Below are 133,841 nucleotides of genomic sequence, written 5' to 3' on the forward strand. Positions count from 1 at the left end.
TCAACATGATCAATACCAATTTATTCTCTTGGCTGCCCTCTTCCTAATTTTCCTATTGCTGCTGAGAACACTATCATTGTGCAGATCATCCAGGTTCACAAACCTCGGTGTCTTCGTTGGCTTCTCACTCTTACTACCCTATCTCCAATCTGTTGGCAAGTCCTGTTGGTTCTGCCTTCATAAAATCTCTTGTATATGCCCCCCCTCCTATCCTTTGACACTGATCCTTGGTACATACCCTCATCATGTCATGCCTGGACTATGTCACTCTCTCTACTATTTAATAAACTGCAATGACTCCCTATCTTCTCCAGGATCAAATATACAATTCCTTCAGCTTCCAGTTAAAGTCTCTCTTTCATTCATTATAGTGTCTTTCCTCTGAGACCACCCCTCAATCTACCCTGTCTGTATCTTGTTTGTAGACTGCGACTACCTGCTGGAGTAAATATTTGTTGAATGATTGATTGGTTAAGCAAGGTCCTACCCTGAAAATTTCCTGCTGGGTCAAGAAGGGGAAATATAGTCTGGAAATAAGTCGATAAATGCTTGTTGACCAAATTAACTTAGACGCAGTTAGTGGCCAGTGAGACAAGACAACGATTAATGTCAAAGAAGTGAGGGTGAAAGTGTTTAGGGAGCAACAGACTCAATAAGAATCAACCATGGGTCGTGTCAGCTGAAAAAGCTAATGTGATTTTTTTGGGAAGTAGATGGATGAATACCCACTATGCAGTTTAGTCTTAGAGTGTTGACTAGGGCAACAAGAGGTTAAATGACCCCTGCAGGGTCACACAGCCAGTATGTGTCAGAAACTTGATTTCAACCTACTCTTGATCCTGACTCTGAGTTTGACTTCCTAGCCTTTAAACTGTACAACTGCCTCTCAATGTACGTGTACTACGCATTTAAAAAAATGTTTATGGACAGCTTTTATTTCCATATAACATACATTTCCCATTGTATCCTGCCCCTCTTCCAGAGATTCATCCCTTATAATATAGAAAAAAAAGGAAGAATAAAGTTCAGCAAAATTAATCAATGTATTAAAACAGACCAGTTTTATCTGCAGTCTTGAGGACCCACTCTGCAAAGAAGGGTCAGAAGTAGATGAGTCTTCTCTTGTCTCTTCTTGGGGCCCAGGCTTGATCATTCTAATTTTGCAGTATTATCAGAAGTATCATAGTGTCTAGTGTTGGGAAGGTGGTGGCCATCCTAATGGACTCTGTCCTTGTCAATCCACATCTGGAATTTTGCTTTTTAGGTCAAGAGGCAATATGTTAGGAGGGATATTAGCCAAAGTAAATAGAGATATCTATAATTTGGAGATAGAAGGACCTAGAAGGGTATACTAACTCTCTTCAAGTATTTGAAGTATTGTCCCAGAAGAGAGATAAAATTTGTGCTGCTTGATTGACCTTAGAAAGTAGATCCAGAAACAAAGAACAGAAATTACAAGAAAGAAGATAGAAATAACTAGCATTTGTATAGTGCTTTAAGGTTTACAAGTAAGGTTTTATAAACATTATCTCATTTTATCTTTGCAACAGCTCTGGGATGTAGGTGCAAGTATTACCTCCATTTTACAGATGAGAAAATCAAGTCTGAGAAAAATTAAATGACTTGCCCAATGGCACATAGCTAGTAAGAGTCTGAGGCTGGATCAGAACTCAGATCTTTCTAATCTCGAGTTCAGAGCTTTATCTACTATGCTATCCAACTGCCTATTCAATTTACCGGCTCAGCTCAGTAGGAAGAAAATGTTTCTAATAATCAGTGTGTCTAAATATTTAATGTGCTGCCTTGGGAAGGCATTGAGTTACCCCTCTCTAGAGATTTTCCAGCAAAGGCTGCAGGAACTGCAGTTCTTGGGTAGATACTAGTTGTGTGTGGATGTCTGTTCAAGTGTGGGTTGGACTTGTTGACCTCAGATTTTCCCTTGAATTCTGAGCATTAGGGGTTCACCTTCACTATCACAAAATTAAGTTAGTCTCATTCATTCAGAGCTTAGTCTCATTCATTCAGAGTTCACTCTTGTGAGTCAGGAATAATTTTGACATGGGGAGTGGCGTGGGGTAGAGAAGGCAGTGTGGTGTGGAAGAGTCTTAGATTAGGAATCAGACTTTGGTTCCAGCTCAGCCAATGACTCATTATGTGATCTTGGGCATTCCCCTTCCTTTTTCCGTGTCTTTAATTCTTCATCAGGAAACAGAGGAGGTTGGACCAGACCCTACCCTGCTACTCTGACTCAATGGGATTGGTGTCACCTAGAAAAGAGCAAATACAAGGTGCGAATCAAATTTCAGGAGGTGTGTTTAACCTACTAATGCCAGAAGCTGATTTTAAAGGCTTTATATATAGCCTTAATTGTTTGTGTAGCACCATATATCTGTATGTTTGTCTTTTCATGAAAGCAGACCCAATAAGAATAAATACTGACATTTGTAGAGTGCTAAGCATGTGTCAGGCAATGTGCTAATTACTTTTGCAATTATTATCTCCTTTGATCCTCACAACAGACCTGGGAGGTAGGTACCATTATTATCCTAATTTTACAGATAGGGAAACTGAGGTAATCAGAGGTTAAGTGACTTGCCCAAGAATCCAAGCTAGGGGTAACCTTTTGTTCACCTAGTTTGAGTAATATGTACTCAGAGAAACAAAAAACAGCAGGATGAATGGATGGATAGATGGATAGATAGATGGGTAGATGGATGGGTGGAACATTCATCTTTATGGCACTAAGCATTGGAGATGCAAATAGAAAAGTCATACGGTCCTATTCTTAGGGAGCTCACATTCTAATGGGGGAGGCAATGCAGAGAAAAGGTTTCAGCTGCAAGTCAGATGGAAAATTCAAAATTCAGTCATTTAAACATGGTGCTCATTCAGGCTAGTTTACCCTATTGGTCCAAATTAGGCATGTCTCAACTAGCCACCAGGTGGCGACCTAGGTCTAGGTTCAAGGGTTCATAACAAAGCCTTGTTGCTTATTTCTTGAGGGTCGTGTGAGGATAGCTCTTAAAAAAAATTATTCATCTTTAGTTTTCAGCATTCGCTTTTTTAAGACTTTGAGTTCCAAATCTTTCCCCTCCCCCCTCCTCTCTCTCCTTCCCATGACAGCAAGCAATCTGATATAGGTTATACATGTACAATCATATTAAACATATTTCCACATTATAGTCATGTTGTGAAAGAAGAATCAGAACAAAAGGGAAAAACCATGAGAAAGAAAAAACACCAAATAAAAAGAAAATAATGTGCTTTGATTTGCATTCAGACTTTCTCTGGATAAGGATAGCATTCTCCAACTTGAGTCTTTTGGAATTGTCTTGGATCATTGCATGGCTGAAAAGAGTTAAATCTATCAAATTTGGTCAACACACAGTGCTGCTGTTACTGCATACAATGTTCTCTTGGTTTTGCTCACTTCACTCAGCATCAGTTCATGTAAGTCTTTCCAGGTTTTTCTGAAATCTTCCTGCTCCTCATTTCTTATGGAACCATAGCTTTCCATTACATTCATATAACACAACTTGTTTAGCCATTCCCCAGTTGATGGACATCTACTTCAATTTCCAGTTCTTTGCTACCACAAAAAGATTTGTTATAAATATTTTTGTACATGTGGGTCCTTTCCCCATTTTTATGACCTCTTTGGGATACAGACATAGAAAAGGTATTGCTAGATCAAAGGGTATGCACAGTTTCATAATCCTTTGAGCATAGTTCCAAATTGCTCTTCAGAATGGTTGGATCAGTTCACAACTCCACCAACAATGCATTAGTGTTCCAATTTTCCCACATCATCTCCAACATTTATCATTCTCCTGTTTTGTCATGTTAGCCAATCTGATAGATGTAATGTGGTATTTCAGGGTTGTTTTAGTTTGCATTTCTCTAATCAAGAGTGATTTAGAGCATTTTTTCATATGACTATAGAAACCTTTAATTTCTTTCTCTAAAAACTGTCTATTCATATCTTTTGACCATTTATCAATTGGGGAATGACATGTATGAGAATAGCTCTTTTATAGTGAGGGACAGAGACCCCTGACTTTCTCTTGTGCAGGACTTTGGGTAACTGTGAGGTGGGCTTTGAAAAGTGTGACTGCATCAATGTACTAGCTTTTGTTGTTGTTCACTTGTTTTTTCAGTCATATCTGACTTTTCATGACCTCGTTTGAGGTTTTCTTCGCAAAGATACTGGAGTGGTTTGCTATTTCCTTCTCTAGCCCATTTTACAGATGAGGAACTGAGGCTAAAATAAACAAGGCTAAGGGGCTTGTGAAGGGTCACATAACTCTCTGAAGATGGATTTGAATTAGGTCTTTCTGACTCCAGGTCTGGTATTCTCTCCACTGAGCCACACTGACTCACATGTTGCCCTGTCCAACCTGTGATAATTTTTTTGAGATGTTTGAGATAGCTGGTCAATCAGAAACCAGTGGAGAGATCTCTCCATGGCCCAGATTAGGAGCCAATGTTTAGAATAAGAAAAATGGATAGCCCCTCCAGGATTTAAGGGAAAGATTGCAGAGTCAGAGGAACTGGGTTTAAATCCCACCTTTGTCACTTACTATTTCTATGACCTTCAACAAATCACTTAACTTTTCTGGGTCTCAATTTCTTAATCTATAAAATAGTACAATTGAACTAGATGACATCCAAAGTACCTTCCACTTCTAGATTTGTGATCCGGAAAGTGATGGTCTTGAAGTTAGGAAGGCCAGAGTTAGAATCTTTCCTCAGGTGTTTCCTAGCTGTGAGTAGTGGGCAAGTAATTCAACCTCACTAAAACCGTTTATTCATTTGAAAAATAGGGAGAATTATACCTGTAGCATCCGCTTTACTGAGGAGGAATGAAATAATGTTTCTAAAGCATTTTGTAAATGTTACACTTGTTTAACTTTTGCTGCTACTATTACTGCTGCTGCTGCTACTATTACTACTACTATTGCTGCTGCAACCACTACTACTGCTACTATTATTACTGTCGCTGTGGCTACTACTGCTGCTACTGTTACTACTGCTGCTACTGTTACTATTGCCGCTACTGTTACCACTACTGCCGCTACTGTTACCACTACTGCCGCTACTGTTACTACCGCTGCTACTGTTACTACTACTTCTGCTACTGTTACTACTGCTACTGTTACTACTACAGCTACTGTTACTACTACTGCTGCTACTGTTACTACTGCTGCTACTGTTACTACTGCTGCTGCCACTGTTACTACTACCGCTACTGTTACTACTACCGCTACTGTTACTACTACTGCTGCTACTGTTACTACTACCGCTACTGTTACTACTACCGCTACTGTTACTACTACTGCTGCTACTGTTACTACTACAGCTACTGTTACTACTGCTGCTACTGCTGCTACTGTTACTACTACTGCTGCTACTGTTACTACTACAGCTACTGTTACTACTGCTGCTACTGCTGCTACTGTTACTACTGCTGCTACTGTTACTACTACTGCTGCTACTGTTACTACTGCTGCTGCCACTGTTACTACTACCGCTACTGTTACTACTACTGCTGCTACTGTTACTACTACTGCTGCTACTGTTACTACTGCTGCTACTGTTACTACTGCTGCTGCCACTGTTACTACTACCGCTACTGTTACTACTACCGCTACTGTTACTACTGCTGCTACTGTTACTACTACAGCTACTGTTACTACTGCTGCTACTGTTACTACTACTGCTGCTACTGTTACTACTGCTGCTACTGTTACTACTACTGCTGCTACTGTTACTACTGCTGCTGCCACTGTTACTACTACCGCTACTGTTACTACTACTGCTGCTACTGTTACTACTACCGCTACTGTTACTACTACTGCTGCTACTGTTACTACTACTGCTGCTACTGTTACTACTGCTGCTACTGTTACTACTGTTGCTGCTACTGTTACTACTGCTGCTACTGTTACTACTGCTGCTGCCACTGTTACTACTACCGCTACTGTTACTACTACCGCTACTGTTACTACTGCTGCTACTGTTACTACTACAGCTACTGTTACTACTGCTGCTACTGTTACTACCGCTGCTACTGTTACTACTACTTCTGCTACTGTTACTACTGCTACTGTTACTACTACAGCTACTGTTACTACCGCTGCTACTGTTACTACTACTGCTGCTACTGTTACTACTACTGCTACTGTTACTACTACTGCTGCTACTGTTACTACTACTGCTGCTACTGTTACTACTGCTGCTGCTACTGTTACTACTGCTGCTACTGTTACTACTACAGCTACTGTTACTACTGCTGCTACTGTTACTACTACTGCTGCTACTGTTACTACTACCGCTACTGTTACTACTACTGCTGCTACTGTTACTACTACAGCTACTGTTACTACTGCTGCTACTGCTGCTACTGTTACTACTGCTGCTACTGTTACTACTACTACTACTACTAGTGCTATGAATGCTACTGTTGCTGCTAGTGTTACTACTACCACTACTGCTACTACTACTACTGCTGCTGCTGTGGTTACTGTTACTAGACATACTGGGGCTGCTACCACCACTACCACTACTACAATTTTTAAAATCTTTTTTAAAGTTTTAATTAATTTTTTTTAGTTTTCAACATTCATTTCCACAAGATTTTGAGTTCCAAATTTTCACCCCATATCTACCCCCCCCCCCCAAGTACCACTACTACAATTGCAATTACTGTTGGTACTCATTCCTTGCCCTCCAGGAGCTATTAGTTTGGATGGAAAAATTTCTTGGAGATAGGGGTGAGGTAAGACTCAGATGTGGAACAGATTATGAAATGAAGGTTAAGTGCTTAAATGCTTAAGTGCTTAAATGCTTAAATATACCTGGTGGAAGAATTTCTGTGGGTGGACTGGGGCACCAGGGAAGGTTTCTTAGCCAAGGCAGAATTTAAACTGAACAGGATTTGCCTAGGCAAAGGGAGGAGAGGAGGCCATTCCAAGGATGGAATAGGGCAAAAGATTCAAAGCAAGTGTGACCAAGGCATGGGAAGGGAGAGATGAGAGGGAATAGTGATAGTGGTGCCTTGCCAGCCGAACTCTCAAATCATTGTTGTCACCACTTGGTTCCAGATCCCAAGGTCAGACAAGTCTTCTTGACTTCTTGGTTGTATAAGTGACCACAGGATCCTAGATTTAGGACTGGAAAAGACCTTAGAGATCACTGAGCTGAAACCCTCAGTTTCAAATGAGAACACTGAGGCCCAGAGGGGTTAAATACTCTGCCCCAATCACATAGATAATAAGTAACAGAGATGAAATTTGCAGCCAAGTCTGCTTACTCCCGAACCAGTATTTTTTCCAATAACACCACTGTGCCTTTTGCTTAATTAAGCTCCCATTAGTTAGGTTTGTGGAAAGCAGATTGCTGGGTCTGGCGTCTGAAGAGTATCAGCCTCGTGTCTGGCCTTTGTCTCCTGAGGGCTGGAAGACACCATTTCACCCTTGGGGACCTTGTGCTCTCTCTCGGATAGAAGATTCACACTTGCTAGTGGACTTCAAATTTCAAGGGCTCTTAGCTGCACAAAGAATTAGGCTTGTTCTGTTTGAACCCAAAAAGGAGAATTAGAAGCACTGAGTTGAAGATACTAGGAGGAAAACTTGGAATTGACCAAATTAAATACTTTCCAACAATTAGACCTAGCCATAAATCAAGTGGGCTGCCTTAAAAGGGAATGAGTTCCCATCCACTGGAAGTTGACCATTGTAAACATAATTATAATCATAAGATCAAAGGGTCATAGATTTTGAGCTGGAAAAGCGCATAGAGGTCATGGAATTTCTTTTCTGAGGATTATGATAAGAACAATGATACTGTATTAAAGCCACATGGGAATGAGAACTGGTCCATACCATCCCTGTCATTCTGTCTCCCACAGGAGCTGTATCAAAGATGCTTTCAGTGACCCTGCCAAGGATGAGCATATACCCTCATACTTTTCTTCAGCTCCAGAAAATCATCATTTTTTCCACTTGGATGATAGTCCCTTGAACATTAAATACTAAACAATAAAACCATGATGGCGATTTTTCCTGGAATTGTTTCTATCTAAATCTTAAACAAAAAAGATGAGCATGACAAGAATATTATACCTAAATTATAAATAAATTCCCAATGTATCCTGAGAATTCAGCAAATTAACTGTACTGATTGTTATAGAAAGAGCTGTTGCCCACAACTTGAACATAGCATTGATGTGTAAAAATTTAAGAATAATGTTTTTGACAGATACTGTCATATTGAATGTAGCTAGGTGATGCAGTGGATAGAGTGCTGGGCCTGGAGTGAGGAAGATTCATCTTTATGAGTTCAAATCTAGCCTCAGACACTTAGTACCTGTGTGACTCTGGGCAAGTAACTTAACTCTGTTTGCCTCAGTTTCCTCATTTGCAAAATGAGCTGGAGAAAGAAATAAAAACTACTCAAGTATTTCTGCCAAGAAAACCCCAAGCAGCATCTCAAGGAGTTGAATATGACTGAAATGAGTTGAACCACAATAACAATGTCATATTGAATGCTTACAATCTGTGAATCAAGTGGAAAGAAAAGCTCTAAAAATATGTAGAGTATGGGAGCAGACTGAGATGTGTCTCATTTCTGTAGTTTGCCTGTCTTAAGCATGCTTTTGGTGAGTCCAGAGAGGACTTGGAATGAAGAAGACCTAAGTTTAAATCTAGCCTCAGACACCAGCTGTGTGACCCTGGGCAAGTCACTAATCCCTGACTTAGTTTCCTCAAATGTAAAATGGGGATAATACTTAGCATTTGCCTCCTAGGTATATATGAGGATCAAATGAAATAATATTTTTAAAGTACGGTGTCTGGCATGTTCCCTTTCCTCTTCCTGTTTCTAGTTTTTAGCTTACATCCCAACACTTTTTTGCTTTTTTTGAGGTTATTGTTATTAATGATTACAAGTAGTGGTTAATTTTTTTCACCTTTGCAAAAGTCTGTGATATATAGCAACTTGTTCTTGGACCATTTCCCTGGCTCAGGTTGGAGGGCTTGTATTCAGACTCCTTTTGTGATAATTGCCACCTGTGTCATCTTGGGTAGGATTCTTTACCTCCCTGGGCCTCAGTTTTCTTATCTGTAAAATGCAGGATTTGGACTGAGTGGCCTATGAGACTCCTACTATTTATAGAGCCAGGGTCCTATGGAAAAGAGAGGAGAAGAATGGGATATTGAGGGCAATGGTCAGGACACTGACATTATTCAGAACTTGAAAGGTTGCCAGACCCTGAGTGCACACTATTGAATTAGATCCTCATGATACTGGCTGACGTTGGCTGCTGAGGACGTCATACAGATTAGGGCTTCTTGTATGGACCCAGTGGGTACTAAAAGGCCTCTTAAGGTCCATCCAGCTCTGAGATTCTGTGAATCCAAGAGCAAAGGGAGGCAGGAGTGAATTAAAGAGAGGCATTATGGTGTCCAGACAGCTAATTTTATAAGTTCTCATAGAAATCAATGATGGTCAAGAAAGACTTCCTGAAGGAGGTGAGATTTGAGGTGAGTCATGAAGCTTTGAATAGGCTGCGTAGCCTACTGAATAGGGCACTAGCTTGGAGTTAAGAAGATTGGGATTCAAATTCTCATTGTGTAACCCTGGGCAAGTTAGATAACTTCTTTGTTCTTCAGTTTCCTCATCTGTAAAATGAGGAAGGTTAGACTTAATGGCCTCTAAGGTTCCTGCCAGTTCCAAGCCTATGATGCTATGGTAGCTGTTGTTGACTTATTTCAGTCATGTCTGACTCCTTGTTACCTCATTTAGGGTTTTCTTGGCAGAGATAATGGAGTGGTTTGCCATTTCCTTCTCCAGCTCATTTTATAGATGAGGAAACTGAGGCAAATAGGGTGAAGTGACTTGCCCAGGGTTATACAACTAATAAGTATCTAAAGCTGGATTTGAACTCAGATCATCCTGATTCTGGCCTGGAACTCTATCCATTGTGCCACCTACCTGCCCTTGATCTATGGCAAAGGAGAGGTTACTTCTATCCCCCTATTTGAAGTGGCCCTGATCACTGAAACCCAGGTATCATGCCTAGCAAACTCTGTTATTCCACTGGTGTCCCTCTTGCTTTCAGACCTTGTCTCATTCCTTTAGGAACTGCAGGCCAGCTCAGGAAATGACTCCATCCCCATTGACTTCCCTATTGCATGCCTTCCTGAATGCAAGGTGATACAACATCATGTCCTCATTCCTTACTCTTTCCAGGCAGTACTGGGGGGGAGGGTGGACATGGAGCTAGGGGAGAAGGTCAGGAGTCCTATTCTTCTGGAACTTCCCTGGATTTGGCCTGGCCACCTGTCAGTTTCCTGATCTGCATCCTCTTCTTTGATCTGTGTTTCCCATTAGTGGTTTTAAGAAGAAAAAGATTCTTGGTGCACATCTCCCACTCTTTCCTGGCTGTGATGTGGACCTCTCCATCACCATCCCAATTTAACCCTGACCTTCATCCATTGTTAACCAGGTTCTCTCCCTCCCTCCCTCCCTCCCTCCTTCCTCCTCCTCCTCCTCCTTCTCTCTCTCTCTCTGAAATCACACAGAAGTTTCCAATAGTCACCTGTATCCTATCACTTACAGAGGGACAATAGTGAGCTTGGTTCCAGGAAAATAAGACTTGTATGTGTCCTGGAATTGGTGGTCTCTGCACAGTCTTCCTATGGATCATATCAGTTCTGGGCAGCCCCTCTAAGCCAGAGAGATCATGGAGCATTATTTGACCCCAGACTCAATGTAATCCAAAGGGTTGCCCCAAAGTTAGAAGGGAGCCTGAGAGACCTCTCAAGGAACAATAAATATATTGGGGGTGGGGAGCTCTTTGCAGTCCCCAGACCTGTAAGAAAGAAAGGACATAGTATCAGGCATCTGTTCAAGTTTTTATTTTGGATTTTTGAGGAGTGGGTTGTTTTTAAAAAAATTTTTAAAAATCATAACTGAATTTTTAAAAGTTGCATTGATACCTTTGATTTTTTAATCTCCCAGTCATTTTCAGATATGCCCCTTCTTGCCCCAACCATGAACTTTCCTTTTTACCAAATAGTTAAATAATACAATGACCAAATCTGACAGCATGGACCACATTCCACACCCAGGGTCTCATGTTGCTTTTTTTTCCATTGAAAGGAGGGAGATGTATTTCCTCATCTCTTCTCGGTACTGAGATTAGTCATTATAGTTTTATAGCATGGATTCTCATTTCATTGTTCTTTTTGATTCTTTCCTGGTTCTATTTATGTCACTCTGAATGTGTTCATACACATCTTCCCCATTTGTTCAAATTGTTCCAATGCAATATTTCTAAAAGCCCAATAATACCCCATTACATTTGTTTACTCTCATTTGTCTGGATATTCCCCCAGTCAATGGGCATCCACCTGGGTTTCCAGTTCTTGGCTATTACACTTCTTTGTTAAGAGATATTGCCGGGAGGAATAGAAGAGGCCTCAGCCTTTATCTGCCCATTCTCATTATTTTCCTCTCATTGCTTTAACCCAGGTCAGCCAGGTTAATCTACCAACAGCCCTCCCATCCCCTCTCCTCCCCACTGGACTCTTTCCGTCTCCCGACCCCTCCTGGTACCTCGCCAACTTTCAGGGTTCACCTCAAAACTTGCCACCTCCAGTGGCCTTTGTGATGAGTTCTAAGAAAAGTATATCAAGGCTTCTATTCAACACTTTCTTCTCTATCTTTGCCCCTCAGTCACTTTGGAGATAATATCCTGAGTTCAAACTCTGCTAATTTCTCTTGACTGATCTGTGGTTGTTGATGGTGGTTGTTATCTGTGCCCATGAACTCTTATTTCCCTAACTAGATTCTAAGCTCCCAAGTTAGAGACTTGGCATCCCCCAACAGGGAGAGCATCCAGGGCTCTCCATGAATGAAGCAAACTAAAGCAGGGTTGCCTCCTATTTAATTGTGTGCAGAGGACTTTGCTAAGACACTAAGGGAAATATCATAGGGATATAGATTTAGGTCTGGAAGAGACCAGAGTAAGTTGACCTCTCTTATTTTGCAGATGAGGAAACTGAGGCTGGAGAGATACTAGAAGGATTAAGTGACTTTCCCAAGACCAGCCACGTCTTTTCTGTGCATGTCAAATTCAGATGAAACATAGTACCACTCCTGAAGGATGCAGTTCAATGGGGGCTAAGCAGAGCTGTAATGAGGACAGGATGCATGAAGCTTTGCCCCCAATGGCTGAATTTAAAGAATGCTGGAATCTAAGGGCACTGAGAGTGCTAACAGTCCTTTAGCTAAATGGAAGACACAGAGTTTAGTGCCTAATTAGCAAGCATAATTAGTTGAAAAGGGAAGCTACCAGATGGAAGGGTGGAGGTGTGCTCTTTCCAGTCCTACCTTTTCTACCTTCCCATCCTCTCCCATGCATATGGCAGCCTTCCCAGGAGCAGGCTTGAGTCAGGGTCCTGGACTCTCTTTCTCTGCCTCCGTCTCCCCACCAAGTGATGGCTCACTTTCTGTCACTTTCCCTGGGCATAGTTTGTGGTACAAAACCCCCTAATTACAGCTCTGAGGACATGACACATTCACAAAAAAACTATTTGCCTCTTTGTAAAGTAAGCTTCCTGAAAGCTTCCTGAAGACTTTTTTTTTCTGTACCCCCAATACCTAGTATATAGCAGGTCCTTAATGTATGCTTATTGAGTAACTGACTAAATTCTTTTGTGGGCTTGAGTTCTCTTTTCACCAACACAGATATCAAGCCCTGGATGCTGCAGCTGGCAGTGCCCTGAGGCAGCTTTGTGGTGACCTTTAAGCCAGGGGTTATTATCTCTTTCCTTCCCTTTGACAGCTTCAGGTAAAGTCTATGGGCCCTTTCTCAGAATACTTTTTTAATCCATAAAACAAAATATTTATGATTATAAAGGAAAACTTCAGGCAGATCATATTTGAAATCTTTACCAATGATTTTTGATCTAGGACAGCCCCTGGTGGATTGATCTCTATGACCCAGTGAAAAGAGCCCTATATGGGACATCTAAGTGGCACAGTGGATAGAGTGTTGGATCTGGAGTTTGGAAGACTCATCTTCCTGAGTTCAAATCTGGCCCTCAGATACCTCCTAGCTTTGTTACCCTTGGCAAGTCACTTAAGCCTGTATGCCTCAGTTTCCTCATCTGTAAAATGAGCTGGAGAAGGAAATAACAAACTACTCCAGTATCTTTGCCAAGAGAACTTCAAATGGAGTCATGAAACATTGGAGATGACTGAAAAATAACTTAACAACACCATTGGCAGGTAGGCTCCTACTTTTCTTAGCTTTGACTGAGTCTAAGCCTTGTTTCTTAAGTTCTAGGAATATATGGTCCATCAGAAGAGATGGTACTTTCCTCAGGATAACAGACTGTATCAAAAGCAGAAAACTGGGAAGGAGCCCAGGCACTTGGAATATAGTGCATTGTAATTGGATTCTGCCAAGGCCCCTGCACCCTTCTGCTGAGCCAACCTTCCTAGTAAAAGGAAGTCTCAGCCACAGAAGGGATCATAGAAGTAGACATGGATGAAGCCTGGCCAATGGTCATTGAGTCTAACTCTCTCATTTTAAAGCAGAGAAAACTGAGACAAGAAGAGATGAAGGACTTGTCCAAGGTCACATAGGTAGTGTCAGAGGAGGGATTTGAACTCGTCTTTCAGATCACAAGTTCAGTGGCCTGTCTACTGTGCCACAATGAGTGTGCTCTGTGTATACATTTCAGAAAGGGAATTCAGTAGTCATCTCATCTAGCCCCTATCTGAACAAAAATTCCCCCTACAACACTGCCAATGGATGACCAATTGGGTGGCTTGGAGACTTTTAGGGAGGAAGGATCCATTCTCTCCAGAGGTGGACGGTCCTTCTTTTGGATGTCTCTAATTGCTAAGAGGTCCTTCCATACATTTTAGTCCAAATCTGACTCTGACTTCTACCACCAAGGCCCCTGGTTCCCTCTGGGACCAGTTAGAATAAGCCCACTTCCTTCTCCAGGGACAGGCTTTTTAGTTTCCAGACACGCTCTCATGCCCCTTCTCCTCCAGACTGTGGGGAGGAAGAAGAACTCAGCTTTAATTCTGACTCTGTCACCAACTTTGCCTCACACACCAGACCTTGGCTTTTTGCCATAGATTGTTTTGTTCCTTCCCCTTTGTGCTCAAAAATATGGGAATAATCATGGCCCGGCCTACCTCCCCAGAGGCAGTGGGAGGTTCCAGTGAGGTAATGGGTATGAAAATGTTTTAGAAGACACAGAGAATGGTACAGATGTGAGGGATAACTTTTGGATTGCTATGAAATATTCACATGCCTCTTTTCCTCTCCCCTTGAAGTATTGGCCTTTAGTGACCTTCAGGTAGGACTTCAGGAATGTTTGGGAAGGACTTCAAACCTGGAAGCTGAGGTTTCCCTTGGTCTAACTTCCCCCCTCCCCAACACCCCAACTTTCCCTTGACCACGCTCTCTGTTCAAGCCTGCTCCTCTTCTCCATTGCTCAATCTTCTTAGGAGAAATTGTCCACATACCCTGCCTTGTTTCCTTGCTCCTCCATCACTCCCCAATTCCCTGAAATCTGATGTTTGTCCCCACCAGTCTAATGAAATTGCCCTTTCCAAGAGAAGGCTTGAATGTGGAAATGAACTTTTGGTGGTCCTACAGTCACTTGGGGATGTTCAGGCTCACAGGATTAGCATCATAATAGGCATCAATGATAATTTATAGCATCATAGTTCTCAGGTTGGCAAGGACTCAGAAGCACCTACTCCAATTTCTCATTTTATAGATGCTCAAGAATGTTAAGTAACTTGCCCAAAGTCATACAGATGGTGGTAGCAACACGTTAGGAAGAGGAATCCAACAGTAATATTTAGGATGTGTGGGAGCCAGGAAACCAATTTGTACAGCAATACAGTAGCTGACCTTTGTGTAGCACTTTTAGTTTGCAAAATGTCTTACATATATTAGTCAGTCAATAAACATTTATTAATTGCCTACTATATGCCAGGCACTGTGCTAAGGGCTAGAGATACAAACAGAGGCAAAAGACAGTCTCTACTCTCAAGGAGCTCAAGATCTAGTAGAGATGACATGGGAACCAATATGTACAAATAAGCTATAAATAGGATGAATAAGAAATAATTAACAAACAGTAGGCACTAGAATTAACTGGGATTAGGAAAGTTTTCTCCAGAAGATGGGATGTTTTATTTCATTTTTGTATGACAGATATTCTAATATCCATTTTATAGATGAGGAAATTGAGAAGTGAAGGGACTTACCCACAGGTGCCTAAGGGGTAATTATCAGAGGCAGGGCTTGAACCCTGGTCTTCTTGACTATACCATTCTACTAGTCTAGCTCACTGCCCGATAATATAGAATTCACACCCAGGTCTTATGATTTTATCTGGGGCTCTTGTCTTCTGAAGTACAGAAGCTCTCCAGATCTCCACCTCCACATCAAGTGCCCAGACCTAAAGGCTGGCAACAGGCTCTGACGCTCAGTAATTCTAGAGGCACCAGGCAGAAAGCTGAGTAATCATCATCTTGATGACTTAACAGCAATGGAGAGCCTGCATTTTAAATTGGAATTGCCACAAATAACTCCCCTTGATTGAAATAACTCTCAAGGCACAGGGCTGGAGTGCAAAAACAAATAATAATCTTCCTCTGAAAACCCTCAAAAATTCTCCTCATTTCTCTTGCTCTCTGGCTCCAAATGTTCAGATAAGCCTAAAATATAGTAGTTCACAAGTACTGGGTAAAAGAGATTTGTCCATCACCCCCCATGTCTAATAAGTTGACTAGTCTCTTCTGTTCCACCACTAATATAGTTCTCCACTCTGTCCCTTCTTCTTTACTCTCATGGCCACCATCCTAGTCCAGAATCTCATTAGTTTTCTCTAGGCTATTGAACTGGTCTCCTAATTGGTTTCCTACCTCCAACCCACCCTAAATATTATTGTTGGATTCCTCATCTTAATGTGGTGCTCTGACCTTGGCTTCCTACAGCCTACTGAATGAAGTCCATACTCCATATGTTGGCATTCAAATCCTTTTATAATATGGCACCACCCTACTTTTGATGCTTTTTTCATTCTTTTCCTCTCCATGTACTCAAAGTTAGAGCCAAAAGGATGAAAACTCCTCCTGATTTTCATTTCTCTTGATATGCCTTTGTTCAGATTCGTCTCCATACCTGGAATGGATTCTCCACTGTAGCCATTCTGCCTGTTGAAATTCTCTTTCTTCATGACCCACTTCAAAACTTACCTCCTCTATGAAGCCTTTTTTATTGTCCCCTGAATGTGTCACATACATTCTCATCTCCTTATCTTAACTTATGCCATTCTCTGCACCTGGAATGCTCTCCCACTCTCCTTGTCCTTCAGAATTCCTACCCAACCTTTAAAATCCAACTTAGATGTCTACTTCTACAGCAGCATTCCTGATTCTGTGGATTACAGATTCCTGGAAGGGATTGGGATGCAAATTATAAATCCATAAAAAACCAAACATACTTTCTTTAGACCAAGGGACCAACACTTCATAAATAAACCAATTATTTTTTGGATGTATGCAGATATTGTTGTGATTTTATTATGCAGAGAGGAGAACAGAAAGGCATTTGAGAAGGGGAAGTCATTCATTTAGAGGGGCAGTAGGAATTAAGGTTGCCTAAGTAGAATGGGATTAAATTGTGGAGGACTTTCAGTGCCCAGCTGTAGAGTTTAGATTTGGGACAGTAGTAGGGATAAAGTGTTTTTAGAGCAAATGAGGGGTTAGCCCCTGATCAGACTACATCTGAGATATTATGTTAAGGTCTGGGTAGCATGTTTTAGCAAGGACGTAGAGAAGGTGAGGTTGTTTCAGAAGAAAGTGACACGAACGAGAAGGGAACTGGAGATCATGTCACATGAAGAGTAGTTGAATGATGAGCTATAAAAGAAAACCCAAGGGAAAATGATGGCTGATTTCAAGTATGTGAAGGGTTGTCACATGAAAGAGGGATTAGACTGGAGGAACTGGAAACCCTGCCTATGAGGAGTAGTTGAATGATTAGCTCCAAGAGAAGACTCAGGGGAAATGATGGCTGTCTTCAAGTATTTGAAGGGTTGTCACATGGAAGATGGATTAGACTTGAAACAGAACTAGTAGGGAAGGGTAGAAGTTGTAGAGAGGGTAGAACCAGGCTCAACAGAAGGGGAAAACTTGTTAACAGTTGGAGCTGCCAGAATGGCATGAACTGCTTAGAGAGAGATGGTGAGTTCCTCTTTACCCGGTCTTTGGGCAGAGACTGAATGGCCACTGGTTAGGGAGGTTAGAGAAGAAATTCCTGAAAAGATTCTGAGTGGACTCAACAACCCCTTCCAACCCTGAGATTCTATGAAATCGCTGACATTGAAGATTTTTCAGGAAGGGAATGATTGGACAAAATCCATTTCAGTATGTCAGGGTGTGCAGAGTGATCCTCAAAGGAATAGTGGAAGTGGGGAAGTATACATTATTTTTATTATAAATATATTTTACACATATGAATATATTAGCATAATTTTTTTATTATGAATATAAAGACAGAGTGGAGTAATGGATAAGTACTGGGATTAGGATCAGGAAGACCTTGGTTCAAATCTCTTATCATATACTTACTAGTTTGTGGTCCGGGGAAGTCACTTAATTTCTCTGAGCCTCAGTTCTTTTATCTGTCATACTGAGATAATAGTACCTACTTCACAGGGTTATTTTGAAGATCAGATGAGGTAATGTATGTAAAGCATGTTGGAAAACTTAAAGTGCTATAAATATGTTAGCTATCACCAGCATCACTACCACCACCATTATTATCATTTCCTGCTTCTTCAGAGGAATAGACTTAGGCGGTCCACAGCATTTCCTTTTATTGCTTTCTGTTTCCTATGTATGAATTCTGTCCCTTCAACTAAGCTTGGAACCCCAGAAAGGCAGTGATGGAGTCCTCTCCTCTTTTCTCTTTCACAGTGCCTAGCACTGACTGGGCTTGGTTTATAAGGCAGGCCTAGTAAATGATTGCTGAACTTTCTCAAATTGAATTAATTTCCAGAAATGAGTCCATGGGACTATCCTGGGGGCCATTCAGGAGGCTACATGGTGTTGGGGAAAGATGGTGGAATTTGGAGTCAGAGGGCCTGGGTTCTAGTCCTTCTTCTCTGTCATTTAATAGGTAGGTGGCATGCGAGACTTTTTTCTGGTAGACTTGGAATTTTGTAATAACGCAAGAACTTCTTATAAAAAAAAAAAATCCCAAAGGTGGTTCTCAAGGCAAAATGCCTTCCACACTCAGAGAGAGAAATATGGAAGTCACTCACATATTGTAGCAGATCATGTTTGTGTATGTGTATGTGTTTGTGTATCATGTTCTGATTTGTTATACGATTTCTTTCATTTATTTTAGTCTGACTACATAGCATGACTATAGTGAAAATATACTCAATAGGAAAGTATATGTAGAACCTATACAGAATTGTATGCAGTCGTGGGGAGGGAGGGGCAGTGGGGGGTAGGTGGGGGGGATAAAACCTCAATTGTATGGCAGTGATTGTTAAACATTAAAAAATAAAAAGTAAAACTAAAAGGATGGAAAAATAAATAAATAAATAAATTACCATTATACCAAAAAAAAAAAAAAAATAGGTAGGTGACCTTGGATAAGCCAGTTACCTTTCTCTGGGCATCAAAGTAGGGGTGTGAGTGTGTGTGTGTGTGTGTGTGTGTGTGTGAGTGTGTGTGTGTGTGTGAGTGTGTGTGTGTGTGTGTGAGTGTGTGTGAGTGTGAGAGTGTGTGTGTGTGAGTATGTGTGTGAGTGTGTGTGTGTGTGAGTGTGTGTGAGTGTGTGTGTGAGTGTGTGTGTGAGTGTGTGAGAGTGTGTGTGTGTGAGTGTGTGTGTGAGTGTGTGTGTGAGTGTGTGTGTGAGTGTGTGTGTGTGTGAGTGTGTGTGAGTGTGAGAGTGTGTGTGTGTGAGTGTGTGTGTGAGTGTGTGTGTGAGTGTGTGTGTGTGTGTGAGTGTGTGTGTGAGTGTGTGTGTGTGTGAGTGTGTGTGAGTGTGTGTGTGAGTGTGAGAGTGTGTGTGAGTGTGTGTGTGAGTGTGTGTGAGTGTGTGTGTGAGAGTGTGTGTGTGAGTGTGTGTGTGTGTGAGTGTGTGTGTGAGTGTGTGTGAGAGTGTGTGTGTGTGTGTGAGTGTGTGTGAGTGTGTGTGTGAGTGTGTGTGTGTGTGTGAGTGTGTGTGTGAGTGTGTGTGTGTGTGTGTTTATGTGTGAGACAGAGAGAGAGAGAGAGGGAGGAAGGGAGAGAGAGATAATGACATACAGATACATACACAGAGTATTTAATCTCTAAATTCCCTTATATCTTTGATATTCTGGATTACATAGCTCTCTGTGGACAGAGCAACTGAATGGGCTGTCCTTGATCCCTGTTAACTGGAGAATCAGAAGAGGGCTCTCTTGATCCCTGCTAATGACCACGGTATTGCTAATGGAGAGTGACATTGCTAATGAAGATGCTTAGGAGGCAGTGCCATGGGGACTATGTGACCAGGTTGCATAAGTGGGTTGTTGCAGGGCAAAGATGCCAGGGTAATACTGGCCTCAGTGATCTCTGGAATGCCCACTAGTAGCAGAACAAAGACCATCTGAAATACTGGGTCACACTAAGAAGCCATCTCTATGACACATGGGAAGGCATGCATCAATTTGGGTGGCTTTTTTTTTTTTTTTACACTGGAGTTTTCTTCCTAAGTATATCTTACCCAGACTGATATTAAAATGAGTTGGGCTTCTCTCTGTGCACACCAGCTGGGCGGTTGAGGATGGAGGGGGAGGGGGAAGATGGCCCAGGAGCCTGCTGGCTGGTGAAAAGAAGCCAGCCTGAGATTAAAAATTCTCTCTGAATAAGCCACAGTGCATATTCTACCAACTCCCCTCCTCCAATCCACAAAACCTTTCCAGTAGCAGAGGAGAATGGATTTCTTTCTCATTTAAGCCTTCTACCTCTGCCTTTCATCCCAGTCACACAAACCCTTCCAGGATCTTGCTTCAGCACTCATGGTCTCTCTTTCATACATATTCAATCTCTTGGGTCCACTGACTTCTCATCTGCCTACATGCTCAAGGCTCCCTAGGCCTGAAATAGCCTTCCTTTGACTTTCCTAGCCCATCCACCCACTCTCCAATCTCTTTCTTCTCCTGCTCAACTAACCTTAGAAATGATGTCTACCTTCAGAGAGGCCTGGAAGGACCTATATGAACTGATGCTGAATGCAGAACCAGGAGAACTTTTTACACAGCAACAACCACAGTGTTCGAGGAATTTTTCTGGTAGACTTAGCCCTTCACAGCAATGCAAGGACCTAAAAAATTCCTAATGGACCCGAAGCAAAATGCCTTCCACATCCAGAGAAAGAACTATGGAATTGGATTGCAGAATGAAGCAGACCATTTTCTTTTGTATTTTGTTTTGTTTTGTTTTATGGTTTCTCCCATTCATTTTAATTCTCTTATGCAACATGACTAAGGTGAAAATGTATTTAATAGGAATATATGTGTAGAACCTACATAAAATTGCACATGGTCTGGGGGAGGGAAGAAGAAAAATCTAAGATACATGGAAGTGATTGTAGAAAACTGAAAACAAATAAATTAATTAATTTTTTAAAAAAGAAATGATGTCTACACACACAGTCCCTCTGCTTCCTGACCACTAACTCCTTCCTATCTGAATTCCCTCCTGACCACCCACTGAAACTGTTCTCTCCAAGGTTACCATAGAAAAAGTCCTACTAACTGCCAAACCCAATGGCCCTATCTTTCACTTCTCATTCTCCTCAAACTCTTTTCAATATTGGATATTTTACTACACCCCCTTCTGCATTTCACCTTTCTTACTACCCATGTGACCCTGAACAAGTCATTTTAGAGAGCCAACCTTCATGCCAGGAAACCTTGAGTTTATATCTCACCTAAGACACTTACTAACCATGTGACCCTGAGCAACTTAACTTCTCTTAGACTCAGTTTCCCCATCTGTAAAATGAGGGAGATTGAACTTAATGACTCTTAAGCTCTTTTCTGGCTCTAAAATTATGATTCTATGAGCCTATGAACTCTTGATAAAATCTCATGATCCTCATGATTTTCTACTCTTCTTTGTCTTTAGAAACATTCCCTTTTCTGGACCTTCTGTCTTTAACTGTTTCTTCTCTGCATTCTTCATTGCTTCCTCCCCCATTAAGGTAGATGTCCCCCAGGGTTCTGTCCTGGGCCCTAGTCTTTTCTCTCTCCCCTCTCTCCCTCAGCGACCTCATTTCCTCTCACAGCTTCCACTATCACCTTTTCCAGTCCGATCTGGATTACTTTCCAGTCCAGCTAGCCCTGACCACTGAAGATTATTGGCTTTCCCATTGGTATCTCAATCTCAACAGATCTAAAATTTAGTTTATCTTCCCCCACTTCCACCTACTCTCCCTTATAACTTCAAACTTCTGCCAGTGGTGCTATTTGTTCACCGTATCTCTTGTGGTTAAACCTTGGTATTTAATTTTTATCTTGGATTTTCCCCTTTTCCTCTCATTCTCCAATCAATCACCTTTTATCTTCATAATATCATCCACAATTTATTCCTTCTTCTCTGTTCCCTAATCCAGGGTCTTAGAGAGCTTCCAGGATTATTGCAGTAGCTTCCTTGAGTTTCTTGGCCTCTCTCTTTTAGTTTCCTGAAACCCATCCTTCATCCCTTCATTAACTACCTCCCCCTTTCTTCTTTTTTTCATCACATTTGTTTAAAAAGTGCTTATTGACTGACTGATTTCATCCACGTAGGGAGCTCCCACTTATAGTTTCATTACCAATGTTAGTGCCTTCCCACTGAGATTACCTCCAAGTTAACATGTGTAGATGTTGTCTATTCATATCATAGTTATTTGCATGCTGTTTCCTCCATTAGATTGTGAATTCTTTGAGGGCAGGGACGATTTTTGCATCCCTAGTTTAGAATAGTACCTGGCATACAGCAAGTGCTGCATAAATGCTTGTTGCCTTGAAAATTAGAATCTTCTCTGTAATTTACAGTTTAAGAGAGTTGCCTGGGGCACTGAGGAGTTAAGTGACTTGCAATAGACAGGCTCCTGGTGTTTTTTTGCTTTTGGTAGAGAGTATTAAAGGGTCATACAGCCAGAATGTATCAGAGGTAGGATTCAAACCCATGTCTTCCTGTTTTTGAGGCTAGATCTGTAGCCCCTACCCCATGTTGCCTCCTAGGTTAGGGGGCTCCAAGGTCCAGACTGCCTTTTAAGGTAAAGTTAAGTAAAATCTAACCATAGAGATACTTGGTTGGGAACCAGACCATATATGGGCTGGTTCCTTTCCTGATTTTGGTCTTTGGGGAAGCCACACCCCAAAGCTCCATCCTGCCAATGCTCTTTAGCTTTTCATGATTTTACTCCTCACCTTGCCTTTTTGACACTCTCCTTCCACATGGTGGTGGTGGGAGGGATTGGGTAAGAATTATAGAAAATAGGAGTGGCAAATATGGCTGTACTTTAAAAAAACCAAAGCCAAAACCATCTGCCTGCTTTGACTTGACCTGTGTGGGGCAGCTTTTCTTTTCATTGAATCATAGAACATCCATGTTGGAAGCAATCTTAATCATCATTTTTCCCTCTACTGAGAAGTAGTCACCCAGGCTTTTCTTGAAGACCTCCAGTGGGGACAGGGAGAAGCCCACCTCATCTTGAGGCAGCCCATTTCCCTTCTGGACAATTAGCAAGATCCTCCTGACATCAAGATTAAACTGGCCCCTTTGCAATTTCCACTCTTTGCTCCTGCTTCTTTTTACCTCCTGGGGCCAACCTGCACAAGCCTCATCTCTTCTCACCTTGATGGTTCTTCACATTCTTGAAGACATTTGTCATGTCCCTTTGAAGCTAGACATCCCCTGGTTTCTTCAACCAACCTCCCCATGACATGGTCTTAAGGCCTTTCATCATCCTGATTGACTTCATCTAATTTATCAATATCCTTTGTAAATGGTGGCCCCCAGAACTGAACTCCCTCATCTGAATTTGGTTTGACTAAGGCAGAGCACAGGGAGACCAGTAAAACTTTGGACAACCTGTGTGGGATTCCTGGGATGTCAAGAAAAAAGCAAGGAAGGGAAGGCTTCTAATATGTTGGATGGATCCCCTCCACTTCTCCTCCCCCGAGTGGTGCATTTATTGGAGGACTTGGAAAGAAACAGAACAGGGCAGGCAGTGTGAATAACATCATAGATCCATTTGAGTATATCATGGGCTCTTCACAGCAGCTTTGGGAGAAAGGTGGGATAGGGACTGGCCACTAGGTGGCGCAATGGATGCAGTAACTCTAACCCTAACCCTTGTCCAACTGTAATTTTGTTTGTGTCTGGGCTTACAGTTAGGAAGACCCGAGTTCAGATCCTACTGCCTCAGATATGTACCAGCTGTGTGACCTAGACAAATCCCACAACCTCTTTTACACTCAGTTTCCCCATTTGTAAAACAAGAGAGTTGGACTCCATGACCTTTGAGATTTTTAGATTGAAACCTGTGATTCCATGACTACTATCCACATTGTGAAGCTGCAATTCAGAGCCGGTAGGTGATGTCTCAGGGTCCCAGGACTATAAGGTGGCAGAACCAGGCAACTATTTACATCTGATCTTATCAGAAACAAGCTCAAAATACCTCCCATTTCCCTACAGCCAACCTGTGAGACTCATAGGGAGAAGAATCATTATCACTCTCTATTTTTAGATCAGATGCAAGTTCATCAGTGTAGAGGACTTCCAGCAATGACCTCCCCCTACCAGGGCAGGTTAGAACCTGTTATGCAGTTAAGAGGTCCAGAGGCTGCCTGAGGCACCGAGAGATTAAATGACTTTACCTTGGTCACACAGCCAGTGTCTCAGGGGTAGAACTTGAACCCAGGACTTTCTGACTATATGGCCATGCACTAAACCATACTGGTGCTCCATTTTACTCAGGAAACTGGAGATCAGAAAGAGAAAGTGACTTGTGTGAGATCACATAGCTAGTTACATGTTAGACCCTAGACTCAAACCCAGGCCTTTGACTCCACATCCAATACTTTTTCCCCTGACATACCATACTGTGTCTTCCCTATCTGTCCTTATCTACCACCAAGGAGGTTTTCTTGCCTATTAGACTATAAACTCCAAGAGAATAAGCATCTTGTTTTATCTACACTTTAGATCTTCCCCATTATCAAGCATAGTCCACTATATACAGCAAGAGCTTAATATTTGTCAAATTAAATTACTTAACTCAAAAAGATCTATTAAATACTTATTATATGCAGAGTCTGAATACACAAAGATGACAAAACCACCTCTGCTCTCAAAGAATTTACATTTTATTGGAGGGCAACAATCTGTAAACATACAAGGAAAATTAAATATATATATGGATAGGGATTTGATGGGAGTTCAAATGCTGGAGAAAGCCTTAATGAGCAGTGGAAATGCCCACTTAGTTTGGGGCCCATGCAGGTGGCCTCTTTCATGGAGCAGGGAAGAGAGGAAGGGGCAGGAGGATACAAAGGAAGGGACCAAGGATGGGTATAGGTTACCTGTGAGAAGGGGGAACCTTGAGTTGAGTTTTGAAGGTAGCAAGGATCTCTAAGGGAGCTGCTAGTTGGGACAGTGGATAAAGCATTGGGCCTAGAGTCAGGATGACCTGAGCTCAAATCCAGCCTCAGATACTTAACTAGCTGTGTGACCCTGGGCAAGTCACTTAACCCTGTTCGCTTCAGTTTCTCATCTGTAAAATGAGTTGGAGAAGGAAATGGCAAACCACTCTAGTGTCTTTCCCAAGAAAACCCCAAATGGGATCATGAAGAATCGAAAAGAACTGAACAACTACCACCACCCTTGGGTACAGACAGCATGAAGAGAGTGCCAGCTTCAAAACCAGGAAGACAAATACAAGACTTGCTGATGCCAGGACAAGTCAGTTAACCTTTAAAAGTTCTAGGAAATTCTCTAGGGCTATACATTGCAGAGATGATATTGATCTGCATGGGTATATACATTTTATTTTCACACCAACACTAAGAGCCTAAACAAAAGACCCTAAGCAAAAGTCCTAGACATCCACAATTCAGGGTTTGTTTTGTGAATGTAAACTTGAACGGGGGGGAGGCAAGACTACTTAGTGTATGTGCGGGGTGGTGTTGTAAAGGGATGATTATTGTGAAATTTTCCATTTGTTGACAATAATAGTTATCATTTATGTAAATTGGAGGTTTGCAAAGCCTTTATAAGTATCGTATCCTGGAAGGTAGGATCTGTCGTCGTCGTCGTCGTCGTCATCATCATTATCATCATCACCACTGTTTTATAGATGAGGAAAATGAGGCAAACAAGTTCAGTGACTTGCCTAGGATCACACAGCTAAGTTAAGTATCCGAAGCAAAATTCGAACTCATGTTTTCCTGACTCTATCCACTGCTGCCACCTAGCTAGTGTAATAATTGCTGGCTTTTATGTAGCGTTTTAAAGTTTGAAAAGCTCTTTACAGACATTCTTTCTCAAGAGCCTGGTGAGAGAGGCATTACAGGTAGTGTTATTTCCATTCTATAGAGGAGGAGGTTTTCAAATTCGGGTCCAAGCCCAGTGCCGTATCCACTCCACCTCACTGCCTCATTGTTTCGGGAGTCTCCCAGTCGGAGCTACCCCGCCTGAAGCGTGTCATCTTGAAGGACCTCGAAAAGGTGCTTTCTCAGCCAGGAGGCTTCCCCGGGATGATTCATTCCCTAGCTAAGCTCTAGCATTTGGGCATCTCCAGTACTTGAAGGGCGCGGGCGCGCGCGTCTGATTAGTTCTTCTAATAAGGCTGGCGGGAGGCGGAGCTGCGGGGTCCGCACGGGACCTAGGCGTCCCGACCGCCCCCTCACCTCCCGCAGCTCCAATTCCCTGGGGACCCCGGCCCAGGACATTTGGTTTGTTCGGCCTCTGCTGCCCCGGGGCTCAGGGGGAGGGCGTACCCCGCGTAGGTGCTTGCCCGTCCCTAACTCCGCCCCCAGGCTTGGGCTGGAGTGGCTGGCTCGGTGCTGCCTCCAGTCACTCGCTTGCTCGGGTGGCGCTAGCTCTCCAGGCTCCTCGACCCGCAGCCTCAGCCCACCCGGGCCATGACACCGCTGCAGCAGCGCCCGACTCGGCGCCCCGCTCCCTCGCCGCGGCTCTCCGCGCTGTGCTCCCCGAGGGCTGGCCGCCTCCTGGAGCTCTCTCTGCTTCTGCAGCTGCTCGGAGCCGCTACTCTTGCAGCCGCCGCCACCGTCCCCGCCGCAGCCGCCGGCAGCCACTCCAAGACTAGCCCCCGCATCACCGCAGCGTGGAAAGGTGGGTACGAGCTGGGGGCACCAGGCGAGTGAGAGCCGGGAGCCGAGGGAGGCGCCTGCCCGCTGCGGGAGCTTGGGAGAGTCAGTTTGTCAGCCGGGGTCGCGAGTGTGTGTGTGTGTGTGTGTGTGTGTGTGTGTGTGTGTGTGTGTGTGTGAGCGCGCGCGCGCGCGCGCGTGTGGCAGCAGGCAGCAGCAGCGCCTGGCAAGCGCGAGTATGCCTAGATGAATGTGTGTCCGAGTGCATCCTTGTGTGTCGGGGTCTGTGTCTGTGTGTGTCACTGGACATGTGAGTAAGTCTGGGTCAGTGTGTGTATCTGCGAGCGGATTGTGTCAATATATCACTAGATGCGAGTGTAAGTCTGTGTCGGGGTGTGTGTCCATATGTGAGTATGCCGGCGTGTGATCCCTGATTGTCGCTGTGTTCCTGTCAGCGTGTGTTTGAATTTGTGTGAGTATGTGTATATTTGTGTGTTGCGTGCCGGAGCCGCGTTAATGCGGCGGCGATCCCTGGCTGCCAGAGCCTGGAGCTCAGTCTCCACCGAGACCTGCCCGCAGCCCAAATCTGCAGCGCTCGAGGTGGGAGGGAGGTGGAGAAAAGACTGGAGAGGAGAGGATCTCCAAGCTCCCCAACTTCAGCTCATACTCCTGAGGCACCAAGAGCCCTTTCCCGAGACACTTTCTCCCCAGACTGCTGGTGACCCGCCCGGGCCCCCTCCCCCTGGGTTCCGGTGTCCCTGGCTACCTTGGGGTGGCGGGGAGCGCCTTTCAGGGGCGCCGCGGGGCCTGCCTCCCGCAGGCTGCCAGCCGGTCGAGCCGGGCCCCGGGGCTGGCGGCCCCGGGCTCTCTCACCATTCTGGGGCTGCAGAGAGCATGGCACGAGCTGCTGCCGCCTCTCTCGGCTGCGCCTATTGCAGACCCCGCCTGCCTGCTGGTGTTCCTTCTCTTGTTGCGGGAACAAAGACCCTTCTCGCCCCCTCGCCCCGCCACGTGAGCGGGAGTGCCTGGCTCAGGGCTCCCGGGAGTATGTGTGGCTGTCCGAGGGATGGGGGACAATCGCCACTCTGCCCTTCAGCTGCACCCCGACCTGCAGCTGCTCCTCGGCGTGCAGCCCCAGCCCAGCAGGGGTGGGCGGGACAGCGGCCATTGGCCCCCTCCCCAGGGTGAACTGCTCACTGGGCAAGGAGGGAAAGGGGGTTTCCCTGGCTCAGGCTCTCTCTCTGAGTCTCTAAACCTATCTGGCTGGTTGAACCTCTCTCCGGCAGGCTTTCCTGGGTTAGGGGGCCAATTGGAGGCTGGCTTGGGGAGGACATGGCTCCCGGCAGGTGGCATTTAGGATCCTGGGATGCCAGGGCTTTTTTTTTTCTCCTCCTGGTTTAGCAGTGCCCAGGAACGGTGCGGGTAAGGGAAGATGCTAACATAAGGCTCTGACATATGAAAGAGCAGTGTGGTTTTTGGGGGGCTCATTGGAAAGGAGAAGTAGCGGAGTGCTTTAGCTCTAGGAAATCTCCCTTGTGAACTTGGAGGCCCCTGCCGGAGGTTTCTCAGTCTCGCTTTAGTTTTGTCCTTCCTACAATGGGGACACTGGCTGAGAGGTGGAGTCCAGGACTTGTGGTTTGGAAATGGGAGGGGGGTGGTGTTCACTCCCAAATGTCTTTTCTTCTCCTTCCCCTGCAATGCACAAATGCCAACCCCCACCTGGGTCTGGGGTCTGGCCCAGAAATCTCTCATCCCTGCTGCGGACTGTGGGGCAGCCCGGGGCAAGGTTTCAGTTGGAAGTCTTTGATGTTGGCCAGATTTGTAAAGGAATGCGGCATCCCTGCTGCTAGGCAGGCGATATCTGGGCCAGGTATTCTTAGCCCGAGTGGTTGAGGGAAAAAAATCCCCAAACTGCGGCACTGGGAAGGAAGATGACTTGCTCAAGGTCACACAGCACATTAATACTGAACTGGCCTGGGTTGAGAGGCCTGGAGAGTAACTAACTAAATGAACCTGGAGGAAATACCAGTCTAGTTTCTAGGTCAGAGCAAACTAACTTCATTCATTTACCCAATATCTATTAAATGCTTATTATGTGCTAGGCATTGAACTAGACATTGGGGATACAACAAAGTGTACTATGAAGGAACGTCTGATGCCTGCTTTGTCTCTTAAGTTACCTTCTTTACCAATATTGGGAAGGGGGAGGAAGGCGGTAGGCAGGCACAGTGGGGACAGTAGCGGAGCCAGAGGACCTGGGTTCCAATTCCAGCTCTGCCACTTAATACTTGTGTGACCTTGGGCAAATAAAGAGTTCCCCCGGTGCCTCAGTTTCCCCATCTGTAAAATGAGGGAGTACTAGATGAACTCTAAGGTCCCTTCCTGCTCTAAATCTTTGAATTGATGATCCTTACAGCCTGGACTGTATCAAGGAAGCAGTTGGGTGGGTGGGTGAGGGGGAGATTGTATTTTACTTACAGAAAGGATGGGAAGCAGGGGGTGGGGGTAGCGGAGCAGATACTGCAGGGGAAGGGAGGCAACTGTGATCTCAGACCTCTCATCAGGGAGCAAGGCTCCCCCAGGAAATCCCGTGTGTGTGTGTGCGTGTGTGTGCATAGAACCCCAACACACAAATCGGAGGGTCTCAGTTGACAGAGCCCCATTGTGCAAGGAGGTCAGGCTCAACCGAAAGGTTGGTGGGGAGGTTTCCAGTTCTCTCTGTCCTGCCCAAAACACTGCCAGAACCTGACGCCTTGGGCCCTCAGCGTCTAAACTCTTATCTGTACTCCTTGTCTTGCTCCTTGACCTGGCCGTAGTGATGGTAGTGGGGAGGGGCTGGATCAAACAGTGTTCGGAGCTCCTTCCACTCTCCCCCCCCCCCCCCCCAGTTATAAAGTGCTGTGACATGGATGGAGTGAAAAAAAAATTGTGTCATGGGGCCATATCTATGGGTTCTGAAAGCCCTCCCTCCCTGCATTCAGTCTTTCTGTTGCCATTAGCACTTAAGCCCCCTCTCCCCATTCTCTGCATTGAGTTATTGCCCATCTCCTCTATTCCTAGCACTTACCCCTTTCCCCCCAGGCCTGACACTTCCCTCCAAATTCCCCAAACTTAGTGGCACTTGGCTAGGAGGTCCCACCCCTATCCTTCCCCATTCCTTGGCACTTAACTTTCCTTCCTTATTGGCGCTGGGGATTGGAAAGTGTTTTTTGAGTCCATGTTAGGCAGTCAGAGGAAATCCTCTCAGACAGTTTCAAATACCCCAGACCTTCGCCCTTTCATCTATGCGTACCTATGCCTATGCCTCTGCATTAAGATGCTGACTTCAGTTTGCATAGTGTTGGTGGACTAGTGGCTCCACCTTCAGACTCCAAAGCTTTCTCATGATGATAAAAAAGTGATGACTTCGGATTGAGAGATCCTCAGAGGCCCTCCTCCTTTAACCCCAGACAGGGTGCCATCTGTTTCCAACCCACTTTCTAGGAGTCAGTTGCCTGTCATCAGGGAGGGGTCCCCATCAACCAGACCTTGCTACTTGCCCCATCCTCCAGCTGCCTTCGGGAAACTTATGGGGCATATGGTTCCCGGGCTAGGAGTTGGCAATGAACAGAATGACCACAGGGTGTGTGATGGAAAAGCCCGTGGGCCCAGTGTCCCCTTTGTCATCAGAAGAAGTATGGCCATCCCATTCTCCCTTCCCTGGCCTTCAGCCCTTGCCTTCCTCTGGCAATGCTGGCTGCCTCCTCCCTTCCTTCCCCCTTCCCTCCACTAGCTACAATTTTATTAGGAGGGGCAGCAGTTTGTTGGAGAGGCCCCTGTTGAGGGAATGGCTTGAGACAGGGTTACGATTTATTAGTTTTTAAGTTTGAGGAGAGTACACCTGTTACCCCAGAGACCCGGGAAAAGCCCATATCAGGAAAGTGTGTCAGGAATGCTGCCCTTAACAAGTGGGACAAAAAAGATAAAAACTTACAGAACTGTATATGTTAGCTGGTTCATTTTTAACAGAAGAATCAGCTGAGATCCAGAGAGGATGTGACTTGTCCAAGGTCACACAGGCATAGGAAGGATTTGAACCAAGGTGCTCTGACTCAAGTTTCCTTTTTCTGACTAAGATGTTGAGTAATTTCAATTGGTATCTGGACATGATCCAGCTAGGTCATTTTTTGGGGTGGGGTGGAGATCAGACAGAGGTTAGTGGATTTTCTCTGACTCTTTGTCCCCCAAATATCCTTCAGGTGTAATATCTTGAACTTCCAGAAACAAGATCTGCAGAGAAAGAATTTTCTATGTAAGAAAAAAAAATAAAATAAAACCCATTATATAAGAAACAAATGATCTGTTCCTAATGAGAGGGGCTGATGAACAGTGAAATGGGATTCCTCAGATGACAGCCAGTTCCTCTGTAGTCACCTGAGGTTGTTGTTTGTGGCAGAGAGAATTCCTTTTCAGGTACAGTTTAGATTATCCAGTCATTGAGCTCCCTTCAGACTCTGGGATTCTGCATCCATGATTCTTGACTCCAAATTCAGCATTCTTCTCAATATGCTGATGCTGATCTAGGGGCTAGGTCGTTTAATCAACTAATTAGCCAGCATTTCTTAAGGATGGAGGAACTGAAGGGGAGGCCCTAATTCCCTCCACAATACTTTAACTCTGTCAACTGACCTGTGGCCTCAGACAAAGTGGGGCACTAGCTGGGGCACTAGGACATCTGGGTTTTGCTTCAGTTAGCCCTTGAATCTATAATTTTGATCAAGTCATTTTTCCTTCTCTTGGACTTGATTTCTTTAACTATATAATGGGGAGAATAATGTTTGTCCTGCTTCCCTCCCAGTGGTGTTTGCTGTGAGGATCCTGAGATAATGGATGGGGAAGTGCATTGAAAGGGAAAAAGGTTATGTAAATGTGAGGCTTGTCACTAATGGAGGAGCTGGACAAAGATGCAGAGGAGCAGGACTGGGCTCCTGAAGGAGTCCCATAAGGCATGATTCAGGGGCCTAGAAGTCTCCAAAGTTTCCTTGGCTAAGTAAGGTAGGGTCAGGAGCTGGAATTCTGCCAGTGTGAGGAAGGTTCTGATCATTCACATCATTGTGGCCAGCGTGGTAGAGAGTACCAGGAGTTCAGAGACTTTAATTCTGCTAAAAGCAATGTGACCTTGGGCAAGTCATTTCCCTTTATGAACCTCAGTTCCTTCATCTGTAAAATGAGGGAGTTGGATTAGATACTTTCTAAGGTCCCTCCTTGCTTCAATAGTCTATAAAATTCCTCTCCTCTCTTGCTGAATGTCTCTTTGGGAGTGGGAAAAAAGAGGAATACCTGGTCTGGGGGGCGGAAAGGCCCAGGGAAGTCCACTTTCCCTTCAGGCTAACATATGGCAGTGAAACCCATGGCTCTGCCCTTCCAGCTGGTCTCTTGGCCCCCTTCATTGGCCCAGATTCTCTCCTGAGGCCAAGCCAATTAACAAGTGTAAATTTGTTTCCGATTTTGGTCACCATAGCTGGGGGCAGGATGATGCCTTATTCCCAGTGGGTAAGTGGGGTGGAGGAGGGAAGCTGTCACTCTTCCTCAAGCTGAAGTCACTGTTGGACCTCCCCAAGCATAAGCATTTCCAGTGGAAATCCTCTGGTCCCAAGGGGTTTAATTTGCTCATCTCTTCTGGGAGTGATCTTCGTTCCCACATGATAGAACTTCTTCCCTCTGTGGGGGAAGCCTGACAACTTTCCCAAGTCAGTGGTAGTGGTGGTGGTGGTGGTTGGGGAGGGGGGCCAGGGGAGGGAATTTTTAGTAATTAGTGACATGTTATGTGACATCATTGAGAGAGGGCAGGTTGGAAGTCCCCCCCTACCTGAGAACTCATAAAATAGTCTCAAGGGCCCTTTGAGAGTATCCGCTTAGCTCTTAGTCAGAAATAATTGCAGTTCACGTTACTGTAATCCTGTACAACTCACTAATGCCTTTCCTTTCAACAACCATTTGAAGTAGAGATTGCAGGTGTTCTCCCTATTTTACAGATGAAGATACTGAGGCTCAGACAGAGGAGAGAGTGTTAGAGTCAAGATCGGCACCTAGGTCTCATGCCCTTTGCCTGTTTTCCATCTTTCCCCAAGGAACAAGCCCAGTCCAGCTCTGGATCTTCCATTTGTTCGCTGTGTGACTTAGCTTCTCTTTCCTGAAATTCTTCAAATGTGAAATGGGATTAACCATTGCTGCAGTACCAGAGTTGGAAGATGAAAAGAGATAATTAATGTCTGGGAAACATCTTGCAAACTTTAAAGCCCTGTAGAAATATAAAACATTGTTATTTCTATTTCCTGAAAAAACCCTATCCATGTGTGTCCTTGAAGTCCCTCTGTGATTTACCCTCTAAGTGCTCATCTGCAGTGGGGGAATCTATTCCATTCTCAAGCAACCACTTCACTTTGGGTAGAGCTCACATGGTGAGGAAGTTTGCTTGTTCATCCGGAGCTGGAAAGGACCTTAGAATCCATTCGGTCCAATGCCCTCATTTTTCATTTGAGGAAAATGAGGTCACACAGAAAATAAGGAGCAGAGAGATCCCAGTTCCAGGATTGGGACCTGGAACTTTTCAACTTCAAATCCAGTATACTTCCACTGTGTTCTAGGCTTCTAAGTTTCTAGGCTTTTCTTAGTTAGCTGGGTGTCATAGCAATTAGAATGTTGGACTTAGAGCCCTGAAGACCAGCGTTCAAATCCTCCTTCAGACATTTACTGGCTATGTGACCCTGGTTATGTCACTCACCTTCTTTCCGTCTCAGTTTCCTCATCTATAAAAAGGTTAGCGAACAGTGCAGGACAGTGTGAGAAACAGGAGCTGAGGGAGATCAGAAAAGAGAAAGATACATTGGGAAAGTAATCAAGGTAAGGTTTCTAAGAGGAGGTGGAAGGGTGAAGGGGGTAGCTGTTGAGATATAGTGCCATAGATGCTGGAGACTGAATGGGCCTTAATAGGTTATCTAGTCTGACCCCCCTCATTTTTGCAGATGGGGAAACTGAGGTTCAGAGAGGTTAAGTGACTTGTCCATGGTCATGCAGTCAGTAGAGGGAGGATCTGAACCTAGGCCTTTATCTACTGGGGCTCTTATCTACTGTATCACAGGCTTCTGTCCCTTAGCCCTCTACCTCTAAGCAAGAGGAAAGGAGATGGAATTGCTACATATGGGGTTCTTCTCACCTCCAGACACGTAGGAAATATCTAACTCCATACGCAGGACAGGAAGGACAACACTTCCCCTTGGAGGGGAACATTTATCCACTCCTGTAGACCATTATCTTTGACTAATCCTGGGACCTCCCATCCTGCCACACCAGACCTTGGGAGCATCCTCTTCCCTCAGCCCTCTTCCACCCTCTTCCAGGACCCTAATGGTTTTGAGCTGGCATTCCTGTCTCTCGTCCCTTATCATTCTCTCCCCCTCTCCTCCTAAGCTGGACAGACTAGGGTGTGTCACAAGAGAGAGCTCCCACTTCCTCTTGCCTTCTCGGAAGTTACCCTTGGTTCTTCTTTTGATTTCCTCATGGGGATATTTTGCACATTGGACTTAACAGGTTTTCAGCTTCCCAGTAGGGAACAGCTTCCTTTCACCACACCTGGAACCCTAGAATCCATCACAAACAGGGGCATAGAGAGGATGGGTAAGTTCCTGAAGGGCCAACCATGGACCCTCATCAATCTTCCACTCCCATCTGTGGGGCTGTGGCCCTTCCCCCATGCAAATCAGTGTCCAGGAGAAACCCTTGAAATTTGCATTTTTTCCCACATGCATCTCTTTGTCTCCTTCCAATTCACACTAAAGAACCCCAGCATTTCCCTGAAGTACACCTAGTATTGCCTCATCCCCTACCTTCCCAATTACTTCCAAGAAAAAATAGAGAAAACTATGGGAATCTAGACAGACAAAGCAAACTTGGGATTGGCTCCCTCAAAGGTCATGGGATCTTCTTTGAGTGGGAAGGGACTTTACTCATTTTGACCAACTGCTTTTGAAGTGGATGAAACTGACACCCAAGATAGTTTTGTGACTTGCCCAAAGTCACACAGGTACTAAAAGGCAAAGTTGAATTTTGAACCAAGGTCCTGTGGCTCCAGAGTCAGGACTCTTTTCTATATACCTTGTTGCATGGTTTTTAATTTTTGACCCCGGGCTTCTCAGGTACCTCAGGAAAGTGATCCTTGATCAATCTCTGTTTCCACATCTCCCATTCCTCTGTCACTTCCCCTCAGTTGTTAGCTCATGTTACTAAAGGTATGAGGAGTGTTCTTCCTCTTTCCTAGCCCCTCCCGTCTTATCTGAAGAAAACTTGTGTCTTTCTTCACTGTCTTTCCTCTGTTGGATCTTCTTTCTTCCTTCAGCCGCTGGGTCTTGTTCATCCTTTGGGGCTTAGCTCCTCCCATCTGCTCTGGGAAACCTGACCTGATGTCTTCAGTTAGGAACCATCTTTTCTCTGACTTTACACAGCATTTTGTATGCCACATATAGGTGGATCCATGACCATATCAATATGGATTCTCCCTCCCCTGGTGCAGGTTACAACCTATCTACTTTCCTCCTACCCAGCGCCATTTTTGTCCATGCCTTTCCCTGAATGCTTTGCAGTAGATCTGGAAAAGTGCTGGAGCTCCCTTGGGAGATCTGTGTATAATAAATTAAATTAAAATTTAGTAAGCAGGTGCTTAAGAAATGCTTGTTGGATTGGGCAGAACTGCAGTGGATTGGAGGCTTTCCTCTGGTTCTTACATGATCCCAGTTCCAAACTCGGGCCGTCCATCTGTTATCTCTTGCTTTAGCTCTGTGGCCTCCTTGTTTGTCCTTGGCTGTGCCTTGTGATTCAATTTTTAAGTACGAGTCATGGTTGGTAACATGTTGCAGTCTGCTTACCCCCGTCCTTGGGGTCACCTGCAATTTTGATTCTTTTGAGCTCACGGTGATATCATATGGCATCATGGGAGAATATTGAAATTGAGGAAGGTGAACTTTTGTGTCAGGGAGCAGCTTAATATCAGTGATAGTGCTGCTTTCCTTAATGGGATCTAGCCTTATCTCTTCTATTCAATTCAAGGCACAGTTTATTGTCCATTTCCAGTGCCTGTCCAATTCAATCCAATAAACATTTGTTAAGGTAGTATGTAATAATGGCTAGATACTGGACTTTTTGTTAGAATTTGCTCACATCCTATTTTACACTCTTACTATCTGTGTGACTCTGGGGAAGTCATTCAAACTCTCTGTGCCTCATCTGTACAATGAAGGGAATGGATTCAATGCCCCTTAAACCCCTTCCATCTCATAAATACCTATGATGTGCCAGTGCTGTGTTAGGTACTTGAGATATAAGTAAAAAGCAAAGTAGTCACTGCCTTTAATAAATGCTTATTGATTGATTGAAGGAACCTCTAGTTTCATTGGATGTAAAAGATTTATCTCTTGGTGGACTAACTCAATGGGTCACTCAATGCCATAATCTGGGAAATATACATTCTTATTCCACTTTGTTTTTCTTGTATGGATGGCTAAGGTGGTCTCTTTTAGGTCATTATGGATCTCATTGATTAGACTTGGTAGTGTTCCAGGGCTTGATACAATCAGGATGATTACATTTCCAGAAGTGCCTGGAAAGTTTCATTCCTGATAGGGAATTGACCTTCTAATTGGACTTTTTGCACAGGGCATCCTCCATGTCAAGTATCTTGGATTAGTACAGATCTCCCTTTTTAAAGCCTAGGTAAATATAATTTGGAAGCACAAAGTTAGATCACCCTTGTTAAATCTGTCACAGAAGATATGTACATGTTCTTTACATGTTGTAGAGACATCTTGTTGGAGGAGAGCCTTTGAGGCTGTATTTGAGTTGAATCAAATGTTCTTTTGTAGATGACCAACAATAAACAAAGTAGTTAAATTTTCTACACCTTTCAGTCAGTTTTGTGTTTGTAAAGATGTTGTCTGCTACTGAAAATTGATGGCAAAAGTCTGCCTGCTTCCTTCTTTTAGTTTTATTAAGGATATCTTGATATAGGAATTGATCATTATCATAAAGATTTTATAAGGATTATAGAGGATGCATATTAGTTGGTAGATGCTGATACTGTGGTTATATTTTGGGGGGGATTGAGAGTGATAATACTATTTATAATCTATCGTTTTGGAATCTTCCTTTCTTTGAAAATTGATCCCCAAATGATTGAAAAATTTCATCCTCATTAGCATGGACTTCTCTCCCCCCTCTCCTTTCTGTATATGTTTGATCAAGTCTAGCTACTCATCTGTCTTCATCTTCGCAAATGCCATTTCTACTTTCTCATATAGAACATTGGGTACTAATAAAGTAGAGTTCAAATGCAGTGGTTTTACTATTATTGCTAATGAGAATATTGTTGTTCAGTCATTTCTGACTCTTCATGACACTGTTTTGAATTTTCTTGGTAAAGATCCTGGAGTGGTTTGCTGTTTCCTTCTCCCTAGCTCATTTTACAAAAGAGGAAACTGAGGTGAACAGGATTAAGTGACTTGCCCAGGGTCACCCAGCTTGTAAGTGTCTGAGGTTGGATTTGAACTCAGGAAGATGAGTCTTCCTGATTCCAGGCCCGGTGCTCTATGTACTATGGCACTGTCTAGCTGCCCTGCTAATGAGATTGCGCAGATATATAAATGCCTGCTGATCTGGTTCATTTCTTGTTAATTTCTTGTCCTCTTTCCAAGTGTATATACAAATACTTTTGGTAGTTTCTTATGCTGGAGTCTCTACAGGGTCTTTCCCCCTTTATTTGCTATTATCTTTTAGTAGTCTCCCATCTTCTTGCTCCCTAATCTTTCCATAATCTAGATTGTGACATTGTCTTTCACTGCTGTGTCCTTCTTCTTAGCTAGGACATTGAATTTTAGTTGCTTGAGGCAGGTTACCTGCTGTTTGGCTTTTTTTGTGTGTGGTCACTGCTTTGTATAAGTTAAATCTTTTCTAAAAAATGGTGTCTACTTTTGGCCAACTGGTTGGATTGGAAGTGCTTTAATTGCAGATAGTGGTTTCTTTTTATCTTTATCTTTTCTTTAATGTATCCATTTCTTTAAATAAATTCAGTTTAACCAGTTGGTTTGACCTTTTTCCTTACCAGTTAACAATCTGATTGCATACAGATAGCTCATTTTGAAATGGTGCTTATATCTATGACAACTTATTTCCTCTTTGCTAAGACAGCTATTTTTCTTTTTTCTTTCTTTCTTTTTCTTCCTTCCTTCCTTCTTTCCTTCCTTCCTTCCTTCCTTCCTTCCTTCCTTCCTTCCTTCCTTCCTTCCTTCCTTTCTTCCTTTCTTCCTTTCTTCTTTCCTTCACCAGAAGTCACCACATTAGTGGCAGTTATTTTCATGACAGTCTACTTCATGCTTATGCTCTTGATAAGGACTTCAAGGGTATATGGTCAAGTGTTCCATGGAACAATATTCTTTATTGTTTTTTACCACACAGTAAAATGTGGATGAAATGCACCCTACACACTGCCTGTTCTCAGAAGGCAGAAATAGGAGCAATAGGTAGGAGTTGAAAATTGACAGATTTATACCTTATATAAGTCAATCAGTCAATCAACTAGCATTTATTAAGATTCTACTGTACCTCAGATTCTGGGGATGCCAAGACAGGATCAAAATGGTCCTTAGCTTTAAGGAGCTCACCTCTTATTGGAGGGGAATAGAAGGTACAGCTTCCTACTGATCAGAGCTGTTCCAAAGGAACAGCTGTCTCTCTTAGAAGCTAGTGAGCTGTCTCTCGCTAGAGGTTCTCAAGAAAAGGATGAACGATTACTTGTTAAGAAGATTAGCAAAGATGTAGGGTTTGGACCAGGCAACTTTCAAGGTCCTTCCTCCTTGGAGATTCTGTCACCCTTCCATTTCCTTGATGTGGCTCCTGAGGAACATCCCTGAGTTGTCTCTCCATGGAGGTACAACCTGTTGACATCTTTTGACTTAATTTCTAACAAAAGTATCAATATTATGGAGGTGGTTTATTTCTTCTAGGGGTATGTCTGCTCAGTGGTTGAACAAAAATCATATATTTAGAGCCTTAACATTTAGGTTAATGTTTGTAGGTGGGGCTAATATTAACAATGATGATAACATTATACTAATGCTATCTGACACATATCACTCTTAAAGTTTTGCAAAGCACCCTGCATATATTATCTCAGTTGACCTGTGAGGTAGGTATATTATTACATTCACTTTAGAAATGAGGAAATAGAGGATCAAAAGTGGTCAAATGCTGTCCAACTAAGTGTCGGAGACAGGATTTGAATGAAGCTCTTCTGGACCAGTCTAGCCCTCTAACCATTGTGCTGTACTACTTTCTTAGTTCAAAATGGTGCAATTCTTGAGGCTGTCTTCCCACTTTTTGCACAATTCCATCAGGGTCACTTTGGAATTGGAAGGGGGCTGCACAGGATTTAAGATGATTTTGTATTTTTCTTGGTTTCCTGGGTTCCTATGGCAGAGAGAGAGACAAAGAAAGAAAGACAGAAGGAAGGAGAGAGAAAGATAGACAGAGACAGAGAGAGAAAGAGAGACAAAGGCAGAGAGACAGAAAGACAGAGAGAGAGAGAAAGACAGAAGGAGGGAGGGAGGGAGAGAGGGAGAGAGAGGAAGGCAGAGAGAGAAGAGAGAGAGAAGAGATATCACTTAGTGGCTAGCCTTCTGGTGAGACACTCCTCTGCATGTAAGCTGTTGGGCAGTGGCTACATCTGTCCTGGGGACCATTATTTCTCTGATGCCCTTATTCTAGTCTACTCTGCACTATAATTGTTGGATAATTATGGCATCGGATTGCATACTTACCCACGTGTTCTATCCTCTGCTCTCTCACCCTACCCCTCCCAGTCCCCTGGCCACTCCGTGAGAACAGGGGGCAACATCTTTCTTGGTTCCTAACATAGTGTCTACATACAGGAGTTACTTACTAAATGACTGATGGATGAATGAGTGAATGTATAAATGGAAAATTTGGGCACAAAGTTAATGTCTTTTAGCATAGGATTAAACCCAGGCATATTCCTCCTAAGAAGCTTGATACCTGAGGTTGTCTTTGAGTGGGAAGAAATTGGGAGCTCCTGCCTCTGACCTGCATCCCACTGCCCATAAGGGAACTGTCTTTTACCTTTTTGGAATACTCTTGTCAAGTGCCAGTTGTCTGGTGTTTTTATGGAGAGTATAGAGCCATATTTTCTCCAAGGAGAGAAAAATGGTGTCAAGGTCAAGGTGAAGGAATGAATGTGCCTGGGGTTATCAGGCCTGAGGGACCCAGATAGGGAGACTTTAACTTCCTAGGGCCTATCATTATTAATACCAAGCAGCTTTCTGCTGCTACTTTGATTAATCCAGGTTTAGCACATCAGAACCATCTGGCCATGAGCCAGGCTTGTCGGCAATCTCCCAAGGCTTAGAGGATGGGTCCCTCTTGGTTATGTGGTGGATGTTTAGACAGACTGACCACCATCTGGGGTAATACTGGGGAATCACAGGGTGATCTGTGAAATTCTACAGGTTTACTGAGTACTACCTGTGTGCTTAGCCCTGTGTCAGGCCCCAGTGGGGGAAAAAGGAGAAGACAAGGACTCTACCCTTTGGGAGTTTTCATTCTGGTTGAGTGACAAAATTTACCCACTGGGAACAGAGAACACCATCAGGGAGGATGTGATCCAGGGCCCAAACTCCTGTTTCACGGTATAAATACTTTAGGACTTGAGAATAGAGAGAGATCAGTATGAACCTGAGAGAGGACTTCCTGGAGGAGGTAGGATTTGACTGGGCCTTGAAGGGTGGGCATAATTTGGATAGTCATTTCAGGTGAGAAGATCAGCAGAGACTCAGGGAGGATGACCTTGTTACAATGAGGGAACATCAAGGTAATTTTCCAGTTTGGAAACAGTAGGAGTATGCTGGGGAGTCATAAAGTAGGAGTTTGAATGGGTACAGTGGAATCGGATTGTGGAGGGCCTTGAATGCCAACAGGGGAGTGTAGACTTGAAATATTGGGCAGCAGGAATCCACTAGGGTTCATGAATTATCTTGACCAGGAATATGGTTGAGGTAGAAAATGAGCTGCTTTCAGTGGGGGATTGGAATTATTCAATTCAGCATACATGTATTAAACACCTACTGAATACAGAATACTCTGTTAGACCCCAGGGAAAAATCAAAGTTTAAAGAAGACAGTGTTGTTGCCCTCATGGAGATGAGGGTCTAGTAAGTAAATAGGACACAGAAAAAATAGTTATAATGTGTAATAACATATGTTGAGTGTACCCAAGAGGCATAAGAAAAGCACTGTGTGACCTGAGACTGGGGAAGTGGGGAAAACTCTGTATTGGTGGAGGAAATCAAGGCAGACTTCCTTTGGGACATTTGAACTGAGTTTCAAATGGAGTCAGTGGAGGAAGAAGTAAGGGAGAGAGGACAAGGAGAGCAGGGAAGAGTCTGGCAAAGGTGTGTGTGGAGGAAAATAATCATTGAGCTTGGATGGGATGTGGGGTACATGGAGAGGAGTAGCCTGAGTGAGAGAAATGGAGGGGTGGAGTGGAATTGTTGCCAGGTGGAACAGGGCTTTGATCATCAGCTTAAGCAGTCAGAACTTTATTCAGTAGGTAATGGGGAGGTTGGAGTAGAGGAGAGACATGGTGGGAACTAGATTGGGGGAGAGAAATAATGGCGGAAGGAAGACCAGTTAGCAGGACATTGCTGTAATCCAATCAGATATTAATGAGAGTTTCTACCAGGGTGATGAGTTTGGGCTAGAAGGGGCTTGTGAGACAAGAGTGTGGAGAAAGGACAGGGATTGGTAACTGATTATTTTTGGGAAGAGACTTTTCTCCTAAGGGAAAAGCCAAAAATAACATCAGCTTAGTGAATGGTGGTGTCTGACTGAAGTCATAGAGTTAGAAAGATGACCTTGGTTAGGAGAAAAGATAATAAACTGTGTTAGGAACCTGTTGAGTTTGAAGGGCTTGTCAGGTAAAGATGGATTGTAGATGGCTGGCTATGTGGGTTTGGAACTCTGAAGAGAGGTGAGGGCTGAGGATGATAGAGTTGGGAGCAGAGTTGTAACTAGGGTGGAGTGGCAGGACTTTGGCTCAGGGAGGCCATATTCACTGGGTTGTACTTTCTCTCAGTAAGTGTCTAGAAGCTACTATCCCATTGCTTCAAGATCTATAGGACTATGCTGACCCAAGACTCTCAATAGAACCCTGCTCCTTTACCCTATCCAGAGTCAGCACCCCCAGTATCCCATCTCCTGGTGCATTCTTCCTTCCTCAACCAATTCTTGCAGGGGCAGGTCCTTCTGCAGCATGGGCATATCTTTTGACCTGACTGTACCCAAACTAACTCCAGTACCAATCTCCCAACTACTGTACCGCTGCCCCAACCTCATTGTTTTTGCCCAAGGTGAAAGAATTCCTAGTTACATCTCAGTTTGAGTCTTCTTTGTACAAGTATAATTGAAGCCATGGGAGCAAATGAGATTGGCAAGGGAGAGAATGTAGGGTAGGGACAGAACTTTGGCAAAACCTATCTTGGGGAGGGGAGAAGAGGCTGAAGAACCAGTGAAAGGGGAGGAAACTTAGAGAATTGGTGGCTAGGGCTCAGTGATATTAGAAAACAAAGCAGAGTAGTGCCCTTCCCCCCTCCCCCTTACATTTACTACCATATTTTAATGTCTCAAATAAACATGGCTCCCTTTGCCAGGGATAGGAATGTCCCGGTGATGTGACAGACCTCCAGAAGCATTAATGTAATCAGTACTAGCCAAGCACCAGTGCTCCCTTCTGTGGATGAGACCCTCCTCTCCCTCCTCTCTCCCCCACCTCAGTCCCCCCCATCACACAGGGTTGCCGTGGCAATCACTGGCTTCCCTTGAATGTTCCTCCTTCTCTGTATTTGTTTTGTCTCCTCTGCCAGAGCCATGGACTTGTTTATCTTTTGGGCGTATGTTCTTGGGAGACTCCGATCTATTCTTAATACTCACAACAACCAAATATTATCATTCCCATCGGCAGTTGGAGCTTTGACCTTGTCAATAAGTCCAACAAATATACCAGCTTACTTCTCTTCTTGGCCCCTTCCCAGAGACAGACCCACTACAGGCACATACAGAAATACTTGGGCATAGCCCACAGTTTGGTGCATGGAGCTGTTTTCCGCGTGCACTCACTCATGCGTACTCCTGTATAGGAGGCTTCTGCATGTGTACATACACACACAGGTACCCATAGGCAACTGGGCACACACAAATGTATTTGTGTACAATATACTTATAGATATGTGCTCAGGCAATGTATGCACTCAAACATGCACATACAAATGCATCTCTATACACATGCATCCCATGCAGAATGTATGCATCTCTGTAGGCATGGTCACACAATGCAGCTACACAACCCATGAAAGCACTTGCATATGGGTACACAAAACACCGGAGCTCTCACAATACTTAAGTATTTGTATGCACACAGAGTACCTCTTTATGATACATGCATGCCTGCCTATACAAGCATGTGTGTATTTACCTCTATATGTCTGCAGTGCTCATGCACACTTGGTCCATTTCCTTAAAGCCCACTGCATCTTTCTCACAACCTCAGATAACAGGGGCCCCAAGGCACTTTGACCAAGTCACTTCCCTCTACAGAACTAAGTTTCCTTTTTTGTAAAATGACAGGGTTGTTTCATAATCTCTAAGGCCCCTTTTGCCTTTGGCAGCCTCTGAAGGCTGTGCTTAATTTCCTGCTACTGTTGTTACACTGTCCATGGTTGCTGATCAGTGGCTGACTGGCTGCTCTGTTTCTCAGTTGCCTAGAAAATCTCTTGACTTCTTCTGGAGGCGATGGTCAGTTGCTGCCCTGAGGTCTTCACCTCCCTCCCTGGCATTCCTCTGGAAGAGTGGGTGCTTGACTGCCAGTAGCCACTTTGCCCACTTTCTGTAGCTACCTAAAACCTTTGTTCAGCCAACTTCTTCTGAAACCCCCATCTCTTCTCTTTAGGCTATTTCCCTTCTCCCATCTCTACCTTGTCATGCCTAGTTGGCACAAATTCTCTGCCTTGGCTGCAGTGCATTGTGTAGCCTGGCAAGTGGTCAAACCTTATTACACAAGGCAGACCCCTCCGCAAGGCTCCTCAGCCCTTGTCCCACACTCAGGATGATTCCTGGACTCTGTCCCTTTTTGGTGTAACTGCTCCCTGAGGACTTATTTGCTGTTCCTGGGTTCAGTTCTGAGTTGCCCTATCCTGACCCACCAATTCCTGCTGAGTCGCTCCTTTAACCCCAAAGCACTTCTGGGTCCCTTTGCTGCCCTGAACCAGACTGACCTCATTTGCTATCTGAGAATAAGATGATCCTAGCATAACCCCTACAGTCAAATGATTTTCCTTTATTCCCTTTCACCTTTCCAAATGAATATATTTATTTTGGGCATGGGATCTCTGTCCTGCATCATGTGGTTTCCTAGAACCTACCACCTTATGAGAAATGAATGGGCTTGATATAAGAAGAGGCATTTATAGATGTTTGGCGGGACAGAGTGTCAGCTGGGAGGCTGGGAGGCAGTGGGGTACAATGCGAAGAGCCTAGGTCCCAGGATCCCTGCATTGCCTGGGGGAAGCCTCTTTCTTTCTCATGCTCCAGGTTCCTCTACTACAAATCAAAGGACTTGCACTAGGAAGTTTCTCAGGGCCCTTCAAGGTCTGCTCCTGTTTCTTCCTAAGCCAAGTACAAAGACTGTAGAACGTAGGAGTGAAAGGAGCTCTCAAGGCTATCAATTCCCTCCCATGACTTACAGAAGGCGAGGGCAGTGAAGGACTTTCTTAAAGTCAGTAAATTAGTAAGGAGATCTGAACCTGAATTTTCCAACTCCACATCCAATTCTCTGCCTTCTGTGATCCCAGGATGAGGGTGAGCCCAGTTTCTGTCCTCTCTTCTTGGGTCTCAAAGCCTTTCCTCTCCCCAGCCTCAGAATTCTTAGCTCTCAGCCATGATCTCACTAAATTTTCACCAGAATTCTGTGAACAAGGGCAGACTGGTCCCCTTACTGTCCTTGTGTATTAGTTCAGTTATGTCCATCTCTGCCTGACCCCACTGGGGCTTTTCTTGGTAAAGATGCTAGAGAGATTTGCCATTTCCTTCTCCAGTTCATTTTACAGTTGAAGAAATGGAGGCAAACAGGGTTAAGTGACTTGCTCAGGGTCACACAGCTTGTACATGTCTGAGGCCAGATTTGAACTAAGATCCTCAAGACTCCAGGCTTGTTGCTGTATCCACTATGCCACCTAGAATCATTCCCCCCCATATGCCTTTGCTCTCACTGCTCACCCTCTTCCCCACCCCTTTCCTTCCTTATATCTATCCAGACCCTACCTTCTTCAAATTTCAGATCAAGGCTCATCATTTCCATGAAAATATCCTTGATTTCTTCAACCCACACTAATCCCTACTTCCTACAGGTATTAAAGCACTTTAAACCCTGTACCATGGGGTTGAGCTCCTAATTACCTTTCATTATTTCATGAAGCACATAGAATCATAAAATCTAGAATGACAAAGTTGGAAAGGAACTTGGTTACCATCTCTGGGAAGCAACGTGGCTTAGCGGATAGTGTGCTGGACTTGGGACCAGGAAGATCTTCTTGCAGATCCTGACTCTAACTCTTAACTAACTGTGTGACAACAGATAAATCACTAACCTTTCTGACCCTCAGTTTCTTCTTCTGTAAAATGGGAGTAATGATAGCTGTTATTGACCTCAGGGCTATTGTGAAGTTCAGCGAGATAATGTCGGTAAGATGCTTGGCAAACTTTAGAAGTCAGTATAAATGTCAGTTATTCTTATCTAACATCCTCATTTTAGAAAAGGGGAAATTGAGGCTTGGAGAGATAGGCAAAGTTACTTGCCCAGGGTTATGGTTTGGATTTTCTGAGTCCTGGCCTGGTGTATTTTTTCTACCCCATGCTTCTTGTCAGTATAATGATTTCCAATTCTTCGGTGGCTGCTCCTTTCAAAGTCCATACCCTCTTTTTATTTTTTTCTGGTCCCTGTGTGGCAGGAGGGTAAATGAGACTTGGGGAGGCAGAGGGAACCACAGATGGCCACCCAACAAGCCAGAGCTTCTGACATCCTCAGGATCCTGTGGTCAGTTCTTTGGACACCCAGTGGGTTTTTTTCCTTTGTATCACATCACTCTTCTGATATGTCTTTTCACTGCTTTGATGGAGGAGAAATTTCGGACATCAAGGAGTGTTTGTAGAAGTGACCAACTCACATCCCTTCTGACTGGAACATTTGGAGCCTTTGAAATCCCTGAGCTAGTGAAGCTGTCCCTGCTGAATCTGGCCCATCTCCCAAGGGGGTGGGGGGGGGGGAGAAGGGGAAAAGTGGCAATGGATACTCCCTCAGTCTATGTCAGCGATGAGACTCCTACAGTCTTGATAAAGGGGCCTAGTCAGGAACCCTTTATGATACGGCCAAGGTCAGCAGCTGGAATTGGAGCTGTTCTAAACTTTCCCATGCTGCTCTGCCAGAGCAAATTCCTTAATGCCCTCATAGTCTTGCCTCTAAAGCCATGGACAAAAACCAAAATAACAGTGACAACAACTCCATCCCCTCCCCACACACACACTTTGGAATGGGAGAAAGAGCTCTGTTCTTAAAGAATATGAGGCAGCTTTGCCATGGAGTGATGATGGCCTCAGTTGCTTTCTCTGTAAGGTCCTTGGCAGCTCAGACGAATCATTATGATTCTATGCTCCTAGGAAAGGCTTATGGCTCACTGCATGTGTTCTGGCAGTGCCAGCCAGGTGTTTGGATCCCTCTGCCATTTCCCCCTTCTCTTGGGGGATCCTAAAGTCTGGCAGAAAGGGAGGGGGCAATTAGAGGAAAGGAAGGAGGGTGAGAAGCCATGGAGGGGATAACCAATAAAATGGTGGAGGTTTATCACCCTGGTCATGGTGCCAGGAGGCAGAATTTGGTAGCTTTGCAGGTCTGGATTCAATGATCAAGAGTGGCTAAGGGTACATCCAACCCCCAGGAGGTGCCATGTGTGTTTATTTTATTTCATTCACTAGATTAAGCAACTCAATTCAACAAATATTTATTCAAACCCTCATTATGTCCAAGACACTTCTGTTAGGTGCTGGGGATAAAAAGTTAAAAAAACCCAACATAACAAACCAAACCAGCTCCTGTCTTCAAGGAACTTACATTGGACTGGGGGTGGGGCAGAATACAAACAGTACACAAGGACAAATACAGGATCCTTTGGGGTGGAATTGAACATTAGCAGCTGTGAGGATTAAGGAGGAATGGTACCTAAGCTGAACTTGAAGGAACTAAGGATTCTGGGAGTCAGACATGGGAAGGAAGTGCATTCCAGGCAATGGGGGAATGAGTGGAAATGGAATGTTGAGTATAAAGAATGGCAGCCTTTCAATTTGACTGGCATGAAGGTGAAATAAGGTTGGGAAGGCAGGTTCGAATCAGGTTCTGGAAGACTCTGAATGCTAAGCAGAGGACTGACCTATCACAGAGTCCTACAGATAAAAATTATTTTAAGAACCATTGAATCCAACCCAGATCTGAACATGAACTGCCTCCTACCAATTTACCTAATGTGGTCAGACCTGTGCTTTAGGAAGATTATTCTGGCAGCTGTGTGAAAGACAGATTAAAGAATTGGAGAGACTAATAGGAAATTAGTACAGTAATCCAGCCAAGAGGCTATGAGGATCTGACCTTGGGAGGTGGTTGTATGAGTGGAAGGAAGGGATGGGTTATGTAAGAGATGGTTTAGAGGTAGAAATGATGGGAATTGGCATTACATATGGTGGATGAGAGGAAACACATCAGCAGAGATGACTCCAGTAGTTGTACTCTCCACAGAAATAGGCAAAATTAGGGGAAGGGCAGAGTTAAAGGGAAAGATGATGAAGTTCCTTTTGACCATGTTGGGTTCCACATTCAGGTGGAGATGTTCAACAGGGAGAGATGAGTGCTTAGGCTATAAGCATTTAACCCAGACTATACTTGATTGGTTTTCTTATAGATGGAGAAACTGAGCTTCATGGAGTTCAAATGATTGTAACTCTAATCAATGGAGATGGGAGAACACAGGGTATGACTTCTCATTAGCATTTGGGGTGCCTCTCTGTAGGCATTTAGGTAATGTGGGTGTCACTGAAGGAGGGGCATGAAGCTCTCTGGGAATGGAGGATGTTAAGTCAGGGCAATTAGAGAGGGAGGTAGAGACAGGCTGGCACAGGAGTGTTGGCTCTGCTCAGCTCTTGGGGCTGTCCCAGCTCACAATCAAATATTCCTCTGTCTGAGATTGCACTAACTGCAAGCTAAAACTTGTGAAGGTTAAGGGAGGAAATGTCAGTCTTGCTATTTTTAAAACCCTGGCTCTAGGATCTCAGTCTTTCCTGCCCCATGGTCTTTGTCTGTCCCTGCAGAACACTGCCCCGTCTACCTCGCCTCCTGCTTCTCTATCTCTGTCCAGTACTGTTCCAGGGTTGGCAAGCTCATCCTAGTACAGAAGAGTATGCAGTTGGTCACTGGCCTGGAAATGAGGAAGCTGAGATTTGAGCCATAGCTTTCTCACTGACTCAATTTGTGATATTGTACATATCACTAAGCTTCCTTGGACCTTGGCTTTCCCCATCTGTCAAATGGAGATATTTATGCTTGCTCTCCCTACCTCACAGGGCTATTGTGAGGATCAGATGAGGGTGGTTAGGAAAATATATGCATAGATATGAGATTGAGGGAGGAAGTCTGAGGACTATGAGTCCTAGAACCACAAGACTTTCCATCTGGAGATCATTCTTGGGGAAATCCATGAAAATGGAAAAAGCAAATTTTTCTTCAACATGAGGAAAATGGGGGGGGGGGGAACTTTCCAAGAAATTAGTTTTTGACAGGATTTCTAGGCTAGTAGAATAGAGGAATTTCATGGACATAGTAAAACTGAGTTTCTTAAAAAGTTTTTTTTTTTTTAAGAACTCCAAACTTAATAAACACTAAATAAGGTATACCTAGTTGAATAGGAAAGAAGCTGTAAATTGGTATTATGGACATTTCATTATTTTTTAAAAGGACATAATAAATTCAGCTTGTGTTTTTCAAAGCTGTCCTGCTCGTCTGCATTTCCTACTAAACTTCCTTCTGTTCTTTTCTGTGCACTGAGGAAAAAAAATGCTTCAAGGACCCTCCTTTCATCTTTATCTTTTTTTTCAGTTTGATAACCCTGGCACAATGTTCTCCTCACACTCTCTGCTTCCCCAAATTGGCAGTAAGAAAAACAAAACCCCTGTTAAAAATATGCATAGTTAAGTAAAACAAATCCCCACATTGTCCGTGTCTGAAAGCGGCTCTCCTTCCCCATCAGGAATTTATCATCTCTGTGTCAGGAGGAAAGTAGCGTGCATCATCATCAGTATTCTGGAACTGTGCTTGGTCTTTGCATTGAGCTGCATACTTAAGCTTTTTTCAGTTCTATTCCTTGTCTTTATTATTGTGTATGTATTTATGTATGTGTAGATATATGTATGCATGTATATGCATGTATGTATAGGTTTGTGTATGTGTATGCATGTACATGTATATATGTATACATATGTGTATGTATATGTATGTATATATTTATAGAGAGAGAGACAGAGAGAGAGAGAGAGAGACAGAGAGAGAGATTGTGTTAGGTGTTAGATTCTTTGTCATTCCTTTTGGTATTATTTTTTGGTAAAAATACTTGGTTGGCCATTTCCTTCTCCAGCTGAGGCAAACAGTGTTAAGTTACTTGCCCAGGGTCACACAACTAGGAATTATCTGAGGTAGTACTTGGGTCAGGTATTCTACCTATCATGCCACCTAGCTGCTCTACATATATGTATATATGCAATTATATTCTCTGGGTTCTGATCACCTCTCTGCATCAATTCATACAAATCTTTCCAAGTTTGCTTCAGATCCTCCCTTTTTTCATTTGTCGTGGAGCCATAATATTCCATTACATTAATAAACCATGATCGGTGCAGCCGTTCTCCAGCTGATGGGCACCTCCTCGGTGCTGAGTTCTTTGCCACCACAAACAGAGGTGGTATATATATTTTTGTAAATATGAATGAATGCATGAATGCCAAAGCATTTCCTAAGAGCCTTTTGTGTGCCTGGTACTATGCTAAGTGCTGAGTACAATAAGGAAAGCAAATGAGGTAGGACTTGCTCTCAAGAAGATGCCGTTATAATGGGGGAGAGATAAGATGGGGGAAGGGATATTAGAAAGAGGCTTGGAAAGTGATTGGGAAATGAGGGAGAGGTCTGGTTTCAGGCAAAATTCCATAAAAGCCCACCTGCCAAAGCCCAGAAACCAAGGGACAGAGTCCAGTGGGAGGAGATGGAGAAGGAAGGCATCAGGATCTGGAAATGTCTGAGAAACGACTTATGGGCTTTTCCTCTCTTTCTTTGGTCTCTTAGGGGGTATAGTTCTAGTAGAGGTATTGCTGGGTCAAATGACATTCACCAGTTTAGTCACTTTATAGGTAGTTTTAAATTGCCTTCAATAGAATGGCTAGACCCATTTTCAGTACCACCAATGAGGTATTTGTTTGCCTATTATCCCCCTACAACAATGATCATTTTCCTTTTGTGTGTGTGTGTGTCTGAATTTTCTTTACCAATCTGATGGATATAGGGTGGAACCTCAGAGTCATTTTAATTTGCATTTCTCTATTATGAATGGTTTGGAGCATTTTTCAAATATCCATGGATACTTTGGATTTCGTTGAGAACTATCTAGTCATATCCTCAGCCATCTATTTCTTGGGGAATGGCACTCATATATTTGAATAAATTCCTCCTGTATATTAGATGTCAGATCTTTATCAGAGAAACCTATGGCAAAGTCCCCCTTTCCCCCCAATTGTTTCTCTTCTAATTTTAACTGCATTAATTTGTACAAAACCCTTTCCAGTTTTATATAATCAAAGACAGGCAATTAATTTGTTGCAAAACTGGATTTTCAGCAAGATGTTTGATAGCGTTTTATTGTATCTTTGTGGCCATGATGGGAGAGATGCTATAGTATCTATGTATGTATGTGTGTACATGCAAATGTATATAGGTAGGTAGATAGATATAGACAGCAGGGCAGCTAGGTGGCACAGTGGATACAGCACCAGGCCTGGAGTCAGGAAGACTTCTCTTCTTGAGTTTAGATCTACCCTCAGACACTAACTGTGTGACTCTGGGCAAGTCACTTCACCCTGTTTGACTCAGTTTTCTCATCTGTAAAATGAGCTGGAGAAGGAAATGCCAAAGAAAACCCCAAATGGGATCAGGAATAGTCGGACACAACTGATATGTCCGAATAATATAATAATATGTATAATATATATATATATACACACACCCACACATACAAATATACATGTACACACATATACATACACACATACATACAGAATAGGTTCTTAAAATGAGTTTTTAATGGATTCATGTCAACCTGGAGGGAAATCCCTAGTAAAATGGACCATGAATCCATACTTGGGTCTATCCTATTCAACATATTTATGGATGACTTGGAAAACAGCATAGACGGTGTGTTTACCAAATATGGGATTTACAAAAAGCTAGGAGGGATATGTTGGATTATAGATTTGAAATCCAAAGAGACCTAGACAGGCTAGAATGATGGGCCCTATTTAATAAGATGAAATTTAATAGTGAAATCTATAAAGCCCTACCTCCATTTGGGTTTGAAAAATGAACTGTCCGTGTCAAAGATGGTGGAAAGCTAGCTAGACAAGGGTCTCCACAGCAGACTCTGTGGGAATCACAATGTGATATGACGGCTCAAAAAAGGGGGAAATAAGATTTTAGGTAAATATATGAAAGATTTGTGATTTTATAAAGGGAATCTAAGGGGACTTGTGGTATGGGAATACTGATCCAAACTGTCTATAAACTGAATGACTTTCTCAGGGTATGACAGCCAGACTGCCTGGGCTGGATTGGAAGTCAGTTTTTTCCAAACTCTGTAGCACTCGATCAGCTTTGCTACCCTTCCTCCATACCCTGGAGGTTAGTTAGGGAGGATAATCCCATACTACTCTGGCCTATTCAGATCACATTTAGATTACTGTGTTTGGTTTGGGGGTGTTGAGAAAGTGGATTTCATGGCTGAGTTGGGAAAGAACTTCAGACGAAGGATTTGATTGAAAGAACTGTGAATGTTTACCCTGGAGAAGAGAAAGCTTTGGGGGCATGTGACAGCTGTTTACAAGTAAGGGTTGTCATGTGAAAAGAGAGAATAGACTTGTTTTTCTTAGCCCCCTAAGGGCAAAACTAAGAACAATGGATGTACCCAGTGGGGAGGCAGACTTTAGTTTCATATAAGGGCCATCGATTTAGAACTGAAAGGAACCTTAAGAGGCCAATCCTCTTTTTAGAGAAGAGGAAACTGAGGCACCGTGGTTAAGTTACTTGCCCTGGGGTCACACAGCTGAGTTGGGATTGAAACCCCAGGGCTTTTTGATTCCAAATCGAATCCATTGTCCACTGCTCTCTCTGCCACTCAAATACTTAGCTCTGTCTAGCAGTATGGTGTAATGGGAAGAGCACTGGATTTAGTCAGAAAACTTTGGGTTCAGATTCCTGGTTCTTCTGCTTACTATCTGTATGACCTTGGACAAGTAATTTAACCTCACTGTGCCTTATTTTTCTCATTCGTAAAATGAGAGGATCGTACTCAATGAATGACAAAGTCTCTCCCAGATCCAAAGCTGTGAAGCTGCAACTAATGAAATGTATTGTTTTGGACCTTCTCAGGGCCCAGATGTCTCCAAGTGGAAATTTGATGATTACTTGTCTGGTTTGTTGTAGAAAGGATTTGTTCTGCTAGTCAGAGTTGGGCTACTGACCTCTGAGGCCCCTTGTAGCTCTGAGGTTTTGCGATTCTATTATTATTTCATCAGACTACAGGGCCAGGGAGAACAGGGCATTCATTTTGAGTAAGGAAAGGTCAGGATCATAGGGCAGTGCTCGGCCTTCTGACACTTGGGCCCCTGGGCAGCTGAGGGTGGGGGTGGGGGGAAGAAGATAGGCTGAGGCTCCTGGGGATCCTGAAAAGCAGTGAGAACCACTGAGCCTGACTGCCAAAGCCGCTTGGCTGATCTGTATTGCATTAGCCTTTTAGACCAGCAGATGAGGGGTCAGGTGGAAAACACAAAGTGCTAGAAGTGACTTAGAAGAGTAACTTAAAAGGTAATAGATGTTAATTGATGGATACTCAGGAGCTGGTGGCCTGTGCCTTACCACTGGCCTTGAGAGACAACTAAGTAGTGGTTAGAGTGCTGGGCCCGAAGTCCAGAAGATGAGTTCAAACCTGGCCTCAGACAATTCCTAACTGTGTGACCCTGGGCAAGTCACCTAACCTCTATTTGCCTAAGGTTCCTCACCTGTAAAGTGGTGATGAATACAGCCTTCAGGGTTGTCAGGAGGATCAAAGGAGATAATATTTGTAAAGCACTTAGCACAGTGCCTGGCACATAGCTGGCACTTAATTTATGATTATTTTCTCTCCCTCCCTTCCTTTATTCTCTCCCTTCCCTTCCTTCCGCCCTCCCTCCCATTCTTCCTTCCTGACCTCCCTTCCATCTATGGCTACCCCATTAAGCACAGGCAGCTCTGAGCCTCACTGTCTTGCCCTCAGAAGGATGCTTGGCACCTCTGATATCAAATACATGGCAGAAGTCAGAGAATGGCCTTAGAGTTGAATTGGCCCAAAGTCCTTCTCAAAGGAAAGGTTTTATACCCAAAGGAGGGCAGGACAGAAAAATAACCATAGTGCCCTTGTTGTTTCCCCTGGGACAGTCTTCTTTTTCCTCTTTGGTTTACATGTGTTTTATTTTAGTCACCCCCATGACATGTTTTTAAAAATGATGTCTCAGCTCCAAATAAGTCTAGGTAAAAAATAAATGAATAAAGGTCAAGATGACATCAGTTGCTAGAATTATCTTGCAGCAAAGTACCTTCCGAAGAAGGAGTCAAGGAGAAGCTGGTATTTAGGGACTAATCTTATCTCTGGGAAGTGTCTACTGTAGCTGAGATAAACAGAACCTCTCCCCCTCTACCCCCACCACCCACCTCATTATTTGGGTTATTAATTATTTGCTGAACTCTACACCATCCCTGACCTTGGGCAAGTTTCTTCTAGGCACTGTGCTATCCACTAGACCACACTGCTGCTCCAAGATTTCAGGCTAAGAGGTGAGTCGCAAGGAGGAGGGTAGCTCTCCTACTCTATTATGTGAGATTAAATTAGATGACCTCACAGTTCACTTTGAACTCAAAACCTAGGATCCAATGATCCCCCATTGATAAAGAGCAGATCTTCTCACACAGGACCTCTAGGATCTCTAGCCCCAACTGCCAGGTGAGGGCAGGTCTGTGGCTACTTGTGGGTAGAATGCAGGGTAAAAAGAGTATGGGCATCAGGTTGAAGGGCATCTCTGAAGTGGGTGGGGCTAGTTGTGGGGGTATGGAGGATGCTGCCCTGGGCAAGCTGGCTCTCCCTCCTTGAAGGCGCTGAATTTCTTGAATATGATGGGGATGTGGAGGGATGATGTTAGAGGCCAGGTAAAGAGCAGATGTCTATAGCAGATATGGTCTGTACTGGCTTGTCATGATTGAGGAGAAAAACCTCTGGTGCTTCCTTGGATCCCAGACCTATAGCTAATGCTGCCTGATCCCCATGTTCCCACAGGACCACAATTCTCCAAGGAGGTATCTCCCAAGCCCCTACACCAGCCTGCCTCATTCCAGAAACATTACCCTGATCTTGCTCATGTGTTTACTATTATTCTCGGGGATGTCCTTTTGACTCCATCTCTAAGCAATTAGGGCAAATGACTGGGGGCAGCTAGGTGGTGCAGTGGATAGAGTGCCAGTGCAGGAGTCAGGAGGACCTGAGTTCAAATCTCACCTCAGACACTTGACACTCACCAGCTGTGTGACCTTGGGCAAATCATTTAACCCCAATTGCCTCATCCTGGGTCATCTCTAGTCATCCTGAGGAATATCTGGTCACTGGATTCAGATGACTCTGGAAGAGAAGTGAGGCTGGTGACCTGCACAGCCCTCCCTCACTCAAAACAAGGTCAAGTGCAAGTCATGTCATCATTTCTCTGATGGCATGGTTTTCAGCAACGAAGGACACACACACAGGGCAAATGACCATTAGGATTAGATGATTTCCTTTGAATTAACTAGTTCTATCCCCAAATGGACTTGGAGCCTAGTCTTCAGGATGTTCAGGCATTGCCTACCAACTTCCCCACCCCCAGGATGTCCTCTGTCCACTGGTTTATGGGAGTTTTCTCTTTGAATGAACAAATGGCAGAGAATTACAGGGTTTCTGGAAAAGGGAGGATAGCTGGTGACCACACTCAGATGAAATGAAGACTGGCAATGTAATCTGGAGGGGTGTTACAGGAAGAAAACTCACCATATGAACATTTAAGTTTAGGGAACTAGGAATTGGGTGGTTGGCTGGATGTGTGTTTACTTAGGGAAATAATAGTTGTTTTATAGAAGTCACTCCAGGGAATATTTAAATAGTCATCTCCTCCTTGTGTTTTGAAGGAGGATTGCCTTAAAGGGACACACCTACTCAGGTCCCATCTCAGGAATGCTGCCTGGATTTTGTGACAGCCTCCATAATGGCTGGCCCGGGGATTTGATGAAAAGCAGGAGGTATTTATTCCAATATCATTGCATCTCTGGCTAGAGCCATGTCTCCAGCCTCTTCATCCTGTTCTGTGACTTTTCTCCTTCCCTGAAGCAGCTGGGTGACCATAATCGATAGAGTGCTGGACTTGGAGTCCAAAAGAACAAGGTTCGAATCCTGCTTTAGACGCTTCCTAATTGGGTGATCTGCTTAGGACTGTCGAGGAAACCAGTTTTATTGAAATGCAATTGTCAATATTTTTTTTAAATATTGAAAAAAATAAAACAAGATCTTCGACTCAAGATTATAAATCTCTGAACAAAGAGGGAATTTTAAGTGAAGATGTAGGGGCCCTCATGGAAAGGAGCTTTTCCAGAGTCTTTGAAATCCTACTACTTGTGGGTAATGTTGGAAGGAGGGGACATATTTGGCCTACTTTATATTGGGTTGAGACAGAAAGGAAGACTTCACCCTTCACCTAGGAGAAAGGATCTGGGTTATCTTGAAATTATTCTATCACACTGCTCTGATTTTGGAGACAAAGGGCAAAACTATTCCTTTGGGCCAGCCCAGCAGGTAGGACTAGATTGCTTATAAACTAGGATAATCTGTGACCCACTGGTCTTGACTTCCCTAGGGCACAACTCCTCTTTGTTTCTTCACCATCCAGTTCCTGCTCACTGAGATGCCAGGATAACTACATTATCTCTGATGTCCTGAGGACAGAAGAAATCTCTTCCCTTCTTGTCTTCTTGACTAAGTGTGGAGGAGGTGAGCCCAGATTCTATCTATGCTAGGCCACATCCAAGGATTGGAGGAAAACAGAGTCCATGTGGCTCAGGAGTCCCATCTCTCCTCGGACATTTCTCTTTTCCTTTATGCTCTTCTTTCCCTCCTCCACTGAGGTTAAGCTTCTCTCCCCTCATAGCCAAGTGCAGAGAAAGTGGTCAGTGGTCAGTATCTTAGCCCAGCCCTCCAGATCTCTCTCCTTCCCAAGCCCCCTTGACTCCCAGCATCCCACAGAATTTACCCATTCATTCCTTTCATTTGCAGCTGCTCTTTAATCTTTACCCTGGTGCCTTGTTCCCCCTTTTGATCTATTGTTTGAGTTGGGACCAGTAATCATTTCCCTTCTCTGTTTCTATCTTTTGACACTTGCTGGGGAGACAGATAAACACAGCTGTTTAGCGGAGAGGCCCAGGAGTAGACTTTAGGATCCCAGCTGGGGTAGCAGAGAGAGGAATGCATAGCATGGGACTGGGGCTGGGGAGAAAGAGGAGCTAACTCTCCTGGCACTGGAAGGAGTGAGGAGGGGGACGAGGGGAAAAGGAGAGGGAGATGGCTCTCTGGAACAGTTGTGACCACATAGGTTTGGTCACTTAAATGGATCCCATATCCCATCCTTGATCAGTGGCAGGTTCATAAGATATTGGATTTGGAACTCAAGGGGACCATAGAAACCACCGAGTTTGGCTCCCTCCTTTTACAGATGAGGATTCTGTTGCAGAAGTTAAGTGACTTTCACAGGGCCACACAGTTAGTTAATGTCTGAGGTAGGATTTGCACTCAAATCTCTTTGAATCCAAGTCTAAGATTCTATCTATTACATATTCTTACATATTCTCCCTCCCCCACCTGCTGAGAAGATATCCAATTCTATGCTAGGCTCTATAAGGGGAGATAGGAGGGAAAGACTCTGGGGCTGCCCTTAGGAATTGTGAACACAAGCCTGGAATGTGGGTGGACCCTGGGACAACTGTGGAGAGCAGTCTTTTCTAATTTCATTTGGTTGGGAGAATACTTTGAGGTTTGAAATAATCTGAAGCCACCTATACATGCTGTTCTGAGGGGTTTAGGGGTATGGAAAAATGGCTGGATAATAGGGGGCTGGGGAAATTTAAGAAAAAAATAAGTAAATCAAGTTTATTTTTACATAAAAAAGTACATAATCACTATTCATTCATTCACCAATCTATTTGTTAGCTTATTTATGAATTAATCAATAAATGAATGAGTTTCCCAGTGCTGATTGACAAGGAAGCTTTGAGCAACTCCCATTTCTGACCTGAGATGCTTTAACTCCCTTGATCCTCCTCTCTTTCCCCCCACTCCCTGGGCCTCACTATATTGCTGCTGAACCTGATTAACCTTCTCCTCAACTCTAGAGATCCACCACCCTCAACCTCTTTGGTAGCTGGGACTACAGGGGTGAGCCACCACATCCTCAGTGATTTTTGAGGTGTTTATATAACCTAATCCTTCACTAAGTTCCTACCCTGGTACTTTTGGTAGTGAGCTGATCTTGGATTCCCAAGAGTGGTACCCACTGAATGTAAACTTTGGTAGCTTTTACCAAGCTAGACAGTCTCCAAGTATGGTTCACCAATGAGTTGTGGGTCTGTGGTGCAAGGAACAGCCTTGATAGGTATAGAGAGGTTCATTATGACAAGTTTGGGCACCAGGAAATTACTTTCTTGGCTCCTTTGAGATTTGTAAGGCACTCTCCATGCATTATCTCATTTGAGCCTTACAACAGTTTTATGAGATAGGTAGTATTATTTTACAGATACATTTTACAGATGAGGAAATGGGAGGCCTTGTGGCACCATAGAAAGAATAATGGCCCTAAAGGTGGAAGTCTAGGTTTTTCTTGGTTTTTAATCCCAACTTTGGTGTTTACTATCTGAGTAGTACTCTCTTTACTATCTTTGGACAAGTCCCTTAATCATCTATCTGTGAACTTAGAGAGTTGGACTAAACTGTCTCTAAGGCCCCTTCCAGTGTTAGGGCCCCATGACCTAGGAACCTAGGTTCAAATTCCAACTTTGATACTGAGCATGACCTTGGACAAGCAACAACCTCTTCAAGACTTCGTCATCATGTACAAAGCGAGGGGAGCCTAAGCCTCAGTCAGAGGAAAGGGTCTACCAAAGTACAGAAGGCTTATGACCAGTATTTGTGAAGGGAGAACCCAAGGTGAAGGCAACCTAGAGCAGACATGACACAAAGGGAGTGCTGAGCTATAGCAGAGAAGGGCTCTTTGGGCATCTCAAAGAGGTGAGAGAAGACTCAAGAAAAGAAGAATGAACATTTATCTGGAAAAGGACACGGCCAGTTTTAGAGGCCGCTTTGTGAGTCCCAGTTTGATAGTTGTCTGGCATTGATTAGTGTCAAGGTCAGGGGTCTTTAGCAAGTACCCTCATTCATAGAGCAGATAGAGGATCACCAATGAGAAGCTGGGCTCCCAAGTGCTGACTCAGCATTCCAGAACACATCTGCCAATACTCAAGACAAGATCCCAAATGGAATCTTTAGGAGAACATCACCTAGGAATGATAGGTTTCTAAGTCCTCTCCAGGATATTCCAAGACAATCCAGAGGAAACCCACCCCCAAATCCTCAAAGTCACTTCTCTCTCACAACCACAGAATTTTAGAACTGAAACTTGAAAATGGAAAAAATTGAAAACAAGTTGAAAATTGGCCATCTAGGCTTGGCTCAGTGACTGAGTTCTCCTCTGGAAGCTCTGTATCCCGAGACGGTCCAATCCTGTTGTTTTCACTGCCCCTTTCCCACTCAACTGCACCAAATGAACTGGGCTCCCTTCCTTTCTCCTGCTTCCCAGCTCCCCCTTGCAGCTTTATCTTTCTCCAGCAGAATGTGAGATCCTGAGAATAGGGACCATTTTGTTTTCATGTTTCTGTATCTCCAATGTTTAGCCCATTCCCAGTGCCTGGAACATAGTAAATGTTTAATAAATGTTTTCTCTTTCTCTTTTTCTCTCCATCTCTCACTCCTGGTGGTTTCTGTAAACTTGTATGAGTCCTTCAGTTCTAGGACTTAGAGATGCCCTGGAGAAAGACTAAGAGAAGCTTCCTTAGCCCACACCCTCAGCAGTCCTGATGGTGCTTTCAAATAGGATGGGGAACGGGGAAGAATTAGGGGCTTCTCTCTGGAGACTTTGGAGATCCCACAACCTTCCTTGGGTGCAAACATTCCTCTAAACCACCAGGCAAGTGGGCACCTCTCACCTCCTTCTGCACTTAATTTCTACATTCGCACAATGCTTTTTCAGAGGGCATTCACATCCATTATTATCTATTAAGTCAGGACAACAGCCCATATTATTTTCTCCATTTCACCAAAAAGGCATTCTGGAAAGTGAATTGACTGAGATTGACTGATCTGTTTCTCCATTCCAATGTCCTACCCCTCCCACAAAAAATGTAGGAGTGAGTGAGGAAGTGAGCTAAAATCCCTTAATGAGATTTTAAGATTAAGAGCTGGGAGGGACCTTAGGGATGGTCCTTTCCAACACACTTTAAAAGAGGAGGAAACTGAGGCCCAGAAAAAAGGAAGTAGGGAATAAAGATCATCGACTTTGATCTAAAAGGGATCTTGGCAGCTGGTCCAGTCCCTTCATTTTAGAGATGAAACTGAGGCCTAGACAGGCTAATTACTTGCTACATCTAGAGATGGAAGGAATCTCTGAGGCCATGTGACCTTTCATTCTGCACATGAGGAAACTAAGGCCATCTGATCCCATCCAATCTGAGGCTAACAGAGGTTAAGTTACTTGTCCAAGGTCATATAGAAGCTGGGTTTGAATCATACTGTCTAGTAAGCAACAGAAGCACCATTCAAATCCGAGTCCTTTGACTCCAAATCTAACATTTCCATTGTACCACGCTGCTTTGCAAACTCTGAGATTTTGTCTGTATTGCTGTGGTCTCGTAAAACCTCCCAGAAGGACAATGCCCTTTCTGAAACCTCCAAGGTTTGTGCTGGGGAGTGGAAGGGGCCAGGGCCATTCATAATTTTTGAAGGGAGGAAGGAGGTGTGGGTGTGGGGGGGTGATGCTGGCTCTAGGGAGAGGACATGCTATAGGGCAGGACCTGGCCAGCAGCCACCCTGTGGATCCTCCTCTCTCCCTCCCTTCCCTCAGCGCCCCCCCCCCCCCCCCCCCATTATTTATTCTGGGAGCTTTTAGCTGCTACTTACTCAGCCACTAATGCGTCAGGTTCAGGAACCGAGGGGGAGGGGGGGCTGTGGTGCCAGACTGTGCTTCTTTTAGACACACTCTGTCCCAGCCAGCAGAGGCCCCAGGGAGAAACCTGGTCCATCGGAACTGGAGGGGAAGGGGGCTGGGAAGGTGAAAGATGTGCAAGATGGGAGGAGACTTCACAGGAGGCAGGAGACATACCCATGAATAGCTGGACCTCCTCAGGAAGTGGGAGGGGCTGTGGAGGTGAAGCCGTAGGAAAGTGAGTGCAGACCTCCAATGAGGGATTTTCTTTAAGGCTCTGCACCTTCAGCTAGTCCCTGGCTTCACCTGGGCCTGGGTTTCCTGATGTGGGTGCACTGATAAGTAGGAGAAGATGTGATACTGATTATGGAGCTGTCTGTTGGGCTCCCATCTTGCTGATAGGCATAGGACCACTTATCCCTCAGCTCCCTAGTACCCAGGATTCTTGCTATACCACTACCTGAAGACTACTTAGATGCAGAGAGTGGGTGGGGTTCAGAGATATTGGGGCTCTGGCCTCTCTTGAGATTTTGCCTTCCATTGTCCCTGGGCTCTGTGAAGTGTCTCAGTGTCACTAGTCAGACTTCCACAGGGGCTCCCTCTTGAGGTTCTAGGGACTCATAATGGTAGCCAAGGGATGATTTGACCTAGTCCTTCCTCAGCTGTTGTCTCCGTATCTCTTTCATCCACCTTTCATCCTTCCTCATCCTTGAAGTTTAGCTTAGGCACCGTCTCCTCTATGAAACTTTCCTTGATCCCTTTAGCTGAAAACATTCACTCTCCTTAAATAACCCTAGAGGATCTTGTCTGGATTTCCTCTTTGTCTCTATCACTCTCTTTCTGGTATTATGCTTACCTGTAGACATGCTTAATCTTCCCCTGAGTAGATCTTCAGGCAGGGAGACGTTTGATGAACTGATTAGTCACTAGACCCCCAGGACCCTGCTCTTGGAAAATCCCAGACTATTAGATCAAGAAAGTTGGCCCTTATGGGATCCTTAGAGATCATCTTGTTCTATTATACCTCCCCCCATTTAACAGATATGAGGCCTAGAGAGGGGAAGCACCTGATCCAAGGTTATACAACTAGTTAGGAAGGAAGAAAAGAAGGAAGGAAGGAAGGAGGAAAGAAAGAATGGAAGAAAGGAAAGAAAGAAAGGAAAGAAGGAAGGAAGAATGGCAAGCAGGAAGGTAGGAAAGGAAGAAAGAGGAAGGACTAGAAGAAAGAGAGAGAGAAAGAAAGAGAATAGGTTTCAGAGCCTTGAAGTGATTTGCCCATGGTCATACAGTCAGGGCCCAGGATTATAACCCAAATCTCTTGGCTCCTCATCTAACAATCTTTCCATTCCTCTATTCTATCCTCAAATTTTCACTAACTCTTTATCACCTACAGGACAAATGCCATACTCCTTAACCTGGCATTCTACAATGCCTCCCTACTGCCTACTTTCTGTTCAGTCTGGTCTCAATCTACCTTTCTCATCTTATGTTCTATATTAATATGAACCCTCCATTCCAGCAGTTGGTCTCTTCACTATGCTAAGAATGCAGCCAGCACACTCACTGCTTTCTCATAGCTTTGCCCATGCCCTCCCCTCTCTCTCACCGCCTATTGAAGACCTCCCCATCCTTCCTAACCCTTTGGATTCCTGGGGAAGCAAAAGGGAAAATGGTCAGGAATTTGAGACTTTGCTCCCTTGACCTGGTCATAAGAGTCATAGAATGTCAGATTTGGGGAGGGCCTTGGAACATAGGACATCCATATAGAATGTTCCAGCTTCAGAGGGTCGTCAAGCAGACCAGCTCCCTTAAATTATATTGTTATTATTAACAGCTTACTTTTATATGGGGCTTTAAGGTTTAAAGGTTTAAAAAGTGCTTTATACATGTTAACTCATTTGCCATTTATTATCAAGAATAGCAATTAAATAAATTCTATTAATAATAATATGACATATATAGTATCTTAAGATTTAGATAATGCTTTCTATGCATGATCTCATTTGATAATTTGAGGTAGTTATTATGATTGTCCCATTTTTATAATTGAGGGAATGAAAGAAAAAAAAGAAAGGAAGGAAGGAAGAAAAAAGAAAGGAAGAGGAAAGGGCTTGAGAGAAGAGAGCTGAAATTACTTGCCCAAGGTCAAATAGTCAGCCAGGTCCAGGACTAAAATCCAAATGCTAAGAGTCCAACTAAGCGCGAACCTTCTTGTTCTTTCTGTACCATGGTAGGCTGAGGTCCAATAGTAAGGACAGAAACTGTAATAGTATTGGCCTATTTATTTCTCTGAGTTTCTTAGGTGATTTCTTCCTCTGTGCTTTTAACAGGGAGGTGGAGGGGGTGGGAGGCAACAGGGATCTAAATTTAATAACTAATAAAACCCAAACCCTGCCAGCGCCACTTAAGAGTGATCAGAAGGGCAAAAATAAATGTTAATCAGCAGTAGTGAAGCTGACACCCTAGCTATCTAGCCATCTTCCCTCTCCAGGCTCAGGGTTCCCTCCTTGTTGATGGTGAAGGCCAGGTGGCAGATGTCTGGGGCTTCCCTCCGTAACCAAGGGGCTCCAAAGGACTCCTGTAGCTCCCTGGTATTTTTTGCCCCTCCTTCGGAAAGATGAGGACAGCTGGGTTTGTTGGTTCGGGGGATTTCTGGTTTCCCTGCTGCCCTCTTCATTTGGACTTCAGGCAGATCACCCAAAGTGCTGATGGGAGCACCCCCCTCCTCATCCTCGAAATGAACAAAGCCTCTCATTCTTGCATTCATCCAGCCGCTGGATGCTTCTGTAGGGAACAATCGGGCCTTTTGAGCTCTGGCTGACTGAGTGAACAGGGGCTGAGAGCAGAGGATGAGCCGGGGCCCTTGTTCAACCTTCCCCCCTCCCCCCAAACTGGTGTCATCTCCTCTTCTCCAGCTTCCCTTGGACATGCCTATGTTGCCTTTCCTGTAGCAGCTCCCATCAATAGGAAGCCTTCCTGGATTACCTCCACCCCTTTTCCCCATGATGATGATTGGACCAGATTCACAGGATCATAAATATAGAGCCAGAAGGGTCTTTTGAGATGATCTAGGCCAACCTTCTCTTTTCACAGAAACTGAGGCCCAAGACTGAGCTATTAGCCCAAGATCATTCAGGGACTAAGTAGCAAAGGCTGGATTCGAACCCAGATTTTCTGACTTCAGATCCAGCCCTCATTCTACTGTGAAACCTGGTTTCTGGTTTCCTCTCAACAACTAAATAGTTCTGTGACCTTGAGCAATTCACTTAATCTCTGTGGGTCTCAATTTCCTCATCAGTGGGGTTAATGATGCCTGCCCTGCCTACCTCACAAGAGTGTTGTGGGACCCGAGGAAGATAATGGATTTGAAAATGCTGTGAAAAGTGTAAGGCTATTTCAAGGTATTATTAATATTATTGTTCCTTTTCCCCAAATCTCCTGAGTGGGATGGTCTGCACCATATTAATTGTTATCTGCCAGTGTTCTTATAACTCTTCTGGATATGGAGGCTGGCTTCATCATAGGGGGCTCCTGAGGTTGGGAGTCTATATGTTTTCCTTCCTCTGCCTCCATTGGCCAACCCAGGGTTTAGTAACACAAGGGCCACAATATGGGGTGGTGGGAACAGGGTCGGGAGTTGAAGCCTCCTTTGGAAGAGGTGGTCCGGGGGTAGGTTAGGAAGCTGCCCTGAGGGCCATTCACCTCTTAAGATGTGATGAGCTTGAGGAAATGCTCCCCCAAAATGACCCAGCATCTTCCAGATGTGAATTCAGCTGTTTTTTCTTGGCTTTAGTGGAGCAGGAAGATGAACCTACTGTGAGAGGACATTTAGTGAGGGCAGGAATGGGAAGGTGCAGACAGTCTGGATCCCAGGTCCAGCTCCCAGGGGGCGAGTGTGGAGGGAACTTGTACCTCAGTGCGGTGACTGGATGAAAGTGGAGATGGCAGAGAGCTGAGTCAGGAAACCCAAAACCTTCCAGTCTAATTTTGCCCTCTAAGAGGAAAGGAAAGGAAAGGAGATATTTTGTGCTGAGTTGTCCAGGGCTTTCAATCGATGAGAGGCCCTCAGCTTGGGGGCAGCCTGGGACCTCACTAGGTGCTTTCAACTCAGCCACAGGGATGAAGATACTTCTCTTTGGAGGAGGAGAAATCTGAAAACTTAACAATCTAGTCCCTGACCTCCTGCCCCATGACTTGATATTAGCAGCTCTTGCTGGTGGGGGCAACAGGCCAGTGACACTGAATATTTTTCTTTTCCTCATTGTCCTTTAGCTACTGACTTAGCTCACATACCCTCTCACCTAAATGAAGGGGGAGGGGATTTGCCCCAGAGCACAGACTCTAATGAGACCTTTTTGGTTCATGGAAAGACTTGTGCTGGGTCCTATGCCTAGCTGTCTGTTAGACTTGGGCAGATCACTTAAGCATCCTAGGGCCTCAGTTTCCCCAATTGTAAAATGAGGAGATTGGACTAGATGGCTTTTGAGGTCCCTTCCAGCCCTAGAGCTAGGCTCTTACAAATATTTGACCTGTAAGACATCTGTTTATTGGCAGCTATAATGGTTGGATTGATAGACCTGGAGTCAGGTAGACCTGTGTTCAAATCCAGCCTCTGACAATTTTCTAGCCATGTGACCCCAGACAGTCACTTAGCTAATATTTATAAGGAGCCATATGAATTGTATTTATTACTATAACTATTATCTAAGGTCCTCTATAGCTTGCATTCCTAGGATTTTATGAGATGAGCCCTGTTTTACATCAGAGGTGATGTAAAAGTGGGGGATGGAAAAAGGAAGTGGGGAGTTCTAGGAAATGGGATGAGCTTTGTGACCATCTCATCAAGTCCCCTCATTCCACTGATGAGGAAAGATCAGTATGGGAAGGAAGTGGTTTGCTCAGACAGCTAGGAAGTGGACTTGCTTGTGAGAAGAATGACATTGTGGCAATTTTCATATTTTACAGGGTGTTATCCCATGGTGGATTTCGGCAAAATGTAGCCCAAATGGCAATGGATTCAAATTGTGCCATCAGAGACTTAGGTCCGACCTCAGAAGTGTCAAGGTTGGAAGCAAGGGATTGAGGAGTAGTCTCTTGCCTGGCCAAGCTGGGGTAAATTTACCTGGCCATTTGCAGTCTGCTGCTCTGCTAGCCTCTACCCCATTATGACTGATTCATATTCAAGACTGCATGGGACCACTGAGGTTGCTAGAGTGACTTTTTGCCCAACCAGGGGAGGTGCTGGGGCTGGTGGCCAGGTGACGGTTCAGTAGATTCTGGGAGGTATTACTTGCTTAGATACATTCTACCTACCTCTACTCCCTGACCAGTGAAGAATAGTTATTCAATTACCATCAGCTATAGGGACCAGTCTAGGGTGACTTTGTTTCTAAGCACTCTAAGGAGACTGGTCAGTATGGACCCCTTCTGGGGCCTGGGTCTCTACCTAGGTCTGACTGGACCCCTAGCAGAGCTCCCTATAGCCTGTGCTTCCTGGCCACTCAGAGGGTTGCCTTTCCCCATCCCTTGCTGGGGCCTGAGATCCCTTTCTCAAAGGAGAGAATAATCCTTCTCTATGGAGGGCTCAGGCTTAGAATGAACATGATTTGGGGGAAGGAATGTTACCCCAAACCAAGTCACACTGAGGGAGGGGGTCACTGACTGAATGAATGCAAGGCCTCTCCTGTGACAGGAGGATTCTGGGTATTTCTGTGGAGTAGGAGGGGAGAAGACCTTGCAGAAAATGGGCAGGAAGTAGAGATTTTACAGCATCTCAGTCCGTTCTTTTTGTCATGTCTGGAGCTATAAACTCTCCTGCCTTCTTGCCCCAACATTATCCAAATAGGAGCAAAAAAATGGAAATCTTATGTTCTAAATCAGCAATGCCTAGGTTTCCTCATAGGGGTTATTGGAACAGGAGAAAGGGGTCTGTTTGTTCCTTGTGACTGAGTCAAGGCAGGTAGATTGTCCTTACGTGGTATCCTTCCCAGAGCCTAGAATAAGAACTCTTGGACTTTCTACAAAGTTTTAAGCTATCTTAATCTCCACAGGTAGGTAATGTAAGGTTTGGGGATTTCTTTTAACATATTGAGGAGACAGGAAGGGAAAGGAACTTCTTGTGTGGGTCTCCTGATTTCCTTGGTGCAGATTCCACAGGATTTGTAGTCAAAGGACCTGGGTCCAAATGCTTGCTCTACTACTTACTGGCTGTGGAACCTTGGGTGAGTCATTACCTCCCTGGGACTCAGTCACTTTCTCTATAAAATAAAAAGTTAGTCCTGGTGACCTCTAACACTTCTTGCTTGTTTAAGTCTGTGATCTTATCATCTTTTGTTTGTAGAGAAGTAGTCTTCTCATTTCACATATAAAGAAACAGGCTTAATGAGTTGGAATGATTTGCCCAAGGTCATAAGGCTGACCAGTTTTAGATCCAGGACTCTGGACTCCAAGCCCGGGGCTCTTTTCATGAAGATGCCTGTTCAGCTCTCAGCTCAGGCTACATTCTGAAGCGAAGAAGATACATTTTTTCCCCTGGAGGCAACAAATCTACTGTTTCCTCTTTGGTCAGAATCTTCCATCTGCCCAGTCAGCCCTTCTGCTTTTAAAGGCACAGGCGGTCATTCTGGTGACCCTGGCCCTGCTTCAGGAGCCTTGTAATAACAAATGTCTTGTGAATCCTCATTGATCCACCTGGCAAACCAATAAGTCTGCTGAGGACTTTTGTCCCCTCCCTATCTCCATTTCTTATCCTTAGCCTTGTGAGAGAGACAGAAGGAGGGATGGTGGGCTGTGCCCGCCCTCTGGGACTCAGTCTGGTTGGGGGACATGACCAAGCCTTGGAACACAATTGGAGAGCAGAAGGATCGTATGTGAGTCTGGTATTTATGCAGGCTCAGAAAAGGTGGGAGAAGTCAGGGGAGTCTCCCTAGAGGAGGTGGGATGGAGGAGGGGAAAATCTGGGGCAAAGTGGGCCCCAGGATCAGTGCCATCTCCCCACTGGCCTCTCCTGATGGGGTACACCCAGCCCTGAGGCTCCCCATGATACAATCTTCCCACTTTTATTTCCTAATTAATTCAATCAAACTGGGCTTGGGAACTTGAAAGATCAAAGAACTTTCTGCCTTATATGGTAGGGAGAAGTAGCCAGGGTCCCACAGTAGTTTGAGGGGGTGATTGAAGTGGAGATCTAGAACTTTGGGGAAGATGAAGGGGGACAGTTGTAGAGCCAGGGCTGGAGGGACAACAGTGTCTGGGCACCACAGGTGATCCTGGAAAACAGCTCCCCTTTGCTCCAGTGTGAGGGTGGTGAAGGCTTTGACTGTATCCTTAACAGAAGCGCCCTTGTTCCTTCATTAACAGCATCCACAACCCCCTCCCATCCTACCTCTTCCCTTACAGAGGGAAAGCCTGTCTTCTCCAGGCTGGAGGAAGTCATATCTTTTGTGATGCCTCGCTCCTTCCCCTCTTCCTAACTGTTCCCCCATAGTCCATATGTTGTGGGGGAGGGGAGAGGACTTGGGGGAGCATCTGTGGGCAGGCTGGCACCGGCTGCCATCTCTCTGCTTGGCATTCGTGCTGTGGGTACCGTCTGGGCCGACGGGCCGTCTCCAGGGAGGCTTTAGCTAGGAGGGGAGAAGGCTGACAGGCCTTCTGGCTGGCTGATGGGAGTCCCAGAGATGGGAGTGAATGCTTCTATGGTCTCTGCATGTGTTCTAGACTTTCCTGGCCTTGGAGCTGGCCCAGTGCTGAACTCTTCAATTGGAAGCCACCAGAGGTCAGGCAGGGAGAGGGGGGAAGGGAGACTTTTTTGTGCCCTATGTGCCCAGAAGGCAGGTTAGGCAGTTTTCCTTACTTTGAAGGATTCTAAGAACAGCTCTCAGGAGTAACTAACCTTCCTAGATAATAGTGAAGACAGAAGTGATTATCAGACTAATCTTAAAAAACTAAACAGCAACAACCAAAGTATCTCCTGGCTGCTCTTTCCAGGCACTAATTTCATTCCCTTTGTCTTCTCTCCCTCAAGAATCTATAATAACTCCCTGTTGCCTGCTTTCTACTCTATGGTTTGACTTCCAAGGCCCCATCCTTTCTCTACTGTTCTCCAACACATTGCTCTCCCCTCCAGCGAGGATCATTTCCTCTCTGTTCTCTATATTATACAACACTTTACAAAGCACTTTCCTTACTGCTGTATACAAGACTAAGGTTAAATAATTTGCCCAAAGGCCCATAACTAGCTAAGGGCAGACCTTTGTCAAATCCATGGCTACATGAGGAATGTTTTCCTAGTCACTGGACGTCTCAGAAGTGAAATGTTGAGATTACCCCTCTGTCAACAGCGGTTGGCAAGTGAACATTTCATGACCATTTGTCAGGGATTTTGTAGAAAGTATTTCTGCTCAGGTATGGGCTGATGTGGGATGATTTCTGGTGTCCCTTTCAATTGTGAGAGTCTATGAACTAGATTATGACCATACTGTGGAGTACGGGAGAAAGAGAACTGGGCTGGCTGTCTGGAGACCTGAATTCTGAGTCTGGCTCTGTCACTAACTGTATGGTCAAGACAAGACATGTCTCTTCTCCAGGCTTGGGTTTCCATACCTGCAATAAGAAGAGGGTGGATGAAATGATTCCAAAGGTCCTTCTCCTAGAGGCAGCCTGACTGTTGGATAGCAAGCTGGACCTGAGTCAGGGGGACCTGGGTTTAAATCCTCTTCCTCCTCCTCTGCCTCTTCTCGTCCATCTCTTTTTTTCTCCTCTTTTTCCTTCTCTTTTTCTTCCTTCTATTTTCCCTTTTCTTCTTCTTCTTCCACCTCCTCTTCTCTTACAAATTCATTTAGACCTCTTAGCCTCAGATAACTCTCAAAGACTTGCCTACTGCATCATTTACAACTTGCTATAGAGGAAGGGCTAATAGAGTTTCCAAAGTCACTCCTAGCTGTGACTGGAATTCTAATACCTACTGATTCTTGAGAGCCTATCTTCCTGCCTGGAATTTTCCTCGACCACTCTGAACCCTCTCATCTGCCTATTTCCACAACCCTTAGGTTCCCTCCCCCCCACTCTGCCCATGTACTTAGCACAGTGCCTAGCATATAGTAAGTACTTAATAAATGCTCTGTTTCTTGCCATGATCACTTATATATAGATTTAGAGCTAGAAGGGACCTCAGGACATGTAGAACAACCTCTCAATTTTACAATTGAGGAAGCTTAGGCTCAGAAAAATTGAGTGAATTTTCTAGAGTTTCACACCCAGTAGATATCAGAAGCAGGATTTGAACCCAGACTTTCCTGATCCCGCTAAGTCCAGCCTTCTTCCAAGGCCATCTCCAGCTATCCTGCTCTATACCTGGACACTGGACACAGATGGCTTTGAAGGAGAAAGTGAGGCTGGTGTCTTTGCACAGTATCTCCCTCGCTTAAATGTAATTCACTTGCAAGTCTTGGTCTTGGTCCTCTTCAAGAACGAAGGACAAAAACAGTTCCACAATGGGTCAGTATTCTTTCCCCAGCCAGACTGGGAGCCTTTTGGAGGACAGCCCCCCAGGCATGTTCTCCTTTAAGCACACCTGAGCACACAAGAGTGCTTGTTTGCTGAATGGCTAGGATGGGAAAACAGTGTCAGGAACCCTGGGAATGAGAGAGACAGTGTGGCAGAATGGAAAGAATGCTGGCTTTGGAGCCAAGGGACCAGGCTGAATTCTCCAAGAGCTCTGTGACCTTATGTCGATCGCTTCCTGATTCTGAGACTTATCCCAGGAGACCTGGAAAGGTTGATCGCTAAGTTGCTTCCAGTTCTGAACCCCCAGGTTCTATGAGAGGCAGCAGTTCAAGGTTTCCCAAAGACAGTTTCTTTGTTATGTAACCTGCTGGCTGGAACTGCAGTCATTTTCCTCTCCTTCCAGAAGCTGGTAGCATGTCACTGATGGGCCTGCCTTGAAGAAGCTTACTCCTGGTTCCAGGAACTTTAAAAAAATATTTTGAAACTTCATTAAAATAGAATTAGGTTCATTTGTAACCCTATGTATTTTATCTGATGCAGGTGAGAAGGGCTCTATTAGCTTTAGCACACTTTAGTAGAGGGAGTCTGCAACCTTGCCTCTGAGATGGCCACCCATTTCTACTGTCTAGAGCTTGGACACAGTTGTGTGCACATTGTGAGCTCCCTGGGAGCAGAAAGCCAGTGTTCTGCCTCTCTTTGTGTCCCCAGAACTAGGCTCATAGTGGGTGCTTAATAATGCTTGCTAACCAATACACAGAAAAAAGGTTAAGAACCCTTGGCTTCAATCGATGTTTTAGATAATATTTGTAATGCACTTAGCACAAGGTTTGGCACACAGTAGGTGCTTAATAAATGCTTATTTCCTTTTTTCCTTCCTTCCTTCCTTCCTTCCTTCCTTCCTTCCTTCCTTCCTTCCTAAGAGTAACCCAGAATCTCAGACAGCAGGCAAAAATAATCCCAAGGTTGGACAGTTGTGCCTTTGACACTGTATTGATCTGTACTGGGAGGATTAGGGGAAGAGAAATGCCCCCTGCCCTTGGGGTACTGAGTGAAAAGGAAAGACATGGCTTCCCCAGGAAAGTCAGATGGAATCAATCAGTGAAGACTTCCTGGAGGATGTGGCCCAGAACAGGGGTCAGAAGACATCTTCCCTTGCTTGGGGGGGAGGGAAGGGGGATGGGACTGATTCGAGGTGGGAGAAGGGACATACTGTGTGTCCTCGCTCTTGGCTCTCCCCTCTTTCTTCCTCCCTCTAACCTGTCTCTTCTCTGGTCTTTGCAGGGCAGGAGAGCTACAGTTTCCCAAAACCTGAGCCACACACGGTGCTGTATCATGAGCTGGGCAGTGACTCTGTCCTGGTGGGAGGACGAGGGAAGCTCTACCATTTTGATTTCATCCAGGGGAAGAATGCCTCATTAAGGACGGTAAAGGCTCTGCTCCCTTCCCGGTGTCCAGGGCAAGTTAGAACGTGCCTTTCTCCTCTTTGACCCCTCCCCTCTACTGCCCTCTCCCAGACAACCTGCCATCTCCTCCAGCTTCTAGACCCCTGAGTGGCCCACTTTGTTATGTGACCTGCTGGGTTATTCCCCTCTCCTCCTTTCTCTCTGCCTCATCCCTCTTTTCTTTTCCCTTCTTTCACACTTCTTTCCTTCTGCTTCTCTCTGCAGTTTGTTTCCTTCCCTTTCCCTTTTTTCCTCTGTCTCCCCCTCCTCTTTGTCTTTTTCTCTTCCTTTTTTGGACTTTTTTCACTCCTCACTATCTTCTCATTTTTCTTCCTCTTCCTCCTGTATTCGTGTTCTTTCTGTCCCCCTTCTTCTTCCTCTTTTCTCCTCTTCCCTCCCTTCTTTCTTTTCCTTTCCTTCTCTTCTTTCCTCTCCCCTTCTCTCTTCCTTTTCCCTTCCTATTGCCTCCTTTCTCCTTTCCCTGTCCCTTTTTTCCCTTTCCCTCTCCCTACAGCCTTTCTTCTCATTCCCTCCTTCTCCTTTCCCTTCTTCTCCTCCCCTCTTTCCTCTCTTTTCTATATCTTCTCTTTCCTTCTTTCCCTCATCCTTTCTCCCTATACCCTCCCCTCTCATTCTGTCCTTCCCCTTTTCCCTCCCCCCTCCAGGAAGGGGAGGATCCAGATGAACGTTTCACATCTACGTCTTTGCCAAAACCCCTGAGGGTTTCTACAGTTGGTGGGGGAGGGAAAGGTGAAACATCTCCCTTCTAAGCCCTGGGCCCCCTCTGTTCCTAGGGGATTTGGGAATAGGGTGGGAGTGGAGGTGAGGGTGGGGATGACTTGGCTTCCCCTCCGGGCTCCATCTGTTATAAATGGTTCCCTGGGAGAAGAGCCCTGAACAATAGGCCAAATGGAGGAGCCTGGGGGTGGAAACTGCCTGACATAATTGCACTTAACAAACATTAGCTAATGAGTCTCACCTCTCACTGGTGGAAAGAGGGCCCTAACTTTGGTGGCCTGGGACCTGAGTTCCAGTCTCTGCTTAGTCAGTGACTCATGGTGACCCTCTAGGGATAGATAGCTGAGTTCCTCTGGACCTCAGATGAAGAATGAGATTGGGTCTCCCTCCTTGGGAGAAAGAGGGAGATCCCCAGGTGTGAATGAGCACTCTAAACCAAGGAGCTAAAAATATTAATGTTAATAGATCTTCCTGTTTACCAAGAGCCCTCCTTTTCCTCAGCGGCCCCAGGGAGGAGATGGCTCTTATGTTTTCCCTAGAAACACAGAAAGGAAATTCAGCCTCTGCCCTTCTTGAAACCCTGGGGTCTGATAGGGGAAGTCTCAGGGTCTACTCTCAGGGAGCTTTGAGTCTAACGAGGGCACTGAGAGGCAAGGGGCTTGCTTAGAATCAAAGACCAATTGAAACAAGAAAGGAAACCCTGTAGCTTGTGGCCACTACCCATTCCCCAGAGATCTCTTCTCTTTCCACCCCCAGTGAGATAACTTGTTCAGAAAAGCTAGAATGCCCCTCTGGGTTGGAGTAGAAGCCATGAGAGAGGTGTGTCTGGGATTCAGACCTAAAACTATGGGACTGTCTAGGCTCTGACCATCAGGTGACACTGCCCCTCCTTAAAACACTTCAGTATGGGCAGTATGGACCAATGCTACCTTTCTTCTTTCTCTGACACAGGTGGACTTCAATCTCAATAAATCATTCTGCCAAAATCAGTGGGTGAGTAAGACTGGGTCTTATAGATAATATGGGTGCAAGAGGGGAGTGAATGTTACATAGACATGGGTAGAGAGGGGTACCGCTAGGAGATAAGTCTCAGCAGCTTCCTTCCTACTTTTCTCAGCCTACCTGGTTGCTATTGGGAGTAGCCTATCCTGCTGGGACTGGAGCAGGGGAGACCTACTCTTTACCCCTGCTCTAGGTGTGGGTGTCCTTGGCAGAGATGGGAGCAAATTGCTGGAGAAATGTGTAGCAGTTGTCAAAGTGAAGAACTGTGGGAAAAGAGTCCAAGGGCCTTCTATGAGATATCATGCCTCTTTTCCTAGTGTTAAAAGAGAGCCTGACTCTTGCTCCATGGCCTGGCCCCTTGAGGATGGGACTAGGAGGATGCCTTAGGATAGGGTATGAGACACCTTTGGATTTTTGCTTTCCATGCCTACTATAGACAAGGAACAGCAGACTGTCTTCCTCTTTCTTTTTCTCTCAGCCCTTTGGAGGCTTAACCTTATAGAATCCTACAAGTGGAAAGCGCCAGGGTGTGTGAATCTTCAACACAATCTCTCTGACCAGTGACCATCCAATCTCTGTTTCGGCATTTCCTGTAACAGGAGAAATGCTGTCCCCAGATCCTGCTTTTTGGACCAGCTCTAGTTAGGGAAATGATCCCATTTTGTTCATCGTAGAACAACCCTCCACTCAGTGCAGGAACCCCCTTTATGGCAAGCCTGCAATCATCCTGCCTTTGTTCCAATACTCCCCAGTTACCCAGGAACTCCCTCTCTCACATAATAGTCCTTTCCATTGTTAGATAGTTCTGACTGTTAGGAAATTCTTATGTTGAATAAAAACCTACTTCCAGCAAATTAGGTCTTCTCTCTGGTCGCACCATTTGGTGGCCCCATTGTCTGAGTATCTTTCCCTCAACTGATCCTTCACCCTTAGGGGTTCTTGCTGCTTTGTGTCAACCTTAAAGCCTCCATGCTTGTTTTATCTTTATAAGGACTGTGAGAACTACATCACCCTTTTGGAGAAGCAGAGAGAAGGCTTGCTCATTTGTGGGACCAACGCTCGCCGACCTAGCTGCTGGAATTTGGTGAGGCCACCCTTCCACCTTCAGCCTGGGGGGAGGGGCTCTGAGGGACCCAACCTATTAAAAGAGGAAGCAGGAGAGGGAGGGTCAAGGTCAGAGAAATGGGGTTGACTGGCCTCTGACCAATGACCAGTCAGCATCAAGCTGGGAAACAAGGAAGAAAAAGAGTTTCTGCTGTGAGTGACTCCAGTCTGAGGGGGACAGGGGAAGAGGACATTTGTATGAAACAAATATAAGCACACACACACACACACACACACACACACACACACACACTCATACTCACGTGCGCATGCGTGCACACACACACACACATACCCCAGAGACATAAGAAGGGACAATTTAATCTAGGCCAATTGTGTTAATAATGAGGGAATATGGAGTGAGAGGGAGGTGGGGGTTTGATGAGTTTTGAGACAGCAGAAAGGCATGGATTGGCAGAGAGGAGAGTGGGGAAGGGTTTTCAGGCAGGAGGCTCAGGGAACGGAAAGTGGGGAGGGGCAGGGGCTGAGTAAGGACCCTCATCCTTCATAGATCTGAAGAGCAAAGTAGACTTTAGGGGGCCCGGACTGACCCTGCCTGTTGTTTCTCTCCCAGACTAACCAGACCCTCACTCCGCTTGGGGAAAGACGGGGCTATGCTCCATTTAGCCCAGATGAGAATTCCCTGGTCCTGTTCAGTGGTACGTAGCTGTTCCAGGAAGGAGGCGGGGCCGAGGTCCATCTGGAGGGACTTCCAAGCTTGTAGGCAAGCTTGCTGTCAGCACACACACAAGTGAAACTTGTGTGTAACACAGTGGCATTCGCCGTATCACAGATTAGAACAGGAAGGGTCCTTGGCAATTCTTTGGTTTAGCTCCCTAATTTTACAGAGGAAGGAAACTCTCACAGAGAGGCATTGTGTGCTGCTGGGTAAAGAGCTGGCCTTGGAGGCAGGAAGCCCTGGATTTGAGTCCTGCTTCAAACACTTAATAGAGGGGTCACTCCAGGCATGTCACCTCTGTTTCCTCATTAGTGAAATGAAGGGATTGAAATGAATGACCTTTAAGGTCCCGCCAGCTGTGGCCCCACAGCCCAGAAAAACAGGGAGGTCGATGGAAATGTCTTTGATGAATTAGCCAAATAAAACTGCTGATGTTTTCTGTTGTGGGTCCAGTTCAGTTTCCAAGAGCCTGCATGGACTCTGTAACTAGAACAAGGCTTATGGGGCATGATTCGAATACAAGTGGAGCTTGGATTTGGACCCAGGTCTTCTGATTCCAATGCTTATTGAATTGAATTATTAAGCTCGTGTTATGGGTAAGGGAACTGTGCTATTATCCCAGTGTTGCCTCTCTCTGGAAAGGAAGGAAACAAACGTTTATTAAGTGCCTGCTATGTGCTGGCCACTGTTCTAAGTATTTTACAAATATCTCAGTTGATCCTTATGACGATCCCAGGAGATAGATGTGATTGTTAGCCATATTTTACAGTTAAAAGAAGCTGAGACAGAAGTTAAGTGACTTGCTCAGGGTCACGCAGGCAAGTAACTGCCTGAATCTGAATCTGAGCTCAGGTTTTCTTGACTCCAGATCCAGCGATCTGTGCACTAGGGAGCCACCTAGCTGCTCCAAACATTCTATGCATGGAATTGTTTAGTGGACATCCTGAGGAGACCCTTGAGTAATTAAACCATTAACATCCATAAGTTGAAATGCTAAAACAATAGATTTTTATTGAGCTATTTTGTTTTTACATCCTTTCACAGAGTCATCCCTTATAACTGAGGATAAGAAAGGGTGGGGGGGGGAATCTCAGCAAAGTTAACGGGAAAAATATTCCAAAACATTGGATAGCATATGTATTATTTCATACCCATAGGCCCCCCCCCCCCACCCCAGTTCTGCAAAGAAATGGGTGTAATTGGAAAAACTCTGTCTTTTGGGTGGGGTGACTTTAGCTTGTGAGACATTGGAAACCTCAATAGCCTCTCAGAGTGTGTGGGCTCTTATAGGGATGATGGTGGCTGATGAGGAGTCTTCTGTTTATCCCATCTGCAGATGACCAGGTCTACTCCACAATCAGAAAGCAAGAATATAATGGCAAGATCCCAAGGTTCCGGCGCATTGGAGGGGAGCGGGAATTATACACCAGTGACATGGTCATGCAGAGTGAGTCAATCAGTCACCTTTCTGGATGTGGACTTATGTCCCCACCTCTGCCTTCTCTGTGGGAACTGTGGCATTGGGGTTGATGGGGAGGTTAGGAGAGGACAGGAGGAGATGAGATGGATTCTTCCCTGTTGTCCCTCCCCCTTCCCCCTCCCTGGAGCTCACAGAGAATTCATCCTTGTGAAACAGTTGGAGGACAGCCTCAAGTGATCAGTGATTGAGTGTTAGGTGGTGTGATGTAGACAGGAAGGGCTATAGGAAGTCAGGGGAGGGAGAGATTATTGATAGTTTAAAGACTTCTTGATGGAAGTGGAATCTTGGCTGAAGCAACAGATGGGTAGTATTTGGACAGTTACAGAGAAAGGAGAAGGTAGGAGTTAGCCCCAGGTTGAGGGATGGTGGACAGACTCAAGTGAAGGATGCATGTTAAGGAGCTGGGTGAGAGCTATGTACAAGGTTGGGGGTGTTAGGAGCTTGGGGGAAGACTTTGGACTTAGTCAAGGCAAATGGCGGGGTGGGGGAGTAAGGGGCAACACTAGGTGAGAGAGGGGGGAAAGGGGAGAGCCAAGCAGCTAAATTGGACTTTGAACATACATGTTGGGAAATGAAAGCTGACCCTGGGGCTGGTGCATTTGTGGAAGGAGAACCAAACAGAAGGCGGGCACTCAGCAGGTGTATGTGCTGGCAGCAAGCTGGGGCTGAGTGGTTCTCCTGGGAGCCTCATGGAGGAGGAGACAGCCCCAGAGCAGCTGGGAGTTCCTCTCTCTGCCCTCCGCCTGCATGCCCTCCTGCCCTGGGGAGGCCTGATCTCATCGGGAGACCTTCTAACCTCCCTCCTTCCAACTCATTACGGAGCTCCACCCCTGGCCCAATTGACAGCCAGAACATCTGGGGAGCTTCTGGCTGTTTCCAGGGACATTAGGTCATTGTTTCTCTGGGGATGGTGTTCTCATCAAAAGTTCAAAAACAAATGCTGTTCTCCTGAGGCCGGCCTCAGCCCCATCCCTAGTCCAGCTCCACCTTCTCAGGGTTTAGATCATTGTGTCTGCCCCCTTAGGTTCCACAGAGGCCTGAGCAGAAGGAATCCAAGGCACCATACATTCAGCACAAGACCGATGCCTTCCTTAGTCCTTTCCCTTGATTCCCTATTTGTCCCTTAATTATTCCTGTCTTCCTCCACCCCTGCCTGGGGATGGGAAAGGCCTAGAGCTTCCTGCTCCTGCTGCATACCCCTGAGAGCATAGGCTAGGGCACTGGTCAGATGCATATATGTCATTAGTGTCTGCCTATGTAGGGTGACAAGAGGAAATCATCCCCTTACCCCTTAGGAATAAGCTACCCACTGCCTTGACATGGTGTCTAGACTCTCCCAATGAGCTCTTTATCCCTTTGGGCTCAGCAGTATTATCTCTGTCATATAGACCCCCACCTCCCCACTCACTGCCAGGCAGATCTTAATCCAGTCCCTCTTTCTTCAGGGAGTAAGAGACTTCTCTATTGGATAAGAGGGGTTGGGACATCAGGAGCCTTGAACAGGAAGTCTCAGGGAAGGGTGATGGAACCTTGGTGCTGTGGCTGACTGTGGTTGGGGTTCTTTGTCTGTTCCAGACCCACAGTTCATTAAGGCCACCATTATCAATCAAGATGAAGCCTATGATGACAAAATCTACTACTTTTTCCGGGAGAATAATCCTGACAAGAACCCCGAGGCCCCCATGAACGTCTCCAGGGTGGCCCAACTGTGTAAGGTGCAGCCACAGGGCTTGCTGGCTTGGGGAGGGGGGCTTCAGGGAGGGCCAAGCCACCTCCAGGGGAGTTAACCATTTCTGCTCGTGCTCTGTGGGAAGCTTTCTGGCTACTGGGCTCACTGGTGTCCTTCTAGAGACTGGACTGAGTTATTGACCCAGTCTCACTTTCAATGATATATTGCTGTTCTGTACTAAAAGGTAGGGTGGTCCAATATAAAGGACTTTGATAAGGTCCTAACTGTGTTCTAGCCTCAGCACCATCCTTAATTCACTGAGCAATTTCAGGAAACTTTTTTCCCTTCTCTTTGAATCTCAGTTTCCCCAACTGTAAAAAAGTCCTTTTCCCACTTCAATGGCTAGAGTGGCCATTAAATGAGGATACGTCAGTGAAAGCACTTTGGAGAATCTGTCACTGTTTGAGGGTGAGGCATTATTATCATCATTATAATTTTTGTTACGGTTATAGAGGCAGTGTGGTCTAAGGAACAGAGAGCTGCCGTTAAAGTCAGGAAAAGCTGAGGTTCAAGTCCTGAGTGTGACTCATATTAGGTGAGTGACCCTGGATAGGTCATCACCTCCCAGTGGTCTAGGTAACTCTAAAACACTTGAGTTTCAGAGCAAGTGCTAACCTGTGCTGACAGAAGGAATTTCCATATGGAGACTTCCCCAAGGAAATTTTAGTTCAGGTTCAATAAAAAAGTATTTAACGCAATATTGATAGTCATTTTTATTAATAATTTTTCAGCAGAGAGATAGGATGGGAGAAGAAGTCCCCAGTTTTACCTCTGCTCCATCTCTTAGGATGACACACCTTATCCACTCCCCTCCAGTATCCACCCTGGACCCATTTACCTGACATCATACTTGGAATTTGCTATGTCTGCTGGGCAGAGGTTGTGTTATCACCCAGCAGTAACAGGGCAGCGTCCATATTTTTCAAATCTTAATGTGACATGTACCAGCGGGCGATGCTTCCAGATATGTCTTTCATCTTCCTCAACCTGGAGTCCTGATACCATCAGGTACCATCCTCTGCGCAGTGGTTTGGGGTTGACCATTGTTACCCCCCCAACAAGGCAGGGACAGGTCCCCAAACACCATGATCTTAGGATTTTAGTCCTAGAATAGATATTAGAGGTCACCTAATCCAGCCCCCAATCTACAGAGAAGAAAACTGAGGGCTAGAGAAGATATGTGGCAGTGTTTGGATTTGAACCCAGGTCTTTTGATTCCAGATCCAGTGTTGTTTCCATTACACTTTGTTGTCTTTCTGAATTCTCTTTATTGCCCACTCTAGGACTTTCTCCAGACCTGTTGGTATGTCCTACCTGGACCCCTTGTCAGAGGCTCCAAATTCACACAATGACTTTGCACTTGGGGGAAGCTGAGTAGCTTGGGGTTGGTACTCAAACTTCCTTCCCTTAGTGCCCCTGGGGCCATTCCATATGTCTCTGGGATCTGGCTAAAGAGTCAGAATTCCTCTCTGTCCTGTTCGGACTTTCCTTAGGTTATAAATTTAGAACTGGGAGGGATTTGGGAGACTGTCTAGTGCCCAACTCCCTGATTTTACAGATGAGGAAACTGAGACTGTTCAAGACCATAGAGCTAGCAAATGTTGGGGATGGGATTTGAACCCAGGTCCTCTGACTCCAGAGTCCATTTTCTTTCCACTGTACCAAGATGCCTCATAGGTTTTGCTCTCCTTCTCTTCTCTGTTGGAGCCCCTGTGACTGTTCTCTTGGTCAGGTGGGCTGCTGAACTCTGGATTTGGTCTCGCCCTATGATAACCCCATGTCTTTTCCTTTTTCTCCTGAGCAGGGGGACCGGGGTGGCGTGAGCTCCATGTCCGCCTCCAAGTGGAACACTTTCCTCAAGGCCATGCTGGTGTGCAGCGACCCTGACACCAACAAGAACTTCAACTGGCTGCAGGACGTCTTCTTGGTTCCCAATGCCACAGGAGACTGGCGCTCTACTAAGGTCTATGGCGTCTTCTCCAACCCCTGGTGAGCTGATGACTGTGCAAAGGGTCTGTGACTAGGAGCTAAGCATTGGGTGGGGGCAGAGCAGGGGGTCTGCTGTTGAGTTGGGCGGGGAATCTGTTTAATTGGGGGCTCAGGGGAAGAGATGAGGGCTCAGACAGGGAATAGGAGACTCAAGGAGGGAATGGGGGGTCTAAAGGGAGGGATGGAGAGGATCTCAAAGAGGGATATTTCAAGAAGGAAGGGGATGAGTAAAGGGGATATGGGGCTCAGTCATGAGAATAGGGGTCCAGAGGGAGAAGATAGGGTCTTTTAGAGAAGGATGGGGCATCAGGTAGGGAGACAAATCATTGAGGTAGAGAAATATAGGACACTCACTGAGTGGATGGGGGCCTTAATCCCTGCCCCCCCCACCCCAGGCCTCTGCTTCTTCATCTGTAAAATAAGGGAATTGGGCTAGATGAATCCTGAGGTACCTTTCAGCTCTAGAATTATGGTTCTATGACTTTATGGGGGCTCTGTGAGAAACATAGTTGCCAGTTCTGGATCACCAGCTACGTGCTTCCAAGGAGGTGAGGTGAGGTCATACCACCCCTTCCCGCGGCATCGGCCTTTCAAGGGGTGTTATCACACCATGCTCAATTACTGTGCTCAGCTTTTTAATTTTTGCCTCTTAATCACTCTAATCGATTGAAAACAAGAAAGAGTGTATATGGGGGAAGGATATAAGGAGATGTGGAATCTCTGGTGACAGCTGCCTTCCTAACCATGATTAGGTCAGAGTTGTAACTGGGGGGAGAAGGGAAAGATCCAAGCCTATGACCAAGAGGTGCCTTAGGTGCCTAGCTCTAAGGCCCAGGCCTAGGGTTGGGAGCAGACACCATCCTTCACTGGGCAGAAGGCACACAGTTGAGGCAGAGATGGCATTCCATATTCCATGCTCACGGAGGACAGGATTTGCATATTCATCTGCCAGGGATGATAGGAAGGGTCTTCTATGTTGGGAGGAGGCTAAATTGCAGGATGTCCAAGGTCCGAATTTCCAATGACAAGACAAGAAAAGCCTTAGATTATAGTGGGAGAGAGTTAGGTTACCCTTGAGTGTGCAGCTGAGTCCTCCGTGAAGCTGGGTTAGCTGTTCAGACATGACCAGAGGCAGGGACCCCCCTGCCTAGGCACTGAGGCAGGGCTCTGTGCTTCTACAGGAACTACTCCGCCATCTGTGTGTACTCCATTGGTGACATAGACCGAATCTTTCGTACATCTCCACTCAAAGGCTATAGTGGTTCACTCCCCAACCCACGACCAGGCAAGGTGAGTATCAGTCCTGTGGTCCTTCCCCTCCCCCTTCTCTCCATCTTTAGACACAGGGATAGAGTGCTGGGCTTGGGATTCTATAGCCATGGGACTATAGAGTCATTTACCCTCTGCAGGAGGTTAGAATTGGACTGATAAGATCTCTCTATACCTCTCCACATTACAGGTTGTTGGGTGCAAATAAACAAACCCGAATGCTGATAAAATGTCTTTTGTTTGCAAGAAACCCTGAGACCTATTGTTTATTGTTGTTCTTCTCTTTCCCTCCTTTCCACTAATCTGTGTCCTTTTTCCTTGACCTAGTGCCTTCCAGATCAACAGCTGACACCCACAGAGACATTCCAGGTAGCTGACAGTCACCCTGAGGTGACTCAGAGGGTAGAGCCATTCGGGACCAAGAAGACACCCCTCTTCCATTCCAAATATCACTACAAGAAAGTCCTGGTGCACCAAATGCAGGCCAGGAATGGGTCCACCTTTGATGTTCTCTACCTGGCCACAGGTGAGGATGGTCTTTTGGGCAGTTTCTCTGAAGAACTGTCTTTGGCCTTATTCTCCCTATTTTTTTTTTTTTTAAATTAGTGATTTGGATGAAGGTGTGAATGTAATCAGTGATTTGGGTGGAGGTGTGTGAATGACATTCTTATCAAATTCAGTTGCCGCAAAGCTGGCAGCAACAGCTAACATCTGTATAAATCAGGATCCCCAAATATCTCATGGTTCATAGCCTAAAATTGGATAGTGATCCATGTAAAAGCCCTTTTCTTGTGTTCAAAAAAATCACATGTGCAAGTACAGGATGAGGGAGATGTGATTAGATCACAGTTTCTCTAAAAATGACTCAGGGGGTCTTAGTGGACTGCATATCCAATAAATTGCACTGGATGTGGTAGCCAAAAAAACTGTTGCCTAAACAGAAACCAGGTCTAGTGCAAAGAAGGTCTGAGTCCTTCTTTATTTTGCTTTGACCTGACCACATTTCAAGTATTGCATTTAATTCTGGATGTCATGTTTTAGGAAAGACATTGACAAACTAGAACATGGCCAGAGGGCAGCCAGGCTGGTGAGGGGGCTGGAAATTATGCCATGTGGGTGGGGTGCAAGTGGAGGAACTGGGTCTGGGTGGCATGGAAAAGGGAAGACTTAAGAGGTACATGATAGCTGTCAGGAAGTATTTGGAAGACTGTCATATGGAGGAGATGTGTTCTACTTTGCCCTAGAAAAGTGGAACTCAGAGTCATGGTTAAGTAACAGCTGTGGAGAGGTGGATTTAGGTTCAATGTTAGGAAAAGCTTACTGCAAATTCAAGTGGAATTCACCTCAAAGTGGAAGGGGCTAAATGGCCATTGGCCTGGGAGGTTGTAGAGGGGATTTGTTTATCAGTAAAAGTTGAACTAGGGGCAGCTGGGTGGTGCAGTGGCTAGAACTTGGAATCAGGAAGATTTATGATCATGAGTTCAAATCTGGCCTCAGACATGTTCTAGCTATGTGAACCTGGGCAAGTCACTTCACCCTGTTTGCCTCAGTTTCCTCATCTGTAAAATGAGCTGGAGAGGGAAATCACAAATCACTCCAATATCTCTGCCAAGAAAACCCCAAATGGGGTCATGGAGAGTCAGACACAACTGAAAAATGATTGAACAACAAAGGTTGAATTAGATGACCTTTGAAGTCCACTCTGAGATTCTGTAATGCTCGAAGCAGGTCCAGGAGGTAGAGTCGGACCAAACTGATGTTTTCATTGACTATGCCCCCATTCCTGGAATGCTCTCTCTCTTTGTCTCCCAGCTTCCTTCAAGTCCCAGCTAAAATCTCAGCTAAAATCTTCTACAGGAAGCCTTTTGTAGCCGCTTCCAATTTAGCCTATTTGCGTATAGTTGTTGACTGTCTCTCTTAAACTGTGAACTCCTCAAGAGTGGGGACCTTTCCTTTTATCCCCATGCTTAGCACAGTTCCTGGCATATAGTAGGTGCTTAATAAATGTTTATTGACTAAATCACTTCATCCTCCTCATCCTCCTATTTGAGTACTTCCCTGGAGAGATTCAAAAATACTGGAGAGCTTAAGCAGATAGGCAGAATCACCACTTGTAAAGGATGTGGTGGAGAGGATTTCTGGGCAAGCAAAGGTTAGGCTAGTTGACCTCTGAGGTGCCACCCAGTTCTGGAGATTCTGTGAGTCTTAAGCCAGGTCAATGGACTGAATGGTCTCTGGGCATTCACCAGCTGCCCTGGAAAACCTAGCCTAACCTCAGAGCTAAAGTCCAGCGGTAGCTGTGGCTGTGGTCCCAGTCAGAGACCCAACTGCTGGGCAGTGAAGGTGGAGAGGGTCCTGGGATGGGCACTAATCAAGAGCTTAGCAAGGTGTCTGGTACATAGTGGGCACTTAATAGATACTTGTTGACTGATCTCTTCTGTCATATTCATACAGAAGGAGGGCCCAGGTCAACTTGTTCAAAACCAGTTCCCCCCTCCTGACCCCAGAGGGTTGGGATGGTTGCTGTAGAGTTTGGTTTGTGGGGAGACCCAGCTGTCGTTGCCTTCAACCTCCTGGGACTCCAGGAACTAGGGTGAGGAGTGCATTTAGCCTGGGCAGTTGTAGGAGATCTAGTCTGCTGCTCGGCCTCTTTCTGGCCCTATACCTTGCCCCTAGACCTTGACATGTAGGCCTGAAGGACTGGACCTTATCTTTTCTTCCCCAAGGAGGGAGTAACCATAATCTGAATGCTTCTTGTCTGTTTACCTCATCTTCTGCCAGCCCACATAGTCTCCTTGTAGTTTCCCTGCGCAGGATATTCCATCTTCTGGCCATGCCCTTGTCCTGACCGTCTGTCCCCTATATATGGAACGCTCCTCTTCTGTACTTCCACTTGGAACCCCCAGTTCCCCTTAAGCCCCACCCCCTACAAGAGGTAGTTCCTGATTTCCCCAGTTGTTGTGTTGCTTCCCTAATCAACCAACAACCACCAAGCATTTAGTAATGCATTAATGAACTTAATGATAAATAATTAAACCAATAAATTTAATAAAGGCAACATACATTTATTAAAATTAATTTAATCGTTACAGTGACCTAGACACTAGGGATGCAAGTACAAAGGGCTGAGCAGTTCCTATTCCCAAGCTGCTTCTGTTTGAGTAGAGGAGACAAGTACATGTGAAAATGCAGCATAAACATAAGGTTAATAAAAATAAAGGCACACACCTGGGGAGTTTGGCAGAGAGGGCACTGGGAATCAGAAAGGGCTTCATGGGTAAGATGGTGCCTGAGATGTTTCTTAAAGGGAGAAAGAGGATGGTGGTAAGGAGAGAGTGTAATCTAGGTACAATGGCGGCCGGGTGGCAGGTGCAAAGTAATGGAGATGGATAATGGAGACTCATGAATGGGAAACAGAGAGAAGACCCCTTTGTCTGCACCAGACTAGAGTAGAGAGAGTAATGTCCAGTGAGGTTGGAAAGGTAGGTTGGGCCAGCTCGTGCAGGGCTTTAAAGCTAATCAGAGGAATTTATACTTTATCTTAGAGGCAACAGTTGGATGAATAGGGGAGTATTTGCTTTACTGTGTCCACATTGTTTTCCCTGAGTAGAACATAAGTCCCTTGAAGGTAGGGTTTGTTACATTTTGTCTTGAGCATCTAGCACAGTGCTTGGCACATTAGAGGCATTTAACAAAAGCTTGTTGAATTGAACTGAATTGAATTTAGGAGAAAGTAGCCTGTATTGATAATCTCCCTTTTCTCCTCTCTCTACCCCGCAGCACTTAGGGCAGAATTTCCCTTAGGTGACTAAAGGGCTTCAGTTGAATGTAGACCTCTGCCGACAGTTTATTTTTATAACGAAACTTATTTTTATAATACACTTACCAGGATTGTTTCAGCTGGGACATTGTCTGATTTCCTCTTATTTACAAGCCTCAAAGTTCTCTCATCTTAGTGATCAGGAAACCCAGGACCTTCTCATGAAGGCTATTGTTCGGCCTCCTGGAAAATGGGCCTTTGAGAGGAATTGGATTCTTTCTTTGACAAGGCCAACTTGACATTACGTAAGGAAGGGCAACCAGAATAGCCGGTCCCTTCCTGATTCTGAGCCCCCACCAGAATTCAAAGAACCTCAAAGGAAGTAAGATACTGAGACCTTGTAGACCAGCCAGAGGGAGGGCTATGATGTAGTAGAACGAGGACTGGAGTGTGCGTCAGACTCCTGGCTTTCAGTCCTGGCTCACTGATCAGCAATGTGACCTTGGACAAGACCTTGAAGCTTTGTGGCCCTCAGTTTCCTCATCTGAAAAATGGAGAAGTTGAGCCAGAGTATATGATCATAGATTTTTACACAGAAGAGACTTAAGTAAATCTAAGCCAGACATCCTCATTTTACAAATAACGAAACACATCCAAAGAGATTTATGTACTTGGCCAAGGTTACATAGCTAGTAAACATCCGAGCTGAGATTCAAACCCAGATTCTCTGACTTCAAATCCAGCATAATTTATACCATGAGATAGTTTCCAATGATCTCTCCCAGATCAATGTAAGATTCTAGGTTTTAATGTTCTAGAATTCCAAGATTCTATGAACCAAAGAAATCCTGGGGCAAACAAATATCGGAGGACCTGAGGTTATTTTGGGGGGAGAAGAGGGGACAGAATTCAGGACCTGGACTCCCCTCCAAGATCTGTAAAGGGAGCATGTTGAAATGAAAAGGATGATTAATCCCTGTGTGTCCACCCAGGAAAAGCCAAGAGGGACAAGACTTGAACCTGCAGCAGGAAGACTCAGGCCTAGATACCAGACAGAGACTCTTAACTGCACTATATGGCATTTTCATTCATTCCAGTTTCATTTACAAGCATTTATGGCCCTACTATGGCAAGGTGCTAATGTTATAAGAATATGAGAGAAAATATTCTGGCTCTTAGGGAGCATTTATTATATTGGAGGGAAATAGAATATACACAGATAAATAAAAAGAAAATAGAGATGAGGTAAATACAGAGTAATTTGGGGAGGAGGGAAAGTGATGAGGCTATGAAAAGACCTTGTAGCAGCTGAGCTGATGAAACTTGAAGGATTCTAACAATTCTCAGACGCAGAGATAGGAGGGAGAACATACCACACCTGGCAGAGGCAGCTAGTCAAAGACAGGGAGGTGGGGAATATAGTATAGGAATGGAAGAGTAAAGAAGACCCCTTGGGAGGATTGTGAAACCCTGACCTGTGGTCAAAGAGAGCCTGTGCATTTTCTGTGATTGCTGCAGGTGAGGGATGCAAACCTTCGTTGGCGGATGCTTTGAGTAAAACCAAGCCCTTATTCCGTGGGTCACAAAGTAAGGGGCAGAGCTGAGATTTCAACTCACAGTTTCAAATCCCTGCTCTCTAGTGTTTCCTTCAGACATTACCATTTTATGATTTTGATTCATTTCACCCCAAAACCATTCAATGCAGCAAACATTCCCAGTCCCTTTTAATTTGGGAACTCCATTTTTCTAAAAGTGAAAGGGAGGCACCACGGAGTCCAAACTAAGTCCAGATGTCCCCTTCACTCCCTCCTCCTCCCTTAGAACCTCATTGCTCCCAGCTTCCAGCACTGGCTTCCTAAGTCTACTTTCTTCCATTGTGGGCACAATTGCTTGATTTCTGGTCCTCTCCCACAACTGTCAGATAAACAGGTCCTACTTGACCAAATTTTTTATTCAACGAGCTTGATCTGTGTCTGCCCTGAACTAACCATGTCTTCTGGGTACAATCTTAATGGGAAAATCAGCTTAATTGGGCGTGTAGTTCCTGTGGAGTATGTAATGAGCTTTTCCAGTTCTTCATGTTCTCTAGGCTGTCCAGAAACAACTGACCTCCTCTGGATGACCTCTACATGGTCCTGAGCTCATGGTGTGGAGGAACAGGCCTGTCAGTCCTCCAGTCTGCCTGTTTCTATAACATCCCTCCTCTCCACTCTGACTTCCCTTTTTGAGTTCCAAAGCCTGGTCATTGGGCCAACACAGATCAATGGCAATCAAATGGAGAAGTCATCAGACTTTCAGAGAGGTTATTTCAGGATGGGAGAGGGAAAGAGGTCCTGGGGAGAAAGGCAGGAACAAGAGGACTGTTTTAGGTGAGGTGGACAGAGAAAGCAAGGCTCTGTTAATAAAGTAGGACAGATGGCTGTGTCTTAGAGGTGGATGAAGTGTAGACTGGCCTGGAAGTATATTTGTGTGTGTGTGTGTGTGTGTGTGTGTGTGTGTGTGTGTGTGTGTGGTGTGTGTGTGTGTGTAGGAATGGTCAAGGTGACCCCTAGCAGTTTGTTTTACTGGATCATAGAGGGCATAACAGTCTTGGGTTCTATTTCTGGTTATGTGCTAACTGATGTCTGATCTCATGCACCTTGGGGCCTCAATTTCCTCATCTTTAAAATGAAAGGAGAGGCGTCAGATTGCTACAGAACTTCTAAATTCTGACATTCTTTCTTTAGACTCATAGGGTTTAGAAACAGAAGGGTCCTTGGACATTATCTAGTCCAGTGCCTTTATTTGATAGATGTAGAATGTGGAGGTCATGGAGCTTAAGTTAATACCCCCAAAGTTAAGCAGAGGTAGATATATAGAAAGTAGGGAACCCACATCTTTGACTTGAAATCCAGTGTTCTCAATATATTATAATGGTTCCATGAACTCAGTAGCTGGAAGCATCCTGGAAATGGACCTAGGAAGAACTTCATGTCATAAGATGATGACTGGAAGAGGCCTTCGAGATCATCAGCACCCCTCCATCTTCCATTTTGCAGATGAGGAAAGGGAGGCACAGAGAGATGTAGGGCCTTGCGCTCCATAGTTGGCAATGGTCTAAGGTGGAATTTTAACCAGATCCTCCCAAGTCCAAATCCAGCAGGTTATCTATTACCAACTAGCAATCATGACTCTTTGGTTCCTTTCTTTATTCTGCTCTGCTGGTTTTCTGTGTGGCCTTAAGTGAGTCACTTCCTTTCCATGGCTTCCTATATCCCCCTTAACAACCAGACCTTTCTCCCAGATATGGGAACTTTAGGACTTATAGATGTGAGTTTTAATTTAAAAATATTTTTTTTAATGTCCTAAGTAGAAAAATGGGGAGTGGGTTAGAGATGTCAGACCCTTTGACCAATCAGAAAATTATAGACTGTCAGAGCTGAAAGGGAATTCTCAAACCATATGGGAAGCAAGGAATCCTTCTATAATGTCCCAGTCATCAAGTGTCTGCTTGAAGACTTTCAGTGACAGAGAACTCACTACCTTCCAGGGCACCCATTCCACTTTTGGACTGCATTAATTGTTAAGTACTTGTTTTTCCTCTAAAATTTGTCTCCTCCACCCCTTAGGCCTAGTTTTGGCCTCTGGAGAATGGAACGTGTGTTATCTCTTCCACATGCTAGCCTTTCAGATATTTAAAGAAAGCTCTCACCTCCCCCTATGTTCAGTCTTTTGCATTCCCTCCCTCTCAACTAGGCTTCTTTTTCCACCAGACTAAACATCAGCAGTTCCTTCAGCTGGTGTCATGTTCTCCAGTCACCATTATGAATCCTCTCTAAAACTGTTCTAGCCCATCCTTCCTAAAGTGTTGTACCTAGAAATGGACACAGTGTTCCAGCTGTGGCCTGAATGGTAGAATAGGATCCTCTCTCCAGAGCTGAAAGGCTTTTGTTTAGTCTATCTAGTTCAACTCCTTGATTAAGGTGGAAACTGAGTCCGAGAGAGATGAAGTGATTTGCCTAAGGTGGTATCGGTAATAACTGACAAATCTTGGATTTGAACCCAGGCCCTGTGTCAAGTTCAGGACTCTGATGGCCTAAGAGGCTTTGGATGTGCTTTTTATGGATCTCTCACCTTCCCAATTATGAGCCCTGTTCATTGTTACTCTTTCCCCACCCTCACCCGACTCAATACAGCCTAACTCTGTGCCCTCTGAATGTCCCTCTTGAGTGGAGGTCCTGTTGACATTGCCCCCCCTCCCATCCAGACTCTACACCATCCCCTCCCCTACAAGCAGTCCCATGAGCCTTGGAGCCTCAGCTGATTACTCCACAGAGTACCCTTAGTCCTCCCTTCCCCACTCTTTCCACTACTCTGCTTTCCACTCATGACACAGACTCTCCACCCTGAAGCATGCACTGCTCCTGACCCATACTGAGTCATGTAGGGTTAGCCTTGTATAGAGCAAATGGTGTTTGGGCCTGGGGGGTTCCTCCAGAGTCTTCATGGCACCAGATGTCTTTTTCCTAATGCATCCTTTCTTTTCTTCCCCTTTCCCTGTTTCTTCCCTGATCTTTTCCTCTTGGTTCCTGCCCTTTTTCCCCACCCACCCCACTTTCTCTCTACAGACAAAGGAACGATCCATAAGGTGGTGGAGTCAGACCATTGTGCCTTTAACATCATGGAAATCCAGCCCTTCCGTCAACATCCAGCCACCATCCAGTCCATGACCCTGGACAATGTTACGGTGAGGCTCTGTACTGGTGATGTCCACTCCTACTCTGGGTTCTGACTTCGGCTAGGGAACTCCACGGTTGGGAGCCTCCTGACCTAGCTCATTGCCCTTTCCCACTCTCCCCACCCCCCAGGGGCCACCAGCCTAAGGAAGTGCCCTACTGGGGATGAGGGGTGGAGGGTCATAGCCCCGGGGCCTTCTTGCTCTTTCAGATGAAACTGTATGTGAACTCTCAGTGGGAGGTCAGCCAGGTGCCCCTGGACCTATGCAGCGAATACCGAGGGGGCTGTCAGGGTTGTCTAATGGCCCGGGACCCTTACTGTGGCTGGGATGACTCTAATGGCCAGTGTGTTTCCATCTACAAGTATAAAGGGTAGGTACAACCCCCAATCCATCCCCACGTGTCCACAGCATTTTGATTGGCTCCAGATCTGGCACAATGATATTTGCCAGTCTCTTGTGAGCAGACTGACAACTTCTTGATTTTTCCAGGGTTGCCCTGGGAGATGGGCATTCCAGGAATTAAGAATACTATGTCTTAAAATTAATTTTTATTTGTCTTTTGTTCTTATATCACCTGAATTTCCCTCTGCATCCTTTCCCCTCCTCCTTACCAGAGAGCCATCCTAAGTAACAAAGAATTTTTAAAATGATTTTTTAACTGATTTGGAAACAAGCCCATATAACAAAGGATTTTTAAAATGAATCTTTTTTTTATTAACTGAAGAACAGAAAAATGAAGTAGAATTGAAATACCTTGAGGCAAGGACTGGTTTGTTTTGTTTTTGTGTCAGTCTCTAAGACAAAGAGGTGGTATAACCTAGTAGCTTCAGAGTTAAGAAGGCCCTGCTTGTTGCACATCCTGGTTGTGGGACCCTGGGTCAGTCACTATTTCTCTGTGCCTCAGGCTACTTAGTAGACTCTGTTGCAGAAAATGTGCCAATCTATCAGAAGTTGGTGTTCTTCTGGCTTTGCTGTTGGGGTTGGGGATCAGGGATAGGACGAGGACCCAGAGGAAGGGGGTGCTGAGGCCATCTGGGAATCCTTGGGAAAGATAGAGTTGGGCCTGTGCCTGGCATGAAAGAGGGAGGTGTAGGGGCTGGGAAATGGCAGTGCAGGAGCAGGACCAAAAGGCAGACCATAGTGGGGGTGTTGCCTGAGCTTTGGGGTTCACTCAGTTTGTCTCCCTCACTTCTTGTGTAACCTGTTGTACCATTTGGTCTCTAGGCCTGTGTTACAGTCTCTGGGTCCCGAAGAGCCACATACAGAATGTCCATCATCTAAGCTGGGTAAGTCATACTCTTGTGTTTGGGGAAGAGCCATGATTCTGTCCTTGGGGAGTTCCTGGTCCTAGGATGAATGAATGAATGTATGAATGAATGAATATATAAATGAACAGAAAAGCATGTGCTTCTGTGTGCCAGGCATAGATGCTGGGAAAAGAGACACAAAAGTGAGGTAGTTCTAACCCTTATAGGAACTGACATTCTACTATAGGGAGATGGCACATATAGTAGAGGGGGGGTGATCAGAGAAGGTCATTTAGGTCTGGGAAGTCACAGGGAGGATGAATTGATCCAGACTATCTGGTTGACAAGAAGCAGTGGTTGTATTGACTTGTCATTGAATTGATTGCACCACTGAATTTAGAACCAGAAGAGACCTTCTATAATGGCACCTACCTCCCAGGGTTTTTGTGAGGATAAAATGTCGTGACTTTTGTTAATCATTGTGCAAATCTTCAATCACCATACAGACACTAGTTGTGTTGTCAGTATTAATTATTTTTATTTCCTCTCCAGAGAAGGTCTCTGGTGAGTCACAGAGTGTCACCCTTGCCCGGAATTCCCGATACTACCTGACCTGCCCTGTGGAATCCCACCATGCCACATACTCCTGGCACCACGGAGACAAGAAGGTGCATCGCTGTGAGCCTGGTTGGCAGAACTCTGACTGCATCTTGTTCATCGAGAAGCTCACAGATGAGCAATATGGGCTGTACCGGTGCAAGGCTGAGGAGGGCACCTACAGCCGCATCGCTGTTCAGTGGGAGCTCCGCAAGGAAGCCACTGCTGAGCACCTGCAGATGGGTGGCAGCGTGGGGGGCCCCAGGGCCCAGCTCTGCCTCAGGCTTCTGTTTGCACTGGCTGTTTTCCTTCTATTTCAATAAGGATCCCTCCACTCTGGAACCCCTTCCCAGCACCTCCTCCTTCTCAGGGTGTGGGACTTGGTGGCTTGCTCCTGTCCTCTTCTGTCACCTCTGGAGAGCTACCTTCCATCCCTCCGCTCCTCCCTAGGTGCCTCTCACAACTGCTACAGACCCAAGCCTTGCCTTTACCCCTGGGGGCAAGGGCTGGGGGAGCAGAGAGCTTCTCCCTCACTTTCTTCAGGGGAATGAATATTTCTGAGCCATAGGTCTGCTTGGGAGGCATGGGGTGTGTGGGGGGAGGGAAAGGACTTGGGACATAAGGATAGGGGTCTACTCTTGGCTGCACATGGATGCTGGGCTTATGAACAGTGGGTCCAGGGTGGTGGTGGGGGGCAGGGGGAGGTGAGGAATGTGGAAGATGAGAAAACTACCAATGAAGGAACAAGACTGTGAAGGGAGTAGGGATTGTACCCTGTACCCAGGTACATTATCCCTTTAAGAAGGTTTAAGAGAAAAAAAACAACCTCCTTAAGCTTATTGCTCAAGGATATACATCCTCGGGGGGTCATAGGGATGCAAAGTAGGGAAACTTCCAGTAGAACAGAATGGAGGCGATGTGGGCGAAAGGGCTGGACTGGGGGCAGGAGCTGTGGGAGAAAGAGGTCTCCTCCAAGTTCCAAAGGGAAGTTTGCCAAAGGTGAATGAATCTTTCTTGGAAACCATTTTGACTCTATGCATTGGGTGTGTCTGGGTGAGGGGTGGGAGGGGAATGGACAGAAGGAGAGGGGTGAGCTGGGAATCGTGAGCCTCTCCCTCAGTTGGAGCCCTGGCACCCGGACTTGGCCTACCTCCATGGTCCTTCTGTGCCCTAGCTTCCAGAGCTGGCCTCTGATCATCTTGCCCCTGCCCAACTCCTCAGGCAGGAGCCTCTTCCCATTGCAGGGCTCTTTACTAGTGGGCCCAGGACAAGCTGGCATATCCCCAGGGGAAGGTGTGCCATCACGAAGTCTAGGCTGGGTCCCTTCCCCTTTGGGGGAGGGGAGAGGAGGGCCCTCTGAAGCTTGCATGTTTATCTAGGGATGTTTCCTTTCCTGTAGGAAAGGATTTTATTTGTATTTGTTTATCTTATTCTAAGTTTGACAACTTCCGACTGCATCCAAATGAATCTTAAACAATGATGGGAAGGGTGGGGGTGGGGGTGGGGATTAGGTGTCCCAGCCTAAGGGCACCTGGGGTCGGAATCATAATCCAGAGATGGCTTAGTTTAGGGGTAGAGGGAGGGAGGGAGAGGGTGGGTACAGAGAGGAGGATGGCTGTCTGCCGAGATCTTGGAGGCCTTGGGGGAAGACTCGCAGGGGCCTGAGTTATACCCTGGCCCTTCCTCCACAGCCTGGAAGAGCAAAGAGTTGGGGCCAGGCTTAGGGCTAGGGAAGGCAAGACAAAGAAGGGTGTTGATTTGATGGGGGAGACAGTTCCCAGCCTCAAGGAGCCCCAGGTATGATGGGAGAGACCATTTAAACCAGCTCTGGAGTCCCCTCAGAATGGCAGTCATGGGGGAGGTATTTATTCCCCATGACTTGGAAGTTGAGGGAATTATTGGGGGACAAGGTTGGGGGTGGGGTGGGTGGGACAAGAATGAAGGAAAATATATTATATATATACATACATATATATATATAATATATATAATACAATTGGTCCAAATTTCACGGTGTTCGTTGGGAAGGGGTTTGGTCCTCATGGGTAATGAGGGCCTGGGCCTCTGTTGGCCTTTGGAGTTGAGGGTTGGGGATGAGAAGGGGGCATCCCATTCGAATCCTCTCTGGTGTCCCCTCCCCAAGGACTGGCTTCCATCCGGGTTCATGCCTTCAGCTCAGGTCATATTATAACTTAGGATAAACTGTGAATCCCAGAAGAGGGCCCTCCCCCTCCCAGGGCTATGAAGACTAGAGCACTTGCTCCCCAGTGCTTTGGAGCAGGGGCTCTCAGTGCCCTTGGTCTGTCATTTCAGTAGCAAGCCCAGGCGACTTTCTTCCTCTGTGCCCCACGGGCCCAGGCCCGGGAATCTGGAACCTTGAGTCTGCTATATCTCCTCTTGATGCACTTTAATAATGTAACATATTACTAATAAACAAACTATTTATTTACCTGTGTCTGGTCATTGACTGGCAGAACACTGTCAGCAGAGGCCCAGAGGGGTGGGGGACTACTTCCAGGTCAGGGATCTTCTGCCAGGACCAACTCCTAGAGACCTTTCTTGACCTCAGTTGACCTCAGTTGACTTCCCTTGCCCAAAGATCAGAAGACCTAACTATGTTCTGGCCTTTACCTTGTTACGTTCAACAAGCCTCTTCACCTTCTGGGTTTCAATTTTCTCAGCTGTCAAATGAGGATGATATTATTTGCCCAACCTATCTAGGGATGGTATAAAAATGAGATAAAAAAATGAATGGATGGTTCTCCATGGAGGCAAAAATCTTGGGTATTAGTAGTTGTATTACAAAGAGCTAGCCTCTGGGAAATTTTGTGTATTTGAGTCATACCTAAATCACAGGCAAAGTAGCACACAAATCAGGACTGAGGCAGAAGTGGGAGCAGGCAAGAAGGCTATTATTGTTCTCTCTCTTTCTCTTTGCATATACTACCCTCCCCACCTTACCCCTCCCACCCCTGACTCTTGCTTTGACTGAGTATCTACACTAGGCAGTCAACTACAGAAGTGCATCTTATGGATCTGCCAGCTAGGGACAGTCCTCTATTCTCCCTTCACTCCACATCAACATCCTCACTCACCAAAACAGTGGTAGGACTTCCAATAGCTACATCAGGTCCATATATATATAGACCCTGGCTCAGTATTTTAGAACTCAAGGTCAACAAAAGAAACTAGGAATTGATCCCATGCCTCTTTATGTCTTCCCCTCACCTCCCAGCTGTTCTTTCCCTTAAGGGAAGAAAATAGCAAAGAAACAAACTGGATGGAAATGTAGCAGAAAGGGGTCTAGAATTTAGGTTACTCCCAGGCTCACTGTGACTATTTTAAGGTAATGTTTATTTTCAGCTCTGGATCTGAGCCCCCATCCAACTATTTCCTGTGTACTAGATCATACAAAAGACATAGATCAATAACAAAAATGTGTAATTAATAAATGTGAAACAATGCACATAATGAAGAAGCAATTTAAATGGTAAAATAACCAAATTGGGCATGTGGGGGGGTGCAATCTCCTATTGTTCCAGGGAAGGTAAAATCAGTTTCCCCTTTAATACCTCTGATTTTCTAGCAAAGAAGGGGAAGACAATATAGTTTTTCTTTAGAATTAACATGGTAAATGATAGTGGTCACTGTCATCTGCCTCCTGTTTTCCAGGGGTTTCTTGCAGTGGACTAGAAAATAATTGAAGCCTCTTGTCTCAGCTCTGGAGTATCATGGGTCAATGATGAATCCATGGCTTGGGACATCATGCCATATTGCTCCATATGGCCTCTCTACCATAGCTCTATGTCCTAATGCCCCTAGGCATGCTTGGGCTGCTCACTCTATTGTACTCACCACATGTGACTGCTAGGTCACTTCTCTCCTGTCTTATGAATTGTTCCTCACCAGAGATCTCTCTTGATGCCATCACCACTCGCAGTCTTTTTGGGAATGTAGACCAGGTAGTCCCTCCCAATGAGTGATGTTCTCTTTGCTCCAAGCATTGTGGGAAACTGAAATGAAGGAAAAGCCCAAGAGACAGAGTTTCTGGGTAATTAATAATCACTTATTAATTAGGCTAGCAAATAGTAAATTGTTGATCAGTAGTCTCTCTTGGTGGACCAAGACATGGAGATACTGAATACTTCAATACCTTTGGAAAAGGAGGTGCCCCTGACTGGAGAAAATTGGTGAACAATTGAAGGGGTGGACATTTTAATGAGGTGGTGGGCTAAACGTCTTCAGCTCCTCTTACTGAGAATGTGATTTGATCTGAGACTCCAACACTCTGGAAAGAAGAATCCATCTGCTCCAGTGGAGCAATGGGGTGGGCTGGGATTTCAAGGGATGAGTCTAATATAGAATGTGATGTCTTATAACAAAGAATAAAAATTAAAAACATTTTCAGGTAGCTAGGTGGCACACTGGATAGAGTGCTAGAATTGAGAGTTAAGACCTGAGTTCAAATACTGCCTCAGACACTAGCTTTTAGAGCTGGAATTCACCTAGATTAGATTCTATTTACTCTTTCCTTTCAAGAAGGAACTGATTCCACTTTTGCTCAGTTCCACTTGTCCTTATATCAATCAGAAACCTTACACATTTATTTCACAAATAATTGATGCCTCTATCGTGCTCAGAACATTCTGCTTAAGTACAATTGGAGATCTGAGGATGAGTAAGAGATATGGTATGGTCCTTGATCTCAGGACTTCTTGTGTCCAATTCCTTCTACTCCTGTGCTCACTGCTCTAACTCAGAGCCTCATCTCTTTCACCTGGACTAGTGAGTTAGCTTCCTGACTGTGGCCTCCCTGCCGCTAGTCTCTTTCCTTTTCAGCCTATCCTCCCATAGCTGTATAATGCACAGATCTTACCATTCTACTCTGCTGCTAGGGAAAAAAAATCTTATGTCTCCCTGTGTAGTTTATTCTAGGCTCCTGGAAACCCCTGCCTTGTGACCACCATGCTGTTTTGCTTAGACTCTTCTGTTTGCCCAGAATGCCAAGCAGAAACAAAGGAAAGTGTGTTCTGGAATTCGTATGGAGATAGTGAGAGGTATTACCAGCCTTCCAAGGAGGAATGAGGCAGCTATGTCCCCTCATCCTAGTTGACCTCAAGCCCTTATGAAAAGATATTAATGATAAAAAGGACTTAGTTATAACAGATTTTATCACAAACCATACCCAGGACCTCTCTGTCTCCTCATCCCCACCTCAATTCAACTCCACTCAACCACCCTTCATTAAGGGCTTAATATATGCAAGGTCCTAGCGATACAGAGGTAAAGTCTACACAGGTAATATGTAAGAGATCTGTGATTTCTTTTGGAGGAGGGTTCTCTATACTGGTTGTGTAGGATCTCTCCCCACTGAAGAAGTTCCATAGATCACAACCTATTTGTGGTTGAGTAGATGTAATCGAAAGGGGTTACGAACTGCACAATACTTTCACTTTAGGTTCAGATCTTAAGTTACAATGGCACGCACTCAAACAAACTTTAATGGGCAATTCAGTTTATTCAACAGTACTACATATAGTGAAAGTTAGCAAGTGTATGCATATAAATAGTAGTTAAGAAAGAGTAGAGAAAGAGAAGAAATACATTACCAGTTAGGCGAGCTCCATCACCTGACACGACCCGGGAGGCTTCAAGGGACAGTATTCAGGATCCTGGCTGGGAGAATCAACAGAAGCGGGCATCCCCACTTCTGAAGCAAAAGACCTCCAAAGATCCCTCTCCCACCTAGGTCCTTTATACGTGTAGCTTTAGGGAAGAAACACCCATAGAACAAAGAAGGAACTCGGCCAGAGTTCTAGATGTCTATTTTGATATATGTGTTCAAGGATGAGCCAGATCCTTGAGCATTTGCACATCCTCTGTTAAGGAGTCATGTCTCTGAAGATAAGGGTCATTTTGCTCCAGCTACATGGTTCATTAGTTCTTCCAATATTTATATTTCCTTTGGCACTCCCGGTCATGCATTACATTCCTTCTGTCAGGTCACGTGGTGGTCATGCAAGGGGCTGGGGAGAATCTCCTCAGTTTCCCTTACAGTAGATAAATAATGGGCAGCTAGATGGTGTTGTGGATAGTGTCCTGGAAGACTCATCATCCTGAGTTTAAATCTGACCTTAGCCACTTACAAATTGCATGATCTTGGGCAAGTCACTTAACCCTGTTTGTCTCAGTTTCCTCATTTGTAAAATGAGCCAGAGAAGGACATGGCAACCCTTTGTACTATCTTTGCCAAGAAAACCTCATATGGTGTCATGAAAAGTAAGACAGGACTGAACAATAGATAAATCCTTGGGTATTGCCTGAAGCACACAGAGATTAAGTGACTTGCTCAGGGTCATTCAGCTAGTGTCAGAGGCTAAATGTGAATCCAGTTCTTTATTATTCCAAACCCAGAATGCTATATACTTCATTGTGCTGCCTCTAATGGTGGACATTTTCTTTAGGTTTTAACGTTTTCAGAGCACCTTTCATATATTATCTCATTTCAGCCTCATGGCAACCTATGAAGGAGATGTCACAGGTCAGAGATACAATGAGGGCAAGACATTAGGTACTTTGTCCCAGGGCACTGACATGGGAGAGGAGTACTTCTTCACCATAATGTTATTCTACCTAGAAAAGAGGGCAAGAGAAGGGCAGGACATGTTAGGTTCTAGATGGGATGGACCCAGGAAAAGGAAGAGTCAGGGAATGATGAGGGGCTAATCTTCCAAACCGGGTATTGCCCCAGGCAGATGTATTGCAGTTCCTAGGAAGCCTGGGTACAAGCAGCAGCTTGGGAAGTAGTCACCTGAGTACCATCCATCCACCTGTGGAGAGGAGCTGGGGATAGGGAGCTAGGATGCTCCTGGAAGGGGATGTTCTTCTTCATTCCATATTCCATCTGAGAGAGGATGAACATGGCTCAAGAAAAACAGTGAACTGCTCAGAGAAAGAAGGCACTTGAAATCCACAGACTCCCTGAGGTCATAAGCTTGGCTGTGCAAGTCAATCAAACAATTAAAAAGTATTTATTAAGCTATTGCTATGTACCAAATACAATTGGGCATTGAGGGGAAAAAGAAAAAACAAGAAACAATCCTTGCCCAAGAAGTAATTCTTTCCATCATTCAGGACGGAAACCTCAAGACAGGCTGGGAAGTGGTCCCTTAGATCAAGGTAGTGCCACCTTTCCCCTCCCCTCAAGCATCAGAATATCTAGTTATAACCTTGCTATAGGTCCAGCATCAACCAAAGGGAGGCATTTTGCATCCTGAGCCCTGTTTCATTCAACATTTTTTCAGTGACTTGCTTTAAGACAGAGAGGACATGTTCCTCAAATGATGATGTGAAGCTGGTTGGAGTGAGACTGGACAATGTATTGGATAACAACTTCAGAATCTAAAAATATCTGAAAACACTGGAATTAAGGAATATGCTATGAGTCAGGGAATTGAGCCCTAGCTCTCTTTGGTGATCTTGGGAAAGTAATTTTCTCTCTTAGGTCTCAGTCTCCCCATTGGTAAAATGAGAGAATTGAACTCCAAAATATGTAATGTCTAGTTCTAATGTTCTATGATTGATTTTATGATCTTATTTAGCAAGGATTAAATGTGAAGTCCTGCTTTTATAGTAAAAAATCCAACTGCACATATGTAAGATTTCTCATTTTGCAGATTAGATCACTGAGGCTCAGAGAGGTTAATAATTTGTACATGGTCATATAGCCAGTAAGTATGAAGGTCAGGGTGGGAGGGTGGGATAGGAAATCAAGTCTTCTTATATACAAGTCTGACACTTTATCCACAACACTGTCTTCAAGGACCAGATTTTGGCAAACTATCATGAAAAAGTTGGAGGGAGAAAATGCTTTGGGCTGGGGTGAAAGGAAGTGGAAAAAGGCTCCATGGACATGGTGGCTCCTGAGGTAGCCTTGAAGGATGGGTAGGGACTGTTCTTTGTTTTGTTTTTGTTTTACTATTTATAGAATTGGCTGAGAAAGGAAGATGAAATGATACCTGGCCTGGGATGTGCCCCTGGGACCATTAACCAATGTGTTTCCCACATGACCTGTAGATCCTGGGGATAGAAGTTACTCCCAGGATTCTTTTTGAATAAAGAAGATTAGAGGAGGGAACAGGCCAGGAGTTGTCACTGTGGTTAGGTTTCTGTGGGGAAAAACAAAGCAGCACAAAACAAAAACCATTCTCTGTCCAGATGGGACAGTATATCAAGGAAGCAGAATTCACTCACAGAAAGAAAAAACAAATGTTTCCTTTGGTTTTGGTGAACTTGGAGAAAGAGAGACTTCAAACACATTCTTGGGGTCAGTGAGTAGGCTTTGAGGAGCCTGTGGAAGAGAGAGGGAGAGAGAGCAAGACCAGGCTTTGTGAGGTTTGGCTCTGATCCCAGCAAAGCCATGGACTCATTGGATGATGTATAGTCAAAAGAACACTGGTGCTAGAGTTGGAGAATCTGGATTCAAATCGTGACTCTCTGCATGACATTGGGCAAATCCTTCACCACCACGGGTCTCAGTTTCCTCATCTGTAAAATGGCCTCTGAACTTCCTACATCTATGATCCTATGGTTTTACGCCCTTAGGCAAGTCATTGCCTGTCCTAAGACCCTCTTTGGCAGAACCTTGAGGGTCATCTGTAAGACACAGGGATACAGAAACCTCCATCTCACTCTTCCCACCAGCTAGACTGATGCCCTTTTCTCAGAGATGGTGAGGACAACTCTAGAGTTGTCTCTAGAGACAACTGGGTCATGGAGATGAATGGCAGGGTGTTTGGGTCAATGATATTGCCTCTCCCAAGGAAAAATAAAAAGGGAGCAGAAGGCAAGATTCCCTATATCCTGCAGGTCATCTTCCCCAGATCCAAATATCTTCTGCCTAATGTAAGAATCCTCTCTGCAGGATCCCCAGCATCCTCAGTGACAGGGAGCTTACTCTCTCCTGAAGTGGCCTGTTCCATTGTTGAATGGTTTTAACTATTAGGAAATGTTTCCTTACCTGAAATGTCTCCTTGAAACTTACCCTCACTGGTAAGTTCTGCCCTCTGGAGCTACATGGGGAACAGGCCTACATTCTCTTCCACAGACAACTTTCCAGCTTTTTGATGATATGAATCACATCCCTCCTAATTCTCTTTTATCACTTCAGCATACCCATTTATTCAACTGTTCTTTGAATGACACATTTCCTAGTTGACCACCATCTAGACATACTCTAGTCTCTCAATGCACCTCTTTGAATGAGGTACTCAGAATGAGACACAATATTTCAAATGATCAGGGATGGAAGATGTTATATATAGGTTTATGGAACTAGGATTGAAAGGACCATAGAGGGTCATTTTATAGATCAAATCCTTGGAGAATACCTCTACATCTGGAAGAAGCCTTCCTTAGAGGCAATCTTGTCTACTTCCTCATTTTAGAGATGAGAAATCTTAGGCTCAGAAATGTCAATGACTTGCTTAAGGGCACATGAGTGGCAGATTGGGGATTGAACCGAAGTCTTCTGATTATCTATGTGAAGTTCTTTCCTTTAAACTAGAGAAGGGGATGCCAACCTGCAGTTGATAGATAACCCCTCAGGCCTCAGAGTTTATTGATCAATTTCAGAGGAGTTCATGAACTTGGATGGGAAAAAAAGTTGTTTGTAATTTTCACTAACACACATTTAGTACATAGAAGGTATTTCTTTTTGTTGTAGTGGTTGACTGACCTATATCTAGTTGAAATTTATTATTTCCTTCCATTCTTAATGTAGTTAATAAGCATTATTCTGAGAAGGTCTTCCCTACACTGCCAAAAGGGCTCATGATAGACAACAGACTCTAGGGAGGAACAAACTTGGGGGGCTGTCCTGAATTAGAAAACTTCAAGATCTGAGAGTCACAAGTGTGAGATCCTCTTCTGGCTGAATTGTTTTGTGTGAATTATTAATGACTTGATCCCATGTATTGTGCTTGAGTGTGTATATTTTCACTTTCATTGTAAATAAATCCTAGAATTTACTATGGAAATCCTAGAAAATGGAGGCATAGATGGGGAAGCAGTGTGGTGTTAGTGAGAAGAATCAGGGATCTATCTGAGGATATTTACTACTTGGGTGACCTTCAGTAAGGCACCTGCCCTCTGGGACCTTAGATTTGTTATCTGTAAAATGAGGGGGTTGGGACTAAAAGGCCTTGGCTGTCCTTTCTAGTTCTAGACCTACGATTGTACCTTTGGAGATGAGGAAGTGGGCAGGGGCAGCTAGGTGGTGCAGTATATAGAGCACCTGTCCTGGAATCAGGAAGATGTGAGTTCAAATCTGACCTCAGACATTTCTTAGCTGTGTGACCCTGGGCAAGTCCCTTTAAATCTGCCTTAGTTTCCTCATCTGTAAAGTGAGCTAGAGAAGGAAATGGCAAACTTTTCCAGTATCCTTACCAAGAAAACCCCAAAATGGGGTCACAAAGAGTCAGACATGATGGAAACAGCTGAACAACAGAAAAGTTGACTAGTAAGGAACTGGGCTGGATGTGGGAAACCACAAAGTGCTTTCAGAGATCTCCAGTTGCTTGCTTCTGCCAAAATTCATCTTTTTATGATATTTTTTAAAAACAAAAAAAATTGATACTTTTATCTTAAATTTATCTTCATTTCTGAATATGTCCCCTCCTTTCCTAACCATACAATGTGTTCTCCTACAACAAAGAATGAAAAATTAAAAAAAAACCAACGCATTTTTCAGGTAAATTAACACACTGGACAGAGTGCTAGAATTGAGAGTGAAGAAGACCTGAGTTCAAATACTGCTTCAGACACATACTAGCTTGTTTGACCTTGGACAAGTCACTCAATCTCTTAATCTGTTTCCTTATCTGGAAAATAGAGATAAAAATGACATCTATCTCACAGAATTATCTTGAGAATCAAAAGAGAGAATATTTATAAAATGCTTTAATTTACACAATTTGATAATTTATTATAATTTAATTTAATAATATTTGTAAAGTGCAAACATTAAAGAACTATATAGATACTTGCTATTATTAAAATGACAAAAATGCAATTCAGTGAAGTCTGAGAATACGTGTGATCCTCAACTCCCAGAGTCCCCTGCGTCTTTGAAGAAGGGCTTCCTCATCTCTTCCTCAGTGACACACTTAGTCACTATTGTTATACAATGTTCGATTTTGTTTCAGTATTCTTTCAATTGCCATCGTTGTGGTCATTATGTAGGTGCTTTTCTTGGCTTTGTTTATTTTACCTGCACCAGTACATATAGACCTTTCCATATTTCCTAGCTTTATATTCATTGTTTCCTATGATATAATCATTTTCTGTTATATTCATGTCCCAGTTCGTTAAGCCATTCCCCAATGGGGAGCAGAGACCATCTTTGCAATGCCCAAATCTTCCTGAGATGTTATTTGGCTGTGGATTATGAAATAGTATAATCTCAAGAGAAATATAATAGCAGTGACCCGAAGGATCGCTTCTCTGTATAAAACCAATTAGATTTGAAAGACTCATGGCAGGTGGAAGCCGGCTTCAGTGCATTACCAATGAAGACTTTAATGCAGTAAGTGGTTTGAAGGACATGTTCAAGGACATGTCTGACAGGAATATGTTGGTAATATTTTACACTTACAGTTTGTGTTAAGTCTTGCAAAGTGTCTTACAAATGTTATTTCATTTAATCCTCACAACAGCCTTGTGAGGAAGGTGCTATTATTATCTTAGTTTTATAGATGAGGGAACAGAGATTAAGTAACTTTCCCTACATACACACCTGGTGAGTGGCACTGTTGTTTCACTGAATCTGTGATCTCATCAGTGTAGGCACTCCCAGTGAAGAGAATGCAATTCATCTTTGTTATCTTTATCCTATGTGACTCCTGATCCATGCCCTCTGGCAAATTCTACACAGGGGGGTGGCCCAACATGGTGGTCAGCCCTTCCTCTAGATCTTTTGACATTGTGCAGATGCTAATGATAAAGCATATGAATTATCCATTTTATTGTTGGTTGTTCTTTTTTGAATGACGGGACCACTTCTTTTTCTGGCCAAATATCTCTCAAAGAAAGAAAACAACGATCACCACTACACCAAAAGAATTATAGAATTTCAAGTTAAAAGGGACCTCTATGATCATCTAGCTCAACCTGTACCCCAGAAGGAATTCTTTTTATAACTTGGACAATAAGTGGTTACTCATCCTGTGTCTTCCATATTCCATATTCAAAATATGGTTCCTCTTTCCCCCTACTTTCTGAGGCATCTAGTTCCACTTGTGCCTAGCTCTAAGTGTTGGGATGTTTCTAATGAAGAGGCAGAGGGGGTTGGCAATTACAAGAATGGAACACAGAGGAGAAGGAGAGGAAGGACCACTGAAAACTTGTAGCTAAGAGAGAAGTGTGAGGCTTTATCTAAAGATGTACATGGATTCCACTTGGAGGAGAAGAAGGAAGCAGCAGCCTGTCCTTCAGGTAAGGGTGATTTGAGGCTAGGTACTATTGGGTGAGATTGTTCGGTGTGAGTTAAAGGACATAGACACAATTTGTAGCTGGTGACTCTTTGTTGACAGGATGTGATGACCGGGAGAAGTTCTCTGTCTTTCCAAGGCATGAATCTAAGATGTGACAGACTTATCAAACTGGATGCCTACTATTCAATTCTGGTAATATATGTGGACACAGATGATGTGGTCTAGAGGAACCTAGAAAGTATTGCTAAAGTGAAGTCTTGGGCGAGAAATTGAACTCCTTAGGAGTATAGATCTATAAGGGGCCTCAAAAACCATCTAGTCCAATTCCTTCATTTTATAGAAGAGGAAACCAAGGCTCAGAGAGATTCAGAGAATCATGGAGGAGTTGATTGGACTGATTTTACTGATCAGGAAACTGAGGTCCAGAGAATTTTAAGTGATTTGCTCAGTTACACAGGTAGTAAGTGACAGAGCTGGGTTTCAAATTTATGTCCTCTGTTTCCAATCCAGCAGTCTTTCCATTACACCATAGTGCCTCCAGTTGTTTTCATCACTGATGCCCATTGAAGAAAAGAGCTTTTGACAAGAAAGGCAGATTTGGGAAATAAGAAGCTGGTTAAGGAGACGGTGAACAAGAGTAGAAACTGGATTTCAGGACTATTGCTTACAATATTGGAATGATGGGTTCTTGGAGTACAACTAAATTAGACTGATAAAATTGGATTTGCCTGTAGTCTTGCAAATTTAATCAGAAAATCTTTAAACTGAAAAGGAAAGGGAAGGAGAAAATTGCCTATATATATTTACCAACTGAGACACCAAAGAGTAGCTATGTTATCAGAAGATGGATAGCATTTGAGATATCCACAAGATTATAGGAGTTAAAATCTACCAAAGGAGGTAGTCATAAAACCCATAGTTTTTGATATCTATACTATACACAAATATACAAAATATGGGAAACAAGCAAGGTTAAATACAAATCCTAAAAGAAGGGTGTATATTTGACCTCATAGGCCTTGCTGAACCTTGGTATGAAGTGGGATTCATAGCCATCATATATATTGGGAAGGACCCACCTTATTTACAAGAAAATGGATAGGTAGAGGGGGAGTGGTGAATAAGTAGCTTTGTATATTAAGCAGATATATTCGTGTGAACAGAGGATCAGTGGAATAGATTAGGTGCACAAGACACAGTAGTCAATGACCATAGTAACTTAGTGTTTGATAAGCCCAAAGACTCCATCTTTTTGGGATAAGAATTATCTGACCAAACTGGGAAAACTGGAAAACAATAGAATAAAAACTAGGTATACACCAATATCTCACACCATGTATCAAGATAAGGTCAAAATGGGTGCATGATTTAGACATACAGGGTGACACCATAAGTAATTAGAAGACAGGGAATAGTCTACCTGTCAGATCTATGGAGAGAGGAAGAATTCATTACCAAACATGAGATAGAGAGCATTACAAAATGTAAAATGGAGATTTTAGATTATATTAAATTAAAAAGATTTTATATAAATAAAACCAATGCAACCAATATTTGAAGGAAAGCAGAAAGCTGGGAAACAATCCTTAAAGCATGAGTCTTTGATAAAGGCTTTATTTCTCAAATATCTAGAGACTGAATCAAATTTATAAGAATACAAATCATTCCCCAATGGATTAATGGATAAAGGATATGAACAGGCAGTTTTCAGAAGAAGAAATCAAAGCTATCTATGGGCATATGAAGACGTGAACTAAATGACTTTTGATTAGAGAAATGCAAATCAAAACTACTCTGAGATACCACCTCATACCCATCAGATTGGCTAATATGACAAAAAAGGAAAATGATAAATGTTGGAGAAGATGTGGGAAAATTGGGACACTGATGCACTGTTGGTGGAGTTGTGAACTGATCCAATCTTTCTAGAGAGCAATTTGGAACTATGCCCAAAGGGCAACCAAACTGTGTATACTCTTTGACTCAGCAACACCACTACTAGACCTGTATCCCAAAGAGATCATAAAAAAGGAAAAAGGACTGATCTCCATGTGCAAAAATATTTATAGTAGTCCTTTTTGTGGTGAAAAAATATTGAAAATGCCTGGAGGGATGAAGGGACTGCCTATCACCTGGAAAAAGGATGAACAAGTTGTGGTATATGAATGTAATGGAATATTATTGTACAATAAAAAATGACAAACAGAAAGACATCAGAAAAATCTGGAAAGACTTATATGAACCAATGCAAAGTTAAATGAGCAGAACCAGGAAAATATTGTACACACTATCTGCAACATTGTGTGATGATCAGCTACGAATAACTCAGCTCTTCTCAGCAGTACAATGATGTTGGACAAGTACAGAGGACTCACAAAAGAAAATGCTATCCATATCCAGATAAAGAACTTAGGGACTCTGAATGTAAATTAAAGCATATTTCTTTCACTTATTTTATTCTTTCTTGTGGTTCCCCCCCCTTTTTGATCTGTTTCGTCTTTCAAAACTGTGACTAATATGGAAATATTTTTACATCATAGCACATGTATAAACTATATCAAACTACCTACCATTTTCAGAAGAAGGGAGGGGAGAGAAGGAGGGAGAAAAATTTGGAACTCAAAATCTTGTAAAAATGAATGCTAAAAATTTTCTTGACGTAACTGGGGAAAAATAAAATATTATTAAACTTAAAAAAATACGGTGTATTCATGTGAGAGGATCCAGCCACCATAGTGGGGGAAACATTACAGAGAGCATGTAAATGTAGATTAACAAAGGCAGAAACAGATTATGCTAGAGACCAACTGGACAGAAAAAGGAAATTGAGAAAGGACTTTTGGAAAGAGATTACAAACTGCCACAGAACCATGGTATAGGAGTGATGGGGGTGGATAAGACTTCAGTTATCTATCTTATGTGGAATTCTCTTTCTCTCCTTTCTCCTTCATGCTCTCTCTTCTCCTTTCTTTTCTCTCTGTCTGTCTGTCTGTCTGTCTGTCTCTCTTTCCCCTCCCACACAAGATCAACTGAACAACTGATAATTTTTTTTACTTTCCTACTTTCCTTAATGACAATTTTCCACTTCAAAAGGTAGAGGAGTCAACAAGGGGAAATTTTATCTAAACCTGATTCTTGCCAACAAAGAGGGATGGATTGCTGGGGTAAAATTCTAACCTTGAGAGAAAGTGGATCCACCATCTCAGAACTTGTGAAGGAGAAGGAGAAGAAATCTAGAAAGAGTCTGGCATGCATCCTAGACTTGGAAAGAGCAGATTTCAAAGCATTTGGAGAAAGAATTGGTAGAACCCCATGAAACAAACTTATGTAGGGGTAGTGCGTTGAAGAGGTATGGGAAGCTCTCAATAATGAAAATCTAAAGACACAAAGGTAAACAATCCCAATGGGTAGAAAAGGGACAATTACTTAAAGAGATTGATTTAGATGCATAAAGAACTTAAGATTCAGCTTACTGTTTTAAAAGTATATAGGAAAGAAAACAAGGACAGGTAACTGAAGATGACTTCGAGACCTGGTGGCTTCCTGGAAGAGTGACATTTGAATTGCTAAAGCTCTGAATGTGCTGAAAGCTAGTGAGGAAAGCAAAGGATTGCATGAAGTACTGACTTTTTAAAATCTGCTTTGGGGAAAGGAGAATGATCAAAAGAGAGATAAGACCACTCCACAGGGTCGATGGGGTTGTCATAACTGATAGTGGGGAAAAATGCAGAGCCACTTCACCCACATTTTTCCCTGTTTTCTCTGCTCAAGGCAACAGTCTTTGTATTGGGAAAGATGTAAGCAAATGGAAGATGTAAGCTGATGGAAGTTGAATAGTCCAAGGGTTTGAGGGACTGGATTTGAACTCTCAAGAGCCAATAATGAAGATTAAATTTAAAAGTGTGTCCTGCATACATTTTTATTTCAAGAATTGGTTGTTAAATATTTATCAGCATGCCTCCATTTGATTGGCAAGATAAATAAAGAAAAAAAGGGTGCTTACCTGATCTAGATGAGATCATGTGACACCCAGCCCAGACAACAGATGTTATTACTGAGCTGCTGTTGGTGGAAGATCTTGAAAGATCATGGGAAAATAGGGAATGCACAGGATCAGAGGAAGCCAAATGGAGTCCTGACTTTCCAACAAAAAAACAAAGAAAGGAAATTGGCTTTGTTGAATGGGAGCTGGACTTTGATTCTTGGAAAAAACCTAGACTGGATTAGTAAAGGGATGGGTAATGACCAGTTAGAGAAGGAAGAAATGGGTCGTGAAAAGTCAGCATCACTTTATTAAGAAAACCTCACATCAGATTCACCTAATTTCTCTTTTTTAGCAAGGTTACTGAATGGGGTAGATCAAGGAAATATTTGCCTAGATTTTAGCAAGGCATTCAACAAAATCTCTCAAGATATTCTTATGGAAAAGATGGAGAGACATAGGTTAGGTGATAGCAAATTTAGGTAGATTTGGAGTTGATTGAGTGACCAAATCCAAAGATTAGTCATTTATGGTTTGATGTCAATATGAAAGGAAATCTTTCATAGAGGGCAGATGTTCTCAAACTTATTTGACTTACTGCCCCTTTTTTTTAAAAAAAATTACTCAGTGCCCCCCTGGAAATCTACTTTCTTTAACCCTTTAATTTGCATCATTTAAAAAAATATATTTTTAAAAAATGCATCTTAAATTTAATATTTTATTGTAAGTTTGTGCTTTTCTTTCCTGCATTGAAATTTTGATGATGAAATATTGTGTCATATAACCATATAGCATCATATTGTTAACAAGTCATTACACACATATATTCCTGCCAATGCATGCTGGACTTCCCTACCATGTGCCATGTGCTTACCTGCCAACATTATCTTCTTAAGATCTGTTGGTGGACTTGACCACCGATGGGTTATAACTTGCATTTTATGTGTTTATTTGGAAAACAATGTAATCACTACAACTTTCACTCTGTTACGCAACAGATGAAATATGTACCAATGATTTTTCAAAATTTTCACATCCTCTCTTCTTTCCTTATGCTTCCACTGCCCCCTCATTTTTATTCAAGGCACCCCAAATGCACCTGAGGCTACTTCCACCCCTTGAATGATTCCAGCTTCCCCTAGAGGGTGGTAGCTCTCACTTTGGGAACCTATGATAGAGGGCAACACAGAATTCTGGGATTTGGTCTTCTGTAGTTTAATATAAAAGCATAGATTTTGGGATGGAAGGGAACTTCAAGATCATTGGGTCCAATTTCCTTAGTTTACAGATGAAGAAATGGACATAGAGTGGCTAAATGATTTACCCATGGTCACACAGGTGGCAGGTATAGGACACATCCATGTCTCTTCTCTTGATCCTGAGCTGGTGTTCTTTCTACTGGTTGGCCACTGGGAGAGGAGGTAGGTTAGCCATATTGCAGGAATGAGGGCTTAAGAGAGGGCTTGAACAATGCACTGGTTCCCTCCACCCTCCAGCTCCAGAAATAGCAGAAGAACCACAAGAGATTCCACAATCCATTCACCGAAAAGCTCATAAAGGAAATAGAATTCTTTCAGAGAGGTCTTGTCAGGAAGCTCAGCTTATGGTTTTTCTAGGTTAGGCTTAACAACTGGACTAAGGAAGGACTGGTTGGATCGATCAGTGGATACTACAGGTTCAGATTTATTTTACATATAGGTCTTGATGTAATGTGAAGGCTACGAAGAAGGCTACCCTCAGCCTCCCAATATTTCCACACATATCCTTCTCCCCTCCCCCACACGCCTATACCACAGTGCCTGAAATAACTACCATTAGTGCTCCCATGATCAGTGATGCCTTTTGATTCTATATTGTCTTCTTCAATTTCCTTTCTATTCCAAGGCTCTCTGAAATGGGAATCTCACTTAGCTTTTCCAAGAGGTTAATAGCAACTTTCTTCCTGGGGATGGGGGTACTGGGCTCCAAATACTTGGAATTTCTCTAAGGTCTGCCCCTGTATGTGGTAGATTTTGGGGTCTAAGGGGCTTAGCAGTGACTTGGAGGGTATGTGTGTGTGTATGTGTGTGTGTGTGTGTGTGTGTATGTGTGTGTGTGTGTATATGTGTGTGTGTGTGTGTGTGTTGGTGGTAGGATTTTAGTTTATTCCAATGATGTATGAATGCCATGCAAATGATATGCAAAGCAGCATGTAAATGAGTAGCTATTATTGGGGTCTTTCTGGAGCAGGACTGTAGCAGGGCTTACCTCTGCTGGGGGAAGGAAACTTGACTTGATCTCCCTAGTTCCCCTGGGGGCAAAAAGAGGAAGCCATAGGGGCAGCCAGAGACCCTGGGTTCAAATTCTAGGTAGAAGGGGCTATTTTTGTGTCATCCCCTGATTGGCACTGCTGATTGGCTGGAGCCAGAGCCTTCTTTTCTCTCAATTCTAGCAGAGTCTTGTTAAGGAAGCCAACGTGGAAGCTCTAAAAATAGCCTGCTCTTGGCCTCCCCCTCCATGCTTCAGATCCCAGCCTCCTCCTCCTCCTCCCCCTCAGTCACCTAATTGGGAAACTGCCTCCACACTTGGGTTCCTCATTTTGTTCCTCCCCCCATCCCCCAACCCAGCGTTGCCAGCTAGAACTGGGTTGGAGCAGCCCCTTTCCTCACCCTCTCCCTGGAGGAAATGACTCCCAGCTTTCTTCCCTTGCCCAGGGTGGGAATTGTAGGATCTTTTCCCCTATGTAGGATGTGATGAACTGGTGAGGAGTCTTCCTGGGATGGAAAAGAAGAGATCTAAGTGATGACTCATCAGTCTAGATGAGATCCTGCTAATGTAGAGCCAGGAAATGCTGACCCTAGAAATTAGTGGGAGGCATGTGGAGAATTTGCCAATATGGAATTGCTTGGTAAAGTGGAAAGAACCCAGTCCCTGGACCAAGGAAGGGGCAGCATGATGTCTGGTCAAGAGATGCAGCCAGGCCTAGATTGGCAGATTAGTTGCCTTCAAGGAAAATCCTCCCCTCAGACCAGTTAGGTTAGGATTATTTTTTAAACTGTTACTTAATTTGTAAGTTAGTTTTTAAGTCCTGGTCTCTTCCTTGAGTGAATGAAGGGTAAGGAAGAGCCTATCCATCTAGGCTAGGTAAACATTGGTGGCAAGGGCAAGGAGACAGAGTGGTCCTCAGTCCAAGAGTTTTGGGGAATTGGGGCAAGAGCAAGGAGTATAGGTTGAGTATGGAGTAGAAGAGGAAGAATATACTCATGTATGTCTGCCCATTTGGTCAATCAACAAGCATTTATTAAGCACTTACTGTGTGCCAGGCACTGTGCTGACTGGTCATCCAACACTGGTCATCTAGCTGTTCGTCTTTCTGTCTGCGTCCCATTTTTTCGCACTTAACCTTGTCCACAAAACACTGTTTGCATCTCTGGAGTGGAGAGGAGGTGTTAGGCTAGCTAAGTGTCTTCATCTCCTACATGTGACCTTTGTTTAGCAATTCTTGCCTCAGGTTAGAAGTTCTTCTCAGTCAGCTGCCAAACATTTACTGAGCACCTACTATGTGACAGGTACTGGACTAAGTGATAGGGATAAAAAGAAAAGCAAAAGACAGTCCCTGCCTTCAAGGACCTGACAATCTAATACATTTCAGGGTAGATATCTTCTGTTTCCAATAGTGCCCAGACAATGTCACCTGGTGAATCCATTTCCTTGAAAGAAAAATGATAGATCATTGTATCATAGATCTAGTACTGAAAAGGAACTCATATGATGCCTGATCAATTCAACCCTCTCATTTTGCAGATGAGGAAATTGAAGCTCAGGAAAATTAAATAATTTGTTCCAGGTCACACCTGGAAGCCACACAAATTCACAGATAAGGTAGTTAAGGCTCGGAGAGTTTGAGTCACTTGCCCAAGGGTGACGTGGGTAGTAAAATCACAGAGCCTAGACTGGAACCCATGAATTCCGGTTCCAGATAAAACCAAAGTCACAGGATCATGGAATATTAGGGCTGGGATGGACCTTAGAGATGTAGTCCAACCCCTTCATTTTGCAAAAGAGGAAACTGAGGCTGTGGAGCAAAAGGAAAGTGACTTGCGCAAGTTTATAGAGCTATAGAACAGCAAGGAAGAATCAGGTCTCTTGCTTCAGATCCAGGTGTCTTGACTCCTAGTCTCGAGGGCTTTTTACTACATATATCATACTCACCCCTTCCAGCAGACCCTTCTAGCACTCTTGAATTTTGGTTTAGGAAAAACTGTTTCCAAGGCACAATACTTTTTCTTCCTTTGCTGTATACTATGAATACCGACAATTAATCACAAAGAGATACACAGAGGAGGAGATATATATCAGCACTGAGCCAGAATGTTACAAAGAAGAGCACACATAGGAATGTAGAAACAGATATTTGCAGCTACTTTCTCTCTGTTACATGGCTCCTTTCTTATTGCTTAAAATAAGCAAATAGACCAGTCTCAGGTTGCCAAATGTCATGTGTTCTAGGAAAAATTCTTTGAAATCAAAAAGAAATCCTGCTATAGAGAACATAGAGCCTCTCTACAAAGCCTTACTTTGAGGCTTCATTATAGTTGGGGGTGTTAATCCTGGGAACTTGGAAATTTGGCTAGTAAAGTATAGGTTCTGAAAGGTGCTATAATGCTAGAAAGCCTTTGAATATGGTCCTAGACCAGGAATGGGTAACCTGTGGCTTCCAGGCCAGATGTTGCCCTCCAGGTCCTCAAGTGCAGCCCTTTGACTGAATCCAATCTTCACAGAACAAACCCCCTTATTAAGGGAATATCTTGTGATGAAAAATATCTCCCCTCTACCCCCCACCCCGGTCCTAGACAGTATCTTTTGTTAGAGGACTAGCCTATCTAGGAGTTGAAAGCTTGTCATCAGTAGGTTGGCCATAGGTCAAAAAAATCAAAGAATCGTGGAAGGGATCTCTGAGACCATCTTGTCCAACTTGTACTAGAAAAAGGACCCACTCCACAATTCATCTGAGAAGTGGCCATCTGTCTTTTGCTTGAAGACCTCTAATGAGGGGAAGCTCATTCCCTTTAAAGGTAGTTCTTTCCACTTTGAGATATCTCTAATTGCAGGAAATTTCTTTCAACATCAAGTCTAACTTTGCCCCTCTGCAACTTGCTTGCCCTCCAGGGTCAAGCTGAACAAGTCTAAACTCTTTTGCACATGGTAGCCTTTCAAATACCTCCAGACAGCTATTATTCCAGAAATGATGGATTTTGTGACTTAAAATGTGCAAATAGATGAACAAGTTCCAGGTGATGAATTTGGCCACGGCGATCCATGAAACAAAGACAAATTTAAAAATGGTCCTGTGTGGTTCCTTTTTGTTTTTACAGTAATGTTGACAGAGAGGTTGAAGAGGGGATAGAAGGTGCTAAGAATTATATCGTTTTTAGACCATCTGCAAACATTAATGTTAATTTGTAATAGACTAATAGTACTCAAATGAGAGATCTTTGTTTAATGATGAATGTGCTATGAGAAGACTCTAAGACTGAGTTATGTCAATATTAACACATTCACTATCAATGAAATCAGAAGACAAAAGACACTGAAGCTAAGTGGAAGATTATAGACTCCTTGAAGCTTATGGGGAGAGGAGTGTTTTCTTCCAGTGTTTAGCTTGGTGTCTGTCACTTTCAAATATTCAAAATGTATCTGTGATCTTATCAATTTGGCACTTCCGGCAAAGGATAGTAGACTTATCTAGATAATTCCATTCCCACCTGGATTCTAGATAGAATCTTTTGTTGGAGGATCAGTCTATCTAGGTGTGGAAAGCTTGTCATCAGTAGGTTGGTCATAAGTTAAAGAAATCAAAGAATTATGGAAGGATCTTTGAGACCATCTTGCCCAATGTGTACTTGAAAAAAAGACCCATTTTACAACTTATCTGAGAAGTGGCCATCTGTCTTTTGCTTGAAGACCTCTAAGGGTGAGAAAACTAAAGCCAAAATAGCCTGAGTGATTTGCTTACACACAGGCTGTAAGTAGGAAGCTGGGATTTGAACACAAATCATCTGATTTCATATCCAGCACCCTTTCCACTGCAACATTCGACCTCTCAAAAGGCAGATCACAATCATCCATGCCTGCCTATCCTGTGTGACTCCTGTCCACATCTCCCATAATTACACTGTTGAGAGTCTTCTCAACAAACTGGAATTCTTCCTTCCCTTTTCCTACTATCTGGAGGATATTTGTGGAGCTCTTGGGCTGACCACTCATCATGTGACCAACTCATCATTTCCTCCAACCATGCATTTCTGGAGTGATAGGTACCCTTTATTCCAGTTCCTTGTCAAAGTTCCTTTTTTGGTTATATGTTGTAGTTTGCTCACACCTACCATGCTTTGCACATAGTAAATGATTAATAAGTGCTTGCTGGATTGCTTGGTTCACAGTTTCTCCTTGGAGAAGGTGAACAAAACAGTTGGCTTTATTTTGTGCCCAGAGCCCAAAAACATCATTTCAAGGGACACTTGATCATCTTAGAGCTCAGGTAGAGCATTAAAGGTAGTTCCAACTTATGTGCCAACATTTCTTACAGAGGGTGAAATAGGAAAAGTTTACAAAGAACTTGCCCAAGGATCTTCTGAAATAAGACAATGGATACCTTGATGCATGATGATTTTAGTGAGAAAATGGAAATTGATTAAAAAGCAATAACAACCAATGCTGGAAAATATGATTTGGGATTAAATAATGAAAGAGACAAAGGTGGATTGATGAGTCAGAATTCTGCTTCACATACACATGTGTATGCACACATAATACTTTCTTCAATAACAAGTCAGAAATCATTGCATAGGAATAAAAATGAAAATTGACTTCATTTCAATACAGGAAATGAACTGCTGTTAACTGAAGCAGGTGTTATTTCTGAACCCTAGTCAGGTTGTGGGCTAGTTAAAGCTAAGATCAAAACCAACACTAACTTTGAAGGAGGAAGAGGGGTGAGAAAATACCATTGCCATAGTTCCAACCCAACTTAACTAAAGAAGTTCTACTCTATTCCACTCCATATCCACTCGAGGATGTGGAAAAGACTTTAGAGATGGTCCTAGATGAAGGAGCAGAAGCCCAGTGAAGGGAAGGGGTATCTCTAAGGTCAGATTGATAATAAGCAGTAGAGCCAGATCTTGAATTCCAGTCCCCTGGTTTCCAGGCCAGTGTTAGTTTCACCATCTACACCATGATTCCCTCTCCAAGGAAATCTGACCAAGTTTTTGGCCTGATCTCTATGACAGAGGCCATTGGGACTACAGTTTAAGGACTCAGACCTCTGTTGCCCCTTCCGTACAGGGCAGTATAGTTAAAAAATTCTTAAAAAGGTAAATTTTTAAAATACCCCTTGTCTGACCTTGAAAGGATGAAGAGAGACAAGAAACTGGAGGAAAATGTGAAACCGATAATCCATGTGCTATTTTGGGAAATACAACCACAAGTCAGATGGGTTCAATGATGCTGTCTTCTTGTCTGGAGCACCCACAGGCACTTGGCCAGCTGTATAGAGAGGGGTGCCTTCCTTCCTTGTGTCTTCTTTGACTTTCAGGACAAATTTAATCACACTGTAAAGCCAGAAAAAGAAGGAAAAAAAAGGAAGAAGATTGGTATCAGCACAGGGAAAGAGCATTGGGACTGGTAGTCAGTAAATCTGGATTCAGGTCCCTGATTCTAACACTAACTAGCTGTGACCTTGGGCAAGTCACTTCAGTTTTCTGGGTCTCAAATTCTTTATCCGTAAAGTCATAGAATCATAAAACCCCACAGTTGGAAGAGATCTCAGAGACTCTCTGATCTTATTTATAACTGAGCAGGAATTCCCTCTTCATCCTTCTGGAGTGATCTCTGTTTGCTCATTTCATGATGGGAGAACTCATTACCAATCAAGGCAGCCAATTTCCCTTTTGGCCAGCCATTTCAGTATTTCAAAGGCAGTGTATGGAATGGTTGTTAAACTTGTTTTACTTGGTCCCTGAGGGCAGAACTAGGAGAATTGTGGCCAAGAATTGCAGAGAGGTAAATTTAGCCTGGATATTAGAGAAATCTTTTGTATCAGAGATATGCCCTAACACAGCTATGGAGAAGTGAAATGGGCTGGTTGACTCAGGAGCTAGTGAGTTCCCCATTCTTGAGGTTTTCAAGGGGAGACTGGATTACCATTTGTTGGAGGTATTGGAGAGGTAATGGGTTGGATTAAATGAACATGGAGATACTTTCTAACTCTATTATAGAATCACAGAATCTCAGGGTTGAAAGAGACTTCTGAAACCAGTTAATTCAATCACATAGATTCTGCCTGAGAATCTCCTCAAGGAATTCAACAAATGGTCATCCAACCTCTGTTTGAAGATCTTGGGGAATCCACCATGTTCCAAGATACTCTATTTTACTTTGGAACAGTTCCAAATGTCAGGAAGTTTTTTATCATCTCAAACCAAAATCTGTCTTTCTATGACTTCCAACTTGTGCCCTTGGGGGCCAGTCAGAATAAGTCTAGTTCTTTTTTCCCCCACATAACTATTCTTCAAATACTTAACAACATCTCTCTCTGTTCTGCCCAGGTTAGAGCTAGTGAGGGAGGTAGAGTCAGCAAGAGAAAGATGGTTTCCATGTGAGCTTTGACTGGGACAAGAATTGGGTACTAGGGATGTGGATGAGGGAGGTAAAGTCTTAGAGACTATATGGATGTCAGAGCTGGAATAGTTCAGTGGTGCAGTGGAAAGAAAATTGGATTTGGAGTTAGAGGACATGACTATTACATCCTTGGTTCAACTGAGTTCCTTCAGTTCAAGCATGTGCTGGGGATACAAAGATAGAAAGGGAAACAAGTCCTGCTAGGTCTCAGTTTCCTCAATTATAAAAAGGTTGGTTTACGTAGACTTCTTTTTAAAGTGTTTATTGTAATTTTTATCTACACCTCTGAGGTCTCTTCTAGTTCTAAATCTATGATTCCGAGAACCTAGGACTTCACACTGGGCTCCAGAGGAAATGTGGCCTGTCTAGCACAGTGAGTTAGTAGGACACCTGGAGCTAGAGAATTTGAGATTCTCCAGTCCTCTGGTGGAGTTTCCAAGCATCTTGCTGCCTCCCCTGCTGATCAACAAATACTTTTTCGGTGTCTACTAGGTCCAATGAACTCCTAGCAGGTGCCAGACCCACCTTGTGGAGTGGTTAATGAGAATGAAAATGATAACAATCTATTTCATATCTGTGACTCCTTAATTTTTATCTTTTTCATTCCTAGTACCTCCATCAGTGCCTTTATGAATACCTGTTGCTTGATTTGTAATGGCATTTCCTACCTTCTAAAGCACTTTCCCATCAGTTGTCATTTGATCTAGGTATTATCATCTGGTTTTTTTGTGCATGAGATGACTGAAGTCCAAATGGAATTGTCGCTCAAGGTCAATTGCAGAGCTAGCATTAGGAGTCAGGTCCCTTGATTCCCAATCCCAAATCCTCCACCTACTCTACTATATGGTTTTAGAATCACCTTCAGTAGGAAGGGAAGGAAAGGGAAAGAAAGAGAAGGGAAGGAAGAGAAGGGAAAAGGGAGGAGAAGGAAAGATAACAAGCAACTATACAGTGTCTACTATATGTTAGGCACTATGTTAAGTGTTTAGAAATTTGTTGGATATCCCTCATTAGGCTCAATACCTGGGAGACTGTACATTGGGGGATGACTAGGTTCCAATTCTTCTAGGGGTTCCTATATTTAGGGCTAGAAGGGACCTCAGAGATTATAAAGTCCAAACTATTCATTTTATAGATGAGCAAACTGATTCATTGGAGGAGAAATGGACTCTGAGCCTAGGTCTTCTGATTCTAAGTATAACTTTCTCTCCACCATTCAAAGCTTAACTGACCACAGCCTCTTTCAGGGGCTTCCAGGAAGCGGGTATTGAGGCTGCTGCTGCTAGAATGGGTCCATGACTATTAGGGTGGGAGGTTGTGGGTTCCACACTTATGAGCTTTACTACCACAGCTGACACAGGGGTGTTTAGAAATGGCAGTCTCCTTCCTGTTAGGTGAGGAGTTGTAATGGGGAAAGATGGGGTAGAGGGCAGGAAGGAGTGAGTGGCCATTCCCCAAGCAGAAAGTTAAGAGGGGCTAGAATAATCCTCACATTTGTGCCATGATCATGGCTTCCAAAGGCTGCCCGATGATATAGTTTATCATTTCACTTGATGCTCACGATAAGAGAGAGGCAGAATAATGACTGTCCTTAAATCGTGCCAGAAATCAATGGCATAGTCATTGCTGTAATCCCAGGTTCTTAGAGGCTATTGAGTCTAATGCCTTTATTTTAGAGATGAGGAAACTGAGGCACACACAGGTTAAGTGACATGCTCAGAGTCATACAGGTAATGTGTGTGTCAGACAGGATTTGAACCCAGTTCCTCCCAACTTCAAAGGCAGTGCCCCTCATCTACAGTCTCATTATTATATCATGCTGCCTCCTTACTTTGAGGTCTTCTACTCTACCACAAATGGACTTGCCTACTGCAGATGGACCAGAGAGGGCTACTTCTGGGATCATACCCTTCCTCCAAACACTGAAATCAACTTTTAATGGTCAGTCTTTCCCTGCTAGTCTTCCTTCATTCACACTCATTTATTCAACAAACATTAATATAGCTTTATGCTCAAAGCTCGGGAAATATATAAGATTTCTATCAGACAGAATCCTCTTCCCTCATGGAGCAGGGGGCAAAAGATATCAGATGTCCAACATACTCAATATTATATAATAAATGTATTATTAATTTGAAGGGTATAAACAAAGTACTTAATGAGGTCCAAGGAAAGGAAAATTTTTACTCTCTGAGTGGATCAATTTGGGGCACCGATGTGGGTGGAGGAGATGTAGTCTTACAATGAGCCTACTTGGAGAATTAGGTCTTATTACCTTTTCCAATGCAGGGCCTCCTTTGGTGTTAGAAGGAGGAGAGGTGTGATCTAGGGGACTTTTCACTTTCTAGTTTCCAGTTCAGAAGTTTCCTAGTCACTAGAAACTCCTGCACTTACCAATATAACCAGTGAAGTCACTCTGTTCCCCAGGCTGAAACGTGACTCAACCTGGCCGTGTTGGTGTCTGACTCACTGCCTCCATCTCTCCCCAAAGCTGGTCCAGGAAAGAAGTTCTGATTCAAAGTTCTGATCTCTAGAACTAAGAAAAAATCCTGGCTGTTCTCAAGGTTGAAAGACTTCAAGTGGGTCTTTCTGGCATTTCATGGAGAGTCACCATGGAGGAGTGGAGGTAGCCCTAAGTTATTGGTTGGCACTTGGTCTTCTTGATAACATGCTGGAGAAACTGAAGCCTTGGGAAGAAGAGTTGGTTCAAGACTTGCCTTTGGGTGCACGAATGGTGACTATGAGGAGCCAGTACAGGTGAAAAAATCTCTAGCCCTGATTCTCCTGCTCAACTCATTCATCCCACATTAAGGGCCTCTTAGGATGACAGGTGACATTCTAAGCAACAATTATATGGCATTATGGGAATGAGGAGGAAGAGGCAAATTGTCCAGTGCCATAAGTTTCTCCCTGGCTGCGCAATACCTTGGGTGGTATGTTATGGAACCTTATATCCATACGTCTATATACCCATATAAGAGCAAGCACATACCTATAAACAAACACAAACAAAACATTACCCATAAACAAGAATGAATACACATGCAGAAACATACAAATGTGTACAGATAAGTACAAACCAACAAGGTGAACATAAATAGACTGATAAACACAGGCGCAGAGAAGGTGTATTAGAGCAGAACAACCTTTGACCAGGAGTCCCCAGCCCTGTCACTAATTATCTATGTGACCATGGGCTAGAGAGTTACAGATTTCCTCATCTATAAAATCAAGGGGCTGGAGATCCTTTCCAGCTTCTGTCATTTTGTGGCGCAGCTTCATGGTATTGTATGGAGAGAGCCCTGGACTTTGGAATCAGGAAGACCTGGGTTAGGATCCTTCCCCAGACACCTGGTGTGGGACCCTGAGCAATATTTTTAACCTCCCTGAGCCTCAGTTTCCTCATCTGTAAACTGAAGATCATAATTATTTTCCCATACACAGAGTCATTGTGAAGATCAAATGATGTTATTTGTATAAAGTATTGTATAAATGTTTCTTACAGTCATAATAGTCAGATGTGAACATACATACATACATACACACCCACACCCACATATATATGTATATGTATGTATAAATATATACTTATACACGTATATTTAGGGCCATATATAGGGTCATATACATATATATACTTGGGGCCATTCATCCATCCACTGGCCCACTGACTTTATTCAGAAACAGACTGTGAAATTTATCTCCAGGGAGCAGAAAAAGAGAATTGTGGCTGCTTTGATGTCATTGGCAGATTCTTTAACAATTCCCATGTTGTTCAGGACTGGGAGGTTTGGGGCTTTTTTTGGGGAGGACTTTCCCTCCATTCTGTGTCTTCTCAATCACTCCTTTCTTTTCGCCCTTGGAAACAACCAGGATTTTTTCTACTCAGTCCTAGAGATCAGAACTAAAAACACCAGGTGGAAGTTGATCCTCTCCAATTATCTCCTCCCATTAACTCTAAATACAGCATGTCCCAAAAGTCTTAGTGCAGCTTTCACCTTTAACAGTTTGAAACGGCACTAAAACTTTTGGGACACACTGTATCTTCTGTACTTAATCTTCAAACACGTGGTTTCCTCTCAACTAAATGTAAGCTCTATGGAGGCAAGGACTGTTTCATGTTTGTCATTGTGCTTAGTGTAATGCCTGATATAGTTCAAGTGCTTAATATATGAATGAATGAAATTTCAGAGACCTAAGTTTTGACTGGCTGTAAGGAAATAAATCTCCTAGTAACTCCTAGTAGCATTATTCAAAAGTGAAATGGGAGTGCCAACAGAGGGAGCGAGTTCTTCCTCACTAGAGGTCTCTAAGGAAAGGTTTTAAGACCACATGGCCGCAGCAACAGCTACAATGATGATGATGATGATAGCTAGCATTTACGTAGTACTTTTACGTATATTATCCCATTAGATCCTCACGACAACCTCAAGGAAGTAGATGCTGTTACTATTCCCATTTTATAGAAAGAAAAGTGAGTGACTTGCCCAGGATCACCCAGATAGTAAATATTTCAGTGAGGATTCCAACTCTGGTCTATCGATTCCAAAGACCAAAGCTCTACGTGCTGAACCACTTAGCCAAAGACTTTTCAGGCATTTCATAGAAGGGATTGGGGATACATATAGGACTGACCAAATTCTCTTCCCACTCTGAGATTATTCTCCTGTTTGATGGATTCCCCTGAGGCCTGAAGTTCAACCCTCACCAGTTCAATGGGGGAGCTAAAAGGAAGTTACATTGGCATCAAGTTACCTACTGGAGGCTTCAGTCCCAACTCTCTCCTGCATTGGCTATCTGATTTTTGGCAAGTCACACTCTGCTCCCCAACTTGTGTATCCCCAACCCCTACTGCTTCAGTTTTTTCACCTGTTTAAAAAAAAAAAAAAGAGGATTGGGCCAGCTAGTTTAAAGGTCCCTGTTGACTTTTTCTGGGTTTCCTCTGTGGGTGGCAGTTTCAGCTGAGGATCCTTCAGGGTTGGTTTCTGTCCACAGATTCTGAGACTCAGCCATGTGGCTGCTATGATGTTTGGTGAAGAGGTGGAGAAGGGGCCTGACTCAGTCAGACTATGGCCTGCACTTGGCTGCGTAGGGTAGTGACTATTTTGTATGTGGAGGGGGGGCGGGGGGGGGGGAGGTAGGGGGAGCCTGCCCAAGAGTAGGATGGGAAATTGGAGAGCACTAGCTGAGTCAGTCCCTTCCGGTGCCATTCTCTGTCCTTTGTCTTTGGGATTGAATAGATGGCTTTTGTTGGAAGGAAGGTGAGACTGTGTTTTAGGTTTCTAGGGGACTAGTTTCACAAGAGTTTATCTGGAATTACTTTCATTCTTTCTAGTCTCTGTGGGCCTTCCTGCTTATATGCAAATAAAAATTTGATTGAGTTTCAAACAGGATAAAGAGAGAGAGGGATCATAGAATCAGCTGAAAGATAGGTTGAGGGTCTCACCACACACTATCTTGTGTTGTAAATAAACTGAATCGTTTGACTGAGTCTGTGTTTCTTACAGTCTTGTCTAGCATAGGGCTAAGAATGTAATGGTAGGTGGGACCAGCAGGATTAGGAGTTGGGACTCTGTTTCTCAATCTGTGCTCTACAGACCCTAGGATTCCTTGATACAGTTCAAGGAGTTCTGAGGAGAAAACAATCACACTGATGAACAAGGACTCTCAGAAAACCTATTTTCTTTACTGTTTCCAGCAATAGTGTCACTTGAGTTCTCCCTGTTAGCCAAGAAGCAGATCCTTTGCATAGTCAAAACCCACCAAAATGGCAAAAAAGTTGGCTTCTTCTTGTGGGTCTGGAATAAATTACTGGGTACATCCAATAAGTAAGATGCACAGTCAGTTGACTGTCAGATTGTCTGAATGATGTAGCGCTCTTAAATCACCTCTCTTCTGTACCTCTGTTTCCTAGTCTGTAAAATGCCTGTAATACCAAACTCCTAGGCTGGTTGTGAAGTTCAAATTAGATGATGCCTATAAAGTACTTTAAAAAGTGTCATGTAAGTATTTACTACTATTACTAGTACTGCTACTACCACCACTACACTGCTATTACTACTACTACTATTACTGCTTTTACTACTACCACTACCATTACCACCACCACTACCACCACTATTACTACCACTTCTTTCGCTACTACTACTACTACTACTACTACTACTACTACTACTACTACTACTACAACTATTACTATTTTGGTCCAGAGTTATGATTTTATTGGCATAGAGAAATATTCTTCTATCTGTGCCGATTATACCCCCTACAGCTTGGAGTCCTGAGTGCCTGGGGCATTGAGAGTTTCAGTAACTTGCCCAGGGTCACACAGCCAACATGGGTTAGGCAAGACTTAAAATCAAGTTTTTCTGACACCAAGGTCTCCTCTCTATCTATTATACCACCCTGCCTCACATCAATCATCATTCACTAGAATTATTATTATTTTTAGAAAATATACATTTAGAAAAGAAAACTTGATATTCATTAAGGCCAAGCAGACAAAAAAGCCAGGGTATGCCTCTAATAATGAAATAAGCATACACTATCCTCCTTCAAGGACCAGATCACTTCTGCAGAAGAAGCTCAAATGTAAGACTCACTGACTGACTCTGGCTTTGCTTTTGATTATTCTTTGTGTTCTGTATGTGACACTACTCAGTTTTAAAAAAAATAGTAGAGTTCCCTGGTTCTAGCATGATCTCAAAAGTCATTGAAAATAAGTCCCAATGAGTTTGAAAACAAAAATCTTGGCATTTTAAAGCAAAATCAGAATTCACAGAAACATCTTCTCCCTCCCCCCTCAATACTAACTCATATGAGTAAGTAAAGCAGAAAATGGAAATTGCCTCAAAGCATGTTACTAGAACCACTGATATCAACCATCAATCATCATTCCCATCTCCAAAACACCTGTTGGCAGAAATTGAATCCCTCCCTCTGAGATGTTTTTATTATAATGTGTATTTAGTATTGCTGGAAGGAGAACAAAATTGATTTTTAAAAGCCTAATATTTCATACTACTAGTAGTAGGCCTTTAATTTTTTTTACAATAAATGTCCAAATTTTAAGACTTCTGAGATCTTCTCATCCCTGTATTTCTCCTCCTCATCTTCATCCTTGTCTTCGTCCTCCTCTTTCTCCATTACCAAGAGCAGTGGCAGGTCCCTGAGGAAGGGATTGATTGAAAGAAGGTAGCATTTTAGGAAGAGCAATCTGGTGGGGTACATAGTATGGATAGATGTGTGTATGTGTGTGTGTGTGTGTGTGTGTGTGTGTATGTGTGTGTGTGTGAAATACCAAGTGGGGCCAATTCGGAGGCTATACATGTAACATAAGTATTATATGAGAGCCTGGGTGGGAACCAGAGGTATGGAGAGAAAGCAGTGACTATGAGAGGTATTTGGAAGATAGTCAGATATTGTTGACTCCCCCACTAGAATGTAAGCTCCTTGAAATAGGGACTGTCTCACTTGAATTTGTATCTTTAGCACTTAGTATAGTAGTAAGCACTTAAATAATACTTTTCATTTATTCATTCATCCATCAGTCTATCCATCCATCCATTCATGATAGGATCTTAGAAATGTGATTGTAGGCTGGTACACACATGCTCATAGGTTTCAGGGGTAACGGGAGCCTAAGGGTCACCTACTTCAATTCAGGTTCAACTTGTCCCAAGTCACAGAGCTCATTAGTGTTAAAGTTGGGTTGAGAAGCTAGAGGCGATGTGGTGTTATGGGAAGTGTGCTGGAGTCAAGACTTGGGTTTGAATCTTGACTTTGGTGCTCTCCACCTTCATGGCCTCCGACAATTTCACTCAGTTTTATGGGGTCTCAGTTTTTTAGATAATAAAGGACTTATACTCCTTGATCTCAAAAGTCCTTTCTTGCTACACAGCTTAGATCCTAGGATGTCAAGTCCCAGTCAAATATTCTCTGTCATGAAATTCAGTGGAAAGAGATGGGATAGAATGAATCCTTGGTGAGACAGAGAGCATGGAGTTAGGGACTGGGAGAGCAGTCACTGAATTGTATATGGCATCATGGTGTAGTCAGTAGAGTTCTGGACTTTGGGGTGAGGAGAGAGCTAGGTTTGAATCTTTCCTTTGACCCACATGAGTATGGAACTCTATAGGAGTGATCATACCTGTCAGCCTCAGCTTTCTCATCTGTGACACAAGGAAGACAATGAAGTAGTACTTGCCTAATAGCGCTGTTCCAAAAAAAAAAAAAAATCAAATACCATAATAGAATGCCTAGAAGACCTTAAGGTATTCTATGAACAAGAATTATCATGACATGAGCAGAATTAGGGCCTCTTCTGGTCTGCTACTTGTGGGATGAGGATGAGAATAAATGAGTTTTAAATTTCTCTCCCCTTCCCCCAAACTTAAACCAAAATTAAGACCAGATAAAGCAATTTTTGCTGTTAAGTCCCGAGAAATCCCCTTCCTGCCAAGTCAGTATCGGGCTTAGCATGTGTGGGAATGCTTGGGAAGTGAGGGTGGGAGCTGAGTCATCCCAGAGGCAGCAAAGCCAACCATCTGACCTCTCCAGGCAGAATACAAGGCTCCTTAAAAGTCCCTGGTGAGCATAGAGCCAGGTGTGAGCTAAGGTGGAAACCCTTGGATCAAAGCTGTCACTAACTGGAGGCAGGTAATAGCACATGTAGCTAAAGCAAATGGCACTCTATGTACCCCCCCCCAATATTGCTGGGTGACATTGGCTTATGGGTAGGGCATTAGGACTAGAAGATACCCACCTGGGCTATAGCTATTAGAGGCAAGAACTTGCTAAGCAGGTACTAAATATAATTGTTTCTATACTGCTGAAGGATTTCAGATGTTGCTAGTGCCTGTTAAATTTCAGTATCCTGATGTAAAGTCCTAGCTGCAGGTACGTGTTCTTGCTGTCTTGAAACCAATATTCTTTAGGAGGAAAATCAGTGCTATTTGAGTTACTACTAGTTGGGTGGCATTCCCTGTTCCAGCTGGATAGACTGGTTTCCAGGAAGCCAGGGAATCTACAGACCTGAGTATTCAGGGTCTCAACATACTGCTACTCCCTAATCCTTTGAAAAAGACCTATAGGATGAGACCTCTCAAAACACATATATTCCAGCTTCCGTCTGGAGACCCAGTTTCATAGAAAAGTACGGAGCTGCTGACAGTCACCCAAAACTGCATTGTGCCACCTACAGCCCTGTGATAAGATATGGATAATTAGAAAGATGGGTTAAGATCAGTCTGTGGTGGGATGATGGGTTGGTTTACAGCTGGGATGAAAGACTATGCTCAACTCAAGGTTTGGGGATTAGGGGTCCTATTGTGTCCAGGATTAGGGATCTATTTGCATTCAGAGTTAGTGGTAAAATCAATTGGTTAGCAGGGTGATTGAATTTGTGACCATGTCTTCCTTTCTGATGTGTCCTGACAACATTTTTGATGTATGCATCCCAAGCACAGGTGCTATTGATTTTCTCTGTAGATCCAGGACACAAACTGACCCTATAAAGGGAATTGGTGCAAGAGGATGTTAGCTCATGCTTTGTCATCAAAGATTGTATTTCTCAGAAGGAATCCCTCCCCTCCACACCCAATCCTTTTGTTGTCTCCTCTCACATCCCCTTGAAGCGGATGATTCAAACTGAAATCTGTTCCTCCAACAACTTTTCAATTTCCTTCTGTGAATATACGCTGAGCATCTGCTGACCAATCGTATGGTTCTTCCTGAATGTCATGTATAGAAATGTAAGAGTAGGAAGTGTGGAGCTTTCTTCCATTCCCTGGCCTGGGACCTCTCTCCTTGTTTCTCCCATTACCCGCTTCTCCAAATATGTCCCTGCTATTGGTTCAAGGATCATTGGGCCAGATTCCTCCCACCTCCACTCCCTTTCTCTGTACCTAAACTTGCTTCTTGTCAGCTTCCTAAAATGAGCATTTCCATCCCTGACTAAATCTTATTCAGGACCTAACTCAAGGATTATCATATTTAAGAAACATTTTCCTATTAATCCAGCCCTCAGCTGGGTTCTCCATCTCTAATCCACTCTGGCACTCTCTGTTCTGCATAGTCTAGCACTTGATTTTATACCATCTCACATTATTTTCTTTCTTTTTTAAAATTTTCTTTAAAAAACATTTAATAGTATTCTATTTTCCCCCAATTTACATGTAAAGATAGTATTCAAGGTTCATGTTTGTAAAATTTTGAGTTCCAAATTTTTTTCCTCGGCCACCCTGCGCAAGACAGCAAGCAATCTGATACAGGTTGTTAAACATATTAACACATTAGTCATGTTGTCACAGAAGAATCAGAACAAAAGGGAAAAATCATGAGAAAAAAAAACCCTTCAAAACCATAGTATGCTTTGATATGCATTCAGACGCCATAGTTCTTTCTCTGGATGTGGATAGCATTTTCCATCATGAGTCTTTTGGAATTGACTTGGATAATTGTATTGCTGAGAAGAGATAAGTGTATCATAGCTGATCACCAAACAATGTTGCTGTTACTGTGTACAATGTTTTCCTAGTTCTGCTTACTTCACTCAGCATCAGTTCATGTAAGTCTGGGTTTTTCTGAAATCTACCTGCTCATTATTTCTTATGCAACAATAGTATTCCATCACATTCATATACCACAACTTTTTCAGCCATTCCCCAATTGATGGGCATCCTTTCAGTTTCTAATTCTTTGTCACCACAAAAAGAGGTGCTATAAATATTTTTGTATATGTGTGCCCTTTCCCCTTTTTAATGATCTCTTTGGGATACAGATCTAGTGGTGGTATTGCTGGATCAAAGGGTAAGCACAGCCTGGTTGCCCTTTGGGCATAGTTACAAACTACCCCCCATAATGGTTGGATCAGTTCAGAACTCCACCAATAATACATTAGTGTCCCAGTTTCCCTACATCTCCAACATTTATAATTTTCCTTTTCTGTCATATTAGGTGTGAGGTAGTACTTCAGAATTGTTTTTATTTGCATTTTTCTAATCAATAGCCACATTATTTTCTTACAATTTCTTGGGAAGCAAATCTACCTCCCCAACCCAAAAGGATGCTGGCTGAGGACAAGGACTATGCATTTTTTTTTGCTATCTCCCTATAATGAAATGAACCTTAAAAAATAGAATTCCAGACCAGTAGCTTGTCAGGGCTAGAAGAGATGCTAGAAAATAAAATATTAGAATGGGAAGGAATTTTAGAAGACAGAGCACATAATTTCAGAGGTTGAAGGGACCTTAGAACATAGACCATGTTAGAGCTAGGAGATGTAGTAGAACATAGAACCCAGAATATTAGACATCCTGGCTCTGCTACTTAATACTTATGTGACCACTTCATCTTTTCAGGTTTCAGATCCTCATCTATAAAATGAGGTGGGTTGGACTAGTTATCAAAGGTACCTTCTAGTGCTAATAATAGTCTATGTGATTCCATTCCAAAGATGAAAGAGCCTTTAAGATAATCCAATTTAGTGACCTCAAAGTATGGTCTGGGCTAAACCCTCTGGGGTTTCTGGAGACCCTTTCAAGGGTCTTTGAGGTAAAATTTTTTTCCTAATAATACTAAACCATTTTAATTTTGAATGATAAATATGGGTTGATGTAAGCCACAAAACAAGAGTTCTTCCAGAGGGGGTCCTCAATAATTTTAAAAAATGTAAAAGGATCCTGAAATCAGAAAATCTGAGAATCATTGATCTAATTCAATTGCCTGATTTTATGATCTTATAAAGGGTCTAGAAAGTATTATTTCTACATAGCTAAAAGTAATGCATGCTATTGTATATTATTAAGGTTTAAGATTAGATTTAGGGAGTGGCATCTCTGAGGGCATCTGAGGTTGAATCATCAAAGATAAGTGGGTGGAAATGATGACTTTGGCCTAGAAAAGATATGCTAAGGAATATTCCCTGGGCTCAGTGTGTGTCAACCATTTCAGCTCTGCCAATGGCTGAATTATTGATTAGAGGTGGCTCACATACAGACTGATTGGGCAGTCTATAAAGGGACATGAGTTTGAAAACAGAAATAGTTTGGAGTATGCCTTAAGAGACCATTGTAGGCCACTGGTCTTGTGGTATGATAGGATCAAATGGTGGTTAAAGATGAAAAAGCTGAGTTTTTCCTCGTGGTAAAAGCAATCAGTTGATGAATGTATTTCTGGAAAATACCTCTGGACAGAGAGAAATATTTGAGGGTTTAGGGTGGAACTTCCAGGGGTTAGAGCAGGAGAGACCTCCCGGTATCAGGGTCTCTCTATCAATGACTGAGATTTCTGACACAGAATGTACTCATAAAGTCTTTAGGATGTAGCTGTTGCTGACCTTATGACACAAAACCATCACTGACTCCTCATTATATTCTGTGCCAGAGAAACAATGTGATTCACTGGATTTCCCAGATTTCTCTCCTTGAAGAGGTTCTACTTGGTTTCATTGTCTTCTTCCTTCCAACATAATCAGCTTCACAGCTACATTTATAAGGGATACATGGGGAACCGCAGAGCTCCCCCTGCCTCAAGGCAGCCCCCAAATGGGAAAGAGGCTGGTGCCCTTTTAGCATTACTGGCAGCAGCTGCTAACTTCCTGCTCCCACAGCTCAGATGTCTTAAGTTGTCATAATGGGAGAAAGGCAAAGGAAGTGGATGACCAGAAAGTCCAAGGAACAGGTAGGAAAGTGTCATCCTCAAGCAGGATTCTTAAAGGAGGGCTTAAATGGAGATGGGGCAGAGGGAAGAACAGGAACAGCCAGTAGCACTTTCAGACATAGTAAACAATTTATGATTAGATTGTAAGTTATCTCATGGAAAGATTTCAATATTTTCCAACGTTTCCAATAAAAGTCTTTAACTCTGGTTGTTCCTAGTGACCAAGGCAAAATTTTAAGAATTTCTTCCTCTTCCTCTTCTTTCTCCTCCTCCTCTTTCTCTTCTCTCCAGGCTTCACTCTTGACACTGTCTTCCTTTTCTACAATGGATCCCCACTGGGTACCTTCATCTCCCCTTTGCCCCTACCTTTACGGGTTGCTTTCCTTCATTGTAATGTAAACTTCTTGAGGGCAGGGACTATTTTTCTTTTTGCCAGTATTTGTGTTCCTAGCACTTAATAAATACTTATTGACTTGTTGATATGATTTCTTCTTCTGTGTCCACTGATCCTTGTGTTGCCTCTCAAGAAGGGATTCTCTACACTTCAGTTCATATAGAAAAGGGGGGGTTATCACAGATCCAAAGGGATCAGGTGTATAGTGGGGGCAGTCGTCATCAAATCTGAATTGTCAGGGACCTCAGAACTCATCAATCCCAGCCTGTCTTCCCAACAGTTGAATTAATATTCAATTCACCACATATAGTTTACAAAGTGTTCACGATAATCTTACTAAAAACAGCTCCTTTCACAACTTTTGTGGTGAATTGTTGCCTAGTCATCGCTTGTATGTCTGTAGTGTTGGAGAACTCACTATCTTCATTTTTTTCAATGATCAACCTGTTTTTTTCTCTCTCACCTCTTCTTCCTCACTGGAAAAAGAGAAGAAAAACAAAATTCTTGTAACAAATAAGCGTAGTTACACATTCAAAAAAAATTCCCATATTGGCCAAATGGATTATCCAATTGACATTTTATTCTCAAATTTTTTTTGATGGCATTCCTATGGAAGCAGTCCTAGCACAAGCCATTAGCCTGCCATCATTCTTTTATATTTAATGCTGTACAGACATTTGGATAAAATTATTGTTATTATTATCATTACATGTCATAGAAGGATGAGTTGAAGAACTGAAGTTCATTTAACCTGGAGAAGAGGGCCCTGGGTAGGAACATGATAGTTATCTTTAAGTATTTAGGGGACTGACAGTTTAAAGAGTGATTGGTCTGGTTTCTCCTTGGCCTTGGAAGGCAGAACTAGGAGGAATAGATGAGAACTACAGGGAAGCAGGTTTAGACTCCATGCGAAGAAAAACACTCTAACGATTAGGAATGGTCAAAAATGAACAGGCTGTGGCAAAAAGTAGGGATTCTCATTCTGCATATTAGTCCATTATTTCTCTGTCAGAAGGCTGGTGACCTTCTTCATCATTAAGCCTCTGGAATCAGGATTGCTCATTGCTTTGATCAGAGTTCAAGTGCTCAATTTATTGCATTAGCTCATACAAGTTTTCCCAGGTTTCTCTGAATCCATCTTTCTTTATTTCTTTTAACATGTTGGTATTTCATGCCATAATTTGTTCAGTCATTCACCAACTGATGGGTGGCCCTGTGGTTTCCAGAACTCACTACCTTCTGAGGCAAACTATTCTATTGCTGGACAATTCTTAATTATTTTCATTCAGTGGAGTCTGACTCTTCATGGGAGTTTTCTTGGCAGATGGTAGAGTGGTTTGTCATTTCCTTTTCTAGCTCATTTTTCAGATGAGAAAAACTGAGGTAAATAGGATTAAGTTATTTGCTCAGGGACATAAAGCTATTAAGTTTCTATGGCCAGATTTGAACTCATGAAGATGAGTCTTCTTGAGTCCGGATCAGCACTCTATCCATAGGCTACCTCACTGCTCCTCTTAATTTTCAGGAAGTTAGATTGAGTAGAATTCTGCCTCAGAGTAAAATTCTGTTCATGGATCATAATTCTGCCCTTGGAACTACGGAGAACCAGCCTAATCCTTCTTTAAATACTTAAAAGATAATTATCATGTATGTACTAGGTCCTCTCTTCTCCGGGTTAAATGATCCCTGTTCCTTCTCCTCAGCCTCATATCACACAGTCTCCAGGTCTCTCATCATCCTGAAGTCTCCTCTTTCCCTGAATACTCTCTGCCTCATCATGCCTTCCATAACATGTGGTACCAATAACCCAACAACAATATCCCCAAATTGTTTGACAAGAATAGAGGACATCTGTGTTAGAATAATGGCGTGTAGCACAGAATGGGTGAAATGAGACTTCCATTGGCTTTTCTCTTTGACCACATTTGTATAAGTGCTGCCTTAGTCTAACCACAGATAGATTAGTGTCCTCCTCCCTCAGGGAAAAAACCAGATGTAAGATGCTATTCTAGGATAAAATGCCCAGGAGGGCTATCTGGGTCTCTTTTGCAGCTACTCTCCCTGTCTTTCCCAGACTATTTTCTGACACCTCCTCCCAACTCCCAGTTTAATCCAGCACAGAACTAGGGTAGTATGAGTGTGGGGGGTAGACAACCTCTTTTAAAATGCAAGGACATTCCTTGGAAGAGATGGAGGTCTTCCCTAGCCTTCTTCTATTGATCAATCATTCTGTTATAGTTCCCTAAATGATCTCATTTAATTTAAGGTGTAGCAGCCAAGATAGCTAATTAGATCTTTGCCTTGGTGCCACATTCAAGGAAGGACATTGACAAGTTGGAGCACATCCAAGGGAAGGCATCCAGGACATGGGGGGAACTTGAAATAGTGCCATGGTAGGATCAGTTTAAGAAACTGATGGTATTTAGACTGCACAGAAGAAGAATGAGGCAGGGAAATGCTCTCTATCTTCAAGTATTCAAGGAGTATCCTATAAAAGAAGGGGCATAGTGGGCTAAAAAGCTAGCCTCAGAATCAAGAAAACCTGGGTTTAAGTCCATCCTCTGACATGCACTGACTGGGGACCCTGAGCAAGCCACTAAGACTATAAATTGTTCAGTGGGCATGGCTATGCATTAGTGGAGGGTCTTTGCTTATGGGGAATTCCTTATATGATTGAAATCACAGATCAAATTGTCTAGAAACACATCCGAATGAGAAAAGTGCTGCACCAGATGTCAGAAGAGACAATTAGCAGCTATACTTCCTTGCCAAAGCTCTTAGCCTCTCTGACCCTTCTTCCTGAAAGGATGAGAGTAAGACTTGCTCTCCTGTGCCTACCTCATGTTGTAGAAAACCTAAGAGCATGGTACAAAATATCATTAATATTTTGTTTTCATCTTTTTTGGAGACGTTTGGTTAGAAGCAGTTCCTAAGACAAGCCACTAGTGCGTGTTCTTATTCATTTATATTTAATGCTCTGAAGATAGGTGGATAATGGATGAAAGTTGTGGAGAAGCAATGTGGAATTCAATGAGAAGAATGACATCTTGACAATTAGAAATAGGCAAAAGTAGCATAGGCTGTTTTCAAAAGGAAGGAGCTTCTCCATCAATAGACATCATCCAAGGGGATTCTTGTTCAGGTAAGAGTTGTGCTCACCTCCGAGGCTCACTCAAGAGCCTGTTCTTGAGGATACAAAAAGAGCCAACACTTGATAATCATTATTTCATTCGACTCTCACGATAATCCTGGGAGGCAGGTGAGTATCATTTCTCTTCTAATAAGGCAGTCAGTCAGTCAGTTAGTCAGTCAACAAGCATTTATTAAGCATTTCCTCTGCACCAGACACTTTGCTAAATATGGTGGGAATGCAAAGAAGGCAAAAATAGGATGTGCTCTCAAGGAGTCACAGTCTTAATTTTACAGATGAGGAAACTGAGGCTCAGGCAAACTAAGTGACTTGTCCAGATTACCAAGACAGTACGTGTCAGGGGCAGAATTTGAAGTCAAATTTTCTTTACTCTAGATTGAGGACTAGATTCATAATGGCACCCTGCCTTTAGAGGACAGTTTTCAGAAAATAGTGAGGACCTGACCATTGTGAGGTAAACTTCACAAAGATCAGGGGAATGTGCTTAATGGAAAGGTGAGAGGAATTGGGGGGTGTTTAGCCTGGGAAAGAGAAGGGTGCAGAGGCATAATTATTGGTTTCAAGTCTGTGAAGAGTTTATATCAGAGTAATAACACATAAATAATAATGGCTTATGCTTTCATAGCAACTCTATAGTTATAAAGCAATTTCACATACACATTATCTCATTTGATCCCCATAACAGCCCTGGGAGGTAGACAGGGCAAGAGACGATTATGCCCATTTTAGGCACAAGAAAACTGAGGCTGCAGAAGCTTTAAGTGACTTGCCTGAGGCCACAGAAATGGGTGGAGCTGAGTGCTGAACCCTCTTTTCCTATTCCCAAGTCTAGGGCGGCTTTCTATTACACATAATATTAACCTCCTTTATGTTAATGGGGGAATTAAATAAATTAAATTAAATAAAAAGAAATATGTTTAAGGTAAAGCAGAAGAGATTACAGTGAGATACAAGGAAGAGCTTCCCAGTGCCATTGAGATCAGAGGGAGACTTTCATCCTCGGATATCTTGAAGAAGAAGCTGATAATGATAACCCCTTTCC

The 133,841-nt window shown here is 43.8% G+C and overlaps 1 protein-coding gene across 1 annotated transcript; it reads left to right on the forward strand.

Annotated features, from left to right (window-relative positions):
• The first annotated feature begins 25,996 nt into the window (after nt 1-25,996).
• SEMA7A (semaphorin 7A (JohnMiltonHagen blood group)) lies at nt 25,997-92,285 on the forward strand. Its single transcript, XM_072628377.1, has 14 exons — nt 25,997-26,436; nt 70,992-71,134; nt 72,842-72,883; nt 73,884-73,976; nt 74,571-74,655; nt 76,012-76,122; nt 77,731-77,870; nt 79,689-79,873; nt 81,055-81,163; nt 81,470-81,668; nt 89,510-89,628; nt 89,829-89,989; nt 90,844-90,905; nt 91,419-92,285. The coding sequence occupies exons 1-14, from the start codon at nt 26,226-26,228 to the stop codon at nt 91,784-91,786; spliced, it is 2,028 nt and encodes a 675-aa protein (XP_072484478.1). The 5' UTR covers nt 25,997-26,225; the 3' UTR covers nt 91,787-92,285.
• The last annotated feature ends 41,556 nt before the right edge of the window (nt 92,286-133,841 follow it).

The sequence above is a fragment of the Notamacropus eugenii genome, chromosome 1, assembly GCF_028372415.1.
Source record: "Notamacropus eugenii isolate mMacEug1 chromosome 1, mMacEug1.pri_v2, whole genome shotgun sequence".
NCBI lineage: Eukaryota > Metazoa > Chordata > Mammalia > Diprotodontia > Macropodidae > Notamacropus > Notamacropus eugenii.

Bases quoted from the DNA above. Each gene is read 5' to 3' on its own strand.
- SEMA7A (XM_072628377.1), top strand. From the start codon at position 26,226: ATGACACCGCTGCAGCAGCGCCCGACTCGGCGCCCCGCTCCCTCGCCG. The intron at 81,164-81,469 runs GTGAGTATCAGT...TCCTTGACCTAG, and splicing joins CCAACCCACGACCAGGCAAG to TGCCTTCCAGATCAACAGCT. The intron at 81,669-89,509 runs GTGAGGATGGTC...TTCTCTCTACAG, and splicing joins TGTTCTCTACCTGGCCACAG to ACAAAGGAACGATCCATAAG.